Below are 144179 nucleotides of genomic sequence, written 5' to 3'. Positions count from 1 at the left end.
ATGACTTTTAACACAAAACTATTTCTCCTTTTTTTTCTTCTCTCGAATATTTTCTCTATACTCATCTTTCTTTCTCTTTGGTCTATCTAAACTGTGGCCTTCATTGATTTATTTTAATAACATTTGCTTAATTGACCTAGGTAGACTGCTTTTGTGAAGTGGTCTGGTTAACTGTGTTTACCTTCAACTCTACATTTGGTTTCTCTGTTTCTTAAATATTATGATAATAGAACTTGAATTTTGGAATACAAACCTGACATCTTCACTTCATTGAATTTTTCCTGTGTTATGTTGAGAATAAAACATGTGTATGAATTTAGAAGGGGACACAGTTTGACCGCAAAAGTGGAATGACAAGATTGAAGAGTTAAATCTAGGTTCTGGTCCTGCTCTGCCACTGATTATCATTTTCCTTAATCATTCTGAACCTTAGTTTCCCTCCTATGAGAGATAGATGAAATATCAGCTACATCAGAAATATATCAGAAATATCATAAGTTTTTGGTGATTATCAAATGAGATAATGAAAATGAATGTACACTGAAAATTCTGAAATACTAAACAGATGTTGAATGGCATTCTTTATAAGCCTGTCTGTTGAATGGTGAAGCATGATTTATTGCACATAAATACTTTCTTAGGTAGTTTTTGATCCTAAGGAATAAAGGAACTTTATTTACTTTTATGATAATTAGCAAAGGAAGAATGTAAAAGGTAATTTATGTCTGATACGAAGTTACAATTTTAAAATGACTTTTAACAATAATTGCCAAAGTACTATTATCAAAGCTATAAACATTAATCTTGTACCCTTGGACACACTTAATGCTAGAAGTTCTAGGGTACCTTTGCTTTAGAAATGTGCCTAGCTACGTGGACTTATTCTAGAAAGACTGACTTCTAAGAGAAAGAGTAATTGAAGAATAGATGAGAAAGTTAAATCCTATAATAGGTTTTGGAATTACTAAATTAAAAAAACTTTATGTTATTACTTTTCTTTCAAAAATAGATAGGGTAGGGGCGGCTAGGTGGCTCAGTGGATAAAAGCACCGGCCCTGGAGTCAGGAGTACCTGGGTTCAAATCCAGTCTCAGACACTTAATAATTACCTAGCTGTATGGCCTTGGGCAAGCCACTCAACCCCATAGCCTAGCAAAAAAAAAAAAAAAAAAAGATAGGGTAGTTGGGGCCAAAGAAGAATAAATAATGCATGGAATTGTAGAAGTTGTAACAAAAATATCACACAAGTCTTTAAATTTATATATTGTATTTTGTTTACAGTCTTTGGAAAAGTATTTAATTCTTGATTATATTTCTATTTGCGTCTCCGAGAATAATCTCAAGTTTTAGTTTTTATTCAAATGTATACTAAATTTATTGGTAGGTGGTGACAATCAAATTATTCCATTAACATAATAGATGTTACAAAAACTTTTAGATCTTCTTTAAAAGGCGCAAAGATGAAGCTTTATTTATTGTTATATGGAGAAACTTTTATGATGATGGATGGGATATAGATATAGAACCAATGCACATGAAAAGGTGGTGCAGTCTATTTAGAATCCCAGTTTTTTAATAGAAATTATTATCTCTGCTACAAGAATTTTGTATGGGGGATCAAAAGGAAATAGTGTATTTTATTTCTGCAAAATTTTAGAATCCAAAAAAAAATTTAACAACTACCAAAAATAGCATATTTCTAGAAATATAGTAGTTCTAGTAATATAACAGTGGAAAAATGGCCATGTGTATTTATGATAGTAAAGGGTTCATATTCTTCCCTTTCTGTTAAATTCAGAAACATTTTTTGGTTTTTTGTTAATGTGGCCAGAAAATAGTTGAATTATGCTTTAGATAATACAACACATATGCATGCTACTGCCATTCAAATTTGTTTTGGCCAGTGTCTATTTTCACATTACTTTTAGTTCTTTTTCATTTTGTTGCCAAACTAGAAAAGAAATAGTTTAATATATTTTCTTTGCCTATTATCATAATTGTTCTTACTTTCTGACTTATCAGTAAGTATAAATTTCACACATTTACTTTTATCTTGAAGTCCATTTTAGTCATGAGTTCTTAATTAAAAGGGTGTTAATATTTACATATATTGGACCATAAGGAAAGGTAAAATTTTAAAAGAAAGCATAGTTTGTAATTTTAAATTAAAAAAATTCCTAAGTCTTTAAATTGAACAGCCTTATGTACTAATGAAAACTAATGAAAATAATATTTTGGTACAATATTCCAAAAATTTATATTTGTGACATATTCTCCTGAATAGTAGGTAATGAGGCACCTATATTTACAATGCTCTAGATACTCCTCTACCTTAATAAATCTTCCCTAAATGTTCCTACAAAGTGAGAGCTTGTCTTTTCCAAAATAACTTTTTAAAATTATTATGAAGATTTTAAAATACAGTAATGTTTTCTGTTGTGCTTGCTTGCATATAAAATATCTCCATTTCTCTTTATCTTTACCAAAGCTTAATGCTAATGCAATGCTTCTATCAGCATACTCTCCTTTGTTTCTTTCAGTATCTAATTCCCACTTTACAAACCATGTATATTTACTGTTTCTCCATAAAAAAAAAATTCTTCTAGAGGAAAATAACATTATCGTAGTGCTGATGCTGAGAATTATGATCCTAAAATTTGAACTAAGGAATTAATTCCCTCTTCTTTGTATTGTAGATTGAGGGAATTGTCAAGTATTTTTATGTTTTTGAAAAGTTCTTTTTAAATTTTCTCTATCTCCACAATTAAATTGATATGTACTCATAAAATAATAGAATTTACTTTGATAACCACTTTAATTTTTATCCCTCTCCCTCAAAATAATACTTTTTCTATGAAGATCTAATATAAAAATTAAAGGAAAAATAAAAGATTGGAAAGGGGTGTGAGGTTTCATATGTTGCTAAGTAATACCATATGTTTTGTTATAGATGTACATTGTCTATTTTTCTAAGAGAATTTCTATCATATGATTCTTAGTCATTCCTTTGTTATAGGAATAGCCAAATTTCCAAAATGTATGTTCCTCACCACTGTCTTCAGTGCTATTCCAAGTATATTTAGATTTCATGGTACAGATTTTCATGATCATTATCACTCAAAAAGCATGAGAATAATAGCTTTAGAATAGTGTACATAGCTAAAACTCAAACATATTCATTCCTGTCCTTAGTTTCAACATTTAACTCCCATCTGTTCTTCTTCCTTTTTTTCTTTCATTTCCCTGTTTCCGTTTTTCCTCATGCTCTGACATTAAAGTGGTTGCACTGAAAAGACTGCCCTTTTTGAGGAACAGACCGAAGGATAAAGACAAAATGAAGGCCTGCTACCGTCGCTCCATGTGTAAGACTTTATGACAGTTCAGCTTCTTTCAAATGGCTATACTGGCTTCCATTACTAATTTTTCCACTAACCTTTTTCCTTGGGCTGTACTAATTTTTGTACTTTGCAAAGTGCAGTCTTCATACAATACAAGGAGCTGGAGCATTTTTTTCAACCTGGCACTGATATATGCATGTTTGCTAATGCATATATGTATCTGTTTAGTACAAACATGTTATCTAAGTTTCTAGTGCAATTCAAATCTGAGGGGAAAAGCCCTCCAACCTGGTTTTGGTATAACAGGGAATTCCTTAACAAGTTTTATTTTTTTAAATATATCTAAATTATTAGTTTGAGGCATTGGTTTTCTAAAATGATCTAGTGAAAGAAAAAATAAAAAGGTCTGTGACCCTTGAAAACGTTTGTCATTCCTTCTTTTGTAACACTTTCTGTTTTGTCTAAAAGAAAGTAAGAGTGGGTAATTGATTAATTTTATTAACAGTGTATGGTTTTGGATACTATTGTTTTTCAGTTTGTCTTCCCAAATTTAATGTTTGTTTAATATACAAATAATTTATTCCTTTAGTAACCTATAATAGCCAAGATTCTTTACCATTTTCAACTTTAATATTATATTAGAAACTCTATCCATCTTACCTTTAATCATTCCATTTTGTCATTGCAAAACAACATACCAAGGCTTCTAACTATTGCATATCATAACAGCAAAAGCATGACAGTTGTACATAAATCAGTACTCTTCCCTGATTGCCAAAGGAAAAGTTAAAAGTAAAATCACACATTCATTAAAAATTCAACCTTTGGCCTCTGTAACACTTCACATTCAGCTGAGTGCATGTCTTAATGTGGGTGACCTTACAGTTATAAAGCATTGATGCATAGACTGATATCACACAGTTTAAGATACAAAAATAGAATTAAGAACAAATTCATTAAATCATGCTTATTCATTTGCTTTCATTTGCATCCCAGCCATGAATGATCTGGTGCAATCCATGGTCCTAGCAGGAGGACAATGGACAGGTAGTTCTGAGAATTTGGAGGTTCCTGATGATATTTCTACGGGTAAAAGGAGAAAAGAATTGGGAGCTATGGCCTTCTCTACTACAGCTATCAACTTTTCAACTGTCAACTCTTCTACAGGCTTCAGATCCAAGCAGTTGGTTAATAATAAAGGTATAGGCAGTCTGTTTGCACTATGGTGTGACTTTGTTGGCTACAACAATTTATTCTTAATTTCTTTTGTACAATTTTCTCTAATGGCCTAACTAAATTTCTACAGAGTGATTTGATGAGTTTTTTAAGCTGTATAAAGCATTTCAAAGCACTCAAAGCATTAACTAAATAAGTTATAGAATTATACTAAAACAATTCTCATTAATACCTGCAAAAAGCCCAAAACAACATGAAAAGATGTGGGGAAAATCTGTGAAAGAAACAGTACAACACAGAAAAAGTGAGCGACATTAGCTTAAGACAAGAGGAGCCCCATAGAACTATCAAGACACTTAATCAAACTCAAAGGGAGATCTCATGGTACCTTATGGCTTTCCCTAAGTCATTCTACTTCCACTCAAACTACATGGTTTCTACATGTTAACCATAGCTTTTCCTTTAAAAAAAATGCAAAACTCACTGTAATGCTACAGTGTCAATGAAATATAAAATGAACAAGGTACTAGAATGATTACCCTTTGTAAATGAAGACTTCTAATGAAATTTTTTTGTGATGAAAAATGTGTTTTATCCTTTTTTACTATTTTATGTGTAGATACCACATCATTTGAAGATGTAAGTCCACAAGGTATTAGTGATGATTCTAGTACGGGATCAAGAGTTCATGGTAAGAAGTGGACTTTTACTTAATATATCATGAATGCAGAATGGGAATGTTTAAAATATTGCATACTGTAGGTGAATGACAGCATTTCAAGAAAGCATGTGCTTTATATAACTTCAGTATTTCTCAACTCCTCTTTTAACTTCTCCAATTCTGACATTTCCTTTCTAAAGAATATTGTTTCATCTAAATATTCTCTATTTTTAATCATTTTCATTTATGAAGTATGCCTGACCAAAAATGGAGGAGGGGAAGTTTGGGCAGTTTCACCAGTATTGGGATAAAGTTATTAATTAGATGTTTTACTGTTTTTTAAAGTTCCAATTTCTATTTCAAAAAAGTTAATAGAAACCATTTTTAAAGAAAATAAATCATTTTAGAGTAGGTAAATTTTATTTCATGAATCAGATTAATTGAAAGACACTTTATCATTGCTCAAATAAAATAGCATAGGAGACTGTTAATGCAATTGTTTCCCTTATATTGGATAGGAGTACTGGACAGTAACTGTGCAGACGCTCATACTCCTCCTGTTCGTGGTATCGCTACAATGTGCAGGGTTCCTTGTCAGATCTGTTGTAAGTGATATAATCACCAACATTTTTCTGCATGCCATTCTTTTCAACTAATGCTGTCTGGGTTTCTGTCTAACTCATTTTCACTTTTAATATGCATTTTTCTTTTTTCTTTAAAACCTATTTCTATAGCAGTGCACTTTTCTAAATTGTGTCCTCTTGAACAGCTTGGAAATACCTTCTCTTTCTAATATAAAAGAATCAGTTTTTAATCACTTTGAGTATGCACAAGCCTGTGAAATCATGCATGATTGCCGTGTCAGAGCATTCAGAAGCATCTGCTGTTCAGAAACATCTGCTGGATTGGACATTTTATGTTGTCTCCTGATTTTTTTTTTTCATTTAGCTTCCAGGCCAGCCAGCCTTGATAGTGGTAGAACATCCACTAGTAATAGCAATAATAATGCTTCACTCCATGATGTCAAAGGTATGCTGTAGGGAAATAGTATTAATGTTCTCCATCCTTATCTGTTATTTGAATGGAATTTAGAATGATATGTCTTTGAAATGATAAAATGATGCAGTGTGTGAAATCGTACTTTGAAAACTTGAGCACATAAGAAATGTGTAAAGACTTTTTAAACATTTACAATTATATAATAAGACTTCAAAACCTATAATAAATGTAAAGGAATCCATGGCAGCTGGGTGATGCAGTGGATAGAGCACCAACCCTGGAGTCTGGAGGACCTGAGTTCAAATGTGGCCTCAGACGCTTATTAATTACCTAGCTGTGTTACCTTGGTTAAGTCACTTAATCCCCATTGCCTTGTCAAAAATAAAAATAAAAACGAATCAGTTGGAATTTTAATTTCCATTTTTTTTTTTATCTTCAGAGAATCATCAATATCTGTTTAGGTTCTTAGATACAAACATTGGATTGAGTCTTCAGCCTGAAAAAAGGTGTTTGGTTTTTAGTGATATATTGTTAGTGTATTAAATGTTATATAATTTATAAAAGTACATTTAAGAAATTGAATTAATAGTTCAGTATTTTAAAATTTTGAATATCCTAAAGAATACCGGTTAATCAAAATACTTGTGTCCCTTTTTGAATGGAAAAATAGTACTGTATCTTTAAATAATTTGGAAAGAATATTGTATGTTTATGTGTAGGAATCTAAGTCTAAAAAGTATAAATTACATGAATAATTTTAAATAATATTGCAGTGAAAGTGCAATATTATGTGAAAAAATTATTCTGAAGCTTCTTTCTTTTAAATGTTAGTGTTCATTTGAGAGTCAGACTTTATTTTACAGTAAAAGTTAGAAAAGCTTGATATTACTTTTTCTCTTGTGGAGCTTATACGTTATACTAATACAAAATTAGCCTAGTTATTTTTATGAAATATGAAGTGTGAAATATGAAAAATGTCTTTTACAAATGAATTGGGTTTCTATGGATTATATTCAGTGGTGTTTATTTGCCCAGGTCATTTGTTTTCAAAAACTCTTATGTTTTAAACTAATTTATATAAGATTTTACTCAGTTTGTATTTGATTTCTTCCCATAATTTTGTTAGCATTTACTTTTGCAATTTGATAACAATCAACAGTTTCCAAAGGTATTTAACCTAAGAAATATCATATTGGATAATTTAGAGCTTATAAGGTTATTATCATTTCAGTTATTGAAATTAAATATCTGCATACCAATATTGAACTGAATAAGTTATGTTTAAAAAAGTCATTTTTAAAAGCACTTTTAGTTTTTTAGGTGAACTTTTTTTCTTTTGAAATGTCTAATTTCATTTAATATATGTATAACATTTTATAACTTACAAAGTATTTTCCTATAGTATCAATATATAACTATCAATATATAAAACTCTGCAAGTAGATAAGGTAGATATTATTATTCCCACATTCTCATCTTTAGATAGAAGAAAACAAGTTTTAGGAGGCAAAATTGGTTTTAAAACCCAGATTTTCTGAGTACTTTTCATATTGTTCTTTATTGGAGGTATCAGTTATTTATTTTATTTTGCTTTGTAAACACACTATTTAGGTTTCTCTTACTTTTTTTTTAGGTAACACAGTGGATAAGAGTGCTGGGTCTGAAATCAGGAAGACCTGAATTCAAATCCAGCCTCAAACACTTACTAACTGTGTGATCCTGAGCAAGTCACTTAACCCTGTTGGCCTCAATCTCCTCATCAATTAATTGAGTTGGAGAAGGAAATGGCTAACTACTCCAGTGTCTTTGTGAAGAAAACTCCACATAGGGTCATGAATTATTGGATATGGTTGAACAACAACACAGTTTATATGAGAGCAAAGGAATTTCACCAAGTAAAAAAAAAAAAGATGAATGTCAGCTTTCAAAGGAGAAAAAAGAATTTTATTCCAATACAGAAAATTAGAATAAAATGTCAGCAATTAGAATTGGTTTCTAATATTCCTTAAAACATCTTAAATATTTTTCCCTACTCTTTTGTTTGTACTCTTAGGACTTTAGCCAGTGCTTTGCTTACTTAATGCTTTTTTCTCTGACTTATTCATAAATTCTAATAAATGAGGCTTAGAATTTTTCCCATGTGGGCTAAATAATAAACTGTTTTAAAATTATTTATATAAACTATTTTTATTAAAATAATAAAGCCACAGTCTAGTGGCATCTTTAAAATGTTGATAGTATGTTTTCAGAACTATTTTTGAAATAAAGTTTGAGGGTAAGTATAGCATTGTTTAAAATTAGGACCCAGAAAAATTAATAATATTTGAATGGTTTCTGTCTTTATTTCTGTTAAAGAACTTTTAATACCATTTGCTCTAAAAGCAGGTGCAGTAAATAGTCAAAGCAGACCACAAAGCCACAGCAGTGGAGAATTTAGCCTACTTCAAGAACATGAGGCATGGTCCAGTAGTAGCAGCAGTCCAATCCAGTATTTGAAACGATACACCAGATCAAGTCCTGTGCTCCAGCATAAAATGTTTGAAACGCTAGATAGCCGAGCACATCACAAGATGAAAACTGGTTCCCCTGGGAGTGAAGTGGTTACCCTACAGCAGTTTTTAGAAGAAAGCAACAAGCTTACCTCAATACAGGTGAGGTACAAAGAAAAGATTTTTAAGGACAGTAATAATTTTGTTATATTAGTATAGGAAACAAACAATTTTTGAAAGGGCAAAGTAAAGGTTATTTCTATAACTGAAGATTTTACTTTTATAGTTGAGTGGTGGAAAGTTGTTTTGGGAGTTTCACAGCCAATTCTATATATGTGTGTATATTACATAAATGTATGTATAAGTTATACAAACATATAAGTATGTAAACCCATTTTTGTTAGGAGAATATAGATTTAATTATGAATGAAAATGGTTTGTGCTAATTTAATGTGTGAAATGCAAAAGATACAGATATAAGACATGCTTACGCATCATACTGCCTATTTATAATGTGCCTGAGGTTACATGATAACAGTGATAAAACTAGAATGAAAACTGAGAAGCAGTTAAATACCATCTTTTAATAAAGTTTGGCTCTCTTCACTTTTATGAATGAAATTATCAATGAAGTTTATGTGACATATTAGTAGCTCTCCTGTAATTTCAACTTAAGGGATTTTTGTGCATCAGAGGGCAAGACTGAATCTAGTTTTTGACAGAAGAGTCTGTATTTTATAAAGATAAATTATTATAGGGAACAAGGGAATGTCATTATCAGACTTGTGCTGTAGGAATATCAAAATTGGCCATCTTCTGGAGGGATTGAAAGAGGAAAGAGGTTAGAGACAGAGAGGTCAATTGCATAGTCCAGGTGAGATGCAATGAGATCAATTTGGGAGCTCTTGTAGACTTAAAATTGAAAGGTATTTGCATCTATTAGATATGGAACATTAGAACAGGAAGAGAGGGGGTGGCTAGGTGGCACAGTGGATAGAGCACTGGCCCTGGAGTCAAGAGAACCTGAATTCAAATTCGGCCTCAGACACTTAATAATTATCTAGCTGTGTGGCCTTGAGCAAATCACTTAACGCCACTGGCCTTGCAAAAACCAAAAAAAGAAAGAAAAGAAAAGATAAACTCTTTTTTGGAAAAGAATCTCATTTTGGACGTGCTTAGTTTAAGATGGCCAATTTGACGTTCACATGGAGATGTATGTTAATTCCAGTCAGATTTGATAGAGTATATCTGAAATGTTGTGTATATACAAGTTCTTAACACATTTTAGAAAGGACATTGAGCTCTAATTTAAGTTTTGTAAGCTCCTAAACTAATGAATGCTATTCTGACTGTTGCCCAGTATTCATTATGGCTGTGCCAAAAGAGATGTCTCATTTTCATAGAAAGCAGTAGAAATCTATTCTTATAAATAACTCAGATATATAGATTGCTTAATTCTTTTAAGAACGTTCCTCACAACAGCCTTGTGGTTTAGATAGTACTCTTATTATTGTCCCCATTGGCAGCAGTTAGTATCAAGAGTCCCCATTGGCAGCACTCTAATTTCAAAAAAAATGTCTTTTAGACTTCTTCTTTTTTACATTAATTATACACATTTTGCAAATAAATACATATTTAGCATAAAAACACCAAAAATGTTGATTTATAATTAAATATAATAATATAGCAAAAAAGTAGTACACAGTTAACCATTGATCCATATTGATTTTATTGTTGTTGTTATTATTATTATTACAGATGAAGTCTTCAAGTCAAGAAAATCTTTTAGATGAAGTAATGAAAAGTTTGTCTGTCTCTCCTGACTTTATGGGAAGAGAAAAGGCAGCTAGCTGTGGTCTTGTTAGGTCAGTAAGTGGAAAAACCACATCTGACTTCTCTAATGGACGGTCAACTAAGGCTGAGCAGTTTGTAAGGCCCAGTCCTCAAAAGACTGAAGATTCTTACTTCATTAGTTCTCCAGGAAAACCTACATCAAGCACTCAAGGAAAGGTCAAGTTAGTGAAAGACACCTTTCTATCACAACGACAATCAAAAGATAATAACCCTTATGCTACTTTACCTCGTGCCAGCAGTGTGATCTCTACAGCAGAGGGGACTACCCGAAGGACAAGCATTCATGACTTTTTGTCCAAGGACAGTAGACAGCCTGTGTCAATTGATCCATCACCAGCTACAACTGATAACATCCCGTCAACATCTAGTGAGTACTGTGTGTACCAGCAGCCCCCTGATTTAGTTCACAGTTCCACAAATACTATAGCTTCCCATTCACAAAGTGATTTAACCACAACTGTGCATTCAGCTTCTGTCATGTCTACCTGTTCTCAGACTAGAAATTCAAGAAGTGAAAGGTCAAATTTTCATGACAAAACTTTTGCAACCATTAATGTGTTTAATGATAAAGTGGATATTTCAGCAAGTGAAAGGGCAAGATCCTTTTCTGTTACTCATATAGTCCAGCCATTTTTATCCCTGAATACAGAATTGGTTAGTAACATAAGTGGGTTACCCCAAAGACCAGGCATCCAAACTAATGATCAGACATTTGTCTCATCACTTAAAGCTGCACAGAAAAATAATGAACAGCTTTCTGAGAACCAGAAGTCTATTGATAGTAACCCTTCTCTAAATAGCAATGAGATCACTACACTTTCATGTCTAAATACTGATGAGACAGAACCCCCATTATTGGTTTCTGAAGATAATCAAACTATTTGGTATGAATATGGTTGTGTATGATAAAAAAAACACAAAATTTGAAATGTTTGTCATCTCATGTGTTTTGTGTAATCTGTTACTTAATTTTGTGGTTAGGTTTACGTTTTATTTTTGAATGGTGGTATCATGTTCAGCATGTGTATGAATGTAAAATTGTAACTACACCAAAGCTTGCATGAAATATTAATTGCACTGTGTATTTTTGCATGCCTTTGCCAGCCTTAACAATCCAAGCTTGATGTTTCATATTTTTGTTTTGTCACATGACAAAAATATTTTGTTACTTTTGTTTTACCTAGAGCATGTTAAAAAAAAAAATTGCATGCCACGCTGTGAGGAAGAAACCTGAACTAAAATTTCAGCAAAAGAAATTACTGCTTCTAAATTGTGTTCTCCGTTTTTTTAATTGCATTATCCAAATATATTTTATACAACTAATTCAAAAGATTCATTTTTTTTCTTTTATTGTAGAATATACATATCTCAACTTGCACATGTACAGTAGTAATGAGAAAAACCATTAGGGAGATTTCCAAGTCTTTTACTAGTTATTTATGTTCTACGTCTTTGTCATTTTGCTTTTTATGCCAATTATAGTTAATTCAAATAACTAGTTTGCATTGAAAATATGAAATAGGATCCATATTTATAAATATTGTTCAAATTTAAAATGTTACTCAAACATGAATGAGATTTTTTGAGTGCTCAATAAAATTAATTTTAACTAGGAATTTTTTCCTTAATTCTTTTCCTTAATTCTTTCAGTACTCTTTGGTGTATAGAATTGCTCAATACTATTATATCAATTTAGGATGAATTTTTTCATAGATTCTAAAGGAACAACTTTCTTTACCTTTTTTTAATATAAAAATGATAATATTCAATCATAAATTTGTGATGGAATTCTTATTTTGTACTAATATTTTAAAATTTAAATTAGAAAATGAAGGCTAGGAAGTCTTTAGAGTTTATTAGCTCTCTGATCAGTATTTGAGATAAAATATTAGTAAAAATGAAATTTTTTGGAAAAAGAATCAATATGCTTAAATCTAAAATTACAATTCAGAGTTTTTACAATTAACTTTTTTGTGCACAGTATGATTTATTGAAGTATATGCTAACAAGTTTTGTGAAATTATTTTTTTAGTAAGAAAATTTTGAGAACAGTTAATATGTCCAGTGACTCAGATACAGCAGGTCTTTGAAAGTAGAGCCAGTTGAATTTGATCTTGGTGTTTTTTTTTAATAGATAAGTGTTTTATTGATTTTTTTAACATGTCATTTCACAGTGACTTCTCTAGGAAAGATGTAAAGATTCCAAAACTACAAATCGACACTTTGGTCATATCTGACAAACTATGTATGCCTCTATCCACATCTGTAGCATACTACCCCTTTGCCAGACTTCCTCTAAGATTAAATTTCATCATTCACTTATTTCAATTTTTTACATTATTATGTTCCCTTTGTCTCTTCACTTGATATTACTTTAGTTTCCCAAGTTTCTCTGAATTTTACATATTCACTATATCTTATAATAACCTCATTACCTTCAAATATCATAGTTCTGTAGCTAGCTCCCAAGTTGATGAGCTGTTACCAGTTTTTGCCATTTTGAAAAGTAACACCATAACTCTTTCTATATGTGTGGAATCTGTGCCAAGTTATTAGAACTATAAAATTGAAACTTTGACCTGATTCTTTCCAGAAAACAGCTTATTCAACCTGATTGTTTTTACCAGCTTATTCAACCTGATTATGGCCAAAAGCAATTTAATCTGGTGTCCAAGGAAAAATATCTTGGAGAAACTTGTTAAATGGCAGAAAATTATCAGAAAAAATAAATAAAAACAAAAATTCTAAAGCTCCTTTGCTTTATTATAAAACCTGTTTTTTTTTATACCTTAGCACAGCATTTGAAAGGGCTAGTCCATTTCTATTCATGTTTAGAACCTCCTCTATGTTTCATAGTCAGTTATCCCTAAAAAGAGTTGCTTACCTTAACTTCTTTCCAGACACATTTTCTACATGAAGAAATAATAATATTTTCAATTTTCAGTGCTTTTAGAACTTTAACCTAAAAAAAAGCAGGTTCAATCTATGTAATTGTAAAAACAAAAATATGCTTGTATAGATGTATTCCTCTAAATTTTTGAAAAACATACTTATAACATGTCTGTCCATGTTTGTACTTTTATCAAAATTGATATAATTTTAGATAATGATTCTGCTCAGTCTTTGCCCTAAAAAGTTTTAAGATATTAATCTAAAACACAAAGAATATGCTATATTAATAACTAATCCATTGGCAAATTAAACTTCTAAGAAATGAACATCTACAAAACTGGCTGCATCTGACTCACTTTAAATATTTAGTTGCATTTATTTATTAGCTTAATTTATTCTTTTAATGTCCTATTATAAAACATTTAAAAAAGTAATGGTCCTTCAGATATTATCCTGTGCCAATATGTAAATATTCATCTTGTCAAACAAGGCTTTATTAGCCTACTCAGGTTTGAATTAATGAGAGCATTCATGATTTATTATAGTATACATGTTTATTCAGCCACTACAAAGTTATTTAGAAGTTCATCTGAAGAAATATTTTACTTCTCACATTTAAATGTCTCAGGAGCTACTTTTACATAGTTTTAGGTATGTGTTTGGCATATATACACACACATATATATATATATATATATATGTATATACATATATATATATATATAGTGTGTACATATATATATGTGTGTGTGTACTAGTCTCAGAATATACATTCAAGCCACAAATATTATAAATAATGGTAGTGCTATCCTATCCATTAGTCTTTCTACCGTAATTAAGCATTGGAGAGAACATCCCTCAGAGACCATCTGCCCCTGTAAAGACAATCAAGATTGCTTCAAAACAGTAAAAATTTTGTATCTCTATTTTCCCATCTTACTGAACCATTACATTTTTAGAGCTCCATATCCTCATTCTACAGATAAGGAAATTGAAATATTTGAAATCTTTCAGGCCCAAATTCCAAGAAATCATTTCCAAAGCATTTTAGGATCTTGCAATCGTTGAATTAAACATTTTTTGGTCCAAGACAAATTTTCAGTGTTACTGCTATGAGCAATTAATTATACTTTTCCTTTATGAGGTTTTCGTGAATTCTTATTTTCTTTAGTAAAGGATAAAAATATTGCATTGTGCATGTTTTATCTACTGCATGCAAGAATTATTTTCTGCTTTACAAACAACACAACCATTCAAGTGAATAAATGTAATACTTAAACCTACTAGACATTAAAAGTTGAAAATGCAAATTTTATTTGGTAATTTCCCTTTTTAATTTAAAAAATCATATTAATTTGGATTAATACCTCCCCCCCAAAAAAAAAACTAGACAGTTTATGTAGCGAGGTTATCTATATCTCTAAATCTCTATCTATCTATGTCTATGAAGATTTTCTCTTAGTTTTATCATTTCCATGAACTGTAATATGTTTTAATCCTTGGCTAAATAAGTAACATGAAATGCTTTTTTCCTGCAGATGTGGACACTATACAAGAAAGCAGGAATTCAAAAAGCAGGTCTAGGGAGCAACAAAGCTCCTAATTCTATTACCCCCACTACATGAGAGGTGGGCCAAGTGGTGAGTTTCCTGCTCATACTGTAAATGAGATTTAGTCTCATTTATTTAAAAAAAACTAACAGCATTAAGTGTGAGAGTAAGTGCATATTGCATTAACAGATATAAATATTGCTTGCTTAATTAATTGACTTTCTCTTCTATTAAAGCCCTACTGTATTACTGTCATGTGTTTTGCCCACCTGGACAGAGGGAGCAAAAAAAAAAAGCTTTCCTCAAAAGTACTTGTTTGGATGGAAAGGGAGGGAAAGGGAAAGAGATCTGCAAAATAACATTTTCTTGATATAAATTTAGTCAAAGTAAAATTACTGGAAGAACAAATTGGTAATTTTGGTAAAGTAGTACTTGTTTTGAAGGTTTCATTTTTTTTTAAGCTCTTCTAGGAAAAATTATATCTGCTCTTCTCTCACTTTCTTACCCTTATTAAAATGTGTCTGGTGCATGCTACTAGTTTTTCAGTACCTATTCTGTATTTTAGATCTCTTGAAACCTTTAAACTTTTCTCATATTTTCTTTCTTCTTTCTACCTTTCAACTAAACAGAGAGAGGAAGTGTCCTTCAGTATCTCAGTATGAAGCCTTTATTTCTGAAGTAACAAGACAGCCAACTGTAGAAGTCATTTAAAACAAACAAAAAAACTTTGAGGGAACTTTAACAATCCTTCGTGAGTAGAGCAGGCAAGAAATGCAAACCTTCCTTCCTTCCTTGAATCAAGGAGCACTACCGGAATCAACTGCCAAAATTTTTAGAAGGTCTTAGGACTTATAGCACTTTGAACTGTTAAGATCTACTGAATAAAGGACAGTTCTCCTCTCCCTGAGAACCAAGTATTTTATTGTTTCAAGAATTACTCCAAGAACAATCTACTTTCATCATTTGTTCATGAATTTAGCCATTGGTTGCTTAATGCTTCTGCTAATTAATTAGCCCAAATCTAGCCATTTATATTTAGTTCTGTAAATCCGAATTAATGCTATTGTATTTTGTGGATTGTACTATATACCTAGGTACAAAAAAATTTTTTTGGCATGTCACTGCCTATTTTTGGTTGGCAGACTGCATGATGTTACTCTTTAAAAAAATCTTTCCAATTATTTTGGTGCATACTACAAGAAAAATTGAGTTTATGAGAAGACATGTCTGAGAACTCTATAATAAAATAGGAGATATTAAAAATTAGCGCTGAAATTCATATGCTTTCCATGTTCACCATTTTCATCATTCAGGAACACTAAGGAAACATACGTGGATGTGAATGTAAGCCAATTAATGAGTGATTTTCTGGAACTTATAAAAATAAGGTGGTTTCCCCTCACCCCTCCCTCACACCCTTGTTGCTCCCCCAGCAAATGGCATTCCCAGGTTAAAGCTGTCTTACTCTAAATATTTTAATTCATTTTTTTTTAATATTGAGATTTTTTGGGTTTTGTTCTTTTTACATGAGAGCTGACTATTGCTTAAGAGGTTTTCTTATGGCAAAAGATAATGTAAATAATTTCATATGATCTGCATTTTGCCAGGAACTCATTTAATTATTGAGAATCATTTATTAATAAGACTTTTTTGTCCTTTGTAACCTTACATTAAAATTGATAACTATTATTGGTACTTTTGAAATATTTTTTATGCATTTGTTACCCTAAACATTTGCAAGAAGCACAAAGGAATAAATTTAGTTAATCCAGGGATATATACATGGACTTTGTAATAATTCCCATTTTATATTAATATCAGTTTTATTTTCTTAATACAGAAATAAAAATGCCTATTAATGGGAATTGATTATTCAACCTCAGTCTGTATTTATAGAGTTTCTTAATATTCATACAAGTTTGAAATGGGAAATAAGGGTTTTTTTTTGTTTTTTTTTAATGTTAGCAGTTTACTTCTTAGGCTCTCAGTACCAGCTACAAAGATGTTTTTGAGATATTTCCATATTTGATGTATTTCTGTATGTGGTCTATGAACTGTTGTTTGTTTTATTGCTATTCTAGCAGTCATACAAAGAGTCTTTTTGTTGTGTGATTGCCACTAATGATATTGTACTTACATACTGTTTACTCTCAAAGAAACCCAAATTCCAATATAGAAAGACAGCGTGATGTTTTAATCAAAAAATAGGGTAACTTGGGTCTATCCTTAATGCCACCTACACTTGATTTTGATTTTTCCATTCCTAAAATAAATCTTAATTGCTGCCAAATGATACTGTAAAATTCAAAAAGACTCAAATGCCCTTGGATGAAAGGTGCTATATACATATAAATTGTTCTAAAACTGCACAGAAAAAAACATCTTTCAAATCTATTCTGTGGGCTTTCAAAACATTGTTTTTACATTATTAGGTGACCAAAATCTTTAGTGGCTCCTTAGATTAAAAGATTGAATGAGCAATGGATAGCACCCCAATCTAAAGAAATGTACATGTAAAATATATATAAGTTTCATTATAAGTAAATAAATTTAAAATAAAAGTAAAAATTATGTTTTAGTTAAATACATTCAATTAAAAGAGACTTAGATTTCTATCAAATACCATCTACTTTGCAAATAGTACATGTCCTGGGGCCATCACTGAAACTTACCATATGATGATAAATTGGAGGTAGCCTAATAAAGGGGTTTTAGTAATCCTAGGTTGACCTTCCTATAACATTGTAACTTCTGAGTTATTTAAGGAGTATAGTACAGTCTTAGAAGTGGAAAAAAGCTTAAGGGCAGTCCAAATAGTACCATTCTAAGTAGATTGAGAATTTAATCTAAAAAAGTAGCCTGGTGGGAAGAAAAAACTAAGGGGAAACATCAAGATGGTCACTAAATGGTTTTAACTGTACTTGATGCCTTCTTTGATCCCTCTTTAGGAAAGGAGAAGTGAAATTCATTGGAGGTAATAGTCACAAAAATTTCCCATTTTTTTACCTAAAATGGTTTCAGGAGGAGACTTTATATTACATGGACAACACTTTTTTGTCATATACAGTCTTCCTCAGTCTAATTGTAAATCTACTCTACTGGAGTTTGAAATGACATTTTTTTCCTCTATCCTGCAGTATTATGGTGTCACTTGAATCAATATCTCAGTCCCTAGAAAAACAAGTAATTCAATATGTAGGATAATGGTCTCATTTCTGGTAAACACAGAAAATTCTTCTGGATAGTGCTTCATTTAGAGGCATATATGGAAGTATTTAGTTCAAGTTTTTGGGTTGGTAATTACCAAAGAATTAAATGAAACAGGTTTGTATGTAGTACCTTTCATACCAGGACACGGTAAAAACCCTCTTTAAAATTTACTGTGCTCATTATTGAATTGCAGCCACTCTCATATCCCATATTTTGTTCACTAATACTTTGTTAGAAGTGAAAAATGTGTTGCAAAAACAAAACAAAACTGGAAATACATTGGGGAGCATGTGTAATAAATGACTTAAGGATTTTTATGTTGCTTCATATGAAAAGATGTTTCTTTTCTGGCTACATTTAATCCCAAATTGTATTTTTCTTTTTTTTATCTTTGTTTTGAACTAATAATAATGCAGGTTCAAAAAAGGAGCCCATTATCAAATGTATACCTTTCTGTACATGTTTAGATAGTTTGAAAATAATGGAAATGCCTTAAAAGGAATGCTTATAGATAAAATGGCACTTATAACAACCTTTAACAAAACTTTATTTAAAATTGTCTTTTCTTTTATCAAGGGCTCTCTTTTTAAATGTCTGCCATTGTACTTAATATTGTTATTAAATACCAAATCAAATAATACAAATTCTGTAACATTTCCATTAAAGCATACTGTTGGGAATTTGGGATTGTGGTAAATGATCTGATCATTTGGTGATTCCTGAACACTATGGAAATCAAGCCTGCTTTTCTGTTTACTTTTCTTTGTATTCATTTCTGGAAATTTTCATTTTTGACCTGATTATTCTTTTCAAATTTTATTTTTAATTTGAAGTTCTATTATTTATATTGCCTAAACAAATTCAAGATATAAGTGAATTTTTATAAGTAGTGTTCATCATTAAGACAACTAAAATTAATTTTAGCTGTGTGGCAATTTAGAACAAAAATGCCATTTTCAATCCTTCATTACCTTTCTAATAGCTTTTTAACATGATTAAGGAAAAATTTTGAAAATTTCGTATCTTAGAAACCTCTATCTCTGGTTTATGAAATTATTCAATTCTCAGATTTGAAAGGGATATTAGCAGTCACTTAACTTAAAGTCAAAATCCTTTTCTACAACATTCCCAAACAAATAGTCATCTAGTCTTCATTTAAGAAATCTTCAGAGATAATTTCTAATTTGGATAACTAATTATCATACTACTCAAGCACCATTGTAACTCCCACACATTGCTCCTAGGTCTCCTCAGGAATCAAATAAACGAGCCTAATCCTCCTATGTGTGTGACAGCTCTTCAAATTTTTACATTTTGCCATGTAACCCCTAAGTCTTTTTCTTCAACCTAAATACCCAGGTCCTTCATTTTGGTTTATTTTGAGTCACCTCACCATACTGATCATCTTTCTATGCAGCTACTCCATCTAATCAATGATTCTTTATAAGATTTCTCTAGCCTAACATGTTGGTGTTCAGTCGTTTTACAGTCAAAAATCTTTGTGACCCCTTTTAGGGTTTCCTGGGCAATAAGATCCTGGAGTGATTTACCATTTCCTTCTCCAGTTCATTTTACAGATGAGGAAGCTTGAGGCAAACGGTGAAGTGACTAGCCCAGGGTCACAAGACTAATAAGTCTCTGAGGCCAATCTTCCTGACTTCAGGCTCAGAATTGTATCCACTGCACCACCAGCCCTGTTTTGGCATTAGCTTTTTTAAAGTCATAGAATCATTAGTGCTTAAAGGGATTTGAAGTATAAGCTTCACATTTTATATACATGACAGGAACTGAACCTCAGAGAGAACTTAAGTTACTCCAAACCTAACTAACACACTGCCTCCTCAAAGACAGGGATTCAGTCTGTCAGGGTCTTTCATGGTACCTGGTCATTGGCAAGCTAATTAGTTATTTCCATATTTTACTATTGCACTCAATGTGGCTGAATTATATTCTAGCAATTAACAGTAATAATCTGTCTAGGATTTTGTGAGCCAAAAAAACCTACCTCACCACAAATTGGCAGGAGTTATTTCCTTGTTATTTCCAAATGGTGAGGAAATTCTATATGCCAATGCAGATAGGCAGATGTTTTTCAGTTTTCAATTTAGTCCTACACTTGTCTGAGGTACTAAGGGATTCAGTGATTTTTGTAGTCACACAGCAAGTATGCCAGTAATAGAATTTAAACTAGATTTTTCAGTCTCTAGTTTTCTAGCTCTCCAAAGCCAACACTACCTCTCTCTTCTGTAGTTCAGGGGGGAAAAAATAGACTGAAACAACACAAAAAGATGATGTTTGAGGGGTTACTGCTGTGTCCACAATTTGAATAAGATAAAATTAAGACTAATAAGTTTTATTATTAATAATACCACTCAATATCCCAGATGAGAATGTTTACCTGTCTTTCCATCTCTTTCCACATCTTTGTGCTGGAGATAATGATATCTTGACTAAATGTTCCCTCAGCAGACCTTTTATTTTAGAACATGATTTAGTAGCATAACCAGAAAACATGAAACCATAGATTTCAAGAATAAAACCATATATACATCAAAGACCATGCTTCTGCTTCTCCCTGATTATCAGTCACTCAAAAGTTAAGATTAAATAAGATTCATAAGAAATCAAGTGACATCAGCTAACTTAAAGCTTTCTCTACAACTAGTTTCAAGTTAAGTTTTAAAATTAAGGAGGCTTTGGTCTGAACAATTGCTGATTTATTTGTACAGTATGTACAAGAAGCTGAAACTGCTTCTGAACAAGACTGATAGATTGAAACATGCTTCTGGCACTAGAGGGCTTTTCTGTATTCCCAATTATCAAAAAGTGCAAAAGAAGCCAGCTCTTATCTCTGATATTTTTGTATGCCAAAGTAAATTCTAGAAAGTCTCTCTGACACTACTGCTATGGATCCGGTTCCAAGTATTATGGCATTCAAATTTGGGATAGGGTATACCAGTGGTAGTTATTCAGACAGATGGAAATGGGAGACCGGAGCAGTGGTTCAATGTTTGGATGTGTATTCCATGTCAAATCCTTGTTTATGTATGAGAAGAGTTGGATCACACTTGTTCCTGCTTAACCTTGTATTGGAATAGAAAGTGTACAAAACTTGGAACCAAGGGTTCTACACTTTGAATCCTCATTCTGCCACTTACTAGTTTAAGCAAGTTATAATCAAGGAATTGGATTAGAAGACATCTGATGTTCCAGTTCTAATCCTAAATTTCTTTAATGTTTGGGAAAGATATGGTGATTAGAAAATCTGTTTTAACCTGGCCTATTAATTCTGTTCTTTTTAAAATAGCATTAAATTTTTATATTTTGTCTTATACCATCATTTTCATCTAAAGATCCAAAAGAGCACATATACAAGCAGAACATAAAAGGAAGAAAATATAAACCAATTCTATATATTTCTTTCAAAACTGGTGGCTCAAGAGGGTGCTTACAGTGGACCTGAAATCAGAAAAAAACTTGAATTCAAATCTTAGCCTGACTAAACTGTGTGGTCCTGGTCAAGTCACTTGAGGAAACTGAGGTTATATGCAGAGCTTATATGCAGAACAGGGATAATAGCAGTATCTCCCAAAGTTGTGGTGAGGACCAGATCACTGTAGAGCATTTAGAATTTTTCTTCCCCTATACTCTATTTGTGGGAAGCAGCAACTTCCACCCCTTTCTAACAACCTACTACACTAATGTGTATCCCTTTTACTAGTCACTTTTCCAAAAAAGTGATTTTCTTAAGTGCGTGTACTACTCCCTGAATTCCAGTGGCTCCTAATCACCTCCAGGATCAGGTATCAAATTTTTGGTTTAGAATTAGGGTTTTCCTTCATCTCTCCCACCCTCATTTCTTTCCAGGATTCCACCTTCTTCCTACCAGGTTCGCTTGATCCAGGGACACAGATCTCTTGGCCACTTCATCTCAGTATTACTATTTTTCTGGTTGTCCCCATTACTGGAACTGTTCCTTCTTCATCTCGATATCCTGGACAGAGTTGCCCAGAATTCCTTCAAATCCTGATTACAATTTTGTTTTCTACAGGGAAGCCTTTCCAAACTCCTCTTAATTCTTGGAACTTTCCTCTGATCATTATTTTCTATTTATGCTACAGATAGCTTTTTGTTTGAATTGGTTGTCTTTTCCCTTTAGACTTACCTTCTTGAAGGCAAGAACTATCTTTTGTCTTCTTTTTTTTTTGTATGCCCAGGGCTAAGAAGTATCAAATATAGTGAGCACATAATAAATCTTCATTAATTGACTAACTTTAGATGAAACCAGTCCATCCTATTTGCTATTTTTGTTATTTAATTCACTCAATACCCTTTGAAGACATTAAGATTTTCAAGGAACAATTGTTTCTTCTTCCCCTATTAGAATGTTGGCATTATAGTAGCCTTTAGTCCCTTCTATTTATATTTGAAAGTTCCAGGGGCAGCTAGGTGGCACAGTGGATGGAGCACTGGTCCTGGAGTCAGGAGTACCTGAGTTCAAATCCAGCCTCAGACACTTAATAATTACCTAGCTGTGTGGCCTTCAGCAAGCCACTTAACCCCATTGCCTTGCAAAAACTAAAAAGTTCCTACACAATTCTGATCTTTTTTACTCAGATTGTTTGCAGAGTATTATTCTTAGTTGTAGTCATCTTTTGTCTTTTGAAAATAGTAGATTCCAAGTTCTCTCAATTGTAATAGCTGCTATATACTGTGAGAACCTGACATTATTTGGTACTTGAATTTCTTTCTGGATACTTGTAGTTTTTGTTTGCTTTAGTTTGGTTTTTGATGTGGGAGAGTTGTATTTTAGCTGTTACTTCCTTACTGTTTTTGGATATTCAATTCCTTCTGATGGTGATCAGTGGGTTCTATTTTCACTTTTTTCCAAAAAAGAACTCTAGTTCTAAAAAAAATAATGGTTTTCAAGGAGGTATAATTTTTAAAATTATCTTTCCATGAATATTTTTAGATTAGTTGCTTTTTATATCAAATATATTAAACTTTGTTTTTCCATCTTTTGATATTCTAATTATTTCTTGCTCTCATGATGTCTTTTTTTTTAGTGGTTTTCTTTAATTACTCATCTCTCCAGCTTTAGTTGCTATGAAGCTTCATCCCAGAACTAATAAACTGCTAAACTGCTTGAGGTTAGGTGGCCCTGCCTGGTTCCATTATTGATCTTTGAGCATCAGTGTTAGATCTTCAAGGTCTTCAGTGGCATCTCAGGATCAGGATAAAGTGCCAGGGACCTCTAAGTATTGCTATGCCATTGACCACTGCTATCCAATAGGGCTTCCTGACTGTAGATACAGAGCCCTTCAAGTTACATGTTTCTAGAAAGTTGCTGACATTTTTGCCTGGACCAGCACTGGCTTTGTAGCAGCCCTCTTTCCTACTGTTGGGGTGTGTGTGGGGGGGGTATGAATTAGACAGCATGCTCTTTCAGCTCCTAAGATAGTTTTTACATCTTCCTGAGTCATCAAGCCTTGGATTTGCATATGAAGTTCTCTTATCAGCTGGTTAGTGTGCCTTTCTTGTCTAACTTAACTTTATTTCTCTTTACACACCTGGCAAAATAGATCATTAGTTAAATTCTGAGCTCAGCTTTACTAGAATATTCCAACTTTCAGCATTTTCATTGCCTGATGTGCTACATCTTTTTTGTACTCTCTCTTTCAGTTAATATCTTGTTTCCCTAGAGCACTTCAGGTCTTGCTTCTATCACATGCTATGTATTTAGTTTCTATATAATAAGTGTTTTCCCCCAAACAGAACTAAAGTTCTACTGTGTAGCTCAGGACCTTGTACATAGCAGTTGTTTAGTAAATACTGGTGGACAAAAGCAAGTGACATCTTGTGATGCCTATAGACTAAAAAGAATTCCTTCTGAAGTCCCTTTGTCTCAAATGAACTTGCAAAATTTGTTTAAAAAAATTTTCTTGGACTTGGACCTAAGGATACTATTCATATTTCTTAACACTTTTGATAAATTTTTAACAAAAAAGATTTAAGCATTCTTGACAGTTTCCAGAATTGCATTTTATTCAAAATCTGGCCCATGAGTTTAATCTAATTTTAATATTATAGGCTCATGCCCAGTCTTCTTCACAAAGGTGAGAAAGTCATCAGGGCTCAAGCCCATCGTAGCTGTGTTTGTCATCGGATGGAAGTATACCTTTTCATATCCACCTTCCAGAAAAGCAGAGTCCAGGACAAATTTTACGTCTCCCTGGTCACAGAAGAGAGCCAAAGGTGTGGCACAACCCTGGCCAACTTTTAGCTTTTCTAGCATAGCCGTTTCATCGGCAAACCTCAAATTTCCACTTCCGACACCAAGTTGCTTGGCCAGATCATTCAAGTTAATCTTCCTGTCGTGAAGGACCGTTACCAACCAATAATTCTTCTTCTTTTTGTCTTTAAGAAACAGGTTCTTACTGTGTGCCCCTTTCAGATGCTGGACATGAGGCATCATTTCTTCAACTGTAAATACCTGTAAAGTGAGATGTCTTTTAAGAATATGGTTTAGCAAAAAATAAAAACGCCCCGCGCGCGCGCGGCTTTGCTGCTCCCCGCCCCCCTCGGCCTCGCCCCCTCGCCCCCTCGGCCTCGGCCCCGCCCTCCCCGCCCCCCTCGGCTCCTGCCCCGCCCTGGCGAGCCCGGCGTGCACACCATTGCCGTGGGGCTCCGGCGGCCCGGCCTGCGCCGCGGGGCAGAGGGGAGCAGGCGCGCTGCCGGGCACTGCGGCTTGGGAGCCGGGGGTCGTGGCCGGGCCCGGGGGCCCGCCGCCGCCTCCTCCTCCTCCTCCTCCTCCCCCCACTCTCCGCAGGCGCCCATCGCGGGGAAGGGCCGGCGGCGCTCACCTCGGGGTGCTCCAGGCTCTCGGCCGGGATGGCCAGGTCCCGCAGCCGCGCCTCCAGGGCCGCGCGGAGCTCGGGGCCGGCCATGGCGCGCGGGGCTCCGGGGCCCGGCCTGGGCCCGGCCCGCACACGTGGCGCCGCAGCCGGAGGAGGCGGGTGCGTCACTACGGAAGGCTGGGCCCCGCCCCGGGAACGCCCCCTCCTCCGGCTCGTGCGCACTCTGGTCTTGGGGGCGCGGCTCGCCCGGCGGGAGGGGGCTCCCAATAAACTCCTTAGCAGCCTGTTTTTCTGATTTTCTGTATCGCTTTTAAAAGGGGTGCAATCTGCGAGCATTTTTTTAAATATTTCCCCCCAATTCCATGTAAAAAACAATTTTTGACATTCATTTTGAGTTCCAAACTCTCTCCCTAACCCTTCCTAAGACAAGCGAGCGCTATCCCTGGGAGATCTAATAAAACATGTCCATATTAGTGATTTTGTGGAGCAAAACACCCCACCCCCCACCCCCAAAGAAAGAAGGCGGCTGAAAAGTGCAGTCCTGCCTGTATTTTCAGTTCATTCTCTGCGAGCGGATGCCTTTCATCTTGAACCCTTTTGGGGTCCTCTCAGCAAGCGCTAAGCGCTAACCACCACTCAGGTGCTGAATCAGGTGATGAGAGCCCGGGACAAGAAGGAAACACTGCTACTGTCCTAAAAGGGCTTGTTTCCCATTGGGGCGTGCATAGACAAAACACATGCAAAATAAAGCTAAGTGAAGACCCCAGGGGGGCAGGGCCCAGAGACCGTTCATACCAACACTTTAGTTTGCTGGCAGAGATTTTGAAGGACTCTACTGAAAAGCATCCTCGGGCTAAACTCGTAACAGACAGGGAAAAGCTCTGTTTTGGGGTTCCACTGGTCTGGAGGAAAGGACCTTTTGCCTCATACCCAACATTTCCAACTCCAAATGTCCGAGAGGTGGACCGGCCGATATGACCAGAAAGGACAATGCCCCCAGGGGCTTCCCTTGTCCATCTGGAGAGGTGAAAGCAAGGTAAGGGTGCGAGTGAAGCTGAGAGGAGGAAAAGAAAAGAAGGATGTGTGCCAGAGAGGACCACTGTCCTGTCAGAACATGCATTTGGTTACAATTGTTAAAATCTAGTCATCACCTCCTTTCCCTTCCTTTCCAGGAGCATATAAATAATAATGTCATAAACTGACTTTTGGTTGAGCCTAAAATTTTGTAGTTTCAGACTGAGAGAAGGGAAACGAATTCATTTAAGAAGAGATTTCCCTAGTTTAGGCTAAGATTGAGAGCTGAGCCACCCAGGGATTATTTTAGACTGATTTTGATTTTTGAGAATATTCCAGAGCATCCTTTGAACCTGGTGAGAAAAAATTTATAAGAAAAAAATATATTACCTTCTAGGCAATATAACTGAAGGATGGAAACAAAAGTGTTATCCTTGATTCCTCACTCTGTCTTTGCCTTCATGGCCAGGTAGTTTCCAAGTCTTTTCAATTCTACCTCTGTAACATCTCTTCTGTATGAACCCTCATGCCTCCAACACTGCAAGCCTTCTGGTTGGTCTCCCAATTGCTATTCCTAAAGTACAAGTCTCACACCTGCCTCAATAAATTCTAACGGCTCCCTATTTGCCTCCAAAATTCTAGTAGCTCCTATTTTCCTCCAGGATCAAGTAGAAAACTCTGTTTGACTTTCAGAGTGCTGCCTAACCTTACTGATACCTTCCTCCTTTTCAAGTTTTCTCACACCTTACTATCCTTTAGTGAAGACTCATCATGATCCAGTGACACTGGAACATTTGTTGCTCCTTTCACAGAACAGATTTCCCAATCTCCCATCATTTTCACTGGCTATCCCACAAATCTCCAAGAACTCCATCCCTTCTCATCTCCATGACTGGCATCATGTCTCAGGATCTCATTTCCTACCAAAAAACCTTTCCCCTTCCTATTTAACCTTTGTACTTTCCCTCTGAAATTATCTCCAATTAATATATACATATAGATGTGTGTTTGTACATATATGTATATTTATACACATATCTTGTCTGAGCATAGTTACTTATGTGTTGTCTATAATCTTATGCTGAAAGAATTTTATAAGTACCAAATAAATGTTATGCACTACTCTAAGCATATTTTTTAAGAGTACAAAAGGACATTAAAAAACTATCATGGACCACAACTAGTCTATGATTTACTAAATTCATTCAAGGGTACATAGAGATTTGCTTCAGTTTATACAATAATTAACCGAAGTATTACTTGATGCTAAGTCATCCTGACTCCTACTCTTTTCTCTGTTAGATCAAGTTAGCTTTTATATGTGCTGTATGATAGGTAAGGAAATGAAGAATCATCCATGGAATTTTTAAATGTTTAAATTCCATTTAAAAATATGTACCAGCAGAAATTTCCCCCCCCCCCCAAAAGGAAGAAATCCCAGTGTTGTTCCAGTTGTTTCTGGAACAGCATCTGCCCATAACAGTCACCTTTCTTTCCAGGTTGTTGTTATTGTTGTTGTTTGTCCTTTCTTGAAAAGGACCTTGACATCAGGGAGGTGATGCCATAACATGCAAGTGAATTGGATTTGAGTGGGGGCAGGCTGTACAAAGTCACCAGTCTCCCTTTTCTCCTCTGGAACTGTCTGGGTCCAGTGATCAGATATAAATCAGAAGGACTGGAGATGGTCCTGATGCAAGACAATCAGAGTTAAGTGATTTGCTCAAGGTCACACAGCTAGTAAGTGGCAAGATTCAAACTCCCATCCTGAATGCAAGGCCAGTACTCTATCCCCTGCACCAGCTCAGCATTCCTCCCACCCAAATCCAGTTCATATGCTTGTCATGACATCACCTCCCTGATGTTGTGGTTTTCTTTAAGGATGAAAGACAAACATTGTCTAGGACCAAAGAGAAGACTATTCTTTTTTTTATTTTTTATTTTTTAGGTTTTTGCAGGGCAAATGGGGTTAAGTGGCTTGCCCAAGGCCACACAGCTAGGTAATTATTAAGTGTCTGAGATCAGATTTGAACCCAGGTACTCCTGACTCCAAGGTCGGTGCTTTATCCACTACGCCACCTAGCTGCCCCTGAGAAGACTATTCTTTCTTCAATAGAGCAAGCCTTCAGAGAACTGAAGACAATTAACATGACCTCTCTCAGTCTTCTCTCCATTTATGAAACATCCCCAGTTAATTCATCCAGTAGTCATATGGCATGAACTTACGTTCTTTTGGTATGTGTTGGAACCGGTTCATACCAGCTGTTGAGAGCTAATTGTTAAAAATTGACAAACTACCATTTGATTTATTTTGTTGATTTTCTAGACTTAAGAAACTGATGAAGAAAATGTTCATAATACAGATTCAACTTAAAAAGTATATAAAACAATTTTTGAAGTGTCAGTTGTTAAGCACTTACCTCTGCCTTTGTCCTCCTCGTGTTGCTCTTTTCTGGACACTCTCCAGTTTATCTGTATTCTTATAGTGTAGTGCACAGAACTAAACATCATAATCCAGTTAAGATCTGATGAGGGCAAAGCATGGTGGAACTATTACTTTTTCACTTAAATTCCTGAGTGGAGAATGAAATAGAGAGGGGAGATATTTGAGGCAGCAGGCTGCAGTGGTCCATATGTATGTTAGCTATTTGGGTTAATATAAGTGAAGGGTCAAGGATGTCCAAGTTGCAAGGCTGGGTAAAATCATGGGTGTTTTAACAGCAATAGGAAAATTGAGAAGAAAGCAATATTAGAGTGGGAGGAGGAAGGAGAGTATGAATTCTATATTGAACTTGATGAGCTTGAGATGCTTATGAAACAATCCAATTCAAAATGTCTGAGAGATAGACTGGCCAATATCACCAGAAAGGACAATGATCAATGTTGGAAGGGATGTGGGAAATCTGGGACACTAATACATTGTTGGTGGAGCTGTGAATTCATCCAGTCTTTCTATAAAGCAATTTGGAATTACACCCAAAAGGCAACGAAAATGTGCATACCCCTTGATTCAGCAATACCATTACTGGGTCTATATCCTGAAGAGATTCTGAAAAAGAGTAAAAACATCCCTTGTATCAAAATATTCATAGTAGCCCTGTTTGTGGTGGCAAAGAATTGGAAATTGAGTGAATGTTCATCAGTTGGAGAATGATTTAATAAACTCTGGTATATGTATGTGATGGAACACTATTGTTCTATTAGAAACTAGGAGGGATGAGAGTTCAGGGAAGCCTGGAAGGATTTGCATGAATTAATGCTGAGCAAGATGAGCAGAACCAGAAGAACATTGTACACCATAACAGCAATATAGGAGTGGTGATCAATCTTAATGGACTTGCTCATACCAACAGGGCAACAATCAGGTACAATTTTGGGCTATCTGCAATGAAGAATACCATCTGTATCCAGAGAAAGAATTGTGGAGTTTGAACAAAGACCAAAAACTATACCTTTAATTAACAAAAAAACCATTATCTTATTATGTAATTTTGCTATCTTTTATACTTTATTTTTTTTTCCTCAAGGATATGATTTCTCTCTCATCACATTCAACTTAAATCAATGTATACCATGGAAACAATGTAAAGACTAACAGACTGCCTTCTGTGAGGGGTGGGGGAGGGAAGCAAGATTAGGGGAAACATGTAAAACTCAAAATAAATAAACTTAAAATGTCTGAGAGGCAATTGATGATGTGTGACTACAGCTCAGAAGAGAGACTAGAGCAGGTTATACAGTTCTGAGAATTATCTGCATAAAGATGATAATTGAACTTATTTGAGGTGATGTGATCACTACATGAGATGGTAGAGCAGAAGAACGGAAAAGGACCTGAGACAGTTCCAGGTCAGATACTTTCATCGACATATAGATGGAATTCTTACTCAGGTTATAAAAATAAATCCCTTCTGAGGTCCTTCCAACTTGAGATTCTGTAATTCTGACCCAGTGACGTTTACAATAGCCATCATTTAGCATAATGTAATGCATAAGTACCTAATAAACACTCCTTAATACAGTGAGGAGAGTAAATTGGGGTCACTGTGTTTTAATTCTTTGCCTTAAACCAAGTTATAGACCTTGGAAGATAGCTGAGAGAGCCTGAATAAAGTCTGAATAGGTTCGGGCATCAGTCCATTTTGGCTGAGATTAAAAGCTTTAAAAAGTCTCTTCTGCCTGCCAACTCAGAATTGAAAAAAAAAAACAAACTAGAAATGTTTCCGGTGGTAATGAGCCTGGCTCCTCCAGGCTTACTTCCAAATTACTTCAAGATTTTCTATTAAGATCTGAACCTCCAATTTCACTTTTTTTTTTTTTTTTTAGGACAGTGAATACTTGTCACCTCCAGAAAAAGAGACTGTTTTCCACAATAAATACTCTCTTTCATGTAGTACACAATCAATATTTTAATTTGCTTAAAATTGTTTCTGAAGTATGATTGACTTAGTTCAAAGTGGACCTTTTTTTTTAATAAGAAGAAATTTGAACAAAATCTCCCCAATTCAAGCAATACTAATGAATATATTTTGATATATTCCTTAGGTAGGAATGAAGTGAAGGAGAAATTAAATATTGAAAAATTAGAAGGCTAGCCATAGTCTAGAGTAGATTTTAAATTAAGGCATATCACATGTTAGTTTATGTCTTGGGTGCCACTGTGATTTTCTTTTCCATAAAAATATGAGCAACATATAAAACCTAATATTATGCCCCAAGAAAAGAAAAAAACACTTTTTTTCCCTTTCTTTAAAGAAATCAGTGGACAAAATAAATTTATTTTTGTCTGTTGCAACATATTGGGGGATATTTGAGTTTTGGTTTTTTTAACTCATATTTTTAAAAAGTATGTAAAACTGAATGTCAGGAAAGAAACCTTTACCCTGGTCTGACCAATTGTTTTTAAACCCATTCCCTGTAAGCCTTAATGCTGTATGGTATAGAATGAGTAATGAATGGGGGTTTGGGAAGCTCCTAAGCTGGCAACTACCAGTACCTTCTTATCCAGGCTTCACTAGAATTATGAGCTGCTCTGCAAAAATGAGATGAACTACAACTTGTTCTGAGTCGCTTTTCAATATACTTGTGATTCTTCTTGAGCATCCATCCCTGCCTTGGGGAACCCCAGACTTCTCAGCATTAATGAATGAAGTCTTTGTATCTAGTGTTGAACCTTGTTAGCAGGATGCCCTTGTAATAGCCTAAGAAAATGGGCTTCCATCTAAAAGACTTGGCATAGTACATTTCTTTGATCTGTTGGTGTGTATTTGAAAGCAAAGTAGGATCGTGTCTTCCTGTTACTTTTCTTTATGTTTTATCAATTCAAAATGATTAGTCTGAATAGATTAGGATAGAAGAATTTTTTTGGAATTTATGCCATAGTCTTACTAGCTAAGTATAGAGATTGTGAATTATTTTCCTTCATGAAATTAACTTACAAGTGGAATAAATTTGCATTAATTTTAATCAAAATTGAAGGTTGAGTCTAGAAGTCATCTTATGTCAATCCTCCACTCAGTGTTGATTAAGAATTCTCTATTTTTTTAAATCTCTGATTTGAATAACTGTTAGCATAAAAACACCTTTTGAATGTATTAGATTATAACATTACATTCTTATAGGAATAAGAATAATGATTATGGTCAGAAACAAAACCTACAATCAACATTTTAAATGTTTAATGTAATTACAGTCAGATACAAAACTTACAATCAACATTTAAATTTTTCCTTGAGGCAATAATTATTGCAGTCATTTGAATGGATAGTTGAATGTTCTAGAAATATTGGTATAAATGAAATGTGGGAATATTCTAATTTGGACCAAGAATGCCATAAAGTCTTCACTGTATTACACTGGTGTGGTGACTTTTAAATCAATGCTTTATTTCTAATATAATAGATTATAATTTATTTCTTTACCAGATATATTCTATTTTCCTTTGATTCACATGGGATTTTCATTTCTAAATATATCCTCCTTTCTCTGACCAAACTCGCCATGTTTTTTAATAATAATTTCAATTTTTTTATTCTGAACTTAACATCTCTCTCTCTATACCTGGTAGAGAAAGTCCTATGGAGATGAGTCTGCAGTATACCTGGAGAGAAGATGAGGACTCCTTGTTAATCCTCACACAGAGACTCTATCTCCCAATTTCCAACTCGTTGTCCCCCATGTCTGGGATTCTCCCCCTCATTTTTGCTACTGGCAAGTAGCAGCTAAAATCCTTTCCTTTCTTTTTTTTTATTTCTTTTTTTTTTTCATTTTGATTTTTACAAGGCAATGGAGTTAAGTGATTTGCCCAAGGTCACACAGCTAGGTAATTATTAAGTGTCTGAGGTCAAATTTGAACTCAGGTACTCCTGATTTCAGGGCCGGTGCTCTATCCTTTGCTTCCCCTAGCTACCCCAAATCCTTCCTTTTACATGAAGCATTCCCAAATCCCCCTTAATTCTAGTGCCTTCTCTTTTAATTATCTCTAATCCCGAATATAATTTGTTTGTTTAAAAAAAAAGACCAGCTGAAAGTAAAATCAGTGGACTCAGCAACTAACCTTAATTAAGTGGAAACTAACCTGAAAAATACTCTACAACACATCCTTGTTTAAGCTTTGGAAAAAAGCCTCTTGGGGTGGCTAGGTGGTGTAGTGGATAGAGCACCAGCCCTGGAGTCAGGAGTACCTGAGTTCAAATCCGGCCTCAGACACTTAATAATTACCTACCTGTGTGGTCTTGGGCAAGCCACTTAACCCAGTGCCTTGCAAAAAAATTTTTTAAAAAGCCTCTCATTTCTCTTATTACACTACTCAGAACTTTATTCAGGCCATTTATACTATTTTATAGTTTTATTCCTTTGTATTGTTTGTTTTAGGGAAACTGCCATAAAATACAGTCTGTTCTCTACTAGTCATGAAATCCCCAGCATCTTATCCCTACTCACAGTCTGAGTCTAGTAAATAAATGGACCTTTCGGTAAATGAGAACTCTGAGAAAAGGTTGGTTGGTTCTTGTCCTTTGTTATCAAAGAAGATCAAAATGACATCACAATGTTTGACACAAATTACAGTGACTCCGACTGTGGCTGATCAGACCAATATGAGCTCAGAATGCTCTATCACAGGTTGGGCACAAATAGTCCATGTGAACACCTATGGAGTTTACTCTAAACTTACAGATGTCACATTTCCTTAGAACTGTTTAAATTTTGTCCTTCTCATAGACTGCAGCCCCCACCGATGAGGGCACACTGTGCTGGGCGGTCCTGTGCCAGTGTCTCCCATGCCGTACAATCAATTCTAAAGTTCTTCAAATGAAGACTCCATGGTATTTTGGAAAGATTGGGGGGGGGGGGGGTGTAAATGACCTGTTGAAGGTTACTCTGCTAGTAAGTGATTGAGCCAGGGCTTTACAATAAATTGGATGAAAAGGATTTGAATTTCAATTGGATTTGTGTATTGGGGTAATATCCTGTTTCCTCCTGTGGAAGTTAGGCTAGTTTCTCCTGGCATGTGGGCAAGACTATAAAAAAGTTCTTCAGTGAGACCTTCAGGGTGTCTCAGTATTGCTTCTTCTGACCCCCGTGTGAGCTCTTGCCCTTTAGGACTTCATAAAATAGTTTTGCTTTTTGTTTTTTGTTTTTGTTTTTTTTGACAGTCTGGATCAGCCCTACGGAGTGAAGGATTTACCCCACCTGTGGCAGTTGAGCAGCCCAGTAGAGGGAGTCTGGGAAAATCCACCCAACAGAGATACTATGCCCTATGAGATCTAGCCCAGCCAAGCACTGGAGTGGCTCAACCAGCAGATGAAAAATGATTCTAATCACCGTCATCCTCCTCCTTATCATCAAGTCTGATCTTCCTCCTTCTCTTCTCCTCTTCCTCAGGCTAGCATTTCTATAGATCTTTAAGGTTGACAAAATGCTTTAAAATATCTCATTTTATCCTCACAATCAACCCAAGGAAACAGGTGTTATTACTAACTCCCCCATCTTACAAATAAGGAAACTGAGGAAAGCATCGATTAAGTGGCTTAAGAAAGGTCATACAGAAATGTGCCAGAAACAGGATTAGAATCAGGTCTCTCATGGCTTCTAAGTCAGTTATCTATCCAAAAAACCTCCAAAAAAAAAAATAAGACTGAGAAAACCAAGTTAAGAGACATTTCCAAACTTTAACTCTGAGATAGTATCAGGCTTGATAGCAGCATTCACAACACAGGTGCTACAGATACATAAAATTTGCATATAGCATTTTAAAAATTGATTGTTACATTATATAACTAAGTACATCCATTTAGTTTGGATTCTTTTTATCCAACTTGAATTTCTTTCAAATTGTGAATTTAAGCTTTTTTTCTCTGATTGCTTTTATCCCCCTCATTCTTTAAGCCCACAAATCATTCTTATTCAGATGTACAATTTAAATAATTCATAGAGTTCACAGACCAACATTTTTTGTTGAGCTCAGCAGAATGAAAATTTAGAGGAGCAAGATTCCACCTTGTGGAATCCTAAGGTTTAGGTAGAAGGTTTATATTGTGCTCCAAGTTACATCAATGAAAAGAAGATAAAGGATTTCTCAGCTGGTATTAAGGCAACAGTTTCCAATTTGGTCTAATCAGCATTATCATATAGAATTTATTTCATATCTCTGTCAGACGATACCTCTGGTGTGAACAATGTAATAAGGATATAATTGGAAAAGACTCATTTTAGAAAGCTAAGGATTAAAATTGTAAGAAAAAAGTCTCATAGTAGGAAATAAATGTTGGTTGGTTGTACCAAGGAGAATCATGTAATTGCTTATACATTGAAAACTGCTAATAAAATCACACACAGAAAATCATTTTCTCTGTTCCTATTTCACTCAGAGGAAACTAGATGTAATCTTGAAAGAAAAAACTACAAGTAGCATACAATTTTATGAGATTCAAGAGGAAACATTAAAAGGCTCAACATAATTTCCAGATGGCCAAAAAAACAAAAATATTAAATTGATGATGAAAATCCAACACAGATCTCTTTGATGACTATCAGTATAAAGTGGGTCAGTGGTGACTAATCTCATGTTTTATACCTGGAATTTAGCATACAGAGTTTTTTTTAGGTTGTTTTTTTTTTTGCAAGGCAAATGGGATTAAGTGGCTTGCCCAAGGCCACACAGCTAGGTAATTATTAAGTGTCTGAGGCAGGATTTGAACCCAGGTACTCCTGACTCCAAGGCTGGTGCTTTATCCACTACGCCACCTAGCAGCCCCCAGAGTTTTTTAAATAATGATAATTATTACTGAATTCTAACAACTGTTGCTATTGTAAATGATTGGCCTCTGATATCACACAAAGATTTACTGTATATAAATTAGAATATAGAGTGACCAAAAATGTAAAATTAAAGGTTTTAGAATTGTGACAATGCTCATTATGTAGAAAAAAATATGAGGGACTTTTACATTAATCTAGATCATTTGTCAAATTACAGAAAAGAAAATTGAAGCCTTGAATTTGAGTAACTTGCTGAATATATCACACAGCTAGTTAAATACAATATCAGAAGCCAAACATCCTAATTTTTTGAAAAGAAAAAATATTTTTGAGGCTGATATTCTCCCAAATCACAATACAGTACAGTGTGTTTTTCTTAAATTTTACAAAAAGAAAGAATGTAAGATATAATCATGAAAAACATGCCAGGAGAAACTAGCCTAACTTCCACAGGAGGAAACAGGATATTACCCCAATACACAAATCCAATTGAAATTCAAATCCATTTCATCCAGTTTATTGTAAAGCCCTGGCTCAATCACTTACTAGCAGAGTAACCTTCAACAGGTCATTTACACCCCCCCCCCCATCTTTCCAAAATACCATGCAATAACCCAGAGAATTGTTCAGGGGAGGAGGCTTGCAAGGATCAGTGGAAGGAGTTCATTCATCAGTGAAGAAATCACAAGGTTCTCTGACTCAGGAGGGCAAGAAAAAGCATAAATGGGTTCCTGAAAAAAGTTACAAGTTAATTCACAGAGCTCTTTAGGAAGGCAGAAAGATAAAGAAAATGAGTTTCAATAGAAGTAGTGAAATTAAGCAAAGAAGAAAGTTAACAAGCTTGCTGGTGAGAACATTAAAGACAGTTGAGAAAGGGGAAAGAGATCAGCCATGAGATGAGTGGCTGGGCTGAGATCAACATGGATCCAGCAGTTTGAAGATAGAAAGAGAGACCTTTTCCAAGAAATTCTTGGAGAATGGGTCAGGTGGAATTATGAATAGAACTGAGGTACCAGGAGGTACCAGGAAGGAATGAAGGAGTGGCTTAATGTATGATGTTGTTAAAAGAGAAGTATCTTGCTAGGTTTTCTAATATTAAGAAAATATTCTTTATGCCTGTCTGATACTTTTTGAGGTCTCTGAGATGCAAATTCTCTCCAATTGTTCAATGTACCTTAATTGTTATATGTAAATTAAACAAGGAACCTCAGTACATTCCTCTACTCCAGCTTCTTGCCTCTCATAGAGAGAGTGGGTACCTGACCCCAGTCATGTAGAGGGGATCTTTAATCTGCTTTTCCCCATCTCTTCCTTGCATAGAAAGTGGGTAAGACTATAAAAGTTTGGCCCCCATTCCCTTCCAGGTTGAACTCACTCACTGGAGTCTAAGCTCAATTTCCTTTCTCTCTTTCCCTCAGGTATTCTCACCTAGGCCTTTGTTATTCAGCCTGTCCTTAAGTAACTTGCTGTCCCTCCAGAAAAACTTTGTGAACTTGGCAGACCTGTGATGAACTTTGCAAACCTATGAATAAAAATCCTGAGCTTTCATACCTCCAGGGTCAGTAGTGAGTTCTTCACATAATGAGCCCTTATCTATGAGCTCTTTGGATCACCACCACTCAATTTCCCCATCAGCTCTTGCCCGGAGAATCAAAAATTATAGCTTAACCTTAAATTCTTAAATTAAGGTTAAGAATTTATAGCATTTTAGCTGCTATCATTAGCTTGTAAATACTTAGTTCAGAGTGATTAAAATGACTTTTATTAAGACATCTTAACAAAGGGACCACCTCTCTCTAGGAAAGAAGGGTGCTGAACTATGGCAAGGCTGGGTCTTATATACAGTTTAAAAAGTTTATTCCTCCCCCTTCTTGCCAGTCATTGGCTAGGATAACAATCTAATTGATATATTTACCTCCATATTTTTTCCCCACCCTCCTTATTATGGGGTAGTGAACAGCAACCTCCTTGAGAAGGTGCAAAGGACAAAACCTCATTCAACATCTGCGAAGTTATTTCTTTAATCATATTTCCCTTTGTCTCTGTAAATTGTACAGTCCTGAGTATGTGCACCCTGCTTCCAGAAGGAAGTCCACAGACATTTGCTCCTCCCCAAGAAAATATCCTGTCCAGGGTTGGTACAGATAATAGTAACTCTAAACTGACTCAGTCAAATGCCTCCGGTGTTTTTCTCCTCTGTACCAGAATATGACTAGGAACTGAGAATCTTGGCTGAACTGGGCTACTTCTCAAACTGCTGTGGACCACCACAAGTCTAATAGCTCACCACACCAAAAGACCAGGCAATGATTTCCGTTGACTGAATTCTCCTCCCCCAGGGGAACAGGGATTGAGGCTGTATGTGCAGCAGTCACCAAACCAGTAAGGACTTGTAAAAGAGGAGCAAACATTGTGGTGTCCTTCAGCAAAACCTCCCACCACTCCTAAGACCTCATTTTCTAAATCAGAGATTAGACTCTCCCTTGATAGGAAACACAGACTCATGCATGATATAACTATGTTATCCAACAATCTCAACATCTTTTTCTTTTAATAGAGTACATACATCTTCACTCTACCTCTCCTCCTTTCCATCAAAACCTTCACCCCTTGGTTGGTACATTATCTATAAGGAGAGGGCATAAGTATGGGCAACACACTTACAGAATCAAGGGAAATTTGCAGGTATAAAAAGGGGAAGATCCCCTGACTAAACCTATACACATAGGCATGAGGTGGTGGAGATGAATTGGTTCAGTCTTTCTCCTCCTTTCTCTTCTCCTCTGGAAATACCCAATATCCTTCTGCATCTTCTGAATCTGTTCCTAAAAGTCCTCTCTATCTCATGTGATTTGTTGAGGCCTTCTCTTCTGGTAAAAGAACTTCTTAACTTCAGTTTATTACAATTTACATTTTGTCTTACTCACTGTCATGTTGACATACACACTTTACTTAACACAGTAAAAGTCCATAATTGTTTAACTATATAAGTGAATTCACTGAAAATTGACAAGCTAAGCTTGTAACATAAACATTTGACAATTAGTACAAGAAGCATTCAGCAAGTGACTTAAAATTAAAAACAATCTTAACCTTTTTCTCTCATTACAATAATGACTCAATCCTTAACCAAATTGAATTGTTTTTTTCCAAAATATTTCCAAATATACCATTGGGTTTTTTCCCTGATATATTTATCTGACTCACATTCCTTTCCTTAAACTAGGCCTTGAAATTAATTATACAGGATCATATCTCTATGTCCTAAAAGCTTCCTTTTCCTCTTACTTAAATATCGCCTCTAACATAAAAATTAAGGGATTTCAATCCTTATTTAAACATATAGGTGACAGCAGGTGCCAGAGTCACACATTTAACCAATCTGGCTAATAAATCCAATTGACATAAAACTTCTTTATCTGGTTTGCTCAAAGTGGCTTACTATAAAGATCCAGAACATCAAAGGAAAATTCCTTTATAGATAATTTTTGAATGTCAGAGGTCACGTGAGTAATCAAATGTCTTAAGCCAGATTTTAATCTGCCAAGTGAGACATTTTCCAAATGTTGCATTTGGGAAATCAAGTTAGAAAGGGTCCAACCTCAAATCATACTAAAAAGCTGTCCCTTCAACTTCTCATCCCTGTCACCTGAAGGCTTAAGCCCATTTGGCTTTCCCAGCTCCAGGAACACAATGACCCTCCAGTATTTCCTTTTGCTGATCAATCCTGGTATCAGATATAAAAGAGAAAATAAATTAAAAGTCATATGATCTAAAATAGTAATTTTACCTTAATTGGAACTCAAGTTCAATTCAGTAAATTCCAATTATAGCCTTGATGGGGTCCTGACTAATGAATCCCCTACTCAAAGATTTGAGTGTCCTTCCTGGGTCCTTCCTAAAACCAGGAATTCTAACTATGGCTGGCCCTACATACCTTATCTTCTCTTGCTTGAAGCCTCTGATCTCTAGACCCACATCCCTTTGTCTGAAATCATTTCCTCCCTATATATAAAGATGGTATATTAAGTGACTTAATAGTCACAACTAGTCACTTGACTAGCTGTCAAGTGTCTGAGACCATATTCGAACTCCTAACCTTGTGATTCCAAGGTCAGTGCTCTATCCACTGCCAAAGGCAGCCTCAGACATTTTCTAGCTCTGTGACCTTGGGCAAGTTACCTAACCCTGAATGTCTCACATACAGGTCCATCTCCAGTTGTCTTGATTCATATCTGGCCACTGAACCCAAATGGCTCTGTAGGAGAAAGTGAGGTTGGTGTCTTACCCCAGCACCCCCCACTCAAACCCAATTCATATGCTTGTCAAGGCATCACCTCCCTAATTTAGTGGTTTTCTTTGGGAATGAATGACAAACATTAAGCTGCTTGAGGGCGAGGATTTTTCTTCTTTTTTTGTAACCCCAGTACTTCCCCAGTAGACTGTAAGCTCCTTGAGGGCAAGGACTGTCTTTCTTTTACTTTATTTTTCTTTTCTTTTTTTGTATTCCCAGTGCTTCCCCAATAGACTGTAAACTCCTTGAGGGCAAGAACTGTCTTTTGTTTTCTTTTTTTTGTAGTTTCAGTTGTTAACTATAATTTTCTTAGGCTAAAAATGAAATAACAAAGTTAATTTTATAAATGAAGTTTTATTCTCTAGGATCTTACCAAAACCCATGGGTGGATGTTATCCTTATGAATGCCAGTGCTGATACAAAATTTGGGGGGCATTTTATACAGAAAGGATAAAGAATGAGTTAGGCAACCAATGAGATTTCACATAGATGACATGGTTTTAAAATCTGATTCTCTCAAATCTTAAGATATTTGCTTAAAATTCCTATTGACAAGAATCCCACTTAGGTTGGAAAGTAAATGTTTACAAATAACAATGGGATTTTCTCTCTGCTCATCCAAGATATCTTTTGTCTTGAGGTTTATTGATCAGGTAAGGAATTTATTGGTGCTAGCATTGAGATGATTAGGTAGTATTCACATAGGCCAAGTGAAGACAGGCTGTACATAGCAGACTGACATTTTATAACTATTAGTTAAAGGTTAAAAGACTAATTTCTGATCAGAAATCTAGAGATTTGAAGTATTAATTCCAATTTGAAGAATATCAGATTAGACATGTGCTTAACACATTGTAGGGGTCTAATAAATGCCAAAGATCTGTGATTTAATTTTTGTTATTCTTCTTACTGACCTTTTGTGGTCCTTAAAAAATAAATTTAGTAGGGGCAGCTAGGTGGTACAAGTGGATAGAGCACAGGCCCTGGAGTCAGGAGTATCTGAATTCAAATTCGGCCTGAGACACTTAATAATTACCTAGCTGTGTGGCCTTGGGCAAGCCACTTAACCCCATTTGCCTTGCCAAAAAAAAAAACCAAACATTAAAAAAAGCAAATAAATTTAGTGATATCTCTTTTTTTTTTTGGCAAGGCAAATAGGGTTAAGTAGCTTGCCCAAGGCCACACAGCTAGGTAATTACTAAGTGTCTGAGACCGGATTTGAACCCAGGTACTCCTGACTCCAAGGCCAGGTGCTCTATCCACTTTACCACCTAGCTGCCCCTGTGATATCTCTTTTTAAAAAATATTACTTTCATGTCACTCTCTCCATATAGCCAGTTGAAACTTTTTGAGAAAACCCCCCAATAGGAAGCAAAAGCCAAATCAAGCTAAAATCACATTTATTGATAGCTTCCTAAGACAGGACCTCTAGTTAGCCTGCATTGTTCATTTACTCTTATCTTAAATCACCTTATGTTGCCTTGGCTTGTCCAACCACAAAAGGGCACAGTCTCTCAAAGGATGGGGTTGGGGCTGGGGGCAAGGTGCCAAAGAGATGGAAGAAACCCAGAAAGATGTGGGAGGGAGAATTGGTGAGGGGAGGGAAGCAGAAAGGAAAAAGATCCAATTCAAAAGTATACTTCCAGGGCATTACAAGCAAGTTGTCTCTAAGTACCCTTTTCAAACTTTAATTGGCTGGTATTTTGATTTGATCTCACCCACTCCTCTGTTAGTCTAATTTGTTCAATAGGAGACTTATGAAATTCATATATATATATACATACATGCCTCAGAACTATTTTGATTTATATTTCTCTTATTATTCATGATTTAGAGCAATCTTTCATATGTTGTTAATAGTTTGCAAATCTCTTGTGAAGTTATCCCTTGGGGAGCTTATTCTTATATATGTGTATCCATTTCCTATATATCTTGGATATCAGGTGCTTATTAAAGAAATTTGCTGCAAAGATTCTTCCAATTGGCAGTTTCCCCTTCTCAAAAAATATAGTCTTAATGAGTTACTATGTTTAAAATAAAAAAAAGTCACCCTGAGTAATGAACCTCTCTAATTAGCCTGGCTGATCTTTATATCCAATGAATATTTTCTCCTTAAGCCCATATTCAAAGTTTTTTTAATTTTGGTAGAATGTTGATAAAAGAATGCTGTAGTAGAGGCAATGTGATATGGGAAAAAGAGACTTTGATTAGAATTCTGAAGGTTTGAGTACAAATTCCAGCTCTGCTACTTACCACATATCTATATGAGCTTGTTTGATTAAGGAGTTTAGATTTCCATTCACTCCTACAAAATGACATGTTCACACCAACAAAACTAAAAAGAGTATATTTAATAAAGTGATTATAAAACAGGTAGAAATAAGTTTTACAGCAAAAGTAACCAATAAGTTCCAATATAATAAAAAGAACAAAGTCTACATAAATATAGATATTAAAAGAAAACATCACCAATGGGTTTTGGGGGGGGGGGCTTCAACATCTGAATCAAGAGTGACTGGGGAGTCCCACGTTATAGTTTTCAGAGTCCTGATCGGGAGAAGTCCTAGGCAGAGCATCCTCTCCATGGATGAAAGAGGGGCTGCTCAATGCTAGGGACTTTTAAGGGGTCCCAGACAAAGATGGCACACTGCCAATAGGCTTATATAAGCTTTTTTGGGGACTTAACCAGAACATGTGAAGAGTTTGTGCATGACCTGGGCAGAGTATGTATATGACCTGGGAAGACTTGCGGCCAAAGTTCTAAAAATAATTAAACGTTGGCATATAGCCAACCCTCCCAGGATTCAACTTCCAGGAATAGCTAGTTCCTAGAAGGAGTATTTGGCAAATGCAAAGACAATCAAGTTCATGCAAAGGTGATGGGGGGCCTTGGGTGGGGGAACCAGCATATGGCCTTGATCAGGATCAAAATGGGTGTTAACCCTTTAGAGATTGAGCAAGTCACTAAATTTCTCTGTCCCTTAATTTCTCCATTTACAAAATTAGGGGTTTGGTTTAGATGGTACCAAAGACTCCTTTCTGTCCTAAAACCATAATCCCATGATTATGATTCAGCTTGTCTTCATTTAAAAAGCAAACTATCAATCAAAGCTTTAGTTTTCTAACTAAATTCGCAAGTGATAATCAGTGATTTACTAGATTTGGGATACACATTATTAGCAATTATTCATCAGGTGTGGAACATACTGTTATTAGCTGTTTATCAAATTTGGGGGTCACGCATCATTGGTAATTTATCAAATTGTGGAAAATACACATGTCATTATCAAACTATATTATTAAAGTCCTTGTCTTATTACAGGAAAACAATTTATATAACTGATGCAGAGAAATGGAGTGATGAGATCAGTTGGAGACTAACTTTGTAAATCTTTTGTTTGCATTGTTAAGGCAATCTTCCTTCTTCCTTTATCATCTAATTTAGGCCACACCTGAGGGTCTGACCTTCAACCTTATTTGGATTTCATTGTCTTCTGGTGGGGTGGCCAGGTAGCCAGGCACTGGAAAATACCCAAGTCCACCCAGAAGAGACCCCTCCCCCAAAAGCAAAATCTCCAGTGTGGGACCTGGGGTGCTCCCAGGTCATCATCTTCCCTCCCATGGACTCTGAGGGAGAATTTAAGGAGATTGAAGAAGGGGCTCATTCTCTTGGACCTTTCAACCTCCTGTTAAAACCCTGTTTAGTTGGCCTGACCAGTTCAATCAGTAATTCACATGGTCTTCTCTTTAAACTCTTTTCACTTTTCTATCACTTTCTTAATGTGTTATAACATCTTTTAATAAATCTCTGTCTTCTTTTCAACACCTGCACTCCTGAGACTGAGTTGCAATTCATCCCGAGGCAGAACCAAACCCAAGAAACAAACCAAAGGCTACATAACAACCTTGTTGATGTTCAGTTGTGTCTGACAGTTCATGACTCTGGATCACTGTCCAGGGGTTTTCTTGGTAAATATACTTGAGTAGTTTGTTATTTCCTTCTTCAGTGCATTAAGATAAATAAAGGGTAAGTGAACTGCCCCAAGATCACACAGACATTAAATGGATGATGCCCCATCTGAACTCAGGTTTTCCTAACTCCAGGCCCAATGCTCTATCCATTGAGCCATCTAGCTGCCCTTATATAACAACTCCTGTCACAAAATAGAGGTATAAAACATAAAAGTATGTTCTTCCTAAATTAACATACTGAATACCACTATATCTTTACATTGTGGTAGCATGTTTGAAATGTATTTCTTTAATCTTAAAAAAAATCTATTCCAGACCCCATTTGAAGGCAAGTTAGGTTGAGAACAGAATTTCTTAGGGAAATGGATTAAGGGTGGTGACCAAAATTTAAAACAAAGAATAGCTCTTGTCTCTTAAGATCATTGCCAACTCCTCTTAATTAAATTGATAAGTGATAGATTGCATTTATGCATTCTCACCAGAATTGACAAAGGATTTAGATTTTGGTCACTGGAAAGAGTTCTTTTATTTAAGGGAGGGGAGTAGTCAATGGAGGAACTGAAAAATTTGTTTTGGAATGTTAATCCCAAATTGTATTTTAACATATTTTCTTGTTGAAAATTCCTTCAAAATCATCTTGGGGATATAGTCATATCAAAGGTCATGAGGATAATTAAGTCCTATGGACATTCTCTTCAAGCTAGAAATGATATGGTTATAAAATGTTAAATAAAATTGTTCAAAAACTAATATAACCAAGATTAGAAGGAAAGAAGAAAATTGAAAAACAATTTTTACAGCCAGTGTTTCTAATAAAGGTCTCATTTCTAAAATATATAGAAAATGGAGTCAAATTTATAAGAATACAAGTCATTCCTCAATTGACAAATGGAAAAAAAGGCTATCAAGAGGAAGTTTTCAGATGAAGAAATTAAAGCTATCTATAGTCATAGAAAAAGTGTTCTAAGTCACCATTAACTTGAGAAATGCAAATTAAAACAATTCTGAAGTACCACCTCACACTTATCAGATTGACTAATCAGAAAAGGGAAATGATAAATGTTGGAGGGGATGAAGAAAAATTTCTACAATAATTCATTGCTGGTGGAGTTGTGAACTGATCCAATCATTCTGGAGAGAAATTTGGAACTATACCTAAAGAGCTATAAAAACATAACATTTGATCTTATAATACCACTACTAGGTCTGTATACTAAAATAGGAGAAAAGATTCACATGTTCTTGTAGAATATTCCTAGCAGCTCTTTGAGGTAGCAAGGAATCAGAAATTGAGGGGATCCCTATCAATTGGGGAATGGCTAAACAAGTTATAGTAGATGAATGTAATTGAATATTATTGTTCTGTAATAAATGATGAGCAAGCAGATTTCAGAAAAACCTGGAAAGACTTGCATGAACTGATGCTGAGTGAAGTGAGCAGAGCCAGGAGAACATGATCAACTGTGATAGACTTAGCTCTTCTTCGCAGTAAAGTGACAAAAGACAATTCTAAAAGACCTGAGATGGAAAATGTCATCCACATCCAAAGAAAGAATTATGGAATCTGATTGCAGATCAAAGCTTACTATTTTCAATTTTTAAAATTTGTTTTTTGTTTTATCTTCATATTGTTTTCCCTTTTGTTCAGATTCTTCTTCCACAAAATGACTAATGTGGATATATGTATAACATGATTGTGCATAAATAATCTATATCAGATTACTTGCTACCTGAGGATGGAGGGAGAAAACATTTAAAAAATGAATATTGAAAATAATCTAAACTAAAAAAGTTTAATGTCTTTAATACTATATTTCTAATAAAAATATTTTTTTAGCTTCTAATTAGGGTTTGTAAATCTGAATGTTAACTTTTGACCTCCTCAAAAATCTGTGTCTCTCTAGATATATATCTGAAAGCAGGATCTTTCTGTTTCATACAACCTTTTTCTCCTGAATTCATATGCAAGTTTGTAAGTTTAGCTTTCACAATTGTATAATTTATTATAAACACCATCCTGAGAACAGGAATTCATCTGGTTATCCCAGAATAGGATAAAATAGTCTTCCTTCTAACTTAATCCTTATCAGTTTCCCTACAATAGAACAGACCTTGTGAACAGGTTAGTGACACCTTGTGAACAGGTTAGTGCCACTTTATGTACTAATGTGTAACCTGATTAGTTGGCCACTAACAATTTTATGTCTCATTGTCCTTTGTATATAAATATGCCCCCCCAAACTCTGTATCAATGTTGATATCTTTAGGGATATCATCCACCCATGGATTGTATAAGATTATAGAGAATAAGACTTCATGGATAAACTACCTTTTTTGTTATTTTATTTTTAGCCTAGGAAAATTGGGGTTAAAATTACCTATATTTGGAAAAACAAATAAATAATAAAAATATAATGGAAATAAATGATTTGTTTCTAGCAGATTTGTACCTAAAACAGACAATATTAATATTTTTTCTTCAACATTAGGAATGATAAAATGTTGTTATATAGACATGAACTTATCTAAACATACAATACAAAGAAAACCTTAAATGACTCTGACAGAAATCAAGGAAGAACTGAACAAATGGAGAAATGGCCCTGTTTAATATTGGATTGGGCAAATATAACAAAAATGACAATAATTCCAAATTAATTTACATCAGCTAAAATGTTATGTCATAGATGAATATAAAGTCAGAACAAGATACTCTTAGAAAAACAAATATAAGAAAACAAAAATACTAGGAAAAAGAAAACAGGTGAAGATATCTAACACTATTACATATTAAAATATTTGCTATGTTTGTATTCATTGTGGAACTGGTATTTGGTGGGAAGGAAGTCAAGTAATGGATATAAAGCTTTACCCGTTAAGAAATAGTGATCACAAATTTAGCTTGAACCTGAAAACTACATCTTCTTTTCTAATAATGTTAAAGGAGCAGATTACTATAATCCTTGCTTTGTGGAGAGAAAAGAGGCCAAGTTTCTGGTCTCAACCTCCTATTTCCCCTTCTGGCAGAAATTAGTCTCTTTTTGGTTAAAGGGTAGAGGGAGACTAGGAAAGAGGCATTTATTTTGCTCCAACAACACTTTCATACTATGCATAGGGGACAGCTCTATAGTACCATAAAGAGGAAGTTACAAAATTTGATACTGGAAAATGAATAGAAAAAGGTGAATAGAACAAAATAGAAAAATCATGAATAGAACCTAAAATATAAAATATAGTGTTGATAAACATATACTTTAAAAAATGATGAGAAATGAAATTCTCTTCATTAAAAACTACTGGGAACACTGGATAAGTTGAAGTGATATACTTCACAAAGTATGCTATAATAAATTTTAATTGGATTTATGATATAAATGTTAGAAAAAAATGGAAGGATTTCTTAAATAAACAAGATGTCCTTGGATAAAAAAAATCAGTAAACAAGCTTCTTAAGATGGTGTCAAACTCAGAACTACAAAATGATAATCCCTTTGTACTCTTTAAGTCCACATTTGTAGCACTGGCTTTAACTCTAAGTGCCCTATTTTAGGAAGATCATTGATAACCTGCCAAATCACATAACCTCCCTTGACCTCATCTTTCTGTTCAATAAAGTGAGGGGATCTCTGAAATTCCCTCCAGCTTCCTGACCCAGTTTTGATCAAGTGGAGTCATGAAAAAAAAGTAGAATAATAAATTCTTGTTATTTTATTTTTAGCCTAGGAAAATTAGGGTTAAAATTATGTATAATTGTAAAAACAAACAAATAATAATAAAAATTTAATGGAAATAAATGGAGACCATGGGCTCCAGGAACTGGAGCTCATTGGATATGGGGGGAGAGAAACAATGTTTCTATCTTTTTTTTTCTTTTTTGCAAGGCAAAGTGGCCCAAGGTCATAGAGCTAGGTAATTATTCAGTGTCTGAGGTCACATTTGAACTCAGGTCCTCCTGACTCCAGGGCTGGTGCTCTATCCACTGCATCACCTAGCTGCCCTCTATCTTTTTTTCAAGACCTGTCAGATTAGAGGTTCTTTTTGGTGCCAGGAGCAGAATTGAAAGAGTGGGTCAAAGAGCATTTTTTAAATACCTACCGCATGCAAAACCTTAGGGATAAAAGGAAGAAGAACTCTCAAATGGGAAAGACAATACAGACGAGAAAACTATTATCTCGTGAGGGCCCTGGAGGGTGAAGAAGGTGAAAGCGAAAAATGGGGGAGGGGATTAAGAATTCCCAAAGAAAGGGGAAAGGATGTAATTTTTAAAATCGGGAATCGATAGCCTATGGGAGGGTACTAAAGGCGCGCATGCGCACGCGGGTTCCAGGGCCAGGACTGCAACTGCTTGTCTGGTAGTCGACCTCTGGGTGGCGCTCGCTCTGTGTGACCCACGAAGGGATGACTTCCGGCGGAAACCGGAAGAGGCCTGGAAGGACGGACTGGCCACCCGTTCCGGCTCCGGAAGGGGAGCTCTGGAGCTCGTTCTCCCGGTTTCGGGGCTCCTCTCTACTCGCCTCCTCCGCTGTGAGTGAGGTTTGTTTAGCCGCTGCCGCCCCGGCTGGAAGCCCTGCTCGTTGCCTGGGACCCCGGTCCATCGAGATCCCCGTGGACTTGATCCCACGGTCACTGTCACCTTCCATCATGGACCCGAGGCCCTGTAGTGGCCTCTGATCCCACCGGGACGTCAGTGCAGGTCTCCAAACACACCCCAATTTGTACCGCAGCCCCACTGTCAAAGGTCAGACGAAATGACTCGGGCCGAAGCCCCACAAGTTCTCTCCGCCGATCTTTGTTGTCAATAATAATAATAATATTTATATGGTGCGTTAAGGTTGGCCAGGCATTTTACCTTTGTTATCTCACCTACCTGTGTTACCTCACAACAGCTCTGGGGAAAGGGTGCTTTACTGTCACCATTTTATAGATGAGAGAGGCTGTGACTTGCCCAGGGAGGATTTGAACTTAGTTTTCCTGCTATTTTTTCCAGCCAATTGCTCTATAGTTTTTTCAAATAAACATAATTGTGTGTAAAGAGCCATGCTCTGATAGTCGGGAAACCTAACACCCAAACCTTCCTTATAAAACCTGATTTTCCTATCTATAAAAATGAGGCAATTGGATTAGGATTCTTAATCTCTTTTTGTATCGTGAACGAACCTCTGATTATCTATTGATGAACGTTATGGACACTTCAGGATAGCTTTTAAAAAACAAATTACAGTGGAAAAGTTATGTCAAAATACAATTATCAAATTGGACAATTCCAAAGGACTCACAATGAAAAATGCTATCCATCTCCAGAGAGAGAAAAACTGAAAACTGAGGGTAGTTTGAAGTGTATATTTTAAAATTTTCTTTATTTTCATGTTTTTATTTCTTCAGATGTATAATGGGTTTCATATTTCTTGCCTTCCTAATGGATGAGGAAGGAATGAAGGGAGGGAGAGACTTGGAATTGAAAAGAAAAATTTAAAAAGGAGTGATATAAATTTAAAAGAAAAAAAGAATGTCTAGTTGATTCCTCAAGTATAAGTACAATAAATTTTTATTATGGCAGCTATGTAATATGCTTATTGAGCTTTGCATCTGAAATCCAGAAAATTTAAATTAAAATCCAACTTCAGACATTATTTTCTTACCTCTTTAATGGATGGGGGAAGGTGTGAAAGGAGGGAGAGATTTGGAACTGAAAAAAACTTTTTAATTAATATAAAATTTAAAAAAGAAAAAAAGAACCCCTGGACTAGTTGATTTCTTGAGTACCATGTTCAATAATTTCTTTGGTGACAGCCATGTTATAATGCTTATTGAGACTTGCACCTGAAATTCAGAAGACCTAAATTCAAATCCAACCTCAGACACTTAGTATTTGAGTAATCTTGGGTAAACCATTTATCTGTGTACCTTAGTTTTGTTATTTGTAAAATGAAATTAATAATAAATGCTATTATTATCTTCCGATGTCATTGTGAGGGCATGAGGTAATATTTGTAAAGCAAAAAAAAAAACTAGGTAAATGTTAACTATTATTATTCCTGAATATGTTTTCTAGTTCTTAACCACATTTTTTTTTTAAAGTTTTTACTAGGCAATGGGATTAAGTGGCTTGCCCAAGGCCACACAGCTAGGTAATTATTAAGTGTCTGAGGTCTGATTTGAACTCAGGTCCTCCTGACTCCAGGTGTTCTATCCACTGTGCCACCTAGCCTCCCTAAACCACATTTTTTGATGGTGTCAGGTTTTTCCTTCTTCAATTGCCTCCCACCTTCTCTTTGTTAATCTGTGACAAAAGAATTGCCTCAAAACTTGTAATTTTAAAGGATGGCCTCATCACCAAATTCTGTTCTATTCAATCACTGATATTTTTGTTGTGATTCGTATTGTGCCTCTTTTGTTTTGTGGTTGAATTTTCATATACTTATTGAATGAATCTAAATCTTAATGGATTTTTTCCTTGGTTATTAAGGAAGGTATTTCTTGCTAATGTCTTGGGTTTGGAACCATGTGGAAGGTTTTTGAAAGCTTAGCATTTTTTTTGCTATGTTAAAAACAAAAAGATTCAGAAGTAAGCAAGGTGGTGAATTGTGATTGTTTTGAAATGGACCTAGAAAGAAATGATTTACCAAAATAAATCTATTTACTGTAAAGAGCAACTTATTAAAAGATGTTTGTTAGAAATGTAAAGCACTGGCCCTGGAGTCAGGAGTACCTGTGTTTAAATCCGGCCTCAGACACTTAATAATTACCTAGCTGTGTGGCCTTGGGCAAGCCACTTAACCCTATTGCCTTGCAAAAACAAAAACAAAAACGAAACCCTAAAAGAAATGTGTTTTCAAAATCAAACTGCATAAATATCAATTATAGTTGATATATGAGAAATGATTTTTGATTTCATTAACAGAGATTTCAGATCTGTGCTGACTTTTTTTTAAAGTTGAAATATTCAATATTAAAGATTTTTAAATTTTTTTTATAGGAGGAAAATGAACATAGGAATAATACTGAAGTTGGACAATCTGATGCTATTTCCCAGTGCATACAGGCAGCTGCATCTACTGTGTCGAAGAAGAGTTTGTTTGGTTCAATGGAAGCTTGTGCTCTCCTCTACATACCCTGTCTGTACTACTCTGTGTGTACCACAGTCCTGGCAAACAGACACATTCATCAGTGTTGCTTTATCACAGTATAGGCTTTTAAGTATAAAGAAGGTACCCAGCATCTTTTTGCCATCCCTTTATTGTTAATGCTAAGATGAAAATATCTAGTGTCATTCTTAGAGATTAATTTCCAAAATTTTGTAATAAGATTGGAAAAATAAGATTCCTTAATTTTAGGGTTTTTTTTTTGCAAGGCAAATGGGGTTAAGTGGCTTGCCCAAGGTCACACAGCTAGGTAATTATTAAGTGTCTGCTTCTGGATTTGAACGACTCCAGGGCCCGTGCTTTATCCACTACACCACCTAGCCACTCCCATTCCTTATTTTTAAATGCTGAATACTAGGTAATCTTTTTGGGAAGGGGGGAAAGTAAAGAGAAATGTCAGTGGGCCAGAAATACTGATTAATTGGCATTAATATAGTACTTTAAAGCTAATCTTTGATTTTCTCTATCCTTTTATTATCAGCATTATTATTCCCATTAGGTAGAGAAGACTAATGGGTCTCAGAAAGTTAACCTTCCTGTGGTCACACAACTGATAATTTTCAAAAACAGGATTTGAACCTAAGTTTCTACTTTCGAGCCCTTTGCTACCAGGCTGCTATTTTATTACATTAAAAACAGTGTATAGGGGTGGTTAGGTGCCACAGTAGATAGAGCACTGGCCCTGGAGTCAGGAGTACCTGAGTTTAAATATGGTCTCAGACACTTAAAAATTACCTAGCTGTGTGGCCTTGGACAAGCCACTTAACCTCATTTGCCTTGCAAAAACCTAAAAAAAAAAAAGTGTATATCGGGAGGCTAGGTGGTGTAGTGGATAAAGCACCGGCCCTGGAGTCAGGAGTACCTGGGTTCAAATCCGGTCTCAGACACTTAATAATTACCTAGCTGTGTGGCCTTGGGCAAGCCACTTAACCCCGTTTGCCTTGCAAAAAAAAAACAAACTAAAAAAAAAGTGTATATTGACCTAAATTTGTAATGTCCCATGTTACTTTTATCTGATGATCAAATTATTTGTGGGAATAGTTTGAAAAAAATGTAGTAGCTTTTGTATTAAAGAAAGATTAGCCACAAATAATCTAAATTTACCACTTAGATCTCTTTCTTCCTATATACATTTTTTTTAATAGGGAGAAAGACCACTGAAATCTAAGTTACCTTGGAAGAACTCTAAAAAGGAACAGCAGGAGGTAGAGGTATGGAATGGAATGACTGTTGAAGACCTTGCCAAATCTATGAATAAAGACATAGGTGAGCCAGATATTTTTGTAGGAAAAGAATACCGAAGAGGTAGTGTTTCATTTGGCATTAGATTGAGGCAATCAAAGATGAAGAATCATTTAAAGAATAACATATTTAAGTATTTTCCACACTTCTTCAGTTTATGGTCATAATTAATCTTGTGACAGATTGCCACATATAGTTTTTATCTTTAGCAAAATCAAAACACATCTTTTTAACTTTCTCAGAAATGGATGTAGATTACTGAAATAAGGTCAAAGGCTTATATTTCCATATACTTTTTTCTTATCTTTTTCCCCTCACTGATTCAACATTCCACAAACATTTATTAAGCACCTACTACATATATTAAATTGTGTTAGGTCCTGGGGATAAAAAAGTTTAAAGGTGACATAGTCTTTTCCTCTCAAGTTGCTAGAAGTATAGGGATAAGAGGTATACATAAACGACTGTGTAATACAGTTAAGGATATAAGTACATGAAAGGAATTCATTTTGCACAACAGAAAAACTGTGTAATGAGAGTGATGGAGAATCAGGGAAGGCTTCATGGAGAAGGTGAGACTTGAGGGGGAAAAAGAGATTTCAATATGGGAGATATATGGAGGAAATCTGTTTCAATTGTAGGTAGAGGGATTACCTACACAAATATATATATGGAGGTTGAAGAGAACTGAATGGGAATGACAATTTTTTTTTTACTTCAGATTGTATAAAATAAGACTTGAATAGTTGAAGACCTTGATTATTAGAATAGGACATTAATGAAGGTCTTTGAACAGTGAAAGTAGATGGTTAGATCTGAGTATTTGGAAGATGACTTTGTTGACTGCACAGAGGATAAATTTGAAAAAGGTTATAAAGGACAGGGTCACAAGAAATGACAACCTGCCCTAGTATGGTGACTCCTTGTGGGTGGAAAAGAAGAGATGCATGAGAGAATATTTCGGAGTTAGAATTGATAGGACTTGACAGCTGATTTAGGATTTGGAGTGTGAGGGAAAAGAAAAAATTAAAGATGACTATAGTTTTAAAAAGCCCAAGGACTTAGGAATATGGTTGACATCCACAGTAATTGACTTTTTATAGCTTTAAATACTAAGATTGTAAATGGAGCAGTTAAGAGAAAGGCCTGGTTTGTGGGGGAAAAAATAAAGTTTAATTGTGGAAATGGTGAATTTTTGGTGGTGGCAGGATTAATTCAGTTGGAGTAGTAGAGCTTGTTGCTCAAGAGGTGAAGAGTGAAGTGATATATTTGGAAATCAGTTGAAGGAAGGTAATTTCTCAAATCATGGCAGTAGAGAATATCATCAAAGGAAAAAATAGAGCACTGAAGACAGACTATTGTGGAATACTCGTGGGATTTAGAACAAAGAGGCAGAAAAGATGGCAGAGAAGAAGTTAGGTAGAGAAACAGAATGGTATGATATAATGGAAGCCAAAGGAGGAGAGAGTGTTAAAAGTATCAAATCTTTGTGAGAAAAGGCTTTTGTCTTTGACAAATTAGAAGGTGATTAACCTTTAAGAAAGCTCTTTTTTTCTTTTTTTTTCAGAAGATCTGGGTCAGGATCTGAATTGCAAGGATTGAGGGGTGAGGATGTAGGTCCAGGAAATGTTGACTATTCTGTGGAGATATTTGTTGGTGAAAGAAAGAGGAGGACAGTGGGTTGCAAAGTTTAAGGAAAATTTGCCCTTTTTAAAAAAAGAGTACTTGACAATGTTAGCAGGTAGAGGGAAGGAGTGATTAAACAGTGAGACAGAGCAGGTAATTGCTGGATCAAGTCCTGTGAGTAGCGGGAAGAGATGAGATAAAGAGCATGAAAGGAGTTAACATTAGAAAGGTGAAAAAAACACTTCTTTCTTTTAGACAGTATGAATTTTGCTTTTGGAATTACCAGAACAAATTTATAAGAATTCTGTAATATGGTTTTGTACCTTTTGCTTGGCAAGGACAGCATTGAAGCCAGATCCTGTTAGGAATGTTACTTTATAATTTTTTTCCTCATCTGTAATTACCTCATTAATATATTTTAATCATCCTGTTGGGATGATAAAATAGGTTAGCAAATTAAATTGTACATTATTTCATTGGTATTTTTCTGATATAAATTCCTTATAGAAAAATAGTGACTTATAATGCAGGTTTTTGAAATGAGAAGAAACCAAATCTAAACAATAAAACAACAGGTTTTTAAAAATAATAGTTTAATGTGAGCCAACATTTTGTTTAACAGTAAGATTGGTAGAATTAAAATAAGCAGAATGAGATGGAGTTTTGTGTTCTTTGCTCTACAAATGCTTTATATCTTAGTGTTCATGGTTAAAGAAAACCCAAACCTCTTAATTTTATTTATTAATTCAATGTTTTGGGTGTGTGTGTGTGTGTGTGTGTGTGTGTGTGTGTGTGTGTGTGTGTGTTTAGATTTGTTCATCTTTGATTTTCCAGATTTCTATTTTGGTAGTGAATAAGGATTTTAAGATGTGTTGATTTTCTAGTTTTTTTAAGTTGTATGACAAATCTATTGATCTATTCTTTCTGTAACCTGTTGTTGACAGTGTTTAGAGATATACATTTCCCTCTAATGACTGCCCTGGTAGCATTTCAAAAATTTTTTTATTTTGTCCCATTGTTGATATTATGTTTAATGAAATTATCTCATTTCTATGATTTGTTCTTTGACCTACTGATTTTTTAGGATTACTAGTCTTGACTTAATCTTTAATCCTTTAATTAATGTTTTTTTTGAATAAAATTCTTGTAATGTTTTCAGGAAAGAGATGTTTATTATTTCTGGCTTTCTGCATTTATTTGTGAGGTTTTTATGCTGTACACACATAATTAGTTTTTGAAAGGTGCCATGCACAACTGAGAAACATAACTCACTTTTAATTTCCATTCAGAAATTTCCAGAGATCTTTAATGTTTAACTTTACTGAAATTCTACTTAGATGTTTCTTGTTTATTTCTTGGTTTTTGTTACATTTGCCTGGGTCTAAAAGTAGTACATTGGAGTGTCCTGCTGTTCCGATTTTACTTTATATTTTCTCCTTTAACTCATTTAGAATTTCCTTTAGGTTAAATATTTATTGATTTTTAAGTATTTAAGTGCATTACTATTTGGTCCATTCATGTTAATTTTTTTTTTTTTTGGCAAGGCTTGTCCAAGTCATATTAAGTTTTGATGTTAATTCATTGTCTCTTGTTACCTTTAATTAAAATATAGTTTCACTGTTTATGGCAACTAGGTGGTACAGTGAATAGAGTGCCAGGCCTGGAGTCAGGAAGATGAGTTTTTTTGAGTTCAAGTCCAATCTCAGATACTTACTAGCAGTGTACTCTGGACAAGTCACTTACCTTATGTCTGATAATAATAACATCTATATCTCAAGAGTTTTTGTAAGGATCAGGTGAGATGATTGATAGGCTCAGCACAGTGCCTTGCTATATAGGCAATATATATTATATATGTAATAGACATTAAAATATATATTATGTACATGTGCTGTATATAAAAATGGTAGTACCACTACTTCCTTTAAAACCTTTTGTCCGGGCGGCTAGGTGGCATAGTGGATAAAGCACCAGCCCTGGAGTCAGGAGTACCTAGGTTCAAATCCAGTCTCAGACACTTAATAATTACCTAGCTGTGTGGCCTTGGGCAAGCCACCTAACCTAAAAAACAAAAACCAAAAAACCCCTTTTGTCAAATATTTCCTTCTTTCCTCCAAAGTTAGTTTGTTATACAATACTTTCCTAAGTATACATTCTTATGCCCCTTCTTGTTTCCTCCTGTTTTTCTGTTTAGTTTAATGTATTTTTGCATCCAATTTTGTATACATATGTATTTTCACCCCTTTTTTTGACCAATTCAAATGGAAATGAGTTCCACATTCTGCTTCCCTCAACCCTTGATACTTGTTTGTATAATCTTCTGTGTCCTCCTTTGAAATCAGTCACTTCTTTTTAATCAGCAATTCTTCTTGCCTCCTGCTGAACCATCTTTGTGGACACAGGAATTCCAATGGCTCTTTGCTCTTCAATCCATCTCTTCAATTCCCTCTCCATATCAGGTCATTTGGCTGCCTTGCCTCTCATGGCCTTCTTCTGCTGTGGCATTTTCAGTAGGCTTTCTTCTTCCTTTAGCCAGTCTCCGATTGTTTTCTCAGTTGGAAGAGGATCAAACTGACATTCAGCAGCACAATTTTCATTCACTTTTGCAAATTGGATCACTTATAACTTGCATTCAACATTGTAGGAAAATCTGAGCCATTTCTGGTCAGAATGTGGCAAAACATAACCTAATATGCTGATAACAAATGGAAAACAAAGAGCACAAAGACAACAAATTTGAAATGCAAATAAAAAAATCTACAAACATTGTATAAGATACTCCCAGTTTTTAGACCCCAAATTTTTCAAAAATTGGGTACATCTTATACTTGGAGAAATACAGTATGTCCTTTTAGAATATAAACAGTTCATACCTGTTTAATCCTTTCTAGTTGCTCACTGGTATTTACCTTTTGTCATTTCTCTTTACTATTTTGTTTTTCTGTCAAAGTTTCTACTCTGTTCTTGTTTTTTCATTAAAAACATTTGGAAGTTTTTTATTTCATTAAAGGTCCTGTAGAATTATATTCAGTTTTGTTAGGTAAATTATTAATTTCTTTCTTTTGCATCCTGAAAAATCATATTCCAAAGCTCTCTGCTCCTTTATAGTCACAACTTCTAAATCTAATGTGAGCCTAACTTTTATCTGACTGCTTACAGTATTTTTTGATTTGTAAGCTCTAGATTTTGACTGTGGCATTTCTATAAGTTTTTATTTGAGGATTTCTATCATGAATTTTTTCTACTTTGGGGATTTCTGTCATGAATTCTTTCTACTTTAATTTTGCCCTCTTGATCTACTACTATGTATGTACAGGTTTCATTTAAAATTTCTTGAAATTTTATATCCAGGATCTTTTTTATGATTATGGCTTTTAGGTAGCCCATTGATTCTTAAATTATCACTCTTTTATCTATTTACCAGGTGAGTTGTTTATGACAGGAGATCTTATATTTCTTCTCTTTTTTGGTGTTTGACTTTGTTTTCATATTTCCTGTCTCATGGAGTCATTAACTTCTATTTAACTATCTCTTTTAATTTTCAAGAGGTCTGTTGCATGGGTAAGGTTATCTCTAGTACTGAGCTATTAATTCTTCAGAATTTTTCCATGGAAACTCATTTCTTTTCCAGTTCTCTCTAAAACTTCAATTTAATTTATAAAATCATAAAAATAAACTTTTAAAAAAATCTTGTTTCAGTTCTTAAAAATCTAGCTGAACCTATGTTCAAACTGTGTTTTCCCTTGAGTCTTTGCTTGTAGATGTTTTAGAATCATTCTGTTTAGGATTTGTGTCATAAAATCTCTTTATGGTTATAATTTGTTTTCTTTTTAAGTAATAAATTTTCATTATTTATGTAATAATTGTTTTCTAATTATTTCCCCTTTGCTCCTGAAATTGGGGGGCTTTAGTTAAGGCCAGGCTCTTTGCAATTCTGGAGGAATGTCTGGGCCTTTTTTTTTTAGGATCTTACTGCTCTTTTTGGGTATTGAGTACTGTTTTCTTTAAGGATCTTTGGAATAGCTTAATCTTCGGATTTGCAAACTTTCCTTGTACCCAAAGTGGTCTGATCTTATTGTTGTACTTTTGCAAACTCTTTCCTCATTTGGCTTGCCCCTGACTGTAGCTCCCTGTAATTGCCCCTAGCCCTGGCTCCCCCCACCCCCCAAGCTAATTGGAAGCTCTTGTCTGAACTCCTTGTTCTGGTTAATTAGCTGTAAGATTCAGAACAAACTACTTTGGGATGAATTTAATATTCCATTTCAGGGTCAAGCCCAATAAATAACCTGTGACTATTCTTTTTTTTTTCTTTTCCTTTTTTTAAAAGTTTTTGCTAGGCAATGGGGTTAAGTGGCTTGCCCAAGGCCACACAGCTAGGTAATTATTAAGTGTCTGAGACTGGATTTGAACTCAGGTACTCCTGACTCCAGGGCCAGTGCTCTATCCACTATGCCACCTAGCTGCCCCTGTGACTATTCTTAATTAAATTTGATAGAATCTTATGCCTAAATTTTATAGTATCTTTGATGTATCTTTAGGGTATTCAGAAAAGATCTTTCTGTTCCCTACACAGCTTCAAATCCACTGCACAGAGAACACAGTATGGGACTACTTCTCGCTCTTGTACTAGCTGCAGCTCCTACTTCAGGTTTTTCACTGAAGGCTCTACTAGTGTCTTCCTTTCCTAGACGCTGTAGGGATCCAGTACTTTTGGACCTCTATCTGTCTCCTTATATTGACTAGGAAAATGATGATTCCTGTGATGCTTCCTTTACTTTCCTGACTACTGCTTAGTCTAGTTTCTTTTTTATAGGTTTTTGTTGGAGTACTTTTGCTTCATTCTCCAACTGGTGGAAAATCAGTATTTTTAGTTGTGTTTTACAGATGTTAGGTTTAGGGTATTTTCATAATTTTTGTAATTTTTTACATACAGGCCTTTAGATTAGTGAAGGAAACTAATGCACAGAATCAACAAAGGAAAATTCTTCAAAAATATTCCATAATGAAGCTATATCTGTCATGGTTCTATAATTAATATTCATAATCCTGAAAAGACTCTCTAAGACCATTGAAACCTCATCTTCTCATACTTGCTTTATTTTATTTTTTACAATTTTTAAATATTTATACATAAAGTTTTAAGTTTCAGATTCTATCCCTTCCCTCTTCCTTGAGATTATAAGCAATTAGATATGTTATACATGTGCAAATATGCAAAACATTTCTATATTAGCCATTTTGTACAAGAAGACTTGAATAAAAGAAAAAAAGAAAGTGGAAAAATAGCATACTTCAGTCTGTATTCAAACCATATTAGTTCTTTTTTGAGACAGATTAATATACTTCATTATTAGTCCATTGAGATTGTCTTAGATCAGGGGCAGCTAGGTGGTACAGTAGATTGAGCACTGTCCTTGGAGTCAGGAGTACCTGGGTTCAAATCTGGTCTCAGACTTAATAATTACCTAGCTGTGTGGCCTTGGGCAAGCCACTTAACCCCATTTGCCTTGCAAAAACCTAAAAAAAAAAATGGGAGACTGTCTTAGATCATTGTATTCCTGATAATAGTTAAGTCATTCACAGTTCATCGAACAATATTACTATTACAGTGTAGGGTATCTCCTGATTCTGTTCACTTTATTTTGCATCAGTTCATGAAAGTTTTTCCAGGTTTTTTTGAAATCATCCTGCTTGTCATTTCTCATTCCATTCATATACCATAACTTGTTTTATAATTCCTCAATTGATGGACATCCCTTTGATTTCCAGTTTTTAGCCACCATAAAAAGAACTACTATAAATATTTTTGTGCAAATGGGACCTTTTCCCTTTTTTTTTGGATGCCTTTGGGATATAAACTTGGCAGTGATATTGGTAGATCAGAGTATATGCACAATTTTATAGCTCTTTGGGCATAGTTCCAAATTACTCTTCTGAATGCCCACCCTATTTTTAAAGTGTACTTTTAAAATCCTGTATAATAACTCATGTTTAGTAGCATTTATTGATTGTTCGATGTATGCTTTTAGGTATTTTAAAGGGACCCTGATACTTACTTAACATTTCCATATTTTCATTATTGACTTCACTATTTTGTCAGAGACCAGTCTTCATTCAAATCTATAATGTTAAAAATCTTGATATTTTATTATTTTTTGTACAGCAATTTTAATTACAGAATTTATTTAGATGCTTAAATGAATACAAAAGGAAATAAATATCACAAAACTATACTTGCTACAAGTGTGTCATATATTAGATGGTAAAATGAATACACTGTGCTATGGGATAAATGAATACATTATGATAAAACTAAATATCTAAAATGCAGTACTCAACTTTGTTTGCTGCCTCAACACAATATACTTTTATGCACTTCTAAAAGGTGTAAAAATTATCTGCAAACTTTTGTCTTTCATATGATTTTGGCTTAAAAGATTTTAGAAAATGGATCAGTTTGTTGATTGTAATTTTGAGGACATTCAGAACAAGAAAATTATATAATACAATAGAGTCCAGATATTTTTTCAGTGTTTCTGACCTCTGACTTGACAAGATTATCAAAAACTAAGTATGTCAAAAGTTCATACTATAGCAGGTTCAAGTTTTTGCTAGGTAAAATAGATACAGCCTTTATTATACAGCAGGGCAATACTAAAAAAGAGAAACAAATCTTTAGTGGGTACACAAGAACAATATCGTAAGTGTCATTTGAATACATCCTTTAAAAGACTGTACACACACACACACACATTTTAACCTTTCAGAATGAATAAATTTTAAAAAATCAATTTTCCCCAGAGTCTACTGTATACATTCATATGTTGGAACTATACTACCATGTGAATAAAGGTATTTGTTTGAAAGGTCATATAACTGAGCATTTACAGAGTACGATAAATGTTGAGAAGGCAGATAAAATGAATTTCTACTTTTCCTTATGTGCTTGATGTTATTTTTTTACTCTTTCCTTTCCTTTTTATTTCTAGATTACTGCCAATCCTGCTGAGTCTTTCTCTATAGCATTCAAATTTGTTTCCTCCTCTCTAATCATCCCAGGCAAGGCCCACTTTACCACCTGAACAAACTATTATAGTAACCTCCTTAAAGATCTTCCTGCCTTTACTTTTTCCGCTTATCAACCCATCCTTTTTATAACCTCAGACAAATCTTCCTTATGCATACATCTTATATGATTTCTGCCTAAAAATATTCAGTGGTTTCTGTTAATTTCCAAGTAGAGTTTATATTTCTTTGTCAAGGAATTCAAGATCCTTCACAATCTATCACTATCTTGATTTCCAACCTAATTTCAAGTTAGTCCTCTTCTCAAACTCTTATGACCCAGCCAATAAGAATACTCACAAACTCTTGAATACACTCCAATTTTTTATTTCCTATGCCTGGAATTTTCATCTTTTTCTTTTCTTGACTATGAATTCCTCTTAAGATTTAATTCAAGTGCCATCTTATTTATAAAGCTTTCCTCACAGTCTTATTGGTAGTGACACAACATTTTTTTTGTATCATTCTAATGTACTTAAATAGCCCTATGTATTATCTGTGTTCATGTCTTGTCTCCCTTCTGAACCTTAAGTGAGTAGGGACTTTATCTTATCTGAACTTTGCATCTTCCACAGTACCTAGCTCAATGCTACTGTTTCTGCAGACTTTTAAAATAAATATGAAAATAAAATTGAACACAGCAGTGTTCTATTCTTCTTTTTAAAAGCTGTATCATCTCTTCTTCACTAGATCATGTATATGAGGCCCTGTTGAACACTGCTCTTGACATTGACTTACTTGAACCTGAGTCACCCCTAGATGATGTTTGGATTAAGGAAGTTTTAAAAAAATCAGGGATGAAGTTCAAAAGAGCCCAACGAAAACAAGATAAAGTCAGAGAAAACAAAGATGCTGTGAGAAGGTAAAACTCAAAGTTTTTTAAATATGAAACACTAATTGATCTATTGTGTACTTACTGGTTGTTGGTTTCTTGCCAGATGTTAAGTATATAAGGAAAGTTGCTTCTTCAAGGAGCTTACATATTTCTAGGAGAGACATTGTACACATAAAGGAACATATACAAAGCAAATATAGGGTAATTCTAGTGGGAAGTGTTAGCCAGTTGATCGAGGATCAGGAAAAGTCTTAGGTTGCAGATGGCCTTTGGGCTTTTGAAGGAAACTGGATATTCTAATAATTGAAGTTGACGAAGTAGTACATTCTAGGCTGGGCTTTTATGCTTTAGGAATTACTTTATATTTTGACAATGTGAACTGAGGTAAATTTTTTCATATTTCAAGTATTCAAAGCATTTTAAAGCAACATTGTTACTTTGGAGATGTGTTTGTTAAAAATTAATGAGGATTGTATTTCTCAGTTTGCCATGTATGATTGATAATTCCTAATTAAAAATTTTGGTTCAGCAAATATATATTGAATAGATATTACCACTGTGTTAGAAGTTGTATGGATGCTAACTAAAAATGAACAAAAACTGTTTCCTATATATCTTGGTCATGAGTAATTTCATAGAATAAAGGAAGTATAATGAGAGAGTAAGTGATGATTATATAATGATTTGTTGTTAACTTAAAGAGCAAACTGAAAACCAGTACATAAGATATCACAAGATATACAATGTTTCTAATATTTTTGGAATGAAAATTCTTTGCTGTTAATTGTAGGCCTGAGGCAGATCCAGCTTTGTTAATCCCAAGGTTCCCAGTTGTTACCATAATGGGTCATGTTGATCATGGGAAAACAACTTTACTTGACAAACTGCGAAAAACTCAAGTTGCAGCAATGGAAGCTGGAGGCATAACTCAACATATTGGTGCCTTTCTTGGTATGAATATGAATATAGATTATCTCTTAATATGCTTAGGAATGCTATTTATAATTTTCCTATGTCAATAATATGAAATGCAATGTTTCAGATTAAAAGTATATAGAGGGCAAATTGAAGCACAAATTTACTATTGAATCCGATAAGAAATATGCTTATATACTTTGATAAATCCTTGATTTCTTTAGTATGGGCAGCCCCTTCATCATTGCAGCTGCTGCTGCTCCAGAGTCCTCTTAGTTGATTCTTGTGCAAATTTTTCCTTAAATCCTTCATGATTTAACTGTTGCTATAATAACAATAACAAAAACAACAGTTGTTTTCATCCCCATCATCATTTGCTCTACCAGTTCAGTATTTGGACTGTCCATCTGATTTGCTTTTCTCTAGATATTCATGAATTGAGTACATTTTGTTTTAGGTTTTTTTTTTTTTTGCAAGGCAAATGGGGTTAAGTGGTTTGCCCAAGGCCACACAGCTAGGTAATTATTAAGTGTCTGAGACCAGATTTGAACCCAGGTACTCCTGACTCCAGGGCCAGTGCTTTATCCACTGTGCCACCTAGCTGCTCCATGAGTACATTTTGTAAGGGGTATATTTTGTTTTGTAATTCTCTTTCCAGTCTAGGAAAATGTATAATTTAAATTGAATTTAAAATCATTCCATAATTCTACTTGGATCATGTATTTGTAACTTTCTTCCTTTCCTTGATGTTTATAGTGTTGCTCAGGGAATTGATTTAGCTCGCTAACTGTTTTCTCTTTTCTAAAATGAAGTAGTATACATATGTAAAAAAAATAGGTTCTATCTTTTACCCCTGATTATTCAGGATTTTTCCCCTCCAGAATATAAATAGGCATATTTCTGAATTTTGTTGTAAGATTGAAATTTAAAGAATGCTACGTGAAATAAAGTATTTTGTGTACAGTTTAAAGATAATATTGATGTTTCATTATCTTTTTTAATATGAATTTATCATCCCTATTGTGAATTCTATTGGTTTGCTAAACAAAAGCAGTACTTATTTTGAAGTAGAATAAATTCAGTAATGGTACTTGTGTTTGTTTAAATTAAAGATTATACATTTTGAATTTCTTGTCTCTTTGGAATTCTATTTTTACAGTTTCTCTACCTTCTGGGGAAAAGATAACTTTTCTTGATACTCCAGGACATGCTGCCTTTTCAGCTATGAGATCCAGGGGTGCTCATCTCACTGATATTATCATATTAGTTGTAGCTGCAGAAGATGGAGTAATGAAACAAACTGTGGAATCTATTCAACATGCCCAAAATGCTCAAGGTACTTTGTATGACTGACTATTTTTGCTTTAGTATTTTGATTAGGTATAAAAGTGTTCATGGACCTAGCACAATGTAAAGAAAGCTGTTCCAGTCAGAAATCTGTTCTTCTAAATCCCCAAAAGGAATTTTCATACCTTAACAGAGAGAATGTTTACTACTGCAATGTGTAGAAAATAACTTGATCTAATTCTCCCTTGGTAAAATTGGAATGGTATGCTTCTTCCTTTTGAGAAAGAGTTAGTTTTAGGAAAGTATTATAGACTTCCTAGGGGAGGTGTTCTAGCAATAGTGATACACATTGTTTACTTTATTGTTTCTAGTGGGATTTATTCCTGTGTAGTCACAAATCTTGCTTACAAATTTAGGCAGTCCTTTCTCCACTATTATGGATTTACTTAGTTGACATCTCAGGCACATTGTACTAACTATTATCTCTGAATCTACTTCATAGATTTATTGATAACTCAGCTCCTTGCATTTACTTTATATTTTTTTTAGTTTTTTTGCAAGGCAAATGGGGTTAAGTGGCTTGCCCAAGGCCACACAGCTAGGTCATTATTAAGTGTCTAAGACCAGATTTGAACCCAGGTACTCCTGACTCCAGGGCTGGTGCTTTATCCACTGTGCTACCTAGCCACCCCCCCCTGCATTTACTTTAGATGAAAATCTATCCCAGATAATCAGACTTATTTTCTCTTAGGTCAAACCTTTATAATAGGACACAATTTACATGTGACACAGGCATATTAAAAAGGCCCCCTGACACATTTCAATGATAGATATTTAGATTATTCACTTTTGGATTATTTTTATTTCTTTTTCCCCTCCATTAATGTAATTAAGAATTAGTTCATTGTGCCAGGTAACTGAGAATGTATGCTGGTATGAATAGATCTTTGAAGTTTAAAGTACTTTTTCCTGTATAATTTATTTCATTTGATCTTATATTGAATCTTACAGTTGTGGTAGAAGTATGAAAGAATTTTTAAAGACATATAAGGAGTTACTTAATTATTAGATTGTACTTAAATTTATTGCCAAAAATGTGCTTCTGTTTTAGTCTTAAATACTATTGTCATTCCCACATTGTTGCATTATTTGGTAAAAAGTACACTGGAGGGGCAGCTAGTGGTGAGCACTGGCCCTGGAGTCAGGAGGACCTGAGTTCAAATTTGGCCTTAGACACTTAATAATTATCTAGCTGAATGCTCTTGGGCATGTCACTTAATCTCATTGCCTTGCAAAAACATAAAAAATGTACACTGGACCAGGAAATATGAGACCTGGACTTTTGTCCCAACTCTGCCCATTTGAATCCCACTTGAGGATCTTAATCAAACTAGATGGGAGTGATGGTACAAGCTCCTAATTCCTGTTACCTCGGAAGACTGGGTGAGGTTTGGGGATCTCAGTTCTGAACTGCAGGAAGGCTAATGTCCATTGGGTGTGCATATTAAGTTTTGCCTTAATATGGTAAGCATTTGAGGATGAAAGACTGACAGGCTGTCTATGGAAGGAAAACTCACTTAGGAACAGGTGAGAGCTTCCATAACTATCAGTATTGGGACCCACTTAGTAATAGCTACTATGTATGTCCAGCCTAGCTTAGAGAGGGAAAGACCCTGTCTCAAAAAAAAAAATGAAGATGGTCAAATTGCTTTACTTTTCCGGGTCTCAGTTTATTTATTTGTAAAATTAGGGAGAATCTTTATGTCTCTAAAATTTAGTGATTCTCTATTTAGAATATTTGCATTTGTCATTTTATTAAATACTCAAAAAAAAGTAGTCAGATTAAGTTAAATGGGTTACCTGATAATGGTATAGTTCATGTTTTTCACATATTTCCTTACTTAAAACCCAGATCCTGGTTTCTATCTATGCTGTGTTTCATAAAATAGAAACAGCCAAAGTTAGCAAAGAATAGCTCATCTTTATACTTATCACCATTAGATCCCCAAAGTGAATGTTGTAAAGCCACTGAAAAAAGGAAAATCTGTGTGGATGAGGGCTTAGTATCTAAAGTGAGAGAGAAAGAAGTTGTACTGTAAATTCACTTCTCATTTCACCCTCTTGAAACTTTTTTTTTTAAGTTCCAATCATTCTTGCTATAAACAAGTGTGACAAACCAGAGGCTGATCCTGATAGAGTGAAGAAAGAGTTGTTGAGTCATGATGTGGTTTGTGAAGAGTATGGGGGTGATGTTCAGGCAATACATATCTCTGCACTTAAGGTAAGCTATCAGGAACTCAGAACCGTCTTCAGGTGATGATAATAATACATTACATTTGCATAGTCCTTCATGGTTTTGAAAGGCAAGTGGCACAGTAGGTAGAGCCTTCTGCCTGCAGGCCAGTTCTGATCTCTCAGCTGTCATATCCTGAGCAAGTGGTTTTAATCTCTATTTGACTCGGTTTCCTCAATTGTAAACTGGTGATAATAATAACTCTTATGTCTCAGGGTTATTGTGAAGATCAAACAAGATGATTTTTGTAAATGCCTGGCACATAAGTGCTTAATAGAGGTGTAAAAGACATAAAGCTATTAAAACTTTGTGGAGGAAGCATGGAGTAGTAGATAGAATTCTGGTGCTGGCTGCCTGGGTTCATATTTTACACAACTTGCTGTGCAACCCAGGGCAAGTCACTTGATCTCTTTTAGTCTTAGTTTTCTCAAAATTAAAAGGAGAGATTTGGATTTGATTGCTGCTGAGAACCCTCCTAACACAAGAATCTATAATCCTATGATCTTATTTTCTTCATTTTGCAGATGAGGAAACTGAGCTTCAAAACATTAAATGATATACCCAAGGTCATACTGCTTAGTTCTGGAGCTTAAATTAAAGGCCAGGTCTTCTGAACCCTGTTTAAGGGTTATCATAATGGTTCAGTGAAAAATATAAATATTTGAAACTGAGTTCAAAGTAGTCTGAAAATGTTTTATGAAATTCCAGGAGTATTGGAACAAGTCAGAGAAAATTCTAGGCTTCCTTCATGGGTAATTGATTGACTTTTAGTAATTCTAGCTGCTGTTAGGTTTGTAGCATGCCATGGTTTTCCTTTGACTTGATCAATTAATCCCTTTCCTCTTAAATACTGCGCTGGATAGTTCCTCCATCTATCAGACCCTGCTTTTAAATAACATTAGATATTTTCTTCATTCACATCTAAGACCCTCAGCATGCTCATAGCACACAGATCTTTTTTTTAATCAACTAACATTGAACACATTCATAATACACACAGAGTATATTCCTATAGTTAAAATCTCATTTGATTTTTTACTTGCCCTAAATTTGCCTGGATCTCAGTGTTTAGAAATATTTTTATATTAATATTAAAACTCTGTTCCAAAAGCTCTCACATATATAGATTATTTTTAATCTTCCTTTTACATTTCTTGATTTACTTTTTAGATCTGCACAAAGCACAACAATTAAGCTTATGATAATGAGATTGAAGAGGCTTTGAAGCCTTGGTCAGCTGCAGATATGTTTTCTTCCTCTGCTAACATGATAAGGATAGCAGATGTATGAATCTACTCAGGGAATGGCAGAGATGATTTTTGATGAGAGTTTTCAGTGAGACTTATTTTTTTCCATTGTATGTAGCAGCAAAGAACTCCCTTTTTTAGAGGAAAAGTCCTATCTGCTTATATAAGCATTTCCTTTATGGTGGCAAAACCAGGGGTAACCACAGGTTTTTGATACTGAGTACTTTGGTCTTTCATTTACCCATAATTCTTATAACCAGTATCATTAATTTCTTTAGTTCTGAGTGTCATCACCACATTCTGTGGGCAGGTTTTGTTGTTGTTCAGTTGTCAATCATGTCTGACTCTATTTAGAGTTTTCTTGGTAAATATACTAGAGTGATTTGCCACTTTGTTTCTCTGGTTAATTTTAGAGATGAGAAAACTGCATCTTAGAGGGGTGACTTGCCAAGGGATACAGCCAGTAAGTGTCTGGGGCTGGAATTTAACTCAGGTCTTCCTGATTCTGGGCCCAGGGTGCTATCCACTTGCTATCTACTTGTCTATATGGGCAGGTACTGTAGTAGAGAGAACATTCAATTAGGAATTGAGAAACCTGTTATAGTTGTACACTAATTAGTGACAATCTCTCTAAGCCTCAGTTTCCTAATATATTAAATGAATATAAGAATTGTCCCTTTTACCAATGCATATAATTGTTGTGAAGTTATATATGAGAAATGTGTGAAGTTTGACAGCTTTGAAAGAACTCCAATCAACACAATGACCAGGCATATTTCAGAAAACCCATGATGACATATGCAGCCTACTTCTTGACAGAGAGGTGATGGACTCAGAGAACAGATGGAGGCATATTTTGGCATGGCTAATGCCAGGATTTGTTTTACTTGACTGTACCTATTTCTTATTCAAGAGGTTGGGGAAGGATAGAGCAGATAGATTTTAGTTGACTTTTAAAAATGTAAAACAAAAAGAAAACAGTTTGAAATGCATAAATATTCCATAAAGATGTAAAACAATGTTATTGTTAGGAGAAATGATGAAGGAAGACAATCCAACAATTCAACACATATTTATGGAATACCTACTTAGTTTTAGGCACTAGGACTATAAAAAGAAAAATATTAATAAAGGTAGGTTTAGGAGAATTAAGAATTAAAGAAAGAAAGATAAAATAAATGGAGAAAAATAAAAGGTGGAATGTATGGTGGTGAGTGATAGAGATCTCCCAACAGTGACTAACATGGCATAGGTTGCTTTCTTCCTTGTGGAACTTTTAACCTTAGACTAACTTATCTTTCTAGAAATTTTCTTTTTAATTGGTTCTTATAACTAATTAAAAATTATTGAATAGACTTTAAGAGAAAAATATAATGTAGAAACTAAAAATTTAGTGTACTTTCTGTCTGGAGTACAAGTATTTAGTGAGTAAGTAAGTTTTTTTTTGCTTTTAAAGGGTGACAATCTGATGGCTTTGGCAGAGGCAACAGTTGCTCTTGCAGAGATATTGGAGCTGAAAGGAGATCCCACAGGTCTTGTGGAAGCAATTGTCGTAGAGTCTCGAACAGATAAAGGAAAAGGGTAGGATTGCTAATATACATATATATATTTCTATTTATTGTCACACTTTCTAATTAAACTAATGCTGGAGGGTAATTATAATATGTATTTATAATTTTGTATTTAGGATTTGTATTCAGGATTTCCTATCACTGTATTTGTTTATGGCACTATTTTTCTTTATTGACTAATTTTCCATTCTATAAAAAAATTCTATATTTTGTTTTATGTTACCTCAATTTTCAGCTTATTCCTGCTTCATCAACAAGATATTCATTGTAACAAAGAATAAAAAAGGAGGAAAAAAAAGCAATTCCTCATACTCCAGAATCAATTCCAATAGAATATGCAATGTTGCAAATTCTTATAATTCCTCATCTTTGCAAAAGAGGGAGGAAGCTATATTTTCTTAACTCTTGGGATCAAGCTTGGTTATTACTGTTATACAACTTCTGGATGTTAGTTTTTTTTGTTGTTGATTGTGGTCTTTTCATTTACATGATTGGAAATATTGGGCATATGACTTTGTTGTTTACTTCGTTTTGTTTGATTCATAAGTTTTCTCATGCTTTTTTTGAATTCTTCAATTTCATTATTTCTTAAACGATAGCAATAGTGCATTACATTTTATTTATATAGTTTGTTTAGACATTCCCAGTCAATAGGCATCTACTTTGTTTCCAGTTGATTCTTACCACAGAAAGTGCAGCTATGAATTTTATGTATACATATCTTCCCTTTTTAAGCAGTTCAGATGAAAGTTGGGTTTTGGTGCCACCTGAACCCTTTCTTTTTATTTGTATGAACTGCTACTTTGTGCCCCATATTGTAATGTAAACATTTTATCCTTATTAGTTCCTTATAATTTCTTGTTCATATTACCATTTTGTTTATGATGTATACAATCATAATAGTATCTATATGGATTGTGATAGTAGTTTTTCTTACAAATCACTTTTTTCTCTTTTTTAGTCCAGTAGCTACAGCTATAATTAAAAGAGGAACTTTGAGAAAGGGCGCAGTTCTAGTCGCTGGAAAGAGTTGGGCAAAAGTTCGTTTACTATTTGATGAGAATGGAAAAGCAATCAATGATGCTTGTCCTAGCATGCCAGTGGAAATTATAGGTTGGAAGGACCTTCCCTCTGCAGGAGATGAAATTCTTGAAGTAGAATCTGAGGTATATTAAATTTGATTCCTAAATATGCTTTTTTTGCTATTGCATAATGAGGGAAGGCATTTCTTTCAGAAGTTAAACTAAATTGCAATAAACTAACAGCTCCTTATTATTATCATTGCTCACATTTATAAAGTGCTTTAATTTTTATTAATTTTACTTTTCTTTCTTCCCAATAACACTTAAATAGATATGTAAGTATTTTCATTCCCATCAATATTAAATAATGATGGGACAGTAATAAAGGATAATAGGTGGACAGTCTGAATCCTGTACTCCTGACCTTAATGTTAGGAAAATGAGAGAAAAGAAAACTGACCAGACTTGAGGAGAGCTTTTTTGGAGAATTTATGGAAGAACATGCAAGAATTGCACAGAATAAAAAGGGGTGAATAGGTTGGTAACTGCAGCAGCAAAAGGAATATCCACATGGATAAGATATCATAACCAGTTTTGTCCTTTTGATCTATTGAGTATCAATTTATAAACATCTAAAATGCAAATTTTATGAAGGAATTTTTGTAGCTTCTATAAGGTATGTTCACATAATTTCAAAGTAGGAAGAGTTTACTATTATTATGTATGATTTCATAATGTAAAAGTACTTTCCTTATAACAACCTTGTGAATACTGTATTTTAATAAAAAAAAAAACCTGGGTTCACACATTTGTTCATCTTTTTTACTACTTATATTATCTTGATTAAGTCATTTAACTTCTAGGTCTTTGTTTAATAATCTATAAAATGTGAGGAGGGTGGGCCTCACACCAAGTGATCTATAAGGTCACTACCAGGTCTGAATCTATGAACCTAGGAGGTCCAAAGACAGATTCTGACATCAAGTCCATTACTCTTTCAAGATCCTTGTTTTATCTTTCATTATAAACAGAGCCTCATCTCAGATTTTCTGGTTTCTCCATCAGTAAATAACAAATCCATCTTTTTTTTTGGAAAGCAAAGAGCACGTGAAGTTGTTGATTGGAGGAAGTATGCTGAAGAACAGGAGAAAATAAAAGAGGATTTTAAAGTGATTGAAACAAAACGAAAGGAACACCAGGATGCACATCGTAAAGCCCGGGAGAAGTTAGGATCTTTAAACTGGAAAGAGAGAGGATATATAAAGTATCAAGAAATTAAAAAACTACAAAACTTAAAAATTAAAGAGAAAACAGAAGATTCGAACAAGCTTCCTATAATTATTAAAGGTGCCAATTTGTTTATGTGTTTTGTTTTTGAATTCTTTTTTCAATCAATCAGTAAACATTATGTGCTCTCTGTGAGCTAGGCCCTGTTTGAAACTGTGCTTGTTTACTATTTACTGCATAAATTATTCATGATGTTTAATTCATTTCAAAATTTTACTTACTTATTTTTTCCCACCACATGCAATGGTAGTTTTCAACAATCATTTTTTTTGTAAGGTTTTGAGTTTTACATTTTTCTCCCTCCCTCCCCACCCCCCCTGACAGAGAACAGTCTAATATAGATTATATATGCATAATGATGCTAAATGTAGATCCATATTAGTGAAAGAAGAATCAAATTGAAATTAAATTGAATTAAATTGAATTAAATTAAATTAAATTGAAATTTAAAAAGTAGAAAAAACACATAATACCTAAGACAACTTTTAAAAATTGAAGATAGTAAACTTTAGTTTGCATTTAAACTCCACAATTTCTTCTCTGGATATAGATGGAATTTTCTATCACAAGACTTTTAGAATTTTCTTTGATTATTGTATTACTGAAATGATAACTCCATCTTTTTAATATATTATTCCTTCAAATTCAACTCCTACCTGTGCCTTGTCTATATATGTTCCTAAATGCCCTAATAAATTAGAAAGTTCATTTGAGTTATATGACATTTAATTCTTAGTAAGATTTTCCTAGTACAAATACTTTATTTATAGTTGTAGTATAAAGTACAACATAGTGACATTTACACTCTTAATCAGATATTCATTATATTTTTATAGGCCAGCTTGGTATTATATATAGTCAAGGTAAAGAAAAATGAATATAGTTATAACTGGCATTCAGTGTCTTTTTTGAATTAAATTATTCTGATTTAATACTTTTGAGTTTCAGCTTTTTAACATCAATATTCCTAAACTTTTCTTTAGGTGATGTGGATGGTTCGGTTGAGGCTATTTTGAATGTTATTGATACCTATGATGCTACAGATGAATGTAAACTGGAATTATTACATTTTGGAGTAGGTGATATTAATGAAAATGACATTAATCTTGCTGAAACATTTAATGGTAAAGTTTACATCTTTTAAGTCTTTATTTCATTGAATGAATTGTTTAGCTATAATATGTAAATTTTTGTTAGTTTTTGTTAGTTGTTAGATTGCAGATTTTTATTAGTTGCAGACTTTCTGTGTAGCAGCATATACAAACAAATGCTTTGGATAATATGTTCCTTCTCATAATATAGAAAAGTTATTTCAGTAGTGTTCATTCACTGAACAAATGTATTTGTGGCATGTCTACTGTCTTGGTTCATTATTGAGTATGTAATGGAAGTTTATCTTCAAGAGCTTATTAAAGGAATGGGCAAGAAGATTTTAATTTATTGATAAATTAAATTACTGCTTCAGAAATCATAACAGTAACATTTGCAATTCATTTCTTTTCCTAACAGGCATCAAGTATAAAGTTTTGCCTACAATCCATATTATAATACTTTTTAAGTGATCTTATGAAGAATTCTTTAGCATAGAGTTTATATTAGAAGTATATAAAATTTATATTAGAACTTGTCAATTTCTTCATTCACTTGGAACCTGTTAATTATCATAAAAAAAGATTTTTAAGAATTTCTTATCTTTTCACATTGTATTTTAGTATGAAGTTGAGAACATGATTAAGAATTTATTTTCTGTGTGAAAAGCAAACAAATGTTCTTGTATTTGTGTTGTCTAATCATCAAGTTCTATTTCTGCCCATCAGGTGTTGTATATGGCTTTAGTGTAAATGCAAGCAAAGTTATCCAGCAGTTAGCTGTGAAAAAAGGAGTCAAAATTAAACTACACAACATTATCTACCGACTTGTTGAAGACTTGCAGGAAGAACTGAGCAATAAACTCACTCCCTCTGTGGAAGAAAACATAATAGGTGAGTATTTAGAATAGTTAGCATTTACATAGCACTTTCAGGTTCGCTAAAGGCTTTTTTATGAATATAATTTCATTTTTATCCTTACAGTAACACTGGGAGGAAGATGCTATTATTTCTTTTTAGGCTTTTGCAAGGCAAATGGGGTTAAGTGGCTTGCCGAAGGCCACACAGCTAGGTAATTATTAAGTGTCCTAAGACTGGATTTGAACTAACTCCTGACTCCAGGGCCGGTGCTCTATCCATTGCACCACCTAGCTGCCTCCAGAAGATGCTATTATTAACCTCATTTTACAGTTAGGGGAACTGAGACACAAAAAGGTTAAGTGACTTGCCCAAGGTCACATAGCTAGAGTCTGAGACTGGATATGAACTCAGGTTTTCCTGACTCCAGATCTAGGCTTTAATCACTTGCTGTTCCCAAAATTTTAAATACAAGGCCTTTATAAAATCTTTGGGTATTTAAAAATGTATCACATGTGAACAGCACATAGGCTATGAAATATTCCTTTTTATCTAATGCTTGATAAATGGCTATCATGGCATTTATTATTATTTGCTTTTAAATAATCTCTACAGATTTTTTCCCTGCTGCAGCCATAGCTTAAATTGTTTAAGTGCCATAAAAAAACTTTATGAAGTTAGTAGAGTTTTAAATTTGAGAGTTAGAGGGGACCATAGTAGCCATCTAATTGAACCTATACTTTAAAAGAATTTCCAGTATAAGATAGATTGATTAAACTTTGCTTGAAGACCTGTTGTCCTTTGTTCTTGAAGAAGACCATGACTTCAGGGAGGTGATACCGTGCCATGCAAGTGAGTTGGATTTAAGTGAAGGGTGCTGTGCTAAGTCACTGTATGGAGGGTAGAAATGCAGTAGAGTAGAGGTCTGAATCAACGTTTGTTGATCTGTCCAAGCCTTTGAAATCATCACTTGTGAAGCCTTGTGGAAAAAGCCTTATGGCAAAATTTAGTTGCCTGAGGTTCATCAGTGTTATATATCAGTTCATGATGGCATGCTCATGTGGGTTCTGGATAATGGACAATGCTTGTATAACACTTTTTGGGGCAGCTAAGTGGCACAGTGGATAGAGCATCAGCCCTAGAATCAGGAGGACCTGTGTTCAAATCTGGCCTCAGATACTTTATAATTACCTAAATGTGACCTTAAGCAAACCCCATTGCCTTGCAAAAAGCCCTTTAAAATTAAATAACACTTTCTCAATCACCAATGGAGTGAAGCAATGCTTCATGCTGTTTTTAGTGATGATTTCAGACTCCTTCAACAAGGATGAAACCAGCATCAGGGTCAGCTAATGCACTGATGGTATATTATTTAATTTGAAAAGGTTTCAGGCCAAGAATAAAGTGGAGGGAGAATTGGTGCATGACGTTTTGTTCACAGATGACTGAACACGCAGTACAGCCTCTGAGGCTAATATGAAACAAAGTATGGATTGATTCTCTGCTGCTTGTGCTAATTTTTACTTGACACCAAAAAAACACAGGTCCTCCACTAGCCAGGGCCACACAATCCATTTGTGGAACCATTAGTTATAGCAAATGGACAAATTTTGAATGCTGTGGATAAGTTCACTTACTTTGGCAGTATACCTTCCAGAGATTTCCACATAGATGATGAGGCTGATTCATGCATTGCCAGATGTTTGGGAGGCTCCAAAGGAAAGTGGGAGAGAAGAGGTATTAGCCTGCATACCAAACTGAAGGTCTACAGAAGCTGTTGTACTGACTTCACTATTATATGCCAGTGAAACCTGGACTGTATACCAGAGACTGTATGGCAAGAAACAAAATCGCTTCAATTTGAATTGTTTTAGGAAAGTTCTGAAGATAATCTGGCAAAACAAGGTTATCAGAGGTATTTTCTTGAGCATTCAAAACTCTACTGCAGAGTGCAACTCCATTGGGCTGGCCCTGTTGTTCAAATGCCAAATGTATGTTTGCCTAAAAGACTGCTTTACAGAGTACTATACATCTCCAATTCCATTAACCAGTCTTCATATTACATGGACTGATGACCTTTATCATCCTGGTTGCCCTCTTGGACATTATCCAGCTTATCAATCAATATACCTCTTAAACTGAGGCACCTAGAACTGTTATTCCAAATGAGTTCTGATAGGGCAGAGAATGTATAACCGTCATTTCTCTATTCCTAGATGTGCCTTTCTTTAACTTTTTTTTGGCTGCTGTTTCTCATTGTGAATTTTTATTAGACTTTCAGTATATATAAACTTCCAAATCATTTTGAGAAAAGCTGTTGTCTACCAGGGAAGCTAGGTGGCATAGTGGATAGAGCACTGCACTGGAGTCAGGAGGACCTGAGTTCAAATCCAGCCCCAGACACTTAAGCTGTGTGACCTTGGGCAAGTCACTTAACCCCGTTACCTTGAAAAAACCCTAAAAACAAAACAAAACTGTTGTCTACCCATCTCTTCTATGTTTTATTTGTGAGGTGTAAGACTTTAACACTTAACCCTAATGAATTCATCTCATTAGATTCATTTCAGCTCAGTGTTCTTATGCATAAAAATCTTTTGATACTGACTTGTTTGGTATGTTACCAGTTTCTCAGTTTGGTATAATTTGCAGATTTGATCAATGTGCTATCTATATCTTTATTTATATAAGTGTAGGGATGGACTTGGACCTGTGATTTCATTTGTATAGGTAAGTCCTAGGGGAGATAACCTTTTGATGCAGGTTGTCACCTTCCCTGAAATGTTATGGTCTTAGAGAGTTGTATAGAATGCAGAAAGGCTAGGTGACTTGCTCAGTTATATAGCTAATATGTGTCAGAGGAAGGACTTGAATCCAGGTTGTCTTGGTTTCCAGCTTAACACTTTGTTGACTCTGTCTACTCAAACATGCTTATCTCTCACTGGACACTTTTTGCTCCAATGATTTTTGAATGATTAACAACTACTTTTTGAGTCTGACCATCCAATCAGTTCTGAACCTATATAACTATATTTTTGTCTAATCAATATTCATATTCTTTTCAAGCATAATGTGAGATACTCTATTGCAAATTTTGCCAAAATCTAGCTAAACTACATGCACAGCATTCCCTTTATCTATTGGTTTAGTGATCAGGTCACAAAAGAGAAATAGGGTTAAGCTGTCATGTCCTGTTCTTAATGAAGCCATGTTGGCTCTTTCTTATCACTTTGTCTCTTTCTAATGGTTCTCCAGCCACCTCTTTAATCACCAAAAATTACTTAGAAATCCAAGTCAAACTCAATAATCCATAGTTTGTAGTATAGTATAGTTTTCTTCCTCCTTTTAAAAAAAATTTGAGATATTTCTCTTTTCCTACCTTGTGGTGACTCTTCAATTTTCCTTTATCTTTGTAATATTATTGAATGCTACTTTTTTTTTTCAATATTGGAGGATATTTATCTGAATCAGATAACCTGTATTCAACAAGGGATTTAGGTATTCTTAAATTTTTCCTGACTTAGTTTGCAATATCAATTCCCTATAAGTCATTTTTGTTCTGTCACTTTCAGTATAATGATCATTGTCCTTGGCAGACAAATAAAAGCACAATAAAAATTTACTTCTTTTTTTCTTTTAGAAAGATTTTATTTATTTTGAGTTTTACAATTTTTCCCCTAATCTTACTTCCCTCCCCCCCACCCCCCACAGAAGGCAGTCTGTTGGTCTTTACATTGTTTCTATGGTATACTTAGATCTAAGTTGAATGTTGTGAGAGATAAATCATATCCTTAAGGAAGAAAAATAAAGTATAAGAGATAGCAAAATTATATAAGATGTTTTTTTTCCTAAATTAAAATTTTTTTCTAAAATAAGTCTTTGGTCTTTGTTCAAACTCCATAATTCTTTCTCTGGATACAGATGGTAAAGAATTTACTATTTACCAATGTCTTCCTTTTTTATTCCCTCACCCTTTTGTCTTCCTCCCCCTCCTGGTTAAATCCTTTCCTTCCTATTTCCTTGTTGGGTAAAATGTTTCTCTATACAACTGAGTGTGAATGTATATTTAACCTTTCTTTATTTCAGATGAGAGTGAGGTTTAAGTATTGTCTTCCCTGTCTAGTGTTCTCTTTCTTTTTTTTTTTTTTGCATAAACTCTGCCCATCCCATTTATGTGAAGAAATAATTTTTTTCTATTCTTGTCTCCCTCCTCACTCATTCATTGTATTCTTCTTTTCCACCTATTCTTTTGTTCTTTTGAGATCATCAAAATTTATCAGAATCAACCCCAAGCCCCTTCATCTAATTAGACTCCTTTTATGACCTCTAGGGATGATAAAGTTCAGAGGTGTTATATCTTTTCCCATATAAGAATATAAATAGTTTAATTGTTTAATCTCATATCTTATTCATGTTTACCTTTTTATGATTCTCTTGAATTCTGAATTTGTATGTTAAATTTCCTATTCAGCTTTATTTGTTTCATCAGGAATGTTTGAAAATCTGTTTTGTTAAAGGCCTATTTTTTCCCCCTTGTAAGATTATATTAATTTTTTTTGGTTGATTGTAAGCCTAGATCCTTTGCCTTCTGGAATACCATTTTCCTGGGGCAGCTAGGTGGTGCAGTAGATAGAGCACTGGCTTTGGAGTTAGGAGGACAGGAGTTTGAATCCAGCCTCAGGCACTTGACTCTTACTAGCTGTGTGACCTTGGGGAAGCCACTAAACAAACACTGAATGCCACAAATTCAGGGCCATCTCTAGTTGACCTGATTCACATCTGTCCACTGGACCGGGATGGCTCTGTAAGAGAAAGTGAGGCTATGACTTAGCACAGCACCCCTTCACTCAAATCCAGTTAACATGCTTGTCATGACATCATCTTCCTGATGTGGTCTTCCTTCGAAAATGAAGGACAAAAAAACCCCATATTCCTAGTTTTCTATTTCTTTATGGTGCTGGAGCTACCTGAACTGATGCAAAGTGAAGTGAGCAAAAACAGGAGAACCTTATATACAGTAATAGCAATATTGTCTGATGAACTGTGAATGACTTAACTAGTCTCAGGAATGTGGTGATCCAGGACAGTCCCAAAGGACTCATGATTAAACATGTTATCCTCCTCCTGAGAAAGAACTGATATTGTCTGAATATAGCATAGTATCTTCTTCCTTCCTTCCTTCCTTCCTGTTTGAGTCTTGTACAAAATGACAATATTGTACATGATTGTACACCATCTTGAGGGAAGGGAGGGAGAAGAGAGAATTTGTAACTCAGAACATTAAAAAAAAAACCCCAATCAGCCAAATGTTAAAAGTTGTTTTAACATTATAATTGAGGGAAAATAAAACATTTTTAACATAAAATAAAATCAATTGGGGCAGCCAGCTACTGGGCCTGAAGTCAGCAAGACTCATGTTCCTAAATTCACATGTGCCCTCAGGCACTTGCTGTGTGATGCCAGGCAAGTCACTTGAACCTTGTTTCCTTCAGTTTCCTTATCTCTAAAATTAATGTAGGAGGATTGTTCCAGTTGAAAAACTCAAGATTCTGACTCCAGAGTTGTGTTAAAAAGAAAACACAGATTTGTGTTACATCACAAAAGAAAAAAAAATCAAGAGATAAGAATTCTTTAAAGGCCTTGTGGGTTTTGGGTGAGGTAATTATAAACGGGCCAGCTGCTGATTAACTTGGGCATAGAAAGGGGGTGAGCACATACAAAGCTCTCCTTAAATCCCTTGCCAGGTTCATGGGAAGGGTGGCATTTTTAGGAGTGACAGTCTTATATTGGAGAGATTGCTGTAGGAGGTGTGGCTGTAGGATGAGCCCCTATCTGGTTTAGGTTACACACTATCAAGGGATCTAGCATCTAGTCTGACTCAACTAGTGAAAGCATGACCAGGGTCAAAATAAAGGTCAAGAGGAAACAATTCAGCAGTGCAGAGATTACAAAAATCAGTTCCCTATATATAAAATTACAGGATTTAAACATTTTAACAGTGCGGAAAAAGATTATAAAATTTGTTTCCAGTTATAATTATCTCTCTATGCCCATAATTCCCTGCATTAAAATGAACTGGTAAAGGAAATGACAAATTATTCTAGTATCTGCCTAGAAAACCCCCAAATGGGGTCAGAGTCACACATGACTGAAAAATGAGTAAACATCAATTTGTCTCACTTAATAACCCAATCTATCAATTTGATTTCCTCCTTTATAGTTCATTCACTTTTTCTTATGTACCTTATCTTTTCTTGTGTTTTCTCCTTTTCCTTGATTTTACCTCTTCATGTTCCACACACTCATTTTTCTTAATACTCTTTAAACCTTTTACATTCTTTATTTTCCTTTGAAACTTATTGAAAATCTTGATCCATATCTGGCCTTGAAAATTATTCTTCAGATTTTCCTTAATTTCTCCTCATTTCCTCTCTCCCCTCTCCAAAATTAACCTCTGACCTACTTTACTACTTTGAACTCATCTAAGTAACTTATACAGTTTTTCTTTTACTTGTCACTTCTTTCATTCTTTCTCCCATAGAAACCAGAAATAAAAATAAAAGTAGAAATAGTTGGGGCTAAACAAGGACCTTTTGATACTTAAACCATCATTAAGGATTTTTTTCAATGATTCTGAGAGCATTTGAAAACATTCATTCTGTTATTCTAAGCAGGGTGTCCAACCTTTTAGTTTTTCAGGGCTGCAGTACCGAACAAGGTTTGCATACATAATTCAGCACTTATTCACAAATACAGTGCAGCTCACACCATCAACCAACAAAAACAAATGTGACCATGGGACACTTGAATGATCTAAAGGGTCACATGGGCTGCAGGTTGGACATTATCTATCCTTACAAATAAGTGGTAATCCTTACTTGAACTCATTAATTTGGCTATACAATGACTCATACACCATTTAACAGTATAGATTTAGACCTGGGATGAATCTCAGAAATAAAAAAACTCCCTTATTTTGGGCAGCAAGTAGAGCAAGGACACAGGGTCCACATTACTTCCATTTCTCACAGATGTCACAGGTTCTTAGGATTACTCTTCATTGATATGTTGTGAATACATTGGGAAAATGTGAGTTATTAAATCTAATTATTCCCAATATTAATTTCTGCTTAAGTAGAAAAGTTTGAAATTAAAAGACATCTCCAGAAGGTAAATCATCCAAGGACATGAACATTCAATTCTTTTTTTTTTTTTGGCAAGGCAAACGGGGTTAAGTGGCTTGCCCAAGGCCACACAGCTAGGTGATTATTAAGTGTCTGAGGTCACATTTGAACCCAGGTACTCCTGACTCCAGGGCCGGTGCTTTATCCACTGTACCACCTAGCCGCCCCTTGAACATTCAATTCTTAAAAAAATTGCAGGGTTGCTAGGTGGTAGTGGATAGAGCACCGGCCCTTAAATCAGGAGTACCTGAGTTCAAATGTGACCTCAGACACTTAATAATCACCTAGCTGTGTGGCCTTGGACAAGCCACTTAACCCCGTTTGCCTTGCAAAAAAAAAACCCTTTAAAAAATAAAAAGATTTAAAAAAATTGCAAACAACCATATGAAATGTTATCCCAAATCACTAATATTGACAAAATTAAAATTAAAACAATTTAATTGAAATTAGAATAAAAATTAAAATAAAAAATTAAAACAATTAAAACAATTGAGGTTGATATGAAAGTGTCTATTAATTCTCTTTCACTCAGGGGTTCCCCTACTTGATCTATATGTTAAAATAGTCAAAGATTTTATAAAAAGTCATGTTTACCTAGTTATTTGTAACAATACTTTTTTTATGACTGCAAAGAACTAGAAATAAAATAAGTAATGATCATTTGGGGAATATTTTAAAAATTAAAGTGCATGAATATAATGGAATATTATTGTTATAGGAAGTGACCAGTGAGGAATTTAGGGAAGTCTGGGAAGATTTATATGAATTGATCCAAACTGAATGAATAGTATAACAGAAACAATATACAGAATAACAACAATACAGACAAAAAACTTAAAAGTGAACACTGCAATTTTAACGAGCAACCTTGGTTCTGGAAAAGATATGAGAAAATTACATATTTTTTTTTGAGAAGTATAGATTCTGTGTATGTGTACTTAGTTTTCAGCCGTTTCAGTTTGTTTTGCTTAATTGTACTTTTGTTGCAAAGGAAAGCTCACTGTTGGAAAGGATGCCACTAATGACAGGAAGGGTAAATGCAGATAATGATAATGACTGTGATACAAAACCAAAAAAATCAAACTTTAAAAATATAGAAATAACAATCTTAAATGAAGAGAAAGCTGTGAAATCTTTATTGTAATTGTAATTATATCTGAAATTACCAGATATAATGGTTCTTTTTAAAAAGGGTAGTTAATATTTTTTAATTTTAAGCAAAAATTGGTGTATTTTTTTAAAAATTGTGTATCTTAATATGGTTTTTATCCAAGAAAAATTAGAAAATCATTGAAGTCTAATTACTTAAGACTTTTTTTTACTAGTCAATATTCCTCATATACCTTATTATAAGTAAATAAGCAGAATGACAGAATGCAATAAACCCTTTTAAATTTTGGTGTACTGAATTTTTTCCCCCCCTTTAAGGTGAAGCATCTGTACTGGCTACTTTCTCTGTGACAGTAGGAAAGAAACAAGTTCCTGTAGCTGGCTGCAGAGTCCAAAAGGGACAATTAGAAAGAAAGATGAAATTTAAATTAATTCGTAATGGATGTGTTATTTGGAAAGGTAAGTAAAAATTGGGTTGTCTACATTTTTTTCTCTTGATTGACTGCAATATTCTTTAGAAATGGTAATAAAACCAAATATTAATTGAACTCAGGTTCTCTTATGAACCTGATTACATCTTTTAATGACTCTACTCAAGCAATTGTTTCATTTTTGCTTGTAATAAAATTTTGTCTTGGACTTAACCTTAAAGTCTCATCTCCTGGGACTTGGAAATCTTGTTAGTTTTTCTTGTGATAATTATTTTCTTTTGTGATTTGTTTCTTGTGCAAATGCTATTTTTTATTAAACATCATAATTTTTGTCATTATTAAAGAAATCTAGTATTATGGTCATTTAAGTAACCAAAGGTGTAGAGAAGTTAAAGACAGACTTCCAGAGATCACACCACAGGTTGGAGCTTGAGAAATATTAAAATTTATCTTCTGACTTTTTGATTAGGATTGTTTCTACTATACCTGTTATTTAAAGACATAGATATGTCCTCTAGAATGTTTTTAAAAGACCATATCTAATGGGTAATGGGATCAATGACATAAAGGATGTCTTTAGTTGATTCTGTTCTTGTGTCTATTATTTTTTATCAGTGAATTGGATGAAAGTACACCTGGCATTCAATATGCAGGTGACAAAGCAAGGAGAAATTGGTAATAGATTGGATGATAAAATTGGGATCCTCCCAAATCTCAAATTGGAGTAAATTGAAGAATGAAATTTAATAGGAATTGTACTTCATTCACATTTGAGTTAAAAAAAATGCACAGAATAAAAAAAAATTAATTTGAATGCTATTTGAGGTAAAGGACCTGAGAATTATAGTAGCCAAAAATGCTTGGTGAGTTAAATATTCAGAATGATGGATGTTATATTCCTGGAGTCCTCTGGAGTATTGTTTTCAGTAATGACTCATGACATGTAAAGAACTCTTGAGGAGCTGAAATATAGCCAAGATTACAAAGGAACCAGAGATAAGGTCTGCCTTCAATTATCTCTCAAACTTTATTTTTTATTTTTTGGCAAGGCAGTGGGATTAAGTGACTTGCCCAAAGTCACACAGCTAGGTGATTAAGTGTCTGTCCAGGGCTGGTGCCACCTAGCTACCCCCTCATACTTCAGTTTTAATGCCTTCCCCTCTGATCTTCCTCTGTACATCATACTGTGTTTGCATTGTCTTTCCTATTGAACTGTTTAAGAGTGATTTGCATGTTTATCCCTGTAGGGCAGTGTCTGGCATATTTGTTATATTCCTGAAAAGGGGGATTGGATTATTCATTCTACTTGGCTTTAGGAGCTCTGGACAATGTACCAAATTTAAGTTTAAGAAAAAATTTGCTAGCCTAGCCATGAGTGATAAACATGGGAGGTCAAAGGAGTTCCTTTTCACTCGGTCACATGGTACCCAGAGTTGGGAATGGGCACTTCATGTTTCAGATAGGGACTAAATTTTAAATTATAATTTCAAAGTTGATTAAATTTAAAATCTACTTCTGTGGCTTAAAACAATTGTTTCTAAATCAATTCTAATGGCTAACATGTTTTATCTTTTAGGATTGCTAACTTCACTGAAGCATCATAAGGATGATGTTAAAGTCATAAAAACTGGAATGGATTGTGGTCTAAGCTTGGATCAAACAGATATTGAGTTTAAGACTGGAGATGAAATTATTTGTTTTGAAGAGAAAGAAGTCTTACAGAAGACTTCTTGGGATCCCGGATTCTGAATTGTTGCATTAAAAAAACGTAATTGGGGGCAGCTAGCTGGCACAGTGTAAAGCACTGGCCCTGGAGTCAGGAGTACTTGGGTTCAAATCCGGCCTCAGACACTCAATAATTGCCTAGCTGTATGGCCTTGGGCAAGCCACCTAACCCCATTTGCCTTGCAAAAACCTAAAAAAAAAAGTGTAATTGAACTTAATATTAATACTTTGCTAAATGTATTATAGAGCACTGTTGTAAATATTTTACATTAATGCTTTTTTTTGGGGGGGAGTGCTGGAAATAACTCCAAAAGTTTGTAGCTGTGTTTGCTTTCTTAGTTATTTGTGAAAAGAGCTCATTACTTCAGTGTAAATTTGCCCAAACCAAGAACTTCTAAATTTTTCACATTGCCTTAATCTTTTGTTAACTCTAAGAACACTTTATACACACACAGATACAAGTACCAAAGGGGCATTTGTGGAAACCCTTCCTTGGTGTACAGGTTAATTTAAGTCTTAAATTAATCTTTACAAAGACAGAACCAAGAATCATGTATCTTGATTACTTCATACCTCAAAATTAACAAGATAATTTATTAGATACTGCAAGTGCTCATTTTATGTATATTGTGCTTAATCAATATGTATTTCTGATGCCTTTCAGACAATTTAAGTGATAAGTACAGTTAATGCTGTACCTTCATTCAGATTTAGATAATATGGGAAAATAAATTTGGCATCAGACTCCCCCTTTCATTTAGGTAGCAAAAGTATGCATACAAAGGTTCAGAAGTTAGCCATTTAACAGACAACATCAAAATATAGTAAAGCAAACTTTTAAGACTTCATTGTAAATAAAAAAAAATCAAATCCTGAGAAAATAAAACTTAAAAGAATCTTTGTCATCCCTGATTGACCTGTGACTTTAGTACTCTTAAGATTTGATACTTAGGTGGTATATACCTAGAGGGTTGTTCCAAATTATCCACCCCCCCATATATTTTTAAATAAATATGCATTCAAAAAAATAAGCATTGGTCAAGAGCAGAAACCAGCTCTGGCTGGCTATTGTTATACAGTAAAATCCTCTCAAAATTTAATTAACCTAAGAATTTTCACATGACACTAAAATAAAGACAGTAATGAATCTGTATTTAGAACTGTCTTATTTAAAGCATTTTTCAAATGAGCCAACATGCTAAAGAAATCACCCATAGCATGTTAACAGATTAATTACATACTTCTACCTCTCCTAAAGGTGAAGCACAGAAAAGAGTAAAGAAAAACTTTTGGGCCATAAGCATATTGCTTAGGATGATTTAAATGAAAGGCCTATTTAACATGCAGATAAAATAAACCTAAAGACTCAAAAAATAGTTGAATTCTTTATTAACACATATACATTTATTTGTCTTCTGGCTTGTTGAAGCAGTAGGTTAGACAACACTTGCCACAATAATGCCTGTCGAAATGGCTAGCCATAAAGACTCCAGCACCACATTCATCAGAAGGGCATTCCCGTCGAAGGCGGCTAATCTTGCCATTCTCATCAACCTACAAAAAGTCAGGAAAAAATTTTTTAACAAACCTAAAAAAACCAAATCCACAGAGAACTCTTGTTTAATTCCCCAATTATCACCCAAAGTTCATAAATTCCATGTGATCTAACTTTTTTGGCCTCCGTTTCAGTAACTCAATTGTGAAATTGTCACTAATTCTGGCTGAAATAAATGGCCAAGGGCAACAAATGTAAAAATCAAAAATCCCTCCATCATTTGTTTGGTGTTTAGATAAAGGCAGAGACCACTCATTTGGCTAAAAAGCACAATATATTCTTTCTAGGAATACAACTGACCACAAACTGGAAATGTTTATTTACCTTATAGTACTTCAGAACAGCAAGTTTAACCTTCTTTCTCTTATGTTTGTTCTTTTTGGGAGTGGTGTACGACTTCTTCTTTCTCTTCTTGGCACCACCCCGAAGCCTCAGAACAAGATGAAGGGTAGACTCCTATTTTAACAAAAGTACAATAGCAGCAAATGTCTAGAACGCCATTAAAAATCATTTTCAAAATATAGATATTGTGTAAACCCTCAATACCCTGTAAATATAGATAATTACTTGTTAACAAGTTTTGAATTATTTGGATTTCCAGCAATGTAGTTTTTCCTCCAGGGCAAAAAAAAAAACTGTACAGAATGTTATTGTTAACTTTTTACCTTCTGAATGTTGTAGTCAGACAAAGTCCGTCCATCTTCCAATTGTTTGCCAGCAAAAATCAATCTTTGTTGATCAGGGGGAATACCTACAACACAGAAATGTGTTCCGAGTTTTAGAAAATTAAAAGCCTTTTTATCCACCAAACATTTCCAATTGTCTTCTTTTATCACTCCCATTAATCAAAGAACCTGGCTTTGAAGTCCCTTTTCAACTGATCCTTTCTGCATTTCCCTACCCTTAAATCTTCCCTCTTTTGATCCAAGGTGCTGACTTCCTGCTGTTCCTCCTTTTGGAATTCTCCTTTCTGGCTTTCCTTAGATTCCAGATAAAACCCCAACTAGTTGCTATCCTTAACACTACTGCATTCCTCGGGATTATTTTGTTTTTGACATTCTCAATTGTTTCTTCCCTGTTGATACTAAAAGCATATTTTTTTTGTCTTTCCCAAAATTTTAAACAGGAGCTCAAAATTTGCTTGCTGACTTGCATGCATTACTCGAACACCACTCGGTCCCTGGTGGAGAAGGCGGGTGGGGTAAAGGGGGCCAACTTGCCTTCCTTATCTTGGATCTTGGCCTTGACATTTTCGATGGTATCAGACGGTTCGACCTGAGAACAAAATGATTTTTAAATTGGGGGCCTTTCCCCCCGAGAACGGGCGAGTGCCCACCCGCCGTGGCCGCACGTGCTCAGAGCCGAGGCCTCGCGCCGGGCCCAGGAGCCCAGTTCCGGCGGGTGAGGTCGGAGGCCCAGGCCCGCGGCTCCCGGACTTCTCCGACCTCGAGGAAGCGGCCCCGCCAGCCCGGGCCCCGGAGCGGAGCGGGCCGGAAGCCGCGGCCCGGCCCCCGCCGCCCCGCCGCCCCGGCCCGGGAGCCCACCTCGAGGGTGATGGTCTTCCCCGTCAGCGTCTTCACGAAAATCTGCATCGCGCCGCTGGGTCCACCTGCCGAGAGAGCGGAGGTACAGGGCCGGTGAGGGGCGGCGGGGGGCCGTGGCGGGGCTCCGCGCGGAGCGCCGGGCGCGCACACACTCACCCGCTGATGGCGGATCCGAAAGAGAGAGCGCCCCGCCGACTCACGGGGTTTCCTACCGCCCCGGCCAAGGACCCTCCCGGAGGCGCCGCGGAAAATGCCTGACCAAAATCCCGAACGTGGCTCCCTCCGCTCTCCCTTACCAACCCTCGGAAAGCACTTTTAACAGCTTCTAAACGTCCTTCACTTGGAAGCTTTATCTAATTTTTTCCATCGAGAAATTCTCTCCAAAATCTATGATCGTAATTAAAGATCCTTAGAGGGTTGAGTCGGAGCCGGCGGAAGAAGGGAGGTCTTTGCCAGGTCCTGAGAGGTGCATTCTGGGTATAGTAGTTTTTCTTCGATGGTGGCCTTAGGCCGAACTACTCTTCCCACGAGGCAGTTCAGGCCATCCGGGGATCCTAGGTTACCGATTCCTTCCGCCTCCGGTTACAGGCGATGGGCGCCTGGAGTTCTCAGCTCCGAGAAACCGGAAGAGGAGGAGGAGGAAGCGGAAGAAGGACGGAGAAAAAAAGTGGAGGAGCAGGACTGGAAGGAGCGGCGAGAAAGGAGGAGCCCGTCGGCGCCTGAAGCGGGGCCGGATCGGATGGAAAGATTTCTCCTGGGTCCAAATCTTAGGTAACAGCGTGAAGGGTCTGAAAGCTCGCTTATCCCCGGGCCTTCCCTGTGACCCGCATTGCACGCCTGAGCCAAAAAACAAAGTGATACATCCATAATAAATCAGCAGAACCTTAGAGTGGATTAATTTATTTCGAGTAACGCCTCAATTAGCACGGAATAGCGGGTGAGGCACATCGGACTCCCAAAATCGGGGAAAGGGGATTTTTTTTCATCTTTGAATAGCAATAGGCAGCATTGATTTGCATAGTGCTGCTTTCCTTGGGTTTTTGAATTGGTTCCCCCCCTCACTCCAGTGCCAGCATCCTTCTTTCACAGATGAGGAAACCGAGGCTGCCCAGGCCTTGAAGCCTGTGAAACCGGATCCGACCCGGGGTTGTCCTCCTCCTCAAATCCAGCACTATGCCATCCTTCACATAGCTGTCTGCCTCTTTCATCCATGATCTCAATACAGATTTTAAAGGAAATTACTTGAAATAAGGACTTCACAGAATTTTAGACTTGGAAGGATGTCAGTGACCTTCAAATCTGACCCATACCTGAACCAGAATCCCTATCCAATGTAGTAACCAGTGGTCATCCAGCCCCAGCTGGAATATTTTGAGTTAAGAAAACTATTAAAACTCTTAATTACTGAAATGTTTTTTCCTGGGCTGCTAGTTGGCGCGGTGGATAGAGCACCGGCCCTGGAGTCAGGAGGACCTGAGTTCAAATCAGACACTTTCTAATCACCTAGCTGTGTGGCCTTGGGCAAGTCACTTAACCCCATTGCCTTGCAAAAACCTAAAAAAATGTTTTTTTCCTGATATGAAGACTAAACAAATTCCATCCATAGTTCCTATTGCCATCCTCTTTAGCCAAACAACCTAGCTAATTCTACTTAAATTTTATCCTTTGCCATTCTCTCCATCTTCTGTCTCTCACTGAAACTTGGTTCCTTCCTGATGACAGTGTCTTTTCCAACACTGGTAGCAGCTTCTACTGAGTCCAGTCCTCATTTTTGTTGAGGTAGGGATAATTGAAATACTCTTCTCTCCCCATTACCACCTTGAAGTTCTCTCTTAACTTATTGTTAACCTTCTCTTAAGTGTGCCAGCTTGAGTGCTGATCCTGGGATCAGGATGTCCTGAGTTCAAATTTGGTCTCAGACTTTTACCCGTTGAGAGGCCTTGGGGCAAGTCCCTTAATCTCTGCTTGCCTTAATCTCCTCAATTGTATAAAATAGGGATAAAAAAATACCTACTTTAGAGGGTGATTGTGAAGATCAAATGGGGTATTTGTTAAGTGCTGAGCATGGGTGATCTATAAATGTCTTATCAAAATTCTGATAACTTATCTCTAGTACCTCTAGGAGACACCACTGCTTTTTTCCATTAAATTCATTGCCTGGCTCATAATCTTTTTCTCCTGCCTTCATACTAGGGGACTTCAAAATATGTCTTGGTATTACCCCAAACACCCTAATTCAGTTCTTCAATTTATCATTTCACACAACCTACTCCACTGGACCAAAGTTATAAAACAGATGATTATACCCTTGATCTTACCATTACCCACAAGTGTTCCAGCTTCCATGTTCATGAACTCTGCCCTAATCACCTCAAGCTTGGACTCGCAATAAGCAGGTTAGTGGGTTTACCTGCCTCAAGTTTCTTCCCACTCCAATCAGCCACCAAAGTTATGTTGCTGTCTACTCAATAAATGGTAAATGGTTCCCTTTCACCAAACAACATCCTTTGTTTAGCATTCAAAGCCCTTCATAATTTAGCCCTCCCCCAGTCTTTCTAACAAGACATTCTTATCTCCTCTTTTTTTTTTTTAGGTTTTTGCAAGGCAAATGGGGTAAAGTGGCTTGCCCAAGGCCACACAGCTAAGTAATTATTAAGTGTCTGAGGTCGGATTTGAACTCAGGTACTCCTGACTCCAGGGACCGTGCTTTATCCACTACGCCACCTAGCCACCCCATATATTAAATCTTAAACATCTCACTTCCTTCATATAGCATGGATTTCTTGCTCAATGTTCTCTGCTAAATAAGATGCCCAAAACTGAATAAGAATATTTCAGGTGTCATCTAACTAGGTCAGAATACAAAGGAACTATTTCCTCCCTATTCCTAGAAGCTATGCTTCTTAAAGGAGCCCCAGATTGAATTGTTTTTCATAATTCAGGACACCTGATCATAAATAGTTCCTGGCCTTGTTAAAGTGCCAGTGCTATTGGTTTCATCTGGGCATAGCTTTAACAAAATATCTGTTTCCAACCCAGTCTTTAATTCATGGATACAGTACTATAGCTCTGTTTTTTAAGTAATGTGTAAAGTAGGAGAAAATGATAGGGATTTTTAGTCCCATCCCAATTGAGTCATTAATTTTATCCCCTTTTTTAGTAAGAACTGGTTTAAGCCACTTGTGTTGTTATTTAGGCATAATTCATTGTTGCTGCTGCTGAATAATTCACTGGGAGTATTTATGTATATATATATATATATATATATTATGAAAACATGTAGATTTAAACTTGGCAACTATTGTGATTATCTGGAGCTATTCAGACAGGACTCAGGAACTGGTCCTCATACCCTGATTCTTGTTAGATGATAATCTTTATATAATGGTTTGAACATTAAATGGAGGCTTTTGGGGTCCCAAATTTGTTAAATATTTAGTCATTTAATTTAGCAGAAGACCTGTTGCTTAGCTTTTTGCATTAGAACTTTAAAAATGAGAAGAATTTGTACTCCTTTGAGGAGTTTAACCCTATGGGTAGGTATTTGGAATGAGAGGAGATGCAGTGGCTTAGCTATGCTACTGTCCTTGCCTTCAATGAAATTAGGTTGTTCTTTGAGGAGATTTTACACATTTGAAAAAATTTAAAGAATAGCAGGCATCTGAGTGGAATCAGGAAGACCTGAATTCAAATCCTTTCAACCTTAGTTTCCTCTTCTATAATATGAGAATAATAATATTTACCTTAAGCTATTGTTGTGAAGATTAAATGAGATAATATTATGTAAACCTTAAAGAACTCTTCTGTTGTTCCACCTTTCAGGGATTCATGTAAACAACAAAGACTTTCAGATTATTTTAACATAAGAGAGATGTCTTGATGGAGAACTATCTTTTAATCTGGTTCTATTTCATAGCTAGTAAGCATTTAGTCAGATATATGTGTTTAAAAAATATAATTTGCAAAAGTTGCTTCATACCTTCAATGATTTTGTAGAAAAGAGAAAAGGGGCAAATTGGGGAATATAATGATAGAGGTCAAATGTAGTGGCAACATTGATAAGAATGGAGAAAATAGTTTATTATGATAATCTAGACCAGTGATGTCAAACTCAAATAGAAAACATCTCTCTACAGGTTGCAAATTGACTTAGGAAAAACCACAAATTAACATTATTTTTGTTGCATTTTTATTTTGTTAAATATTTCCCAATTATATTTTCTCCACTTTTATCTAGTTATTATAAACTTTAGTGATTTTCTGTTTATTGTATCCTTCCCTCTTCCTAAGAGCCATTCCATATGACAAATAAATACTATTTTGGGGAAGAAAAAAAGTCAGTACAATTGATTCATTCATTGAAAAAAATCCAAAAACACATGCCTTAATACCTATGGATCTTCTACCTTCTCACAGGGTTAGGTTGAGGATATCATCTCTTATGTCTTCATGAGTTCCACTTGATTTTTTTTCTCAAAATTCTTTGTTTTTATTGTCTTCTTTTTTTTTAAAAAAAAGAACATTTCCTTGTACAAAACAGAAGGGAGGATTCAATATAAAACAATAACTTTCCATTTCAGGAAAACCTATATAATAAATACTACACATTGTTTTCAAAGTTGCCCAACTTTGCTTCCTCTTGGATTTTCTTTTGTTTTCTACTGTGCACTTTTTACTTTATTTTTTTTATCTCTCCCTCCCTGCTACAGTTAAACCAGGATATGTATTCATATATGGTAATCTATAAAAGTACACATATATTCACATTTACACTTATACACATATATGTAAAGCCATACTATGCATAATTCCATTCATCATCTCTTTCTCTGGAGGTGCATAGCATCTTGCTAGCTGACATTAATGCTATATAATAGCAGCAGTGTTCTTGCACTTTCCCACTCAAAAGTGAAGTAAAGCAATGCTGTGTGTTTGCTCCCATGCATTTTTAGCATGATATTTTCAGCAGTTTTGTCAGATGATTTCAACATAGATGAAAACAGCATCATGATCAGCTGCTTCATTGATGGTAAATTTTTTAAATTGAAAAGGCTAGAAGCCAAGAGTAAAATGGGGGGAGAGTTGGTGCATGACTTTTTGTTTGCATTTAATTGATTGTGCACTCAAGGTGAGCTTCTGAGGCAGAGATGTAACAAAGTATTCTCTGCTGCTTATGCTAATTTTGACCTAACAACACCAAGAAAATAGAAATTCACTACCAGTCATCATCACACTATCCACATATGGAACCACTGGTTGCACATGGAGAAATTTTGAATGCTATGGGTATGCTTGGCAGTATACTTTCCAGGGATGTCCACATAGATGATGAGGTTGACTTGTGCAGTGCCAGAGCTAGGTCAGTGTTTGGAAGGCTCTGAAAGAAAGTGTAGAAGAGAAGTAGCATTACTCTCCAAACTGCCTACCAACTGAAGGTTTGCAGAGCCATTGTGCTGATCTCATCTGTTGTATGCTTGTGGAAGCTGGATTACACGCCAGTGAAATGCCAGGTAACTGAATTGATTCCATTTGAATTGTCTTAGGAAAATTCTGAAGATCATCTGGCAAGATAAGTTGTCAGACAATGTGGTACTTTCTTGAGCTAAACTTCCAAGCGTTCAAACTCTACTGCAGAGAATACAACTCCATTGGATTGGCCATGTTGTTCAAATGCCAAACGTGTTTGCCTAAAAGACTATCTTATAGAGAACTCACAAGGCAGGTCAGAAGAAATGATAAAAGGATATTCACAAGGTCTCTCAGAAGAATTTGGAATTGATTGAATGACATGGAAGATACTGGCAAAGGACTGCCCAGCATGATCTACCTGCATCAAAGGAAGTGGTGTGCTCTCTGAGCAAAGCAGAATTACAGGAGCTCAAAAGAAAAGTGTGATACACAAATTTAGAGATATCTCCACTCCAGTATTCATGTGGACTAGTTGTATCTTACCTGTGATAGAGCCTTCTGAGCTTGTATTTGTCTGATGAGAAACACACTTCACCTTGACCCCAACATAGTGATGTCATTTTGAATCATATGTAGATATATGTGTATATGTATGTATATACATATTTTGCAATTTTTCTCCTTTTCCCTTTTCAGTTTAAAGTCCTTTTGATTATATTTTCAAGCCATTAGGGAAATGTTTTCTACCATGAGACCTTTCCTGATATCCCCTAGTTGTTGATATTTATATTCTTGTTTATTTAACTTTATTCTGATGACTTTTTTTCTTTCAGGATTTGATCAAAGTGTTGACTTTGTTGCAAAAACAGGATCAAAGTTAAACTTTTATCTGTGGAACAAGTGCACAGAGTGTTAAAAGAATGTCTGTTCAAGAGATCGAAATAAACAAACATGCAGTTCTCCCTCCTATCATTAGTAATTATGACAAGGAATTTTTGGAAAGAATGCAAAGATACATCATTATAGAAGCTGAAAAAGTGGGTTGTACTGATGAAAGACTAGCTGATGAATATTTTATCATATACCGAAATGTATTTGACAAGGTAATATACCACTCTAAGAAGTTTTTAAAAATTACATATGAATGATAGTATAAGATTGTTCTTCTCTGACCTTTCCAAAATGCTATGTGCCTCTCTCTAGTGAAACAGATTTTATTTCTAACCAAGAAAATAGCATAGTATTTCTACAAGGGACAGATACGGAGTACAATGTAAGTAGATTATAAATGTCAGTACACTATTAATGTCTACTGTTAACTCAGCCTAAGTTCAATATTTTCTCTCTTGATTAAGTCTATTTTGATTCTTAAATCAGAACCTGATTATATAGGCAAGCTATAATCTGCTTATTTTTTTTATTTGAAAGTACCAGTGGGGCTTTTTTATATTACCATTTTCTTTTTTCTGTCAGGAAGAACCTTGAAAGCAAGAACCTGGTGTAATTTTGTGGCGGCATTTTGGCCTGATTTTACCAGCTATTTAGTATTGTAGTTTATTATACTGAGAGAAGTCTGTTCTGAACTAGAGGTTTGATGTATAGGTATAAGCTTGGTGAACAAGACTTTAGATCACAATTGCTTGTTGGATAGATTTCATGTTGTTTCCCAGGTTCCTGATCTTGGTTATCTTCAGTGCCAGTTATATGCCATAGCTTAGGCTGTCTCCTTACCTGAAATGCTCTCCTTCCTTACCTCCACCTCTGGAAACCCCAACCTCCCTTTAAGGTCCAGGTCAAATGCTAGCTCCTACACTAAATTTTACTGACCTTCCCCACTTTCAACAGTGAAAGTTGCCCCCTGAGACTACTTGTTTTTTGCTCATCTGTGGATGAGATGCTTCTCCCTAGTAGAATGTAATCTTGAAGGCAGGAGACCTTTGTTTTGTATCACTAGCATCCAGTGTAATTCCTATCCTATGATAGGAGAAAGGGACCTGTGGGCTCTTTAGCAGATGAAGACTCTCATTCCAGCCCAATGTTAGTCAGTACCTTCTCTGCCATTTATAGTGCTAATTAGAGGGTTGTTTTGAGAAATAGGAAGTTAGGTGACTTTTCTAGGGTCACACAGCCAGTGTGTGCCAATGACAAGACCTGAACTCAGAACATCCTGGTTCCAAGGCCAGCTTTAGATTCTCTACATCATGATGTCTCATGTGAGAATTAAAAGTTTAAATCTCTGATGAATAATTTTGTGGTAATAATGGACAAATCAGGAACACAGAGTGTTTATTGTTTTTGTTCAGTCATCTCAGTTGTGTCTGACTCTTGTGACCCCCCATTTGAGGTCTTCATGGCAAAGATACATTTCCTTCTCCAGCTCATTTTATAGATGAGGAAACTGAGGTCAAACAGGGTTAAATGACTTACCTAGAGTCACATAAGCTAGTAAGTTGTCTGAGACTGGATTTGAACTTAAGTCTTCATGACTCCATGAATGGTACTTTCTCCACTGCCTTAGGGAGTGTTAGATACTTGAATTAACTCTAGAGAGAATAGCTTTTACTTAACTTAATACTGACTGATTAAGGAGAACACTCTGTGCAGCCAGCACAGTATTAAAGGATCCTATGATTCATGATTAAAGGAGATCTCATATTTAAAAAGCCACTATTGTCTTTTGTAATTGTTACTCAATTGCGTCTGGCTTATTTCTCATATATTGTACAGTTGGACAAGATGTCATTACTGTGCGTGCTTGACTGTGATAATTAGACTGTCAGTTTTTTAAAAAGAAGTTTCTGAATTTGTAGAAGTAATTTTTACCCACCTACCACATAGAAACATCACTCTTACTGACTTGTAAAATAATCGGGCATAGTACGTGGTATTTTTTTTGTCTTTTGAAGTTAGGTTCACAAATAGAGAGTTTTCATTTATTCAAGAAGTATACCTTCCTACTTTTTAAAAGGAGATTGCTCCTTTTGAACTTACAGATTAAAATATGCCATAAAACAAAATTTCATTTTAGGATAACAATATTTGAGGATAAAATAACAAAATCTATCTTAAAGATACAGTGATGATTTTAGACATCTCTGGTCACCAGAGTCTAGCACTTAGGCAACAACTTAGGTTTTTTTGACTAAGGCAGAAAAGAAAATACTTTAGGCATTATAAAATTCACCTAACTAAAAATATAGCACTGAAAAGTTCTTTTAAAGTTTGTTGTTGTTGTCGTCAAAAGTTTCAAATGCTAAACATCCACAAACAGTTTTATTTTTGACTCTTGTGTAGCAACTCAGGAACTACACTTTTTTGTTCAAAATATTTTAAATGACTTTGCTTGGAACAGCTTGAGAAAAGAAAAATTCCACCTGGATTTTGCTTTTTTTATATTTTTACTTTATAAGAAAACTTGGGGAAAGAAAAACAAGTATGCTTTATAACTAAGATTTGAAGTCCAGAATCAAAAAAACCCCAACAGCCTGATAATCAGCTTTAGCTAGCTATAGAGTGTGTATTCAGTTTTTTCCCCAGCATAAGATCTTTAAAGATAAAGACTGTTTTCTCGGTCTTTTGCATTTCTCCCCACTCCCTTAACAATACCTACGAGTCAAATGGTTTGCCAAGCAGGTGCTCAAGCAAATGATGGTGATAAATTTAAAAATCCAGTTACAGTTTAAATTTGCTAAATATTTACCTGTAGAATTCTCATTATAATCTCATATCATTTCAAAGTGATCTGTGATGCTGTTTGCAAGGCTTTTGTTTTATGTTCTCTTAGAATGAATTTTAGTACCATAGTCAGGAAAATAATGTTTTCAGATAATAGAGCATGTCAGCGCATACAAAACTATTCTTACTTCAATCAAACAAGAATATGATTCATTCATTGAGACAATAAAGGAAGGCCAAAGAAATGCATTTTATCTTCATGGAAAGCTGAAAGTCCTGTCAGCAGAGCCTACAACACTGGTATATCATAGGAAAAGAGTAGTCCAACTTGAAACAAAGTAAGTTCACTTACTTAGATTAAAGGATCATATAAATTAATGATTACATGACAATTATGCAACACAGCTGTAGTTTAGTGTGATTCTTTACCTTTTTTTGTTGGTGTTATTGTTATATTAATGTTGGTATTACTGTTCTTATCTACCTCATGAAAGTAATACATTCCATGTATATAGGCATGCATCTATTTAAATTAAAGTGAATTTAATTTATTTAAATTTTGAGAATTTTATGATATCCTTTATAGTAAGGTGTGATATTACTGGGTGGGATGTTATAAAATCAATTTGGGAAATTATTTTTTTTTCATAGGTAATTTTTCACAGATTTGGTTTAGTTATAATTCTGAATCTGACAGTATAATCTACACAAAAAGGGCTTTAATTCTGAAGTGTGCGCAGATTAATAACATATAATCAGAATGCTCATTCTTGTGAAATTTTCTCAAGTAAATGTTTTGAGGTGCTCTGGAAAATTGCCAGTAAATCAGCTTTTTAAGGAGTTTTAAATCAGCATTGAAAAATCTTGAACCAGCTTGCAAAATTTCCATTATCCTTTTCCATACTTACTATCATAAGAAAAGTTGCATTGAAGGGGCAAACAACCTGGAGAAACACATTCTTGCCATCATACTTAATTTTGTATTAACTTTATTTAATAAAGGAAAAAAGTTTTAGAAGAATTTATTTTGTGAGACCTGACTTTTATATCCGCATTGATGGTTTAATCACAGAAGATGTCTGCAAATGCTTAGAATTAAGTACTTTTTAATCACATTGATTAATATAAGTCTGAGTACTTTTTTCATATTTAACTTTTTTATTTTTTTAGAAAGATTTTATTTATTTTGAGTTTTAAAATTTTTCCCCCAATCTTGCTTCCCTTTCCCCACCCCCACACAGAAGGCAGTTTGTTAATCTTTACTTTATTCCATACTGTGCATTGATCTAAGTTGAATGTGATGAGAGAGAAATCATATCTTTAAGGAAGAAACATATAGTATGAGATATAGCAGAATTACATAATTTTTTAAATTAAAGGTAATAGTCTTTGGTTTTTGTTCAAACTCCACAATTCTTTCTCAGGATAAAGATGGCATTCTCCATTGCAGTTATCCCAAAATTGTGCCTTATTGTTGCCCTGTTGGTATGAGCAAGTCCATTAAGGTTGATCAACACTCTCATGTTGCTGTTAGGGTGTACAGTGTTTCTGAGTACTTTAAATATGAAATCTTTATCCAGTGACATACTATTGGAAAATCTGAACTCATATCTTTACTGATTTTCTCACAACGCATGAACCCAGAAGACAATGAGTAGGCAGCTAGCTGCTGCCACAGAATGCTGAACCTGAAATCAAGAAGACCTAAATTCAAATTCAGTCTAATAGCAGAACATGGGCAAATAACTTAAACACTATTTATCTCAGAATCCTCATCTGTAAAATGGGGATAAATAATCTCCCAGTGTTGTGATGAGGATCAAATGAGATGAATTATTTCAAGTGCTTTGCAAACCTTGAGGCACAATATAAAGGGATAGCTGTTCTTATTAAGTTACAGCTAAATGGAAGGCTAACTACTTGGAGAGGAAAAATAAGAGTCAATAAAATTGGTTTTAAGAAACCTTTCTTTAGATCCTTTGTTGCCTTGTCTTACAGTTTTCATGATGAGAATAAATGAAGACTTGTCATTAAGATAATTGTGGCTTATGTGCCATCTGTTGAAGGAAAAAAGGAAATACAGGATTTCTGTAAAGAGCTTGCGAAGATCTCCCAAACCAAGTTAACTTATACTTTGATAATTGGTAATGTCACAGCAAAGATTGATAAAAATGGCAAAAGTTATGTCAGAAAATATGGTTGAGGTTTAACAAACAAAAGGAAACAAAATTTTGGCAGTTCCTCTGAAAAAAAAAGACCATCTTTTCACTTCAGTACACTTCTGGCAGATGCTATATGACTGTGAATCACCAAAGCATCAAAACATGATTCATCTAAAAGGAAGACAAGAGTGAGGCATATAGTGGGCATGATTAGTCTGTAGTTTGTGAATATATACATATACATATACATATATATATATATATATATATATGAAATAGAAAAGGTTTTGTTAAAAAAAAGTTGATTTCATAGATAAGCATATAAAGCAAGAAGTTTTAGGTTAAGGTTTTGACTATTCAGAACTTTGGGACTAGGTTATTACCCAGTGCATGCTTGAATTCATGCTTTCTAGCATTGGGATTTTTTTTTTAACAATTATAATGAGAAAAAGTGAAGTTAGTTTACTTTTTCAAGGCATCATTTAGTGATTGCTCACCTATAATAAACTTAAGTATCATCTGAAACTAATAACCCAAATTCAAAGTAACTGAATAAAATAGCAATTCAGAGTAAAATTAATTATTTAACCAATTTTTATTTAAGTAATTCTGGTGATCCAAAGAATTGAATCATTTGGAAGAAATCCTTTTTTTTTCCTTCAGGATAAGGGTTATTGAAGCTAATTCCTCAATGATTCAAATGCAACTAGAGAAATTAAGAGAAGTTAAGACAAAGAGCTCTGCAAAAGAAATAAAATGTCTCAGGGATGCCATAAATCCTTCAAGGCACATTCCAGGTAGGGTATCTTATTTACTATTTAATTTAATAAATAACTAATTTAGTAAAAAGTGAGATGTTTGGACTGTTTCCCTTTGTAACATGTTAAATTCACATAGATGAAATTCTGGGTAATTATAGACTTGCCTTAAAAAAGTATACTTTTATAGCATAAGAGTCCATTTTATGCAATGGATTCTAAGAAAAAACAAAAATATCAGAAGACATAGAAAACCCTTGAAGAGTGTATAGTCTGGTTGGCTAAGATAGAATAGAAGCCTGTAAAATAAATATTTGAATGATTTTGAAATTATATTGCACTCAATTACTTTCTTTAGTGTTATATTAAATTCAGGATGTCATGCCAAGAAAGACTTTCAACAAGTCTATAAAATAAAGAAAATGAAATTTACTTTCAGGCCTGTGAGGATTCCCTTTTACGTCTTCATTGGTGATGACAGAGTAACAGAAAAAGGAGCAGAAATTACTACAAATCACATGGTTTTTAGAATATCTAAAAATATTAACTGCAGGGCAAAATGGGGAGGGGGACCTGTTCTTAGAGACACTGTCAAGAGAGTGGGACAGATGGCAGCAGGGAACAGCACAAGGAACAGGCCCTCCCTTTCCATCCCCCCAAGTCCAGCTAGTGACTTGAACATGCAGAGAGTTTTGCTTTTAATTCAAGATTCCCCTAATCATTTAGGGCTGAACTTAGAGCAGACAAAAAAATTTCTGGGTTTCAAGGAGCTTGCAGTCCACTTGGAAAACTGATATCTAAACATATGTAAATAAAACAAACATACAGATTGAATATAAAATAACTTATATAAAATTCAGATTATTGATTGAATAAATAATAAAGGATATAGTTAATCACTGGAATCAATATGTATAGACTCAATTCAGACTTGATAACTCTCGGGTGGTAGAGCCTCTTAAGACTTCATGCTCCATACCATTGGACTTAATGCCTTGAAAAGGAGGAGGGATATAAGGAAGATGCCCTCTGGGGTATGTTTTTCTCTCATACTGGGCCTTTCTGGTGCTGGGCAGTAGTTAACAAGGAAATTTCCAGGAGATGTTGATTAACTCTGTGTTGTCCCCATTGTCATAGATTCTGGGAAAGCCCCTCTTGTAGAGTCAACATGATTAAGCAAAATGTATGCCCACCCTTTACCTTTGGGCATACATTTTTACTATACAGTACTATACAGCAAACTATACTGTATAATTGCTATACAGTAATGATAGTCTTAGTTTGTATCACTTGTAACTAACTATAAAAATGCTGCTTTGTCAGATATATCTTTGACCTTATTTATTATTAGTTGCTAGCCTGGCTAATAAATTGACAGTTTTTAGAACCTTGTACCTCAGTTTCTCTTTATTGCAGTTTTTATTGAGACATTTCATGGCATGTACTGGATGGGAGTCTGTGTGGAAAAGGACTTATATAGGAGGCAGCATTTGAACAGAGTTTAGAAGGAAGTCAGGGTTTTTAAAAAGTGGAGTGCATTCCAGGAATAGAGGCTATACTGCTGTATGGATACACAAAGATGAGAGATGATTTTGAGTTCAGTTTGACTTGAATGTTCATGAAATAGTCCAATGAAAGATAATACTGGAAAGCTAGATTGGAGCCAAATTATAAAAGACTTTAAATGCCGAACGGAAGAGTTGAACCCTAAAGGAAATGAAGAAACCCTGGAACTTCTTCAATAGAAGAGTTTTGTTGAATGATATGTTTTAGTAATATCAACTTGGCAGATGTGCGGAGTAGGAATTGGAGAATGAAAGGAATTTACGGTTAGGAGACCAATAAGATGATTAAAGCTGGGAGAGAAGAAGTCATGGGAAACGACTCCAAAGTTATTCACTTCTGGATGACTGAAAGGATGCTGCTGCTATCAATAGAAATAGGGCAATTTGGAAATGGCTAGGTTTGGTACCAGTAGGGGAAAAGTGATTTTTTGTTTTTAATATATTGAGTTTAAAATGCCTGTAAGACTCCCAATTTGAAATTGAAACTATACAGGAGGCAGTTGGTGATTTGGGATTACAGCTCAGGAGAGAAACTGTATGTATAGATCTGGTAGTCACCTTTATAACCCATTGGAATTGATGAGACCACCAAAAGAGTTGATGATAAGAAAGAAGAGGACAAAACTTCAGAGAACACCCACATTTGGAGGCTGGAGAAGAAGTTTACAGATAGGTAGGAGAGTTCAAGAGAGAGCAGTGATTCAAGAACTCAAAGAAGGATTAATTGTGCTTTAGAGGAAGAAGGTGGTCTCCTGTGTCAAATGCTGAATAGAGATCAAGGATTAGGACTGAGGAAAGGATGCTAGAGTAGGCAATTAAGAAATCATTGGGGGGGCAGCTAGGTGGCGCAGTGGATAGAGCACCGGCCCTGGAGTCAGGAGTACCTGGGTTCAAATCTGGTCTCAGACACTTAATAATTACCTAGCTGTGTGGCCTGGGGCAAACCACCTAACCCCATTTGCCTTGCAAAAACCTAAAAAAAAAAAAAAGATCATTGGTAACTTTGGAGGGAGCAGTTTCAGTTGAGTGAAGTCTTGTTAGACTACAGTGATAGGCCTTAGCAAAATATTATCTTAAAAATAACTGCAACTTATTTGCCATCTTCTGTTGCAAAGGATAGAGGAGGTAGCAAAATTAAAGAACTCACTAGGATCTTCCAAATTACATCAACATGTCATTTGATACTTTTTGATTTCAATACTAAATGGGTTCAGGATATAACTGGAAAAACATGTAGGTAAATATATTTAGCAGTAGGAAATGAGAGGAGTCAAGTCTCACACCTATATATCATAAATTCCTTGAGAAAAGTTTTTTTAGGCCTTAAATGGAGGCTACTAACTTCACACATTAAAAAAAAAAAGAAATTGGTTGATTTTATTTTAAAAGACAAGAATTAGCCCATCAATGATTTTGGTGTCTTTCTTGAATCATTTGCCTCTGTATTTTCACCCTATTGAATATTAGTGCAAGGAGCTAAACTTTTTACTCTTTAGCAAGGGGGTGTTGTGAGTTGCTCATAGGGATGCAAGAATAGATATCTCTTCCATCTTCTCCCTCCACCTTTTTCTTTTCTGTTATTTTTTGGGGGGAGGCTTTTGGGGGCAATGGGGTTAAGTGACTTGCCCAAAGTTAGACAGGTAGTAAGTATCAAAAGTGACTGAGGCCACATTTGAACTCAGTTCCTCCTGACTCCAGGACCGGTGTTTTATCCACTGCACCACCTAGCTGCCTTTTTTCAAAGAAAGACTTTAAATCTTTTCAGGAGAGGAAGCAGAAGATTGGGGCCTCAGGGTGTCCTCTATTTTTAGAGAAAGGAGGAGGTACCAGAAAAGAACTTTTTCTATCTGATTCCTTAAGTATTACTAGTGTATGGGAAGTAATGTTAAGGTCCAAGTTAAATTTATTAGCATTCATTAGTAGTGAAAAAGGGGCACCAAGCTTTATATTCAAGACTTGACTCCCCACCAAATAACAGTTCCACAATGAACACATTGAAAAAAAACAAAGAAGAATTCATCCAACTTGATAACACAGCAAAAATCAAAGCAGACATAGGAGAATGTATACCAGATAATACAAATTAGTTCTATTGGGAGCAAGATAACTTAACTCAGGTGAGAGTCCTGGATCTCATCCATAGGGAAATTCCCCAAGGGCTCTGATGAAGCAAGTTAGTGGTAGGGTCCTCTCATATGTCTTTCTTTTTGATTGTTGCAAGACAGTGGACTTAAGTGACTTGCCCAAGGTCACACAGCTAGTATTAAGTGTCTGAGGTCAAATTTGAACTCGGGGATGGTGCTCTATCCACTGCATCACCTAGGTGCTCCTCACTGAATTTCTTCCCTGTCTTTCTCTCAGGGAGGCTAGGTGGTGCAGTGGATAGAGCGCTGGCCCTGGAGTCAGGAGTACCTGAGTTCAAATTCGGCCTCAGACACTTGATAATTACCTAGCTGTGTGGCCTTGGGCAAGCCACTTAACCCTATTTGCCTTGCAAAAAAACTTAAAAAACAAAACAAACCAAAAAAAGTCTCTCTCTCTCTTCAGTTAATCTGAAGAGAGGTTAGCATCATGCAGCTTCATTTCTGCCAAGCTGAAAGCTAAAAGAACCCAAGAAACCAGTAAGACTCTTCTCTTCTTTCAACCTCTCTGCCCTGCTCTTCTAGCAGGTTTAGATCACTGAGTAATCCTGCTTCACTAATGTAAGAATCTCTATAATTGACTCTTTGACCCTGGGTTCACTAATTCAAAAATAAAAGAAAGACTAAAAATGAAAAAACAAAGATTATGTCATGCAATTAGGATAGCTTGAACATGACCTATTTAGTCACTCAGTAAAACATTTATTAAGCAATTTAATATGTTCCTGCCATTGTGTTAAGTTCTTGTACTACAAGGAAAGTTGAAGACAGATCCTACTCTCAAGAAACTCAGTCTTAATGAATAGAACTATGTACAAATAAGGTATATAGAGGATAAACTAGAAATACTCAAGGAAGGCACTATAATTAGCCTTCTTGTAGAAGATGGAATTTTAACTAAACTTGAGGGAAGCCAGGGAAGCCAAGAGGCAAAGATGATGAGGGAGGACACTTCAGGAATACAGGGATAGCCATTGAAAATATCCAGGATCAGGAGATGGGAGTATCTTGTTTGAGGAATAACAAGGAGATCAACAGAGAGAACATGGCAGAGTGTAAGATGTAAGGCCTTTGATGTTGAAAAAAAGGGAAATGGATAGGAGATGACTGACCTAGATTAAAGCCATTTCTTAAGAAGTATAACCAATGTAAATAATATGTTTTAATGAGGAAACCAAAGGAACCTAGAAACTATCTCATTCAGTAAATAATTGATCTCTTTGCCACACTACAGGTAATATTTCTCCCCTCCCTTTTCTTCTCTTTTGCCCTTTCCCAGAGATTGTTGCTTTTGTTCCTGTCCAAATGAGCCTCTCCTGACCACCTGCTTTATTGATAAATGTCTTTAGTTTTTGTTAACTGATAGAGTGTTTTGGCAGACTATAATCGAAAGTTGTTGCATTTTCTATTTATTCCCAGTAAACTCCACATGTCACATTTTTATTTATCAGTTTTTAAATTATAAACTTCACTATCAAAAAAAATAACGTTCAAAATAAATATTAAGAACAATCAAAAAGTACATGGAAATATAAACATATTATTTGTAGTTTATTTAAAACATTTATAAATAATAAATATTTAAACATTAACAAAATTTTCCCTTTTCAAAATCTTTTCTTACCTTTTTGGATTTTTGTCAAGATTGTGATTTTATTATTACTGACATAATCATAGTCAGTATGGTAGTATGGTATAATGGAAAGAGCAGAGATTGAAAATGGAGAACTGAATTTGAATTTCATTTCTGACAAGTATGACTCTGGGCAAGTTACTTATTTTCTTTGAGCATTATTTTCCTCATCTATAAAATCTGATTAATAGGTGGTACAGTATATAGAGCACCAGCCCTGGAGTCAGGAGGACCTGAGTTCAAATCGGGTCTCAGACACTTAATAATTACCTAGCTGTGTAACCATGGGCAAGCCACTTAACCCCATTGCCTTGCAAAAAAAACAAAAAATAACCACCCTCATAAGGTGGTAGAGTTCATCAAATAAGATCATATCCATAAGGAGTCTCAAAAGTCTTTGTTGTTTTAAGGTACAGAAATTTTGGGGACAGATTATATAAAGTGATTTGCAAACCTTAAACACTATATAAATATCAGCTGTTGTTATTGTTTTTTCTTTTCTTTGCATTACTCCTGTATTTCTTTGTGTTACTTATATTTGTCATTTCTTATAATGTAATACTTATTACAGTGTATTTCCACTGCATTAATGTTACGGTTTGTTGAATTATTTCCTAGTTTTGGTACATGTAAACTGTCTTTGAAACTTATTCTCATAAATTTAATTTGGTCACTCTTTGATTTCTGATATGTCTTTGATCATAATGGATTATTTTTCAGATGTGTTTCTGGATTTGATTTGTTGAAATATTAACTTTTTATTAATTATTAATACTGATTTATGATCTTCTTGCCTTATTATTGAAGTTATGTTATCTTTTCCATGTTTTAAAAAAATTGAGCAGTTTGATTAATATTTCTTTAGACTTGCTGTTTGACATGCTAGAAGTTCCAGAAATAGGTGGTATAATTTTGTTTGCCTTCTTAATTAAGGCATGACCATGGAAGAATCTGTCAACCTAGATTCTCTTAATGAATATTTTGTTCGTCTTGAAAAAAAATATGAAGAAATTAAGCAACATATGAAGGCAAAATATATCCCCCAATCAAGAAAGACTGACTTAGATGAAGAAGAAATCCGGGCATTACAGAGGCGAGATATAGCTGAAGCACTAAACAATGAATTGCGATTTCGGTATGAATTTATTCTCTAAAAAGCTTGAAATATTTTTTATTGTTATATTTAATATCACATGGTTTGAAGTTTAGTATAGTGATTATTTTTATCTTTATAGTCATAGAAAGACAGAAATGGTTTTAAGTGCATTTTCTACCTGGATAGATTCTGACATGAGCATTTCTTTTCAAGACTACGTACTCCAAATTAATAAAACTCAAAGAATTTTACCAGGTAACTAATATTTTTAAAACTAACATAAATAATGGAAGACACAACTCAAAGGCAATGACATGGTCATTTTTAATTGTAGAAAGCTTAGGAATGGATCTCTAGGTTGCAGAATTGAATTTAGCTCTATTACCAATGTCTGTGTCCAGGGAACCTGAATGGAACTGTATTAGATCAACAAAGAGAGGGAGTTGGTAGGGAATCCAGACCAGTGATGATGATATGCCAAATTGTGTTAAAGTTGAATTAAATATAGCCTTATTTGGTTATAGTTTAGATGATGGATTTCCAGGGGTAAATGCATCCTTAAACATCTGTGCCTATTTGCAACATTTCAGATGATCAAACACTTGTTGAAGAGTTACTGGAAGAAGATCCAAGCAAAGCTAAGGAAGCTGAAGTGTTACTTGACTACATTGAAAGGCAAATAGAAACAGCTCATGTGCAGCCAATTAGTGGGCTATTATAGTTCAGTTTTGAAATTTTTTTTTTTTGGAAAGAAAATAAAAATTTATTAAAAGAAGTTAAAACACATAAGAAAAATAGTAGGTAAAGAAAGAGACAAAAGTGCAGTCAAGCTGGACTTGGCTGGACCAGCAAGTCAGAGAAGACTGGCCAGCCCTGAGCAGGAGACCAGTCCAGGTTTTTATGTCTTGTCTCTTATCTAGAGGGAAAAAGTTGAACTCCCTTTCCCTTACTGGACCCAGAATTGGGTAGAAGGTGAACCTTAAGGAAATCAGCATATGGATTTTACATTAAACAATGAATAAATGGTAGTCAATTTACATCAAGAATGGGGATCTCCACCCAATTTGACAAGATTAGCAGCATTTAAAATTAAAAATTTTGCTTCTATTATAATAATAATTCTTTATATCTTTTCCATGGTAGTCAAGTTACATCTCAAGAGAAGATGGTAGTCAATTTATATCTCCACCCAATTTCTACATTCACAATTCTCTACATCTTTTCTCTGAATCATTCCCCCCTTAAAATTATTCAGGACCCAGATTCTTCTGGGGCTTTCAGAGTCCATTTGGAGATGAATGCATTACAGCCAGGACTTCATTGAGACAGGATCCAGAGAACAGATCAGTTAACAAAGCTGGTTGGCATCCTGCAGAGGTTGGTCTCAGAGATGTATAGCTTGGCAATGTTTTGTCCAGGAAGCTTGACACAAGTATTGTCAGAGCTAGCTCAGTATTTAGGAGACTTTTTTCGCCAAATACCTCTGTCTGACTTAGTAGCAGAAAGAGTAGAAGTCCCTCAGTTATCTTTTCTTCTGATCCCAATTTGCTTATGCCTCTGATTGCATACATTGCTGCCTGCAATACAGTATGATACCTCTCCTGGAAACTCAGGGAAAGAAATGGAAACAAAGGAACAAACAAAGAGGAGAGAGAGCGAGCCAGTTTTGAAAATTTAAACATTTTTCCTAACTGGTAAATTAGTGTTTTATAAAATATTTATTTTAAAAAATAAATCGTGCAGAAAAATTGCCAGACAGAGAACTTAGATTTTTCAAGATTGATATAAGTTAGTGCAAGTGGGTTTTGTTTTTCTTTTTTATGTTTTTCAGCCTATTCTCCCATCCAGAATCCTACTATCCAGGTTAATGTTGCTGTTTTTCTCTTCATGCCCAAACCTTAATACTTAAGAAGATATATTTCTTCCTAAAACCTAATTAATCTTCCTGTTGAATAAGTGGTTTGAAGAGATCATTGATTAGTAAACTCTATAAAAGTAATTAATAAATATGGGCACATTAAATAGGTATACCTTATACTATAGGGTGATGTTAATTATAAATCATTTAGTTCTTGTTAGCTGTTGGCTTTTTCCTCCTGCTTCTGCATTCAGTAAGTTATGTTGTATTACTTGAGTTAAAAATGTGTTCCTTTCTTATCTCTTATCTTCCCTTAAATGCCCAATTGGGAAGATTCTTGTTTTGTGTTACCATTATTGTTATCATCATCATCATCAATTATTATGATTACCTACCCTCAATGTATATTCCAATGTACATATATCAAACACCATAACCCCCAGGTTTCTCAACCTATTCATTTTCTCCCCACTGGAGCCACAGACAAGTTGGTCATATCTTGATCTTGTCATCACCCACAAATGTATCCCTCCTGTTTTCATGAACTCTGAAAATCTCTTGTCTGATCATAATCTATTAGCCTTCCATAGTTACCTTTGCCATCTAATACCAAACCCTATTCTTTGTTCACAATGAGACCTTATAAAGCATAGGTCAGTGTATAGCAAATGAATCCCATAAATTCTTATCTAATCGAGGGTAGCAGGATGTTTCAAGCAAATCTCATCCTTATTGGCTTTCTAGGTTCTTTATTCAGAGAGATCAAAAGAAGGCTAAGGAGATTTGGAGACATATATACCTTTTTATTTTACAGCCTTGGTGATGGGAGGCTGCAGGGTCAAGTCCACACATAAATCTATCTGCATAATCCAAGTTTGCTTATCAACTCCCCAAGTTCCTACTTTGTTTCTCCCACTGTCTACTCACTATCTGCCATTGCCTGCTATACTCTGCTCAGCGTTATTAGTTATCTGCTCTGCATGCCAGCTGTCTACAAGCAATGTTCTAACTGTTCTGTCTGGACTGCCTCCTAGCCTGGACAGTTACAGGGGCCTAAAACAAAGCCAGCATCATGCCAAATCTAAGACTTTCATAAGTATTATCAACTATAAACAAGTTATATAATGGTAACTGCTTTCATGCCCAAATAAGAACTTCACATCCGGCAGTTTGGTTGCATATATCATATACATTGATTATATAATCACAGTCTCCAAATATGGGCCTTTCCAGTCAAGTTGAACTATTGTGATTAAGGGAGATTCATATTCCTATTCCGACCAAATGATGTACCCTATAGATCTCTGTTCCCCTGAACTCTCAATTCTCTCTCAGTCCCTTCATTAGTTATGCATTTCTTCTTTCCCTGTCTTGACTGTCTTCTTGAGCCACCAACCCTCTTATTGTACTGACAGTTGTGCTCTACAAAGCTTCACCCTTGGATCACTTCCACCATCTACTGCCTTTGTACATTCTTCAACAAAGGTTGAAGAGGTAACACAAATGATCTGACTGGGTTCACTACAAATTTATGTTACAAAGCCTAAACTGAGCCTTTTTGCTGCTGCTAGATAATCCTTTTAGACAGCATCTCTTCTGTTTTCATCCCTCCTCAAACTTTTCATGGCTTACTCTCCCTAACCCTTTCTACTGAGAACCTTACCTATATTTTACCAAAAAAATGAGGCCATTCACCAAGAATTTTCTCGCTTCTCTTTTTCATCTTGTACCACTCAGATTCCTTCTGCCATTATCTCCTTTTCTCTGTTCTCACATAAAAAAGTGACCATTCAAGGGGGCAGCTAGGTGGAGCAGTGGATAGAGCACCGGCCCTGAAGTCAGGAGTACCTGAGTTCAAATCCAGCCTCAGACATTTAATAATTACCTAGCTGTGAGGCCTTGGGCAAGCCACTTAACCCCATTGCCTTGCAAAAATTAAAAAACAAAAAAAAAAGTGACTATTCTTGCCAAGGCAAACCCTTCTATGTGTACCTTTCATCCCACTCCATCCCTTCTCCTTCTGCAAATTGCTCCCTCTGTCATCAACACTCTGATTTATCTTAATCTCTCCTTATCTCCCAACAACTAGAAACATGTCAAATCTCCTCCATTTTCAAAAAACTCACACTTTCTTCTTCAATCCCTATTACCCCAAATCTTTTTAGCCTTATGTGACTAACTTCCCTGAGAAGACAATATAAAATAGGTGACTTCAGCATCTTTTCTTTTTCTTAATTTTATAAAGTCTGGCTTCCAACAGCATCATTCAACCCAAACTGCTCTCTTTCTAAATTTCCCTTACCCTATAGATTTCCATTCTCCATACCAAATTCAGTGACTTTTTCTCAACCCTGATCCTTCTTGATTGATTTTCAGCCTTTTGACACTTTCAGTCACCCTCATCTTGGTGTTCTCTTTAGATTATAAGGACATTATTCTCTCCTGGTTATCCTCCTATCTTACCACTCCTTTTCAGTCTCCTTTGCTGGTTCTTCACTCTAGTTATATTTCTCAGGGATCTGTCCTGAGGCCTTTTCCCCCTTCTTTATACTATTTTACTTGATGATCCCCTATTAACTTCTGTAAATTCAATTAACATCTCTGCAAATGATTTTTAGATCTACTTATACAGCCCTATAACCCTTCTGTTGACCTTCAGTCTCTCATCTTCAACTGCCCATCAGACTTCTTGAGCTGAATATCTTGTAGACATCTTAAACTTGAAATGTCCAAAACCAAACTCACAATCTTTTCACTACATCTTTTTCCCCTTCCAAACTTCTAAATTACTGTTAAGATCAGTATCATCTTCCCAGGATGGCAACCTATGTGTTATCCTCTCTCTAACCCTTATATCTAACTAGTTGCCAACATCTGCTTTTGCCCTCTTCTCTCCCCTGATACTGTTTCCACCCTGATATAGGCCTTTATTCATTCCTGGACTGTTGTAAAACCTCTGGCCGATCTGCCTACAACAAATCTCTTTCCACTCCAATCTATCCTCCATTCTGCCTCCAAAGTGATTTTCTTAAAGGGGAAAATCTTACCTAAAAAGTGGCTCCCATTATCATTTTCAGGAACAAATATAAAGTGTGTCTCATATTCAGAGCTATTCCCACTCCTACCTCTGCCTTTCTAATCTTCTTATACCTTACAGTCCCCCTCTATTCCCCCCCCCCCCAACTACTGTTTAAACCAGTGACATGGGCCTAATTGCTCTCAGCTCTTAGTGTTTTCACTTAGCCTGAGTCCACTATGCCTGAAATGATTGCTCTCCTTATCTCTGCTTCCTGGCTTCCCATCAAGTCCCAGATAAAATCTACTTCCCAACCCTTCTTTATTCATTTCAATTACTTCCCATTCATCTTGTCTGTAACTTTTCTGTCCCTAATTATTTGCATGTTTCTCCTCCCATTAGATTGTGAGTTCCTTGAGGGCAGGGATTGTTTTTTTGCCTTTCTTTGTATGCCCAGCCCTGATTACATAGTAAACATTAATAAATGCATACTGACTGATTATTAGTAAGTATACTTCATTCTAGCTTCCTTAGCTTACTTCTAAGTACCAAAGAATATTAAATATGAGTTTAGAGATACTTTTATATTTTAATTGCTTTATTAAAGTACATGAGACTTTACATTTGCATGTTTTCTTATATTAACTCTTCCTTAGTCCTATCATCCAATACCAACCCTTTTGGTATGGGAACATGTTATATTGAAAAAATACATCTTTTCTGAAGTTTTATTTGTTATTTAGTTGTTTTAGGTTCCTTTGTAGGTTAGTTAGAAAGAAACTAACAAAAACTACTGCTATAATTACTCCCTTGTGAAATTCAGATTTTGACCCAAATTTGGCACAGAATGCCATGGGATGAAAAGATGGGAATGAAAAGGGAAAAAAAAATTCTAGCACTGAAAGTTAAACTTTTCTCATCTCTTATTTTTTTTAACCTATCACCTATCATCTTGTTGGAATACCTTTTGTTATTGGATTTCCCATGATTATCACTTCTATACTTGGTTCATCCTTAGGATTTTCAATTTAATATTATTTATATCTTTTCTTTAGTAATATTTTATAAACATTTATAAAAGCTCCCTCTGCCCTGGTCCCTTCCCTTCCATTGAACAATTAAAAAAAACTCATAATAAACACAAATAGTCCAGCAAAGCAAATTTCTACATTGATGAGGTCCAAAAATGAATGTTCTGTTCTGGGTTTTAGTCTCTCTCTGGCATAATTCACCTTTAGTCCTTTGAATTTGTAGTTTATCATTTTTTTTTTGGCAAGGCAATGGGGTTAAGTGACTTGCCCAAGGTCATCCAGTTAGATTAATTATTAAGTACCTGAGGTTGGATTTGAACTCAGGTCCTCTTAAATCCAGGGCTGGTGCTCTATCCACTGCATCACTTAGATGCCCCACTTGTGGTTTATCATTGCGTCAGAGTTCTGAAGACTTTCAAAAATATTTTTTTGTGTTAACATCATCATGTGTAAATTGTCCTTAGAGTTCTGCTATCTTCACAGAGTGCTTATAGTTCTGCTGTCATTTCATAGTGGAATAAAACTATCCATTTTATCATTTCTCATATTCATCTCTCTTCAACAGTGTTTATTAGATCCTGCTCGATTTTTAAATTTTTATTGAGAGCTGTGTATTCCACTTTAGAGAACTCATGTAAAAATATTTTGCTCTGGGGACAGCTAGGTGGTGCAGTGGATAGAGCACCAGCCCCGGAGTCAGGAGTACTTGAATTCAAATCTGGCCTCAGACACTTAATAATTACCTAGCTGTGTGGCCTTGGGCAAGCCACTTAACCCCATAGCCTTGCAAAAAAAAATATATTTTGCTCTGAAAGGAGAGAACAGCTGAATTATGATGTTATTTATACATTGTATTGAGAATTTGTTGTCTGAAATCCAAAGTATTAGGAAGATCTTTTATTTCTAACTAGACTCTCCACCCATTTAGTATTCTTCAGAAAGTTGCTCTTTTTCCTTTAGAAATCAGTAAAGTGCTAATCTCAGACTTATAAAAGACCAGGATTCTAGTCCATTTCTGGAAAGATAATACTGTTTGTGTGACTCTGGCAAAGTCACTTAACCTTTTGATCCCTAGATAGTTCTCAAAAACTAAGTTGTAAAGCAAACACTGATGGGTATTGGTAGAGGAAATTTCCTTTGGAAATTCTCTATGCCAATAAAATAATAGATTTGACCCCAAAAATATAAATATCTCATCCCCTAAAGATACTGTTGTGAATTGACTTACATTTGTCAGTGTGTCAGTAAACTGGTCTTTATTAATTACCTACTATATGCCAGACTCTTTGATAAAGGATATAAAGATAAAAATGGCCCCTACTCTCAAGGAGCTCACCTTATAATGGGAGAGATAACATGCAAACAACTATGTACAAACAAGATATACATCTGTATATCTAAATCAAATATATGTTATATTTGATAAATTGGCTATAGTCTCAGAGGGAAGGGACTGAGATTAAAGAGGTCTTGGAAAGGCCATTTACAGAAGGTGGGGATTTTTAACTGAGATTTGCAAGAAACCAAAGAATCTAGGAGGTAGAAATGAGAATAGAGAGTACCTATTAAGGGATATCATGAGTGAAAATGCTGGGAGTTAGGGAATGGAGTCAATTAGTGACTGGACCTTGAGAATGTGCAGGGGAATAAAATGTTAGAAGATTAGAAAGATAGGAAGGGACTGGGTAATGAAAGTCTTTAAAAACCAAGCAGGATTTTATATTTGATCAGGAACTGCTGGAGTTTATTGAATAAGAAAGGTGATATTGGTTTTTTTCACTTTATTTTCCAAGAGTTACTGCTGTTGTTACTAAAGAAATAATGGCAAAGTATTTGTAAATTAATTTATCGCTTGTGACTGTTGTCTTAAACTTCCTTAAAGTAATAAAATGTCAGGGGTGGCTAGGTGGTGCAGTGGATAGAGCACCAGCCGTGGAGTCAGGAGTACCTGAGTTCAAATTTGACCTCAGACTCTTAATAATTATCTATGTGGCCTTGGGCAAGCCACTTAACCCCATTGCCTTGAAAAAAAAACTTAAAAAAAAAAGAAATAAAACTCCAGGCAACAGATCATAGTACAAACAGATAATAATATAATAATCATAATAACTAGCATTTATATAACACTCCAAGTTCTTCAAATCACTTTACATGCATTATTTCACATTATCTTTGATCCCTACAACAATCTTGTGAAATAGGTGTTATTGTTATCCTTATTTTCAGATGAGAAAATGTAGTCAGAGAGTATTCAGAGCCACATAGCCAATAAGTATATGAGATAGGATTCAAACTCTGATCTTCCTGCCTCCAGATCTAATACTCTATCCACTATGCTAACTATTAGGATTAGAGACAATAATGAAGTGTTTGGATATGATTATGGTATTATTTGACTTGCTTTTGTACATTTTATTATATTATTTTCTCCTTTATACTTAAACCATCTAACTATTTTCTTTTTATTTGGGGGGGTGGATGTTACAAAATGTAATGATAATAGGTTCAATGAATTGTTTGCAAATGGTGAATATGAGTCAGCAGCTGTTTTTGCAGGGAACAGTCCTAGAGGAATTCTTCGAAACTTGGAGACAATGAAGAAATTTAAAGGTAAAGATATCTATATGAATGGTGGTATGGGAGGGGAAGGAAATTAATGGGCCTGTGATTTCACTGGTAGAGGAAAACTCCCAGCAAGCTTACTTCTTCCACCAATTCAAATTAGTAGTTTATGGTGTTAAAGAGCTACCTAGGGCACTGAGAAGTGAGAAGTTCATACAGCATATAGATAATAGAGAAAGGGTTTAAATCCAAGTAGAGCCACTTGAGTGCTGGCTCTGTATTCACTATACCTTGCTACCTGTCATGGGAATATCACATTTGCATAAATATTATTATAAATTCCTTTTAACCAAGAGACAGCAAGGTTGTTATAAAAGTCACTTAACTTTTTTTCTATAACTAAACTCCCTCATTGGTAAAATCAGAGAATTGGGCTGGATGAATTCTAAGGTCCTTTACAATGTTAAACTTTTAAATTTTGGAGATATTAAGGCATAAGTTAATTTTTAAAAAAAAAGAAGTTTGATTTTGATTAATAAAATTTGATTTAATTTTTGTTAAATGTAAACTAATATAAAACCTAATTTTAATTTGTTATAAACCATAAAGATAGTTTTTGAGATGATACATTAACATGATCAATAGCCACTTTTAAAATTATTTTATTTTTTTTCCAATTACATATAGCAATTTTTACATTTTTTTAAAAAGTTTAAGCTTCGGGGCGGCTAGGTGGCACAGTGGATAAAGCACTGGTCCTGGAGTCAGGAGTACCTGGGTTCAAATCCAGTCTCAGACACTTAATAATTACCTAGCTGTGAGGCCTTGGGCAAGCCACTTAACCCCATTTGCCTTGCAAAAACCCCCAAACAAAACAAGACAAAACAAAAAAAAAAAAAACAACAAAAGTTTAAGCTTCAAATTCTCACCTTCTTTCTCTTCCTTCCTCCATCATTGAGATGACAAGCAGTTTGATATAGGTTATACATGTGCAGGCATAGGAAACATTTCCATATTAGTCACATTGTGAAAGAAAACATTGGCTCCCCCCTCAAAAATAAAACTTCAAGGAAAAATAAAGGTAAAAAGAAGTACACTTCAATCTATTCTTGTATGTTCTTTCTCTAGAGGTGGATAGCATTTATAAGTCCTTCAGAATTTTCTTGGCTCATTGTTTTGCTGAGATTATTAACAGTTGTTCATCATACAACATTGCTATTATTGTTTACTATAGTTCCATTCCTGGTTCTGTTTCCTTTACTTTGTAAAAGTTCATGTGAGTTTTTTCAGGTTTTTCTGAAGTCATCCTGCTTGTCATTCTATAGCACAATAGTATTCCATATCAGTCTGAACAGCAATATATAGTGTGTTCAGCTATTCCCTAATTGATGGGCATCCCTTCAAATTCCAGTCCTTTGCCACCACAAAAAGAGCTGCAAGAAATATTTTTGTACATATAATTCCTTTTCCTTTTTTTTTTTAATTTCTTTGGGATACTGACCTGGTAGTGGTATTATTGTGACAAATGGTATGCATACTTTTGTAGCTCTTTGGGCTTAGTTTTAAATTGCTCTCTAGAATGGTTGGGTTGGTCCACAACTCCACCAAGAGTGCAGTCGTATTTCAGTCTTTCCACATCCCTTCCAATAGTTGTCATTTTTGTCATATAAGCCAATGGGATAGGTGTGAGGTGGTACCTCAGAGTTGTTCTAATTTGCACTTCCCTAATCAGCAGTGATTAGAGCATTTTGTTTCCTATATGATTGTGGATAGCTTTGATTTCATCTGAAAACTTCCTGTTCGTATTCTTTGACCATTTATCAATCAGGGAATGACTTGTACTCATAAAATTTGATTCATTTCTCTACATATTTGAGAAATGAGCTCTTCATCATCAAAGAAATTTATTATAAATATTCTCCCTCCTCTCTAGGAAAACCTTCAGTTTTCAGCTTTCCTTCTAATCTTGGTTTATATGGTTTTCTTGTAAAATCAAAATTATCCGTTTTACATCCCATAATGTACTCTATCTCTTGTTGGTTTATAAATCCTTATGTTATTCATAAATATGATAGGTAAATTATTCTAAGTTCCTCTAATTTACTTATGGTGTCACTTTTTAAAATCATATAATCTGGGGCAGCTAGGTGGCACAGTGGATAGAGCACCGGCCCTGGAGTCAGGAGTACCTGAGTTCAAATCTGGCCTCAGACACTTAATAATTACCTGCACCACCTAGCCGCCCAAGCTCAACATTTTAAAAAAATTGGTTCAGACCTCTAATTTTATTGGTGTAGAGAGAGATCTTGTTAAGAAGATTCCTTCTACTAATGCAGATTGTCAACTTGATTCCTAGAGTTTATTGAAGCATCTCCTGAGTGATTAAAAGACTGCATAGGGTCCCAAGCCAGGATATATATCAGAGTATAGACTTGAACCCAGGTTGTTCTATCTCTGGGGCAGGCTCTTTATCCATTGGAACACATTATCTCTTTATATACTTTTACATTGTCTTTTGGATTACTTGTAATTTTGAATTTTGTAAGACTATGAGGTTCTATAACTCATAGCCATTTAGTATATCTCGAATTACCAATGATCTCTTTTTTAAAAAGAATTTTTATTGATATCCTTTTTGAACACCACCAGAGTTTCTTTCTCTCTTCTTCCTTCCATAAAGGCATCCTATATAGCAAATAATATTTTTAAAGAAAAATTAAAAAAACAATTTATTGAAAAAGTATGAAAAATATATATATATATATATATGCAATATTTCCTATAGACCCTTCCTGTCTGTGAAAGGAGTTGAGTGGTTTGAGGGAGTCTATTTCTTTGGGGCCATTTTTTCTTTTTTTTCCCCTTTGTCTTATTTTGAAGCATTGTTTTGTGATTTTTTTTCCCCATTTACTTCATTGAAGTCATTTTGTATGTTGTTTTTAGGTCTCTTGCTTTCTTCACTTTGGTTCAGGTAATGTAAATCTCCCATGATTCTCTGTATTCACCATATCTAACATTTTTTATAGCACAACAATAATCTATTACAATTTGCTTAGCCATTTATCAATTAGTTTCTACTTTGTTATCAATTCTTTACTATCTAGGAAAAAAAGTGCTGTTATAAATATTCTGGTATTTTTTTTAAAGGAACTTTCTTATCTTTAACCACCTTGAGGGTACTAGACAAGTAATAGAATCTCAGAGTGAAAGGATATAGACATTTTTGTCACATTATTTGTGTAAATTCAAATTACTTTTCAAAATGGTTGTTCTGATTCACAGTTTCACCAATTGTGCACCAGACTGCTTATCTTTTCACAGCCCTACCCAACACTGGCTTGCCATCTCATCATCTTTGTCAATTTGCTGGGTTTAAGGTAAAACCTTAGAGTTGTTTTTGGTGATTTGGACCATTATTTCATATGGTTGTTGAGAACTTGAATATGTTTCTTGAGAACTTTCATTTGGTTCTTGAGAACTGTTTGTCCAGTGATGATATGGTTCTTGAGAACATTTCATAAGGTTCTTGAAAACTATTTGTCCAGTCATCTCCCTTTTTTTTTTTTTTTTTTTTTTTTTTTTTTAGCAAAGCAATCAGAATTAAGTGATGACTCTCCCATGGTCACATAGCTAGTAAATGTCAAATGTTCTAGGCCTAATTTGAACTCAGGTCCTCCTGACTCTAGGGTATCAGCTAAATCCACTGTACCACTTAACTGATATCTCATTTATTCTATCTGATGGCCTTTTCTTTATCTTCATTCTTCTTGACTTTTCTTCAGCCTCTCACATATTTCATCATTGTCTTCTGCATACTTTCTCCTTCCTAGATTTTCATGGGAAACTACTCTCCCCTTTCTAATTGGTTCTTTTCAGTATATGGTGCTAGATTGTCTTTTAGGTCATATCTATTAATGATGGGTATCCTTCAAGGCTCTGTCCTGGGTCCTCTTCTCCCCTTTCTATACTTTCTCACTTAATGATCTTATCAGCTTCTGATACTTCTGATGATTTCTCAACTTTCATTCTGTCCCTTCTGTATTCTATTTTCCAGCCAAACTGACCTGCTTGTAGTTTAGTAAACTCTGCAGTCATTCTTCTGACCCCATGCCTGAATCCATCTTCCAGAATTCCTGACTTTCTTCAAGGCCAGCTCAAGGTGCTACTTCCAATGGAGAGCCTTTCTTGTTAGGTTCTTGCCCTCTTGAGTCTATCACATAGTACTTATCTCTGCACATTCCCCAGAAGAATGTAACTCCTTGAGAACAGGAACTGCTTTTTGTTTTTGTCTTCATATCTTCAACATCTAACTTAGTGCCTTGCATTTATTTGGTTGTTTCATACATATTGATAGAATTGAATAGTTCAGTAAGTTCATTAAGAATATGGAATAGAATAGTATATTTCCAAAATGACTAGCAATTTCAAATGACAGCTATTGGAGAATAAATGTTAGACCTTCCTTGAAAATTGGAATTTTAAATTATTTCTTAAGCTATACAATTTCCTCACAAATTTTATTTTTTATTTAATTTTTATTCATTTATTTATAACATTCAGTTTTTAAAATATTTAGTTCCAAATGATCTTCTTCCTTTCAACTCCAGCCCCACCCCTTGAGAAGGCAAGCAATGTGATACCCGTTATATTTGTGGAGTCATGCAAAACATGTTCCTATATTAGCCATATGCAAAAAAGTGAGAAAAATAAAGTGAAAAAATGTTTCAATTCCATTGAAAAATTAGTTCTCTTTTTTAAGGTAAAGAGCATCTTTTATTATCTTTAAAAATTTTAAAGGAATTATCACTAAAGTATGAAATGAAATAAGTAAATAATATTGGCTGAAACATTTGATCAATAGTCCTCTCTCTCTCTCTCTCTCTCTCTCTCTCTCTCTCTCTCTCTCTCTCTCTCTCTAGAAGTTGGTAAAGTCAAAGGGAAAACTCTTCCTTTACTGTTATTCTTTGAGGCTCTTTTCAATACAAGTCGTGCTGCTAAAAAACCTGTTAATGCTTACTTGACACTGGAAGGAATTAAATGTGGATTATCTGAAAAACGGTTGGATCTGGTTGTACACTGGATCACCCGGCAGAGGTAAGTGATGCAGGGCTAAACTTATTTTTGTCATGGTTTTTATTCTCTGTAAAATTCTTATTTTCACATTTTTAAGAGAATCCATTTCAATCTCCAGTTTCATATTCACAACAGCCTGTAGAACACAACATCTAGATGTTCTATAGACATCTTAAATTCAACAAGTGATCATTAAATAACCAACTGTCAATATTGGGGAAATATAGGATTGTTTTCCCTTACTCATTTGGATGGAGATTAGGTCAAAGTTTATTTCTCTGAAGGGAAGGGCAGATGATGAGATGAAATCTTGAAATTATTACCCCCATCCTACTGCAGAACCTTACAAAGAATTTAATCTAAAGTGAAAACTGAATTATTGTGTTTTCACAGATCTGAGCAGAGGTAGATTAAGGCTAAATAAACAGATCTGAGTATCTTCTGTAGAGATTATAATTGAATTCATGGAAGTTGATGATATCATCAAGTAAAATAAGCATAGAGGGAGAAGAAAAGAAGTCCCAGTATGAGCCTTGTGCAACATCCATAGTTAATGTATTGAATTAGATGAAAATCCAGTAAAAAGAGGGGACAGACAGATCAGAGGAGAAGACAGGTCAGAGGAGAACCAGGAGAGAGCAGTGTCATGAAAACCTAGAGAAGTGAATATCAAAGAGAAGAAAGCGTTCATGATTTTCAAAACTGAAGAGAAGTCTCAAAGGGCATTCATTAGATTTGACAATTAAGATATCATTTATATATAATAATAAAGATGATAATAAAAACTAGTATTTATATAGCACTTAATCTTTACCAGGCACTGCTGTAAGTGAGCAATGTGTAGTTCTTATCAGACCCAAATTCATGACTAAAAGAGATGAAGCACCATAGTGTTTGAAAGATTCGATTCCCTAAAATGCCATAACAACTGTGACCTTTTTTGTGTATGAAGAACATGAAAATAGATCATGATAAGAACTGAAGTCATGGAGATGCAATAAAAACAACAGAATCAAATTTTGTTTGAATGACCTTTGAATATGTTTCTTGATCAGTAGTTATTAAAGAAAACCGACATGGTTCAAAGAAAGAAATAGATAACCTTGTACTTTCAGATAGAAGGATAAAGAATCATTATGTTTTCAGAAAAGTACAAAGGCTTGAAATGAAAGAAGATAAATTAAGATCTTAGGATTGTTTGACAGTTCAGCATTTAGGAGTGACAGAAGGAAAACATGTCCATGTATCCAAGAAATGGAATGCATATTTAGCAATTCAATAAGGCAGTCATAAAACTACTAGGCAGATTTTTCTGATTAAAAAAAGAGAACACAATTTCTAAAGCCCCTACTAAAAGATTTATAAAAAAATTCTATCAAAAGTTTTCAGTGCTATTTACAATGTTCTAAAATGTAATGGACATTTAATATTGAGAGAACAATAGGATTGCAAGAAAAATTGAATAGATACAGGCAGTTGTTTACCTATATAATAAAGTACAATGAGAATAGGGAAGTGCTCTAGAATAGAGTCAGCAGACCTGAATTCAAATCCCACTTCAGACACTTAACTGTGTGACCCCAGGTAAGTCATTTAAGTTTGTTTCCTCATTGTGTAGGGTATTGAGACCCTAACCCAAAATGACTACTCAGAGTCCTCTCAAAGTGGCAGCAAAGAGTTAAAATTTATTTCGATTCTTGCAAGAAGCGGGAAGTTCCTAAATCTCTATGAGAGAGTGAGAGAGCAGGAAAAACCAAATTATAGAAGCAAGGTTAAAAAACCACAAAAAGCACAACCCATTTCCCTTCCTCTTTTCTGCTGACCCTTACAACAATTGGTCAAACTTGATGGTCTGAAGAGAAGGGAGGTGTACCTAAGCTTTCCCAGGAGAGTCTGTCTTTGTTTACTCCTTATATGATTAGGGTGACATGATTTTTCTAGCCAAAGATCTGGGTTCTCATGCTCAACTGATTCTTGAGAAATAGAAACTGAGTCCTATGGCTTAGACTAATTTAGCACTGTGTTTCTGAAAAGTCAGCATTTTTGTCCCTCACACTCATCTAAAAAATGAGGATAATAATGACATCTGCCTCCCAGGGTTGTTATGAAGATAAAAATAAGACTATTTGTAATATAAAAATAGTTAAGACTATTAATATAATTAATATAAGAATGCAAAAATCTCTATCATAATAGACAGGACAAATCCAAATTCAAAGAAAGCACTTGAAGGGATCACCAGTGCTCAATTCAGTCAGTTGTTCCATTGGTAATGTTATTGAGTGCTTTAAAAGAATTTGTATTTTCAAAATATACATTATTTATACTTTAAATATTATGCTTTTAATAAATTGAATTTTATTGATTTTTTCTGATGGTGTTAATACAATACTAGGAAATAAAGTTATGAGAAAATTTTCTATGAAACAAGTTGATTATTTAAAGATGTTTCTGGATAAAATTAATTCTATCTATCACCAATCTAATAAAAATCAAATCTGTAGTTAAAATAATTAAAATTATTAAGATTGGTATTGTACTTTTTGGAACCAAAATGACCAACATATAGTTTATTAGCTATTGCTACATGGTGAGCACATATCACATTTTACTTGCAAATGTCTAATATTAATTTCTTGCAAATTCTTGCCTTATAATTGACATTTTTTTGTTTTTGTTTGTTTTTTTTCAAGGAAATGGAGTTAAGTGATTTGCCTAAGATCACACAGCTAGGTAATTATTAAGTGTCTGAGGCTGGATTTGAACTCAGGTCTTCCTGACTCCAGGGCCAGTGCTCTATCCACTGCACCACCTAGCTGCCCCTATAATTGACATTCTTGAGCAATTTTTATAACCTTCAACTGCATTGCAGTTACATTCAGAAAGTGCAAAAATTGATATGCACCATAAGAGCTTAGGAAACTTTAAAAATTACTGCTGGAAGGCATGAATCTTAAGTTGAAGACAAATCAGATAAGTTTTAAAAGCATTTTCATAAAAATAATCATTTTAACTTAAACATAAAAATGTTAGTTTTTCTCCTAGGAATGCTATTTGAAAATAATTAAACAGATGAACTTAATATTTTACTGAACAGAAATGATGGAAGCATTTTAAATTACTTTTTTTTTTTATTTTAGGATTTTGCAAAGCAAATGGGGTTAAGTGGCTTGCCCAAGGCCACACAGCTAGGTAATTATTAAGTGTCTGAGACCGGATTTGAACCCAAGTACTCCTGACTCCAGGGCCAGTGCTTTATCCACTATGCCACCTAGCTGCCCCCTATCCCTTAAATTACTTTTGATTTATTATTTGGCTTTATAAAAAACTTAATTCAGTGTGAATAGCTAGTAAAAAAAATTAAGTGAAATTTGAAAATACGAAATTTATTTGAACAATTTGTGCAATTTTGTAGACAGAGAATTAGACAACATTCCAATCCCCGCAGCTATAAAAAAAAAGCTAAAAGGACAATTCCTCAATAATGAAGTTGAAAGAAGTTTCAGTTTTTTGACTATAATTTGTACACAAATGGTTTCACAGTTAATCACATCAAACAATAATAAAATCACATGATTGAAGGGAAGATTAGTGGATTAGGATGGAGCTTCATTTGTCAAATCATGGTTAAATTATGATATAGGCTGGCTAATGCATATAATAGTAAGACAAAAATAAGCAAAAACATTTTTGTGAAAATCAGTTCATTATATTATTTGTAAATTTTGTTCTATATATCCTTTATACTTAAATTATCTACATTTAAAAAAAGAGTAGAAGAAAATATAGAGCTGAATTTATTCACCAAGGAGTAGAGGATGAAACCAGTGCAAGGGTAATGAACTGGAAAGAACTAAAGGATGAAGGGATTTGAAGTCATGGCAAGGACAAAGAACAGGGTTAGGTAGGGATTGTAAGGTAGAGTAAAAGATGGACTGATTTTGATCAGATAAAGGAATTTTAGAATTCATAAATATGAAAATAGAATGTTTGTAGGTGATGGCAAAATCAATGGTATAAAGTGGGTGAAGGAATACATAATGGGTAATGAGAAAACTGAGGAACTAGGAAGTTAGAGTGTTTGAGAGAGTATCAATGTTAGTACCCTACTATGAGGGCATACATTGGGGACAAAAGAAAGGTTGTGACTGAGCAAGGCTCATTAAGGAAGGAAGTAGACTATATGGGGGGAGGTATAGAATAGTTATATACAGACCTGTGGTTGAGCATTCTGGACTTATATTGGTGTGATCTGCCACAGTTAGACTCTCACTGATTTCACTGTAACGTGGTGATGTCTCTTAACAGCTGCCAGTATATTTTTTGAGTGATAACTATGGAGTGAATGAATTTCAAAGGAGAGCTTACTGAACAATGCTGGTAGAGGGAGAAACTAGAAGTTGCAGGGAGGAGAAAGGAGTTTTTTTGACTCCCCCATCATGACAAGTGAGTTGGAGGGGAAGGTTAAAGGTGAAAATGCCATCAGGACTAGAAAGAATAGTGAGCCTGGGAGCAGAAATCCCAGGAAGCACAGTAGAAGCGTTGGATTGATCAGGAGTAGGACATTGGTAAGGTTGAAGGGACACGGTTTAGACAGTGAGGGCCCAGAGTTCAAAATTACTGAGATGGGAAAGTACATAACAGAGTAGGAATAGACTAACTATTGAGGAATAAATTTAAGCAGATTATGAGTGACAACAGAGAAATCTATTGAGATAGGGAAATGATTAGACTGTTTCAGGATCCTCCCTCAGTGTATCTTGTGGCAGCTGGTTTTGTTGAGTCCTATGAGGCAGACAGAAGCAGATGAAGCTATAGTCTGAAAGAATACAGATGTGTGACAGTAACTGTCAATTTGAGGTAGATATAATTCAAGGTATTAGATAAAGCCCTGGAAAAAGATAGCTACCAAATTCCTGGATCCAGGGGTGACATAAGATGCCCTGAAAAGGCTCAGAATCAAGGAGGCCATAGACAGGCTAGATTAATAAAGGTCTCCTGGAATTTCCTGGGTTCAAATCTGGCCTCTGACACTTAGCTGTGTGACCCTGGGCAAGTCACTTAACCCTATTTTTCTCAGTTTCCTCATCTGTAAAATGAACTGAAGAAGGAAATGGCAGATGACTTAAGTTACCCCAGAAGGGGTGACAAAGAATAGGACCCCATAAGCAACAGCAACATCCAGCATACCCATTAATGACTCCTTTCCAGAGGGCTTTAAGCAGCCTTCCCCTCTTGAGGGAGTCCCTCCTTCTCTTTGAGACTCTATAGCCTGTTCTAAAGGTCACCTTTGGGACACCCTGAAGAGTTTGTGTGACTTGTAGCAGCAAAGAGGAGATTCAGGGAGTTCCTGTATGTGTCAATCCTGCTTCTCCTTTGGGGAGATAAATTGATAGATCTCAGATGTGCACATATATACATGTGTGCGTACACACTCCTAAATGTGCCTAGACACATATACATTGATATCTTGTTAGGCAACAGAGGGGTCAGATGAGCCCCTCCATTCTGTGCTCTGCCCTGAACAAGTTGGTAATTAATTCTTGTCCTAGCCCCCCACTGCCCCGACCGAAGAAGTCTTGGTCTTAATGTTCAGTTAAGATCGCAACTTCCAAGTTGTATCAGCACCATTTTGCTTCTACTTACAAATTTTAATATGAACTTTAAATCCAGGCAACCAACTAGTAATTATGAAGTATCTTCCACCTGCCAGCAAAGAACTCACAGTTCATTAGAATGAGGGAAAACATGCAAACAACTGTGAACAGTCTATACGGGATAAAATAGGGGTATTCTCAGAGAGAAGGCTGAGATTGGGGAGAATGGAGAACCTTTAGAAATTTTAGAAAGTGGTGCTTGAGCTGAGACTTGATAGAAGCCAGGGAATGTGGATGGCAGAGGTGTGGAGAGAGAATTCAAGATCTGGGGGCAATCAGTGAAAATGCTCCATCAGGAGATGGAGGGTTAAGTTTGGGGAGCAGCAAGACCAGGATCCCTGGATTGCCAAGTGGAGGGGAATAAGACTGAAGCAGGCATTTGATATTTTAGAAATGATAAGGTCATGAACTTGTGCTGGCCCTTGGATTTGGCCATTAAAAGGACACAGAAATACAAAGAAGGTTCAAGAAAAGAGGAATTCCTAGAAAATAGAGTTCTTTAGAATCTCAGAGCCTTTGCTCGAAGACTAATCCCCAAAGGGAGGCAGTAGGTAAATAAAGCACTGGCTTTGGAGTCAGGAGGACTGGGGTTTGAATCCAGCCTTGGACATGACACTAATTCATATGTTTATCATAGCACCACCTCCCTGAGGCTGTCATCATTTTCAAGAATGAAGGGAGAAAAGGCTGTTTCAATAAAGGAGGAGAAAAATAAGGCTAAAGGAGCTGAGGGACACAAATATGAAGAGAAATAAAGGCAAATAGCAGAACTCTAGACTTTACATATACTTGAAGAGAGGCTCAAATATCTACATGACTTCTATAGGAAATCATATCAAATATGGATCAGTGCCGAAGATACAGAGCCAAAGCTTTGATAGGAGAGAAGAAATGTGTTTTGAGCCTTGATCAGAGAGGGTAGGAGAGGAAATAGATATCCATCTCTCGCCTGGAGAGAGGCCCTCAGACCTTCTCAGCAGCACAGTTCCAAAGGGATTAGCTCAGGAGGGACATAGCAAATAAGGAAGTGACCCAGACCTCCTCTTTTCTGGCCACTGGTCCAGAAAGAAGGTGGTATTCTCTAGAGGGGACAGTTGCTTAATACTCAAGCACAAGGATTTTCCTGCCTTGTATTTGAGACCCCATTAGTCTCAGTGCTTGCATAGAGACTAACAGATTTTTTTTTTTTTTTTAGGTTTTTGCAAGGCAAATGGGGTTAAGTGGCTTGCCCAAGGCCGCACAGCTAGGTAAGTATTAAGTGTCTGAGGTCGAATTTGAACTCAGGTACTCCTCACTCCAGGACTGGTGCTTTATCCACTATGCCACCTAGCTGCCCCTGACAGCTTTTTTTTTTTTAGAGACATTTAAATGGATCAGTTTAACATTTTTAGATTAAATTCTGTTGGAGGTATGAACTATAGAGATGGCCCTAAGATTAATCTGGTTCATTGTATGAGTTACTGGGCCTCAGTTTTCAAATAAGTTACCCATATATAATGGATTTATAATGAATTTAACTTTAAAGATTCACAAAAACCAATTGAATATTATGTATAGCTATGTTTGGCTACATGATTTTTAACATAAGATTTCCCTTAATACTTACCAGTGACCCCTCCCCACCCCATCCCTTTTAAACTTGTTTTTATTTATTCATCTCTGTATTTATGCACACATTGTACTTTTATATAACCAAAATCAATATGCCAACTATTGTCCTTATAGTTCTGTTTTCTTAGCTTCATATTATTTCAGATATACCTTTCCGGGTATCTTTATGCTTTTATAATGATTCACAATAATAATAGTTTGCAAAGTACTTTTAATATTTTTATTTTAAGGGGGCAGCTAGGTGGCGCAGTGGATAGAGCACCAGCCCTGGAGTCAGGAGTACCTGGGTTCAAATGTGGCTTCAGACACTTAATAATTACCGAGCTGTGCGGCCTTGGGCAAGCCACTTAACCCCATTTGCCTTGCAAAAACCTAATATATATATATATATTATATATATATATATATATATATATATTTCATTTTAGCTGAACAATAACCTTGAAGGGTGGATACTACCATTATTCTTATTTTACAGATGAGAAAATTGAGGCCGACTGAGGTTAAATGATTTGCCCAGGTTACACAGCTAATAAGTATCTGAGGTAGGATTTGAATTCAGGTCTTCCTTACTCTAGATCCAAAATTCTGATATAATGCAATGATGTTAATTGTGTTATCCTATTGATACTTTGGGGGAGGTATTTTCATTGGTACAGGAAACTTCTCCTGTGGAAACTTCCTCCACTAAGACCAGCAACTTTGCTAAAACTTAAGAGTTTTTAGAGATGATAGTCTGGGAAAGTTGCCTCAGGAACTGAGAGGTTGTTACTTTTCCAGAGTTACTTGACGAGTCTCTGTCAGTTTTATTGACCCTCTATTCATTAGGTCATGCTGCTTCTTGACACTGATATACTGCAATTTATAATGAGAGTTTAATATTTGCAAATTGTTTTATAAATATTATTTCATTTAATCATCAATAACAACCTATCAGGTAATTTTACTATCCCTTTTTTACAGTCTAGGAAAATGAGGCAAATAACTGTTAAGTAAGTATCTTTGGCATGGTGATTATAACCAGCTAATTTCTGATGTTAAATTTGAACTCAGACCTTCATGACTCCCAAGTCCAGTATTCCATCCACTGTGTGGATTCAGCACAACTCCAAAGCAACATTATGGTTATTTTTGGGTCAGTTATAGTTTAGTATTTTTAGTTTACTGAAAGCAAATAATATTGTTACAAATATATTTGAATATGTACTTTTTTCTTTTTGATCATATTATTAGATTTTTTTATTTAAAAATGTTTTATTTGTTTTTAATTGACCAAAATCTGTCCTCTCACCCCAATCCTTCCTGTACCCCCTTAACCCTTAACTGAGAGTGCATGTGCACGCACGCGCACACACACACACACACACACACACACACACACGCGCACACACACACTCCATTACAAATACATATGGTCAATTAAAACAAATTTCCTCATTGGTCAGTATATATATTTCCAATAATTTGATTATTAGACCCAGAGTATGATTATTCCCCCCACTTTAGGATCTATTTTTCAAAAGCCTCCTATGAGTTTGCAATCCCCCAAAAAGGGTAAGAGTGAACTTGCTGGGGGCAGCTAGGTGGTCCAGTGAATAGAGCACCAGTCCTGGAGTCAGGAGGACTTGAGTTCAAATCCAATCTCAGATACTTAATAATTGCCTAGCTGTGTGACTTTGGGCAAGTCACTTAATCCCATTGCCTTAAATAAATAAAACTTTTTTAAAAAGTATACTTGCTTATATGAAGTTCTCAGATAATATTTTTGCCATTGTAATGAGTATGAGGTAATATTCCAAGATTATTTTAATTTTTTTCTTCAGTGACTAGTTAGGGACATTTTCCCAATTGACTATTCTATTTGAATTTTCTTTTTTTATAAATTCATTTTTGTAACAGTAATAGTAAAAATGAGTTATTCCATTCATCTTTGGAATTTCAAACCTGGGACTGAGTTGCTTTCATTGGTGTACAAGCACAAATTCATCTAGATATCCACTTAGACCATTATGCCACCAGCCCTTGGGCTGCATTTTTTCTATCTATCTGGAACAGCACCTAGATGGACCTCCAATAATCCTGCCCTTAACCTAGAACCATTATCCAATCAGCTTTGGAGCCCCTGCCATGGGGCTGAGCTTCCCTGTTTGGTAAATGTCCCCTATTTTTAGCTGTCACTGGGATTTACATTTTATCCAGATGATATTATGACCATGTTTCCAAGGGCCCTGCTACAGCCTTGTACTTTTAGCCAAGAAAGCTTATATGATTTGAAGCTATATTAAAATACTCATAGCTAATATTTACATAATACTTTTAAGTTTTGCAATTTTCTTTACTAATTCTCACTTGATAACTTTGGAAAGTAGGTGCTGTTATAATTTCCATTTTATAAATGAGGAAACTGAGGCAGACATATTACCTTATTGCTTTTGTTATTGTATGTTCAATTCTTATTATAAACAAAAATATTATTAGATGTAATAAAAACCAGATTTAATTGGTTGAAAAACTAACAAAATTCATCAACTTCATAACTGAGATTTATTGTCACATTATCATCAACCAATATGCCTTTTTGTACAGGGCAATGAAGTTGGTAGTTTAAATCATAGCAGAAAAGTTAAGGTTTAAATTTTTTCTACTGTTTTTAACTTTCCAATAGCTTTATGAAGGTAAATATCTCCATCCCTACTAAAAAAACAAACAAAAAAACACTACCACAGACCAGATTCAGGTGCATTGGCTCAATCCCAAGAATGCTTAAAAGCAGATACAAAGTATTTGTGTTTTCCAGTTCTTCATTGTTACAGAAAGCTTAAAGAATAGAAAATCAGGTTTTATTTTACAGGACTGTAAAATATTTCAGAGATTCTTGTATTTGCCACAAACCTCTAATATAAATTTTACTCATGTTTTTTCCCCAGATTAACATTTTCTGAAGTAGCTGGGAATGTAATTTGTCATTATGGGGAACAGAATTCCTATTGCAAGTCCAAGTGCCTGGCTTTAGCCCAGATTATCTACAATGAATGTGGTCTGCACAAGAAAGCTGTTCTTTGCCTATGTAAACAGGGTCAGATTTATGGAGCCATGGAATATATGCTACAATTCAAAGACTTTTCTAATGGTAAACAGCAAAACATTTTATCATTCATAATATTAATTTAAGAATTTGAATTATAATACAACAGATAATATTTTGGATTCAATTTATAGAATGTATTTTAAGTGTACATAATAATTCAAACATTAAATTGGAATAAATGTAATTTTAAGATAAGTGAATGTTTATTATACAGTCTGTAATCAGCATCCATTAATACTACTAATAATACAGCAATAAGTTAGTCTTTTAAGGGCATAATTAAAAAAATAAATCTTAACAATATGCTTCATAGTAAAGCAACTCTCTGACTCCTCATTCTGATGTGGTGGTGGTGATCCTGGGTTCTTGAATGCTATGCACAAGCTCCCAATCATAGAATCATAGATTTAGAACTATGAAAAGAACTTAATAGCCATCTAGTACAACCTTCTCCATTTACAAATAAGTAAACTTAAACTGAGGACTGGAGTGATCATATAAGCAATTAGTGGTAGAATCAGGATTTGAATACAGGTCCTTTGACTTAAAAGCCAGAGCACTTTCCCTTAAAACATATTCACTCTTAGGTCCTAGTTGGAGAGACTCTTAGTACTTGCTTGCTGACGTATTCTGATACCTAATTTCTGAGATCATCTTATCTGCATTTAGACAAGTTCATTATTAGAAGGCTAATGGCTTGCTTCCCAGATTCCCATACTGAGATTCTCATCTTTTCCATCTGGGTGTGCTTAAATTATAGCATCATAAAATGATGGATTTAGAACTGGAAGGGAAATTAATGACCATCAAGGTCAACCTCCCTTATTGAGACTCATAGAGGCTAAATGACTTTACAAAGTTACAAAATTGGAATCATGGTAAAGGAACTCAGTGGCCATTTTAGTCCAAACCATATACAACAACTCATAGCATACTTGACATTTGATCATCTATCCATGGCTCCTGGTTTATATCTCTGGGACCAGTTAACAAGATTAATTCCTCTTCAACTGATGCCCATGTCATGGATTCTTCAAGGGTTTTCATAATCCTAGTTGTTGCTTCTGAATATACCCCGTTTCCTCTGTCCTTCTTAAACACAGAGTTCCGGATTAGGACTGACAAGGGCAGTGGAACTGTCACTTCTCTATTCCTGGGACCTCTGACCCTCCTAAAGCAGTTCAAGATTGCATTACCTTTTCTGACTGCCACACCACAGTGAAAACAACTTGAGCTTAAACTAAAGTTCTCATATCTTTTTAGGAATAACTTCTTCCTTATCATGCTTTCCCTATCTTGTACTTGTGATGTTATTACTTTTTTTTTATCTCTAAGTGCAAGACTTTACATTTATCCCTATTGAATTTCACCTACTGATTTAGTTAATCTGTCAACAACATGAGGTTAATCTGGTATGACCTATTCTTAAGACACTTTTTTTTAGGGTTTTTTCAAGGCAAATGGGGTTAAGTGGCTTGCCCAAAGCCACACAGCTAGGTAATTATTAAGTTTCTGAGGCCGGATTTGAACTCAGGTGCTCCTGACTCCAGGACCGGTGCTCTATCCACTGCACCACCTAGCTGCCCCTGGTATGACCTATTCTTAATGAAGCTACTTTGGTTCTTTCTAATTTACTGCTTCCCTTTCTGAATGTTCTCTATTTCTTTAAAGACCTGTTGCAGAATATTCCCAGGAATTGTAGTAATGTTCACTAGTCTATGATTTGCAAACTATTCCCTTCCCCCTTTAAAAAATGAATGTTTTACCTTCTCTGATATTGTGATATTTCTCCTGTTTCTGCAATATTTTCAAATGTTACTGACAGCTATACCTGCAAATTCTTTCAGGACCATTTCTTCATAGTCACTGTGATTTCATAATCATTGAAAATATTTTTTTAGATTCCTTCTAGAGGTGTCAGTTGTATTCATCTGGGCCAAATGACAAGGGTAGCTCTCCCCTTACTTATCTTGAGTATCAACTCCTAAGCAATCATTTTTGTTCTGCCATTTCCTTTGTGATGGTCATTCTTGTTTGCAGAGAAAACAGAAACAAAAAATAGCACCTGTCTCTTTTCTCTGGTATTAGTTATCATTGTTCCATTCACCCAAAACAAGGCACCCTCCTTTTTCTCCAAATATAACTAAAAGAGTCTTTTTGGTTGTTGTTCTTAACCTTTCTTTGTAGCCTCAACTCACTATAAGCTTTATACTATTTTATAGGACTGACTCACAATCTTATTTAATTTTTCTGTATATTTCTTTTTAAAGTCTGAGTTGATTGGGAAATTTCTTGTGCATCTACATTGATCACTTAGTCAATTCCATTTTTCTTCCTTATTCTTGTCATTTCTTTTTTGTGTCTTTAGAATTTAATTCTTGAGCATTTCCCATACCTCCTATGCCGACTTCCCCTATAGAATTTTAGTACATGAGATCCTAGTTAGCTGTCTTCAGAAATTTGCTTTGCCCTAATCTAGAATGCATGTCAGACTAGTTATCCTCTCTCCTTTTGCAAATTCTGGGATGGAATGATCATTTCCTTCATAAGTTCCTATCATTTTCATCACAACAATTATATCCTTCTTGATAGTGAGAATCAGATCCAGAATACAGTTTTCACCTTGTTGCTTCTTCTATCTTTTAAAGGATAAAATTATTCCTGAGGTAAGTCAAAAACTAGCTTTTGTTTGAAAGATGGCTCTAACAGATTTCTAGATAATTGAAGCCCCTCATGACTGCTATATCACACCCTTGTACTAGGTTTGTGGTCTGTTGTACAGACTTTCCATCTCCCTTTTTCCTGTTCAAGTGGTTTGTACTATAATCCAGAGTCAAAAATCGCTTATTTTTCTCCTTCCTTTAACCTTCATTGAAATATTTCCAAAGTATTATTTCATCAAAATACTCTCCATTATGCTTGTCTTTCTAGTTCTAGTTTCTTCACAGGAGTAGATTTTTTTTTAATATCTATTTTCTCAGTTGCATGTAGGAATATATCTTCTTACTATATGAAGCTACCCTGCTCCTTTTTATTTATTCTATTTCTTTTAGATAAGGTGTACACATACAGAGATGTAATTCAGTGATGGGTTTCATTTCAAGTCTCAGTGATACTTATGAGGTCAAATTTCACTGCCCCCCCCATCTTGTTTAAGACCTCTGTTTCATTTTGTTGTCCTATATTTTATGCATTATACATCAATTAGCTAATAAACATTTATTAGGTATCTATGTGTACCAGACACTATATTAAGCACTGGGGATTCAAAAAAAGAGGCAAAAGATGGTTCCTGTTCTTAAAGAACATACAAACAGATATATTCAAAAACAAAGAAAGCAGGAAAAATAGGAAATAAAAAACAGAGGGGAGGGACTGGAATTAAAAAAAGGAATTGGGAAAAGTTTTTAGTAAGAGGTGAGATTTTAATTGGGACTTAAAAGAAGCCTGGGATATCAATAGGCAAGAGTTTTTAGAGTGTCTTGTTCATGAAACAGCCAGGAGACCAGTGCATTGGACTGAAGAATTTCAGGAGGCTGTAAGGTATAGGAAGATTGGAAAGCCAGGAGAAGCCTTGGCTATGAAGATCTTTGAATGCCCATCAGAACATTTTGTATTTGTTCCTAGAGCTTAATAGGGAGCCACTGAAGTTTATTGCATTGTGTGTGTGTGTGTGTGTGTGTATATGTGTGTATGTGTGTGTGTGTGTATGTGTGTGAGACACACGGTGAGATCTCTGCTTTAGGAAAATTATTTTAGTGGCTGACTGGAGGATGAATGGGAAGTGACTTGAGGAAGGCAGACTCACTAGCAGATTACTATGATTATCCAGGCACAAGCTGATGAGGAACTACTAGAATGGTGGTAGTGTCAGAGAAGAAAAGATGCAAATTTGAAAAATGCTGCAAAGGTTTTCAAAATCAACACACCTTGGCAGTAAATTGGATATGGAGTGAGGCAGTGAGAGAGAATAGGAGTCTAAGATTACTCCTAGCTTGTGAACCTGAAGGATAGAGAAGATGGTGTTGCCTTCTGTACTGATAGGGAAGGAGGGGGGGTTAGGGATAAAAATAATGAGTTCAGTTTTGAACATGTTGAATTTTAAGATATCTACTAGATGTCCAGTTTGAAATGTCTGAAAGGCAGTTGGAGATATATGATTGGATGTCAGCAGAGGGATTGGGCAAGGATAAATAGCTTTGAGAATTGTTAACATAGAGATGAAAATCTATGGAAGCTGGTAAGATCACCAAGTGAGAAATAAGTAGAGAAGACAGAGAAGGAATGGTCATAGGGAGGGAGGGAGGGATGAGAGTCAGGAGAAGTGATGTTCTGAAAATCAAGAGAGAAGAGAGTATTTAGGAGGAGAGAGTAATTAACAATGTCAAAGGCTGCAGAACGGACAAGGAGAATGAAGAATGAAAAAAGATCCATAGTCATTTGAGGTCTCCCATGAGTCTCTACTGCTAATCTTCACTCTTCTTTGCAGTTACTCGCTAAAGTAGCTAATTTAGAGAATATACATAAATGATCCTTTTTTCCTCTTCTTCCATCCTTTTTAGTTTAAAGCACTTTTGATTAGATAAGCAATATACCTGGCATATACATGCTTATCAACCTTTGTTAGGTATATTTCATCACTGGCCAAGAATTTGTCTATCTATATTATAAACTGTGATCCAGAAATCAAAATCTCACTCTCTGAAACTATTTATTATCCAGTTACTCATTTCCCAAAGTAAGTTTTTCTTCTGTATTCCTTGCCTTCATTGGCTAATAATGAGAAAAATGTAATGGGTACCCCATTTTTCATAGTCATTGTGATTTCATAATCATTGAAAATATTTTTTTAGATTCCTTCTAGAGGTGTCACTTGTATTCACAAGAATCCCCAGAAGTGGATTGTAGTCATCTTTTTTTGGTAAGTCTTGGAACATTCCCTCATATCTTGAATACTCCAGGAAGACAATAGACTTTTTTTTACTGTTATATAAGGATAACAAATAACTACCCCAGATTAAGGAATCACTAGCTGTTCCTGCTGCAACTATTATTACTCTTTTCTTCCTCTGCCCTTCTGAGGTTCTTCTGTATCAATCTTGGGAGATCAAAATAAAAGATGATATTCATATAATATTTATGAACAAACACATTTTTCCTTTCCATTGCATCCAGCTCTCCTATTCAGAGTCTCAAATCTTCCTGAATTTTTAAACTTCAATTGTACAACTATCCTTTGCCTTCCTTTTCTCCTCTGTAACACTCTTCTGGTCTCCATCATTCTGAAAAAAAATGGTAAGTCTTCTCACCTCAACCTCAGATCCTTTTCTTTCCAATTAAAACCTTAATTATGTTTCCTTTAGAAGTCCTTCATTCTCCCTAACAATTTGGAATGTGGAGAAGTATTCTTCAAGTCCCTTCACCTTTTCAAGAAAGAGGGAGATTAACATTTGGAACAAAGATACTTGACTGTGACAGAAATGCAAACAAGGCACAATTGTTTTGTCACTATATGATTTTTCCTACTTGAAACTTCTTGTGGTTGTTTATACCTCATTCATTCTTAGTTAAATGTTTTTTACAGCCTCACTCAGATTCTTTACCTTTGCACTCTCAACTCCACATCCATTGCCATACACATCTCCCCTTTAGTTTTGCACATACTTCTAGTCCTTTTCACCAATTTCACCAGTTTGCTTCACCAATCACTCTTACCAATTTGCTTGACCCTTTAATTATTCCTCTTACCTTTTTTTTTTTATTACTTTGACTGATTGGCTGGCTACCTTCTTAAATTTACCTCCAATGATTCATTTCTCCAAACCTCCTTTGTTCCCCTTAATACCCCATTCATCCTTTTATATCCTTCTTATTTGTCTGCTTCTTTTTCTTTTATAACACAGGAGTAGGATCTAGACTAATATCTGAACCTGGAAATTCTCAGTTTCTCCCAAATTTTTGTCAAATATCTCACTCCTTAAACTATCTTTTTCACTAGTTCCAAACCCATCCAGTTTATCTATATAATTTTCTTCTTATTTTGCTTGTCCTTTCTTTTCCTGCTCCTTATCCTATATCCCTTTCTCATAAAAATTGGAAGTAGACTTGTTCAAGATGAGTAACATAGTGTTAAAGGTAGGATTTAAATCTAGGTCTTTTGATTCCAAGGCCAGCAATTCATTTGCCACATTGCTTCTCAATGCTAGTGAGCTTTACAAAGGTTCCCAGGAAACACATCTTCAAAGAGAACCCAAGATTGACTTAACAATTCATATACAAAAGTTAAAAATATCTGTTACCTACTGAATTTATACATAAGTCTGTGTCAAACACTGCATAAAGACAGTGATTGGTTAGGTCAAGAATTGAATAGGAGGAAGAGAGCAGACTATATTGCAATTGAAAAATTGCCATGCTTTTAATAATCTTAACCCTACTTCCAGATGCAAAGATTCATATTTTAACTTATTTTTACCCTATCAATGTTGCACAATTAAAAATTATGGTACATCATAATTACAGGTAACCTAACAGTCAATAGAGAAATATATAGCAAGTTAGTCATTCAACAAGAGTTTATTAAACTTTTCCTATGTATTAGGTACTCTGATAAACACTAGGAATACAAAAAAAAAGGAATAAACAACAGTCTCTGCTTTCAAGGAGCTCACATTCCAATGGAGATAACATGTAAATAACTAGGTGCATATAAGATATATACATATGTAATAGTGAAAGGTAATATCAGAGGGGAAATCACTAACTTCTGGGGAGACCAGAAAAATTGTCATGCAGAAGGTGGGATTCTACATGGTAAGTACAAGTTAACTATGGCATATTTTTAGTAACATCCTGTTCCCAAGAACTAGTATAGGAAATATGATGGAAGAAACATGTGACAAGTGAAGAAGTTGTTGGTTATGCAGTAAGAGCAAGTGGTGATAGATAGCAAGAGCAAGGGATAACAGTCTAAGTTCTCTACTGACATCCACAAAAATGTAAAAGGTCCTAGAAGAAGAAGACCTCTAGCTTTTTGGGTAGATCTTCTGTGGAGGATATATGTATGGACACAATCAAGAAATGTGACTGATTAGAAATCATGAATGGATTGCAGTCTTCATTGATAGAAGAAATACCCGTATCAGTGAAATCACAAACACTTCTATATTTGTGAAGCAGATTACAGAGGAAATCAGTTACATTGAAATAGAGTGATCAAAAAGTTCATGAATCCTAACCTAAGAATATCTATTGTGATGGAAAGAACAGAGGACTAGAACCTGAAGATAATTGTTTTTGAAACTTGCATGGAAATAGCTTAGGACAATTTATGACTAATTGTATGACTATGAAAAAAAAAAAGCCAGCCTCAGTCTCAATTATCTTATTTTCTAAATGGATATAATATTTGTGAAGCCCACATAATAATAATAATGCATTTTTTTTTTGCAGAAAAGAGGATGAGAATCCAGTATTCTTGACTCCTAGTCCATGCCTCTTTCTAATTACATTGTGTTGACAATCACGATAATTATTTTTACTAAAAAATCTTCTCTATTTCTGTAGATGACCTATTGTGGGAATTTTTATTTTTGATAATAAATGGTAGCAATTTTATGTTTAAGATTGGCTTGAGAAAAAGATAGTAGATGGTTAAGTTTGAGGCTAAACAATAAGGGAGATATACTCTGAGTGGGAATGACAGAAAAAGGATATGTTAAGAAGGAAAGATTAGGGGGTGGCTAGGTGGTGCAGTGGATACAGCACCAGCCCTGGAGTCAGGAGTACCTGAGTTCAAATCCTGCCTCAGACACTTAATAATTATCTAGCTGTGTGGCCTTGGGCAAACCACTTAACCCCATTTGCCTTGCAAAATCCTAAAAAAATAATAATAATTAAGAAGGAAAGATTAGTATGTCACAGTTTTATCTTTTTTATCTTTTTTTGTTTTGTCCCCATGTTTTTCTTAATCATTATTTCTAATAATTGAGGAGCAAATAACACAATATTAGCACTCAGCAGAACAAAGAAATTCAAAAAACTGAATTTATTCTATAAAAATACATTCTTTGTATTCTATTTTTTAATATTTAAAAATTTTAAAGCCATAGAATTCTTTATTGTTTACTGTATTATTATATATCAATATGATTTTTTATCTTTGCTTTTAGATGACCTTATGGACATAATAGAAGAGTGTCCAGTAGTTGAATTCATTAATTGTCTTACTCATAAATGGAAGGGGCAATCTCCACTTTTGTCTTCTTGTCTTGTTGTACTTCATTTCTTCTCTATTGGAATGAAAGAAACTGGCTTAAGTCTACTTCAAGAACTAGATAAAAATGGGAGGGGTAAGTTTAGCAAAATATTCTTAATGAAGGAAAAGTGGGAGTTATTCAGAGAAAATAAAGTTACTTGTCATAACTTAGTTTACTGACAATGATGTAGAAATCAAGACTCTTGAATATTAGTTAACATAGACCTGAATCAGTTATAATCTCTGTTGATAAGATTTAACTTGTAGAAAAAGAAAACAGTATATGTACTAACAGCAATATGATGATCAATTGTGAATGACTTAGCTATCTATTCTCAGCAGCACAATGATCTCAGACAATTCTGAATGATTCATGATGACAAATACTATCCATCTCCAGAGGAAAAAACTGATAAAAGTTTGTGAATGCAGATAGATGCATACCTTTTTAAATCTTTCTTTTTTTGATGGAAGGGTTTGTGTTTTATTTCACAAAATGATTTAATATGAGAATATGCTTTGCATGACTGCACATTCATAATTATATCAAATTACTTGCCTTCTCAATGAAGGAGGAAGGAAAAGAGGAAAGAAGAGAATTTGGAAGTCAAAAATTTAAAAAAGAAATGTTGAAATTTATGAATGTCATTGGAAAAAATAAAATATTAAAAATGATTAATTTGTGAAATCAAAGAAACAGCATGATCATAAGGCAATACAGTTTATGAAAATTATTTTAACCAATCAAGAAACATTTTAAAACACTTACTTTTTATCATCTCAGTAACTTTAACTAGGTCTAGCTAAATAAGATGGGGCAACTGATTGGATATATGAAGTTAGAGTGAGGAGAGAAGTTTAGAAGAGTGGGATAGATTCTGGGGAAAAGATAATGTGTTGTTTTAGACATGGTGATTTTGAGATATGTTAGATATCCAGTTCAAAATACCTAGTTGGAAATATGAGTTGGAAATGTGGTTAACAGAGGAACAGATCTTGTGTAGGCAAGATCTGTACATTCTGGGAGTCATCTGCATAGAGATGGTAATTGAATCTATAAGAGCTGATGGGATTACCAAAGGGAAGGTATAGAAAAAAAAGAGTTAAAGATGGAGGCTTGGGAGAAGAGTTGTCACATAGGAGGATCTTAGAAGCATAGTCTAGAATTGGAAGGGATATCCCTTATCTAAAAAATGAGGAAACTGAGGCCAAGAAACATTTAGTGACTTGACCAAAGTCACAGGTCATAAATATCAAAGGTGGAATTTGAACTCATGTTCTCTGACTCCAGTCATTGCTCTTGAGAGAGCAGACCAGAAAGGAGAGGGAATCCAAGTGGAAAAGATAGTTAAATGTTGTAAAGAGATCAAAAAGGATGAGTTCTAAGAAAAGACTATTAACCTTGAAAAAGAAAGGAGAGACATGTCAATTGAATGATGCTGTCAGGAGCCAGATTGCAGAGGATTTAGAAGATACTTAGAGGAGAGGAAGTGGAGGCACCAAATATACATATTTTTCTCCCCGGAACTTTATCCAAAAAAAGAAGATGAGATAGGATGCTATGTAATAGGAATTCTAGGATTTACTAAGATTTTTTTTTTATTTTTAAAGAATGAGGGAGACTTGGGTGCCTTTGAATGTAGCAGGAAAGGAATCATAGATAGAACAAGAATGAAGATTAAAATTTTTTGGCAACAATATGGTTGATTTTCCTACCTAGAAATTACTTCGTACACATAGAAACATGTTGGGTATAGAATGAATAGTTTAGTAGAATTGATTCTTAAAAGATAGTAGTATTCTAGTATCTGTATAAAAGCTGTGATGTGAGAAGCAAACCATAATATAGTTGGTGGACCAGAAGAGAAAAAAACATTAAATAATCAGATATTACATGTTGTCAAGAGAAACAATTTAGGGGGCGGAGCCAAGATGGTGACAAGAGCGATCATGTCTTAGGCACTGTCTCATAAATCTTCAAAACTAAGGACTTTAACTAAATTTTTGAGAGACAGAACCCACAGAGGGACCCATTGAGGCAGTTCTCCTACTCAAGGTAACCTGGAAAAGAGCAGAAAGGCTCTGCTCCCCGGGGTTGGAGGGGTGGCCCACCAGAGGGGTGGCCCACCAGAGTGAAAGAACTTCAGCCTCCCGGAGGCAGCCCCAGGGCGCTGGGAGCAGCCACTGCATTCCATATCCAGGAAACATAAGCAGTCTAGGCCCCCCCATAGAACAGCAGGGGCCCCCTCCACCTCAGCCCCATAGCAGAGGGGGGCACATATGGTCTTTCACAGATCAGGAGGGTGGACAGAGCCTCACACACTGAGACCCTTGTGGGAGTGTCCCAAAAGCTCAGGAAGCACCCCTAAAACAGGCTTAGGCTGGGAAAATGAGCAAGCAGAGAGAAAAAAGAGAAACACCATTGAGAAATACATTATTTATGATCCCAAGAAGGATCAATATACTCAGTCTGAAGATGAGGAAACACAAGCTCCTGCATCTAAAGACTCCCAAGAAAAACAGAAATTGGGATCAGGCTACGACAGAGCTCAAAAAAGACTTTGAAAATCAAATGAGGGAGTTAGAAGAAAAACTGGGAAAAGAAATGAGAGAGATGCAGGAAAAACATGAAAATGAAGTCAGCAGCTTAGTCAAGGAAATCCAAAAAAATGCTGAAGAAAATAACATGTTAAAAACCAGCTCAGGTCAAATGGATAAAACAGTTCAAAAAAGTTATCGAGGAGAAGAATGCTTTAAAAAACAAAATTGGCCAGATGGAAAAAGAGATAAGAAAACTCTCTGAGGAAAACAAATCCTTCAGACAAAGAATAGAACTCAGGGAGATTGATGAATTTATGAGAAATCAGGACTCATTACTTCAAAAACCAAAAAAATGAAAAATTAGAAGAAAATGTGAAACATCTCATTGAAAAAACAACTGATATGGAAAACAGATTTAGGAAAGATAATTTAAAAATTATTGGAATACCTGAAAGTCATGATCAGGCAAAGAGCCTTGACATCATGTTCAAAGAATTACTACAGGAAAATTGCCCTGATATTCTAGAAGCAGAGGGCAAAATAGAAATGGAGAGAATCCACCGATCCCCCCGAGAAAGAGATCCCAAAAAACCAACCCCCAGGAATATTATAGCCAAGTTCCAGAACTCCCAAGTCAAAGAGAAAATATTACAAGCAGCCAGAAGGACACAGTTCAAATATTGTGGAGCTGCAGTCAGGATCACACAGGACTTAGCAGCAACTACATTAAAAGCTCGTAGGCTCATAGGGCTTGGAATATAATATACCAGAAGGCAAAAAAGCTTGGCATCAACTGAGAATGAACTACGCAGCAAAACTGAATGTCCTCTTCCAGGGGAAAAAGATGGACTTTCAATGAACCAGGGGAATTTCAAATGTTCCTGTTGGAATGGCCAGAGCTGAACAGAAGGTTTGATCTTCAGATACAGGACTCAGGTGAAGCGTAGAGAGTGGAGGAGAAGGGGAAAATATGAGGGACTTAATGAAGATGAACTGCATGTATTCCTGCATGGAAAAATGACACTGATAATACTCATATGAACCTTCTCAGTTAATAGAGCAGGTAGAGGGAGCTTTTATAGTTGAAGCACAGGAGAAAACTGAATTTGAAGATAAAATATGTTGTAAAAATGGAGTCAATAGAAAAAAGGGAAATGTAATGGGAGAAAGAAAAAGGAGAGGGGGAATAGGCCAAAATATTTCATATAATAAGATTTTTCTTTATTATAATGAGCTATTGCAATGATATGGAAGGGGGGAAGGCAAGGGGGGAATGAGGGAATCTTCTCTCTCATCCAGAGGTGGCTTAGGAGAGGAAACAGCATATATATATATATACACACAATGAGGTATAGACATCTGGAGTAAGAAGGAGAGAAGGGGGACAGGGGGAAGGGGGGAATGTGAGTGATGGAGGAGAGGATGGACCATGGGGGGGGAGAGTGGTCAGATATAATACATTTTCTTTTTTACTTCTTGCAAGGGACTGGGATTGGAAGGCCTGCCCAGGACCATGGGGCCAGGTAGATGCTGGGCTTAAGGGGTGGTATGGGGGCTGGGGGCCTCTTGGCCCCAGAGCCAGGGTATCTGTCTGCTGCACCACTCAGCTACCCTACAGCAGAGTCAGAGTGAAAGGAGAGAGAAAATATAGTACATGGTAGTGGAGAAATATGAAAGGCAGGATTTGCGATCATCAATGGCAATGGTGGAAAAATATGGAAGTAACTTTTGCAGTGGGCTTATCATAAAGAATGTGACCCACCTGCGACAGAGTTGTTGGTGTTGGAACAAAGACTGAAGCACATTTTTTATTATTATTATTTTGGGGGGTGCAGGGCAAATGGGGCTGGGTGGCCTGCCTGGCGCCGCATAGCACGGTGATCGTTGGGTGTCTGAGGCCAGATTTGGACCTGGGTGCTCCTGGTTCAAGGGCCAATGCTCTGTCCACCACCCAGCCACCCCTACTATTATTACCGTTTTATTTTATTTTGGGTCTTTTTTTTTCCCTCTTTTTTTTGGTTTTTGCAGGGCAGTGGGGTTGGAGTGGCTTGCATGTCACACGGCTGGGTGATTGTTGGGTGTATGGGGCCAGATATGGGCTCAGGTGCAACTGGCTCCAGGGCTGGTGCTCCATCCATTGCGCCACCTGGCCATACCTACAATTATTACTATTATTTTTTTAATTTTAATTTTTTCTCTCTCTCCCCTTTACTGCTCAAATGAGTCTATATTTTATGGGGGAGGGAGTATTTTGTTTACTCTTAAACAAGAATATTTTATTAATGTATAAAAACATTATTTGTACAAAATGAGAATATATAAATATTAAATATTAAAAGTGAAAAGAAGAAAGTAAACTCTCTGATGGCTGGAAATATTAATATTATTATTTTAGAACCAATATCATTAAATATGCCAGACCCTAAACCAAGCAATGGGAGATACAGAAAGATGCAAAAGACAGTTCCTGCCCTCGAGGAGCTTTCTATCTAATGGAGGAACTGCCAGCTGAAATTATTTTTGTTTTTTCTTTGTAATTCTAGTTCACTGCAGGGCCTGGCAATCTTATAAATGTTCATTGACTGACTGGGCCTAGGCTCAGCCCTCATTATTATATGTGCAATAAGTGATCAAATTAAAATAGATTGGTTAATCATTAACCATGCAGAAGAATCCCTGTGGGTAGCATATTAACCATCTAGATCAATGTTAATCATATTAATATTATCTATTTTAATGTATTTTTATTCATTTTATTAAATATTTTCCAATTATATTTAAAAAAGAGAAAATTTAATTTTCACAATTAAATGAACATCATTAACATCTCTAGCAAGTGAAACTTTTGTTTGTTTCTTTTTAGAAAAAAAGATCTATAAGGCCTTGTCATATCCCTATATTCAAAGTTGGTATAGTTTAAAGAAATATTTCTCAAACAAAGGTTCCATATCTCAAACAAAAGTATGATGAAACTGGAATAATAGAGTTTCATATAGCTGTTTGGCACTAAGAGTGCCAAATTGTAGGCAATATAAATAAAGCAAACCTGGATCCCTGTCCTACTTCTTTCCTTTATTCCCTTTGTGGATCTAAAGAACTTCTGCCAATCCAAGACACACAGTTTTTTTGGGGGGCGGAGGTGGTGAGGACAGGGAATTGATGGGCATGGGATAGAATTTTTTAAATAAGTGCAAGAGATACTGAATAAGGGATGTATGTAACAACTAGTATTGTTGATATTTTTCCCCCTCTCAGAGACAACAGAACAACTTATGATAAATGATCCATTCTCTGCCTTGGAAGACTGGCAAGAACTGGCGGATGTGTGTTTCCAGAATGACTTTTGCAGATTGTCCAGTGACATCATTTCCATCCTGAGATCTCAGGAAGGAGTATCTGAAATTCCTTTAGATGAATTCAACTTAATGGAACATGTTTTTTGGTAGTTCCAACTCTTGAACAGCTGAGGGAGCTCTAAAAATATTTTATGTGTCTGAGCTGAGGCAAACAACTCAAGGATTAGTATTAGTAAGGATTAGTAACTTTGAATAAATACAAATTGTATAACCCCAGAAACAAATTAGTCCTTCTTTCTTGTGACATTGGAATCTACATAGTGTTTTATAGAGTAATGCTTTACATCCCATTCATATGGGAAGCAAACATTGTTTAATGCTTTTATTCTGTTCTTTTTCATACATGCATTTAGAGACTCCAACAGGCCAGGATTATGTGTATACATTTTTTTCATCAATGTCTAACAATATAGTGTCATGTACAATTTTATATTTTATGTTATAATTATAGAATTTGGAGAATTTTCCTTCAAATAATTCTTGGTAAATAGTTGGTCAGTTAGAACTAGTAGGAACTAGAAAACTCTTCAAGCCCTTGACAATAGTTTGCTCTACATATTTCATGTTATTATGTCATGTAAACTTTATTTAGTGTAAACTAATATTTCAATGCTGCTTTGCTAAGACAGACAGGCATGATTTCATATGTAGGTGGAAAAGGTACTTCTTAAGAATGGAATTTAAAATAAGTATACTGAATCTTTAGCAATTGTTGAATATGAATGAATATTTTATATATATATATATATATATATATATATATATATATATATATATACTATTGCAAATTTCCAGGTTTATTTTCAACAATTTTACTCAGGTTAGAGACTTATCAGAGAATTAATTTATGGGCAAGTTCTTTGTAATATGAGATTGTTGAAGTTTGTAGTTTTGGTGTTAAAAGCATCTTTTCATTAAATTAAGGAGCTACCTCCTTACCTCTTGCTAATAAGGGATTAGACTTACTTTTTGTGGTTCTAGAGATCAGAGCTAGGATCAATAAATAACTTATGCATAAGGTAGATTGATCTCAAATCTAAAAATAAGAGTGGGACAGTAAAATGGGCTAGCTTAGTTGTAGGTAAGAAGTTCCATGTAACTTG

The 144179-nt window shown here is 35.1% G+C and overlaps 5 protein-coding genes across 13 annotated transcripts in view; 3 read left to right on the top strand and 2 right to left on the bottom strand.

The window, feature by feature from the left end:
- Window positions 1–19022, top strand: part of CCDC88A (coiled-coil domain containing 88A) — a 187420-nt gene extending 168398 nt beyond the window's left edge. The window contains exons 31-33 of one of the 2 annotated variants that reach the window (XM_074206428.1): window positions 10421–10883; window positions 14947–15048; window positions 15588–19022. In XM_074206428.1, coding sequence (XP_074062529.1) covers window positions 10421–10883; window positions 14947–15011 — 528 coding nt within the window. In that variant the 3' untranslated portion in view covers window positions 15012–15048; window positions 15588–19022. Of the gene's footprint in view, window positions 1–10420; window positions 12087–14946; window positions 15049–15587 lie in introns of those variants that run through there. The other variant, XM_074206419.1, reaches the window with a different exon arrangement.
- A 5145-nt stretch (window positions 19023–24167) lies between these two features.
- LOC141501950 (prolyl-tRNA synthetase associated domain-containing protein 1) lies at window positions 24168–25183 on the bottom strand. The gene is made up of 2 exons (XM_074206405.1): window positions 25032–25183; window positions 24168–24661 (listed from the first exon to the last, which is right to left on the bottom strand). The coding sequence occupies exons 1-2, from the start codon at window positions 25113–25115 to the stop codon at window positions 24236–24238; spliced, it is 510 nt and encodes a 169-aa protein (XP_074062506.1). The 5' UTR covers window positions 25116–25183; the 3' UTR covers window positions 24168–24235.
- Window positions 25184–47973: 22790 nt separating this feature from the next.
- Window positions 47974–86068, top strand: MTIF2 (mitochondrial translational initiation factor 2). 4 transcript variants are annotated; one of them, XM_074206322.1, is made up of 14 exons: window positions 47974–48301; window positions 50540–50771; window positions 51851–51971; window positions 61329–61500; window positions 62264–62424; window positions 63548–63724; window positions 65817–65956; window positions 68672–68796; window positions 69748–69952; window positions 70906–71155; window positions 72079–72219; window positions 72913–73077; window positions 81651–81791; window positions 83340–86066. In XM_074206322.1, exons 2-14 carry the CDS (start codon window positions 50547–50549, stop codon window positions 83510–83512), a joined length of 2196 nt encoding a protein of 731 aa, XP_074062423.1. In that variant the 5' UTR covers window positions 47974–48301; window positions 50540–50546; the 3' UTR covers window positions 83513–86066. The 4 variants fall into 4 exon arrangements, with proteins under 4 accessions (XP_074062423.1, XP_074062432.1, XP_074062437.1 ...); XM_074206331.1 differs by lacking the exons at window positions 50540–50771; window positions 51851–51971 and having other exon boundaries at window positions 83340–86068; XM_074206336.1 differs by lacking the exons at window positions 47974–48301; window positions 51851–51971 and having other exon boundaries at window positions 50683–50771; window positions 83340–86068.
- Window positions 84871–86846, bottom strand: RPS27A (ribosomal protein S27a). Of its 2 annotated transcripts, XM_074206393.1 has the most exons (6): window positions 86744–86846; window positions 86588–86652; window positions 86264–86318; window positions 85709–85794; window positions 85368–85499; window positions 84871–85042 (listed from the first exon to the last, which is right to left on the bottom strand). In XM_074206393.1, exons 2-6 carry the CDS (start codon window positions 86633–86635, stop codon window positions 84893–84895), a joined length of 471 nt encoding a protein of 156 aa, XP_074062494.1. In that variant the 5' UTR covers window positions 86636–86652; window positions 86744–86846; the 3' UTR covers window positions 84871–84892. The 2 variants fall into 2 exon arrangements, with proteins under 2 accessions (XP_074062494.1, XP_074062485.1); XM_074206384.1 differs by lacking the exon at window positions 86744–86846 and having other exon boundaries at window positions 86588–86710.
- Window positions 86417–143734, top strand: CLHC1 (clathrin heavy chain linker domain containing 1). 4 transcript variants are annotated; one of them, XM_074206358.1, is made up of 13 exons: window positions 86417–86669; window positions 87176–87358; window positions 92830–93099; window positions 95822–96009; window positions 98497–98630; window positions 104864–105065; window positions 105145–105281; window positions 105617–105701; window positions 113435–113541; window positions 118413–118587; window positions 128762–128964; window positions 137094–137273; window positions 142976–143734. In XM_074206358.1, the coding sequence occupies exons 3-13, from the start codon at window positions 92917–92919 to the stop codon at window positions 143164–143166; spliced, it is 1785 nt and encodes a 594-aa protein (XP_074062459.1). In that variant the 5' UTR covers window positions 86417–86669; window positions 87176–87358; window positions 92830–92916; the 3' UTR covers window positions 143167–143734. The 4 variants fall into 4 exon arrangements, with proteins under 4 accessions (XP_074062459.1, XP_074062468.1, XP_074062452.1 ...); XM_074206367.1 differs by lacking the exon at window positions 87176–87358 and having other exon boundaries at window positions 118416–118587; XM_074206351.1 differs by lacking the exon at window positions 87176–87358.
- Window positions 143735–144179: the final 445 nt, after the last annotated feature.

The sequence above is a fragment of the Macrotis lagotis genome, chromosome 1, assembly GCF_037893015.1.
Source record: "Macrotis lagotis isolate mMagLag1 chromosome 1, bilby.v1.9.chrom.fasta, whole genome shotgun sequence".
NCBI lineage: Eukaryota > Metazoa > Chordata > Mammalia > Peramelemorphia > Peramelidae > Macrotis > Macrotis lagotis.
This window is presented reverse-complemented; position numbering and strand designations above follow the sequence as displayed.

What these genes read in the sequence shown, in the direction of transcription:
- LOC141501950 (XM_074206405.1), bottom strand. Translation starts at nt 25,115, where the DNA reads ATGGCCGGCCCCGAGCTCCGCGCGGCCCTGGAGGCGCGGCTGCGGGAC. An exon ending in AGAGCCTGGAGCACCCCGAG is followed by an intron (nt 24,662 to 25,031) that starts GTGAGCGCCGCC and finishes CTCACTTTACAG; the next exon opens with GTATTTACAGTTGAAGAAAT.
- MTIF2 (XM_074206322.1), top strand. Translation starts at nt 50,547, where the DNA reads ATGAACATAGGAATAATACTGAAGTTGGACAATCTGATGCTATTTCCC. An exon ending in ATCTATGAATAAAGACATAG is followed by an intron (nt 51,972 to 61,328) that starts GTGAGCCAGATA and finishes CTTCTTCACTAG; the next exon opens with ATCATGTATATGAGGCCCTG. An exon ending in GCTTCCTATAATTATTAAAG is followed by an intron (nt 71,156 to 72,078) that starts GTGCCAATTTGT and finishes ACTTTTCTTTAG; the next exon opens with GTGATGTGGATGGTTCGGTT.
- RPS27A (XM_074206393.1), bottom strand. Translation starts at nt 86,635, where the DNA reads ATGCAGATTTTCGTGAAGACGCTGACGGGGAAGACCATCACCCTCGAG. An exon ending in CAAGATCCAAGATAAGGAAG is followed by an intron (nt 85,795 to 86,263) that starts GCAAGTTGGCCC and finishes TCTGTGTTGTAG; the next exon opens with GTATTCCCCCTGATCAACAA. An exon ending in CTGACTACAACATTCAGAAG is followed by an intron (nt 85,500 to 85,708) that starts GTAAAAAGTTAA and finishes TTGTTAAAATAG; the next exon opens with GAGTCTACCCTTCATCTTGT.
- CLHC1 (XM_074206351.1), top strand. Translation starts at nt 92,917, where the DNA reads ATGTCTGTTCAAGAGATCGAAATAAACAAACATGCAGTTCTCCCTCCT. An exon ending in TTACTTGACTACATTGAAAG is followed by an intron (nt 105,702 to 113,434) that starts GCAAATAGAAAC and finishes TAATGATAATAG; the next exon opens with GTTCAATGAATTGTTTGCAA. An exon ending in GACAATGAAGAAATTTAAAG is followed by an intron (nt 113,542 to 118,412) that starts GTAAAGATATCT and finishes CTCTCTCTCTAG; the next exon opens with AAGTTGGTAAAGTCAAAGGG.